This window comes from Apodemus sylvaticus, unplaced genomic scaffold, assembly GCF_947179515.1.
Source record: "Apodemus sylvaticus unplaced genomic scaffold, mApoSyl1.1 scaffold_378, whole genome shotgun sequence".
Taxonomy (NCBI): Eukaryota; Metazoa; Chordata; class Mammalia; order Rodentia; family Muridae; genus Apodemus; species Apodemus sylvaticus.
In genome coordinates, this window is record NW_026263255.1 from 1 (window position 1) to 101,563 (window position 101,563).

The 101,563-nt window shown below is 40.6% G+C and overlaps 1 protein-coding gene across 1 annotated transcript; it reads right to left on the reverse strand.

Moving 5' to 3' along the window:
* Nucleotides 1-5,150: 5,150 nt before the first annotated feature.
* Nucleotides 5,151-61,385, reverse strand: LOC127676148 (SH3 domain-containing kinase-binding protein 1-like; the record flags this gene model as incomplete). Its single annotated transcript, XM_052172114.1, has 6 exons — nt 5,151-5,641; nt 8,998-9,078; nt 12,242-12,293; nt 23,486-23,593; nt 46,193-46,287; nt 61,269-61,385. Coding segments are annotated over 6 exons (929 nt in total), but the record flags the coding sequence as incomplete, so codon positions are not given.
* Between the last annotated feature and the right edge of the window lie 40,178 nt (nt 61,386-101,563).

Here is a 101,563-nt window from a genome sequence, read left to right on the forward strand (position 1 = left end):
GCCTGCATTGACATCACACTCTCAGTCAGAAGCCAGAGTAAAATAAGTGTTACCTTAGCACTTCCAGACACCAGATAGAGCCTAAAGGCTAGGTCGGACAGGATCATACCTCCCACCATCTTTCAAAACCCCCATCATCCTCTGGAGTTCACAGTATCTGCTAACAAACTGCTAAATCTGTATCCCAGCCTGTTATCAACATCCGCATCCCCTAACACAGTGAGAACCATCTGGGAGGATAGTAGCTTTAAGAACCCCAGCCTTCTCCCTCTTCTCTTGTCACCTTCTTATCCCCTCTCTGTGATGGCCACCTGGGTGATTCATTCCCCAACCACTGCTGTTCCTTCCCCTGGTCCCTTTAAGGCTTACAACCTTCATTCATTCACCATCATGGCCTTACAACACTGTGGCCTGTGGCTAGATTCCTCTCCATAACATCTCTAAGACAGACAGCATTAGTCTCCCTCTGGCCACAGACTCCTGTTCTCCCTTCTCGGCTCTTGACTTTCCCCACTTCTCCCTTGGCTGCCTGCCTTGCCCCTAGCACCTTGTGTCTGTGCTCTGCCTCCCCCTTGCATCTGCACCCTGCGCCTATCCCTTATGCTTCAGGGTACTACCTGTTTCCTCCAGTCAGTGCCCATGAGTGTCAGCAGGCAGCAGGTAACTCAATCTTCCCCTCTCAACTCAGAGTAAAAGTCCTCCTCTAGCTTCCTCATTCTTTAGAGGTAAAAAGAAAACTGATTAGGTCTTAGGGCAGCTGAGTCGCAGGGACTGACAAACCTGTTTTTGTCTAGCCTCGAGCCAGCTTGCTTCTACCCTCTCTTCCTTGGAGGCAAAAGCCTGCTCCTCAGGTTTCTGCCTTCTACTAAAGTGAATTCCTAGAGCAGATGTCAACCTGTTTCTCTTCATCAAGTCCTTATATTCCTTTTATTGTTGTTGTTGTTATTTTGTTTTTCCTTTGGGGCCCTTTTGCAGAGTCTGAGGCTCTCTTCAAGCAGAGAATCTGTTTTATTGTTATTAAATTGGTATTAGAAGCTATTAAAACCTATAGCCCCACATAACTGCACGTATAAGCGCTCTCTCTCTCTCTCTCTCTCTCCTCTCTCTCTCTCTCTCTGTAGAGGAAGCTAAGCTGAGATCTATGCTGAAGTATCCTGACAGGGTAGACAGGGTGTTTATTGGCTCCTTAGGTTGCATAAGGTGGGCAAAGCCAGATTATCCATGAAATAACAACCAAAGGATCCCCAAAGGCCCAGAGGACACTTTAGTCTAGGGAAAATTTCTTATTATCATTCACCTTTTTTTTTTATTTGGTATTCCTCCCTTCCCCCACCTTAATTGAGAGTCTCACTATAGAGTCTCAGCTGCCTGAAATTGATGATATTCTCACTTCCATTTCCCAAGTGCCAGGATGATGGCATGTGAGTCGCCCCTGTGCTTGGTGCTCACCATTTTAAGGTTAACCCTGGTAATGGTTTTTAAAGCAGTTTTTCATATTAAAATTAAATACCCCACTTTCCAGAAATTAAAAGACTATTCTTACCAGTGCTAGGGGACGTAAAGACCCCGAGGAAGACAGCAATCACTGTCACATCCTTAGAATGGGCTTCAATTTGTTCAGACTAGACACAAACGTCTTTGAATGGTGCCCTTTCTGCTGTCCTCTGAGTAGAATTCTTGAGAAATGAACAGAAACACTAAAGCCCTACTCTCCCTAAGATCAGTAACAGTGCCCAGCACACAGTGGGCCCTTGGTGTGCTTTTCCTTCACAAAGATCCCTTTCCTCAGAAATACTTACTCCTATTAAAAGACATAAACCTCTTCTAGAAGTACCACGTGGCAGCAGCTTGCTGGCTGCTGAAGAGCCCTAGACTGGACCCAGCAGCTGACGCCCACAATGCTCCCTTGTCCAGTAAGACTTGCCAACAAGGACTGTGTGTCCTTTCGCTTGATCATCTGCCTGTTAGCCTGCTGGCCATCTGGTCAGGTAATCTTGGTGAAGATTTGTTTCTTGCATCACACTGCCCTTTCTGTAGAGGGACACTGGCCCAGAAGTGCTTGAATACAGTTGACACACTTCTACTACAAACATTTTGGCAGAATAAAACAACTTTACAAACTAATATATGCCACAGTTTTCTAATGTAACTACTTTGCAAGAAATATAACATGCATTAAGTACTAAGGGGCAATTAGCTTTTCTTTATTGTTGTTGTTGTTGTTGTTATTATTATTATTATTATTATTTTGCTTCTTAAAATCCATGCCATACTAGGCTACTCTGAATGTAAGGAACACATGCAAAGAGCTTGTATAGAGGCTGAGAAGGAACACAGAAGAGGCAAATGGAATAAAATATAAGCACTGGCACCCTCACTTAAAGAACTATGGTATTCAACAAGTGTTTGTTAAATGAGCCGCTACCATATGCTCGACACTGTAAGGCATGTGGCAATGATGAAACACACTCTTGATCTGCTTTAAATCTAGTAAAGGAGTCTGTGGGTGGGTACATCCCAAGTGGCATAGTATCAGCCTCAGCACCATGCTAAACATGAGGTGTCAGACATTTCAAGAAGAGAGCAATAGTGAAAGATAATATTTCCAGAGGACGACATGCTACAGACATCAGGCCGTACCAGCAGGTACATCAGAGGTAGTCAGAGGAGGATGGGCAAACAGCAACACCAACTTGTGAGAACTTAAAATAGTGGTTCTCAGGGTGTAGACCTTACCATCAACAGCAGTAGCAGCACCCAAAAACTATTTAGAAATGCAAATTATAGTACTGGGGATATGGCTTAGTTGGTAGTGTACTAGCCTAGTATACACAAACCTTTGGGTTCAATTCCCAACATAAGCCAGGTATGGTGCCACATGCTTGTGATCCCAACACTAGGAATGTGGAGGCAGGAGGATCAGAATTTCACAATCATCCTTGCACTCACAGCACCTTTAAGGACAGCATGAGTTCCATGAGGCCTTGCCTCAAAACAAAAACAAACCAAACCCCAAACCAAACCAAAACAAAAAAATCCAAATGCACATTTCCAAGTCTATTTCAGGTCTACTGAGTCAGAACCACAGGATGGAATCCTACAATCTGTTTTGTTTATGTGATTCTCAAGTATGCTCAAGTTTGAGAACCACAGAGTCAAGGAAGGCAATGCCCTCCTTTCAATGGGTTAAGCAAGAACATGGGACCTTTCCCTCATCACCCCACCCTTTTGCAGAGTAGTGCCTTGGGGGTTCGGCAATCACAAGGCGAGTATGGAGTTAAAGAATCTCCGTCTTTTTATAGCCTACTCAGGTGGCGAGACAATGTTAAGAATTTATGCTTCCCACTAGTTTATATATATATATAAATCCCTTATACACCCTCCTTAGTAGCCTGCCTTCCTACCTCACAAAGTAGATCTGAGAACTGGAGGCTGAGAAGTACTAGGCAGAGGCAGGAGGTAAATGTAACCTCTTAGGCCTGCTAGCTCAGTGAGGATGACAAGCTTCACCCATCCCATAACCACAGTGTTGAGGGTAACTCTCAAAGACAAGGATGTAGTGACAATACCACTGCTGGTTTGATTAGATCATTATAAAAAGCAGCAGGAGTATGTTACAGCACAGTATTGACTATATTGTGTATAGTGTAGCCCCCAAAGACCAACAGGATTTGGCAGCATGTGGCCTCGGCTGTCCTTTTGCAAGCTACGACATGATAGGTGATCTTTCTTGCTCGACATCGTCTCTCTGTTTGGATAGCTCATATTCTCTACAGCAGCACTCTGTTTGCATAACCTTTTCCTTCTGGTATGTTAGCTTCTGGGATGAGCACAGCACTCATGTGGCTGTTGCTCAAGTTATTGGGACTTTCAGGTGGCCTCATCACACACAAAGAGCTCTTTACCATCCATCAGAAGAGGGTATGACACATAGGGACCTGACCAGAACATCAGTGGTCATAATCCAATTCATTCTCACAAGGGCCATTTAACAGAGGCAGTGTTTCGATTGAACCTTGGTACAACAGCTACAGAATGCTAACTCACATGCTCTAGAGATGCCCACAGCTCTGTGCTCAGCTGGGCAGACTACCTTCCATAGACAGACATGTTTTCTGTATCTCTCAGCCATCTAAGCCATGAAGTGTCTCTGTATTTGGTCAGTGTTGGGAGGGCACTTCTTACTCTTATTATTGTAAGTAAATGGGCCATGTGATAAGGATGAACACTGAGGAAGTACATAGAGCAAATTAAAAACAGCCATGCACTTTGATTCTACTTATTTGAGGTACCTAGGGGTCCAAATCATAGAAACAGGAAGTAGAATAATTGCATCTAGGACTACAGGAAGGCAGCAATGGCGAGCCACTATTTAATGGGTATAGAGGTGTACTTATACCAGAGGGGGAAACTTCTGGAAATGACTGTACAAAATGATGTGAGTATACTTAATTCCAACCATGAATTTAAAATGGTTAAGATGATAAATTGTATTTTATGTGAGTTCCACCACATTTTTTAAAAAAAAATTTAAACAAACTATTGTCTTACTGCAGTTTAGACAGTTTTATAGTTAACAAGGACAATACTATTACTTTATGTGCTACACATTTGAATATTATATCTAGGTGAATTTCAGTGTCTCCCTCAATTTAAATATGGTGAAAGGTAGGTTAGAAAGACAACAATTTGCAAAGAGTTGGACTAAGATTCAAGCCTAAAGGACCGCCTGCTTTCAACACAGCACACAGTGCTTACCATGCAAACAGTTTATAAGAATAGAGTTAAGCATGTTGACAGATACAGGTGAGGATCTCAAGGCTATGACTTGCTCTGATGTAGCACACCAACATGTATTATGCAGGTATATAATAGAAAGTTCTAAGTAAGAACTAGTCGAGAGAATTCAATAGTTTCTTGTTTATCCAATTCTGTAATGCACAATACCAACTCTGATTTTAGATTACCAACACATGTATCAGATAGCCAGTGAAAAATTTGACGATGAAGAAATTACCATGTTGCCAGGCATGTCTTTGAGGGTCTTAGAGTTCAGAGACACATGCCCCAGGAAAATCTGTAATGCAGCTCTTGTACTCTACACCAAGCTATGAAGAGTAGACAGAGCCTAGGGCACAGCTCAAGGGACCACAGAATAGCTGGATTTAGAAGACATAGCCATAAGAGAGGCATGCAAAGATGTCATCTAGGAGATGAAGAAGAGTATACCACCTACATCTCCAGTCTGCAAGGCAGCTAGCCTTGTTCTGACAAATCCCAGGAAAATGCCCTGGCTTTGAGCAGGCTCTGGGCGACATGTGCCAGTTCTCATCTATTGACCCTGAAACCCACACTGTGCTTGCTCTTGCAACCACTTCCTCACTGGAAAAAATGGCTGGAATCTTTAGACAAAGCTCGATTCCCATCCCTTGGCCAATTCCTGTGATCATCCCATGCCCCTTTGTGGGAACATGGCAGTACCTGGTGTGTGTCAGTGGACCCACTGGTCGCTCAGGTCTTCTTGGAGGCAACGCACCAGGTCTGTTCAGAGAATTGGTCTTAGGTGGCCGAGGCTTTTTAGGTGGGATGGCAGGAACAGAGGGCTTCTGTAAATCCAGTTTTGGCTCTCTCTCTGGTCTTTCTTTAAGTCAGTTTTTGAGGAAGCAAGCATGAAGAAAACAGATAGACCTCATGTCAGTGACAATATTTGGATATGCATTGCTTATTCCCTGCTTTAAAACACACACACACACACACACACACACACACACACACACACACACACACACTGATGCCATTTCTGAGAGCCAAGTTGATAGCAAAGCACACCACTCACTACTTATTCATAGTCAACTTAGAAGGGGTCAGAACTCAATGCCCTCTTCTTCCTGTGTTTTTGCTAGTGCTGGCCCTTCCACCAATGACCTCTAAGCAAGATCCTAGTTAAACTTCAAAGCTTGGATAAAACATCTCCTTAAGATCCTGGGCAGTGCTGGCATACAACTGATATTCCATAGATAGTTGATAGGTTTTACTATATGGCCCACATGATCTTTTACTGGGTATAGGGAAAACGTTGCCCTGATACTTCTCAGATTAACCTCTCAGAAGCTCATCAGAGAATAAGAGAGGATACTGCTCAGCAAATAACTTGTTCAGGGCTCTCTACACAGATTTTGACCTTGAAAGACAAAGTTCTCAGATTGTGGGGTCAGTTTCTGGAGACAGGGAGCTATTAGGGAGAGCTTGAATCCAGATCTGGTAGTCAAATTGGGTGGTGTTCAATGGCAGCTTCAATTCTCCCATTCTCAAACTAGCCTTGCCTTGTGTATGGCAGAAAAAGCATTAACCCACATTCTTACTAATAAAGACTGAACTGCCATGTGTTCACAGGTAAAATGCCTGTATTTGTCTTCAGAACACCTTTCATTGGCAAGAGCAGGCATGAGACCATGTGGTTTGGGCAATCAGAATAAGGGGCAACAACTTTCAGTGCCCCCTAGGGTACTATGAAGGCATCACTGGGCTTGTCTTCATAGTATTTCTTTCTTTCTTTTTTTTTTTTTTAATCAAAAACACTATGTAATCCTTAATTTTATCATACATATGTTGTATGAAAATCATCAGTTTTATCAGGAAATGTCTCCACTTCCTTTTTCTTTTTAATTCGATATATTTTTTTATTTACATTTCAAATGATTTCCCCTTTTCTGGCCCCCCACTCCCCAAAAGTCACATAAGCCCCCTTCCCTCCCCCTATTCTCCCACCCACCCCTTCCCACTTCCCTGTTCTGGTTTTGTCCTATACTGCTTCACTGAGTCTTTCCAGAACAAGGGACCACTCCTCTGTTCTTCTTGTACCTCATTTGATGTGTGGATTATGTTTTGGGTATTCCAGTTTTCTAGGTTAATATCCACTTATTAGTGAGTGCATACCATGATTCATCTTTTGAGACTGGGTTACCTCACTTAGTATGATGTTCTCCAGCTCTATCCATTTGCCTAAGAATTTCATGAATTCATTGTTTCTAACGGCTGAATAGTACTCCATTGTGTACATATACCACATTTTTTGCATCCATTCTTCTGTTGAGGGATACCTGGGCTCTTTCCAGCTTCTGGCTATTATAAATAGGGCTGCTATGAACATGGTGGAGCATGTATCGTTATTACATGCTGGAGAATCCTCTATGTATATGCCCAGGAGTGGTATAGCAGGGTCCTCCAGAAGTGATGTGCCCAGTTTTCTGAGGAACCGCTAGACAGATTTCCAGAGTGGTTGTAACGTCTTGCAATCCCACCAGGAGTGGAAGAGTGTTCCTCTTTCTCCACATCCTCGCCAGCACCTGTTTTCTCCTGAGTTTTTGATCTTTGCCATTCTGGCTGGTGTGAAGTGAAATCTCAGGGTTGTTTTGATTTGCATTTCCCTAATGACTAATGAAGTTGAGCCTTTTTAAGATGCTTCTCCTGGAATTATATGAACTCAGTTTTTGGCATACTAGGTCCAGAAAAGGAGGGGCTAAGCTAAAATGCTGAGGAGAGCTAACTTCTTGGCTGTGCAACAGGAACAGTAACGTGCAAGATGGCATGATATGGATTTTGGCGACATCACAGGGAATGCTGAGACTCAGACACTGGTTCCCTGAAGGGTCTATTGCTTCTGACTAGGGCTTCTGCCTCCCTGTTTCACTGTGGCATAGGATAAGGACTCTGGGAGAGGAAGAGTTCGGGCTGTGTGGCTACTTGGTCAGCCAAGGAGAATAGCTGCTCACACACCCATCTATAAGCTAGTCAGCGTGGGACAGGAGATGAAGTCTCTTCACAACAGAGCATAGCTAGGGTAGAGATATTAGAGTCCTCCATGAGGGCAAAGGGTAGGTGTTCAGTTATTTCATAGCACATGCTTTTAGCAAAGAGTTGATGGGGCATACACTGAATAGTAATTTTTCCCACTGATCTCTAACACAGTCTTGGCCTTCACAATGAGGTTCTAATGACTCAAATTTTACCTGCTCACCAAGAAAGAAAGAGGCATAGATCTTTAACAGCTTGCAATGTTGGCAAAACTTTCAGTATGCTGATGTGAAATATTAAATTCCTCAATAAAATTTCATGAGGCCACCAAGGAGCACCTCCAGATAATTATATTCATTAATTCAGCATTTCTCTTGTGACTTCAAAATAACTGCTTTTTAAAATAGAATTTGCTTGGCTTCCTGTTCATAATAATATAGTACTTTCCCATAAAAAATGTGTGATCAATCAAAAGTTGGCCACCTAGTAATGGGAGACCTTCCACGGCATGCAGATTTCTTTGGGAAGGACACCCAGAGTGATGGGAATCAAGCACATTTGTTAATCTGACTGTGTGAGGTTTTCAAGAGACCTCTCTGGCAATGGAATTTCTAAACTCTCTCTGATGACTATGAGACTGAGTTGCTTTTCCCAGTATGATCATTTCCCCCACCCTTACCCCTTCAATATTCCTGGCCAGGAATATATGTCTGTAATGCTATTAGCCAGAGTCAAGGGTCCAGCAGTGACCAAGGATGAGGGCTTTCATTTGTCTGAATAGTAATTCCAGCAAGCCAAGACCACCTATCAATGGTGCATGAACCCCTCCCTACCACATACCTAGAAAAGTGGAGAGATTAGATAGAAAGAAAGCATCAGATATGTGCAGAGTCCTTGATGAACTTACAAACCACCAACTTTGGGGTACAGACAAGATGGCAATAGTAGACACATTATGGAAAAGCCCTAATATGTTCAATGACTGGGCTGGTTGGTTTTAATTTTATGAAAAACTCTGTCCCTGTAAAAGTACCACATAACCTATCATATTTCTTTCAAAATGAGACGTTTGGAAGCAGTCAAAACAAACCTGTAATCATATATTCCAAAGAAAAAGCAAATTGTATGGGTAATCGGGCCTAGCATCACGGTGGCTTCACTGCTCACTATTCTAGATGTGCCAATGAAGAATTGATCTCATACCTTTCTCTTCTGTTCTGTTTGGAAGTGTTTCTGGTCTTTCAGGAGGTATCTTTTTAATTTCATGTTTTCTCTCTGTGGTACCTAGGAGGGAAAAGCTAATTGCAATCAGAAAATGTTTTCTGTATTTATTTAGTTGACACATCCGCATTTAAATATTTATCAAGTATAGCAAAGGCAATAGATTTTTCCCCCATGAGATGGCTGCTGGTGTTATGCATATCTTAATTGTTCAGAAACATAGCAGAACTCATTTCTAGTCTATGTCACGAAATTTGGCACTTGGGAGGCCAAGGCAGGATCACTACAAATTCTAGGCCAACTAGGGATCTCTTTCTCTCTCTCTCTCTCTCTCTCTCTCTCTCTCTCTCTCTCTCTCTCTATATATATATATATATATATATATATATATATATATATATATATATATAAAACATATATATATGTTTAAAAAGAGTAATGGTGTTTTTATTAATTAAATATTTATAGGCATGCAAATTCTTTTTAAAGACACAGTCTCTGTATATATATATGTATATATAATTTGCATGCCTATAAATATTTAATTAATAAAAACACCATTACTCTTTTTAAAAAAATATTTAAACAGTTTCCTTGGACATTAAAAGTTTTTGAAGTGCATGCCGATGAAGCAGGCATGCAGAATGTGTTGAAATAATTTACTCATCTAAACATATAACTAAAGAATCATAACAAGCACATTATATCTTTTGAATAAGAACAGGTTTCATAAGGATCTACACTATCTTGTAATAAACTAAGTAATACAGTCTGGAATTGTTTGATAGACCTTGCATTGTAAGGTAAGGTCTATATTCCCTTTGCTGGCATGGGGCCAGCTTTGCAAATGTTTTGACCAGTAGTTGAAATAATTCCACCCTATTTCCAAGGTCACATTTTGAGGCCATCTAGCTTACACTTTATTTGCTGGAATGCTGTACATCCATATAAGAGATCAACTACCTCAGAGAAGCCATGCAAACATACTCTGGCCTCCAGCCCCAGCTAAGCCCAGTCCTGACATAAGTAGCAACACATGTGAATGAAGCAGCCATCTTTCAGGTGGATATACCAGCATCAGTTAGTTCAGCTTTCCAAACCACTGTCCCAGTAGAAACTAATCATTCTGGTAATGCCCTCTTCACATTCTTAGCCCACAGAATCTATGGCTCTATAAAGAACATTATTTTATACCACAAAATTTAGAGTGGTTTCTCATATACCAACAATATCTAGAATATAATTTTGAGGAATAGGCAGATTTGTTACAGTGGTTTTCCCTAAATCCTATCTCTGTGTCTGAATTCTTCAAGTATTACATATTTCCCAATGCATCACTTTACATTTGTTCTTGCGGCCTGCCACTGTTCCCTCACCTGAGGGTCTCATCTTTGCTATTGGCCTCAGGCATACAAGAGCACTGGGAACTAGCTATAACACAAAACAGTCCAAAGTACTCTCTGATAGACTTGTATGAGTACCTGACTGCCCACCTGGTTGGTCCCGTGGCATTGAAATCAGAAATATGAGGCCCCAAGAGGTAAAAAAAAAAAAATTGAAATTTCCATTAAACACATACTTCATGTGACAACCTTTAACGACACTATACATTAAACATTTTTTCTGATTTATATCATTTACATATCTGGGTTCTTTTGGTAAAAGGAAGTAGATCACAATGGGAATATGAATATCTATGTATTTCCTCATTACAAAGCAATTCTCAAGATACTTCAGGATAAAAGAGCAGGAAGACAAAATGCTGTCGTGCTTTACCCAGGAGATATTCACTGCAAATCTGGTAAAATCATTTCAAAAAGAATTTGTCTACCACTTACCATATAGTCTCATTACTAAAGACAATTCTACTATCTCTAAGAATTTGGTCTTATTTACCCTATTCTAGGCTGCCCAATTTTCAAACTGCTCAGTTCGATGCCTTGGGCTCCAAGTGATTACTAAGGCCCTCTAGAGAGGGTCTCTAGGGTCTTCAGAGAAAAAACACTCAACTAGTCTATTTTAATCTTAGCACAATAAAATATTTATATAGCCAGAGCCACTAGGTGGCAAAAGGAAACTGTTCAATGTTAGTGGGAATTGGGGTGGAATAGGAGGTAGAATTAATACCCAACGTGGGGCCAATCTCTGTAATTCTTAATTAGAGCCAAATAAATAAGAAAGAAATGTAATCTTAAATGGATTTTTCCTCTAAATTTGTAGTCCTTTAAAAAACTTTGATTTTTTTTTTTTTGAAACAATTACTTCTTACTTGGAAGTCAGCCTGAACTTCATAGTGAGTTTGGGCCATCCAGGAATAGAGAGGCCCTGTGTTTAAAAAAAAAATACTTCTTAATAAATGTGTGAAAAAAAATCAAACCTGACCATTTTTATCTATTCTTTTATTATGTTCTATACATATAATTGTGGATTTTTAAATTAAAAGCAGCCGTAATTTTATTTTAGTTGTTTCTTGTTTTTATATCCTCTTTCCCTCCTAAATGTGTTAACAAACCACTTAGTCATTCACAAAAGGGATTTCTCTTCACAATTAAGTGTGACTATTATACAGAGGAGTTCCATTGGGAAGCATGATCCGTCATCTTCACTTACAATCCACCATGCAATGACATCACTTCTTCCTATATTATTCACCCTTAATATCTAAACTACACAGAATGAGTAAACTAAATTTTGTTTTCAAGACTAGAAAATAATCAAGAGGGAAAGTATCTATGGCTAGAAAACCATCTTTTTGTTGGGGGAAGTGAAGTAAGTGCAAATTTTGGCTAACCACATAGGACAGAGAAGCGAAACCCCAGCAACTCTGTTCATATACAATGACACAATCCCATGGGAACCTGACCCTTAGTAAGGACAATAACCGGGTCTTTGCGCCTCAAAAGCAGATTGTTTATATATATATATATATATATATATATATATATATATATATATATATATATATATATCCAGTTCATTTTATAGTATTTTCTGGCCATGAGGACCCCAATTTCTGCACTGTAGTGGAGACACATTTTAGTGATATGGGTTCTTTCGTTTATTTGTGTCTAGGAAAAACTAAATAAAACCTGCATGCTGAGACCAAATTACAACCCCCAAACTAGCAGTCTGTGAATCCAAAAATCTTGAATTTTAACAAAGAAAAATTGAATTTGTGCAAAAGAAAGATGAACATCTTGTTTGCTGGACCTGAAAGGTACATTACCTGCCCCTTGTTTGAGGACAGGAGCCGATGGAGGTGGCGGTTTCTTGGGTCTCTGAAAAAAAATCAATCAAAATTACACATAAGACTGTTGGCAAGCTGTAGTATCACAGTCAGACCACAGACATTGTTTTCTATGTGCAGCATGGAGAATTTAGAGAATCTCTCCAAAAAAAATTGAGCAATTCTCTCTCTGGAGACACCAGCTTTCTTTTGGCACCTCTAAATAAACACTGAAGCAAATTCAATCGGCAAAACAAAACTCAGACCATCAAATGAAACACAGCTTCCCCCTTCCTAAATTTACAACAGCCTTCTAGAAAAGCTCAGTTCAGCAAAAATGGCCTGAAACCAGCAAGCACAATGGTGCCCCTAAGCTGAAGCCACATTTGCAATTAAGATTTAATCAGCTGAATAACAAGTGGTTCAACAAGAGTGACCATGAAGACTCAAAATCAGATCTGATAGGATGTATCGGACATTCCGCTAAATGCAGACCAAGAGTCTACTGCAGCCTGGCAAGTCCCCCCCTCCTCCCGCTTTTGCCTCTTTTTATGCTGAGGCAGGTCATTTGTGAGATCTTTCATATAGCAGTTATACCTTACAACATGTGCTAAATTGGAATGGATGTGGGTTTTTTTTAAGTGGCCCACTATTTCTTTTACACTATGTCTATTATACATTGTTACTCCATAGGTGATAGAAGTAGCAATGCAATCAATAGCATTCATCCCTGAAGTAGTTTCAGAGTTTCTGGGCTTTTCCTTGTCATCCAAGATTGATTATAGGAGGGAGATGGACAAAGATGAACTGGGTAAACATTTCAGTGGTCAGAGAACACAGCCAGACACCATCTTGTACTGTGACGCTAAGGGCAAGGGGAGAGCCATCCAGTGTGATAGCACCGAGGAAGGATGCAGGGAACTGGGTGGAAGGGACCGATGCTTCCCATCACCATTGACACCCCTTACTTGCTCGGGCACCATATAGTTGTAGTTCTAAGAAACCTACAAAGAGCATGTTCCGCTTTCCAAAAATGTTGTGGCGTGACATTACCACAAAAGGCACATGCCTAGCCTCCACTCTGGCTTACCTTCCTCTGACACAGTACTAGACTGCAGAAAGAATATGTTTCCAATAAAATCCAGAGTATATAAGACACGCAAGAACATGTGTTCTTGTGTTTGTTTGTGTATTTTTATCTGAGGAGGGGGAATCATAGCATTCAGGCTCTGGATTCAATGCATTTTCAGCCTGATACTTCATTAGTTACTGATTCCATTACTTGATTAGTTACTCTGAGCACATGCTATAGCATGGTAGGAAAGACAAAGGGTTCTGAAAGCTGATGATCAGTACAAATCTCTGGTATTAGATGATGACAAGAAATTTCACCTAGCTCTCCTTTCTCACTAATAAATGGCCATTAATATTATCTTTCAACTTGGGAGGAGATAGTTTTGCAAGAAGAGTTAGTAATCTCCGACTTGGGTAACTCATGTAGCAACTCTATGAGGAACTGGTATCAATATGCCCATGTTGCTGTTGAAATAATTGAGAGAAAGTCATTTCTCAAGGTCACCAAGCTATTAAATGAAGCAACCTATTAAGTGGGGTAGAGGGGACTGGGAGTAAAGCCCAGGGCTGTTTGATCCGCAGCACACTGTTAACCACTATGAAGGCCCAGGGCTGGCCACGAGGCAGGCATAAGAGCACATACATAGAATTCATCAAAGCACAGGCAATAGTACAATGGTCAGATTGCAAGGAGGAAACAGTTATCAAACTGCAGCTACGGTATGAGCTCACCTATGCTGTAACACACAAAAAAACTAGAAAGAGTGAAAAGGAGTAGGTTTAAAGTGCTGGTTACTGACTAGCAAGATTATGTGTGTACACACTTGGGTATGTTTCTTCCTCCATATTTCCCTGTGCGTAAGAGCAGACAAATGAACTTTATTAGGAAAAAACAAGCTGCTCCCAGGGTCTCCTGCCCTTGAATACAGTCCCTGCACTGAGTGGGTGTGTTTGTGACTCAGGCTCTCCCAATACTCTATTCCCTTTGTCAGCTTTTTCCAGTTCCCCATTAACTCTGTCCTTCCTTCTCTGTCTTGGTATAAACTAGTTTGGGAATGGATATATGTTTACCTAATGAAGCTATTGCTGAAACCTTGCCATTTAATCTTCCTTTACCTCAGGATCTGAGTTACTGCTTAGTCATGAAACTGACAACACCCTATGGCCTAATTCTTCCCTGCCAAGTCCCAACAATGCCTATTCCTGGATGTCTTTTCTCCATCCTTGCTGGTTTGAAGTACTCTTAATTTTTAAAATGTTTTTTTTTTTTTAACTTTCTCTTTCCACTCTGTGGATCTTGGAGATCAAGCACTTTTCCTGGCTGAGCCATCTCTCTGGCCGTGGTTTAAAATAATCTATAAACAATCTCACAGAAGCCTTTGTAGAAGAAGCTTTTACCCCAGAGACATTGCCTCAAAATACATGGGGGGGGGAAAAAAAAGGTAATGACGATTACAAATTATCACACTTTCTATGATTACTGAACCATGTAAAAACCAAACCAAACCCAAACTCTCCTGATGTGTAAGGTTTAGTCTGTAGCTGATACATGAAATGTGACATGGAAAGGAATGGGTGGAAGAAAAGAAAGAGATAGGAAAGGAGGGTGAGAGAGAGGATGGGAAATTTTGTAATAACAGGCTGTGTGAAAAGTGGTTCCAGAAAGTGAGTGTGGCAAAGGGAGGAGGCAGGGGCCTGCACTGATGACGAGTGTCATGGCCACTGCAGAGGAAGTTAGGACACACATTTAAAAGGAAGAGCTCGTTTGCAAGCAGTGAGCTGTCTGTACTACACTGGATAAGTAGCAGCCAGCAGAGGGAGTTTATTCTCCCTGCCCCATCTCCCCCGAAACCCCCACACGGCTTTTGGACTGAGTCCACTTGCTCTGGTGTCAGTAAGTTAAACTGATTATAATTAGGTCATTTCTCTCTTCCCTTCCCCCCTCCAAACCCTCCTACCTCCCTTTCCTTGCTCTTTCAAGACCTATATGGCTCTAGACCACCTCCTCAAAACTTGGAAATACTGCACATGGTCCCACTTTTATATTTTAATATGCCAAACTGGGTGACAAGAACAGAGCAGGCAGAGCAGCCAGCGCCCAGCACAAGTGTGGTAATAATAAACATAGCAGTTGCTGATTCTCCAAGAAATAGAGATGAGCAGGCCCAGAGTGGCTTTTCTTCAAAATGCTCAAGTGTGGCTGGATGAAGGCAATGGTCTGAGGAACCCACCAGGCTCCGCAGCAGGCCCGGGGATCCTCTGTGGAGTCTAATAGCTACACACCAACTAGCTGCTTTGACCCGGCCGAGGACCTAAAGTCCTGCATTTTTGGAGTCAATCATTCCATTTATTCTCTCATCCCTCTTTGCATGGTAAAAGAACAAATCCCCAATTCCAAACATGGGTGGCTTTAGGCTGCTTGACTTCTAGGTAAGAGCTGAAAACAAAGCAGTGGATGTGGGGCCATGAGTTACAGGAGGAACCCCCCTCTGCAATGGTGAGGATGCCCAGGGGGACTGTGGCAAGCAGCTGGCAGTAAAGGGGCTCTGGAAACGGTCCAGGCATCGAGAATTTATTATGTAAAAAAACCAACAAGAAAATGCCAGTAACAATAAAACCCAGAGAGCCAACATTTCCTGATTTGTCGTAGAGTCTAAAGCCTTCTGTGACCTCATGTATTTAGGGCACATATATCTAAGTATGTGTATGTTCACCTCTGACTGCATATGCTTCAAGCGGAAATAACCTGTCATCCTTCAAAGGACAAACCAGCTATATTTGGTTATTACCATTACAGCACCAGGAAGGAAACATATCTGAATGTTCCAGAGTATGGATAGCAGGAAGGCAAACTGCTTCCTGCTGAAGGGATTTCAAAACCAACTCTGCCCCTTGTTTGACAAGACTTGCCTGTTCCAACCCAAGGAGCTTGTCAGCTGGCTCAACTGCTTTTTCCTGGCAGGAACTGTTAATCTGCGGCTTTGCTTTATGAAGCAGTATATGGCTCCTCCCCTCCAAACCTCTGAGATATGCTCTGTTAAAAATAATCCCAGGACAGACCCTGGTGGCTAATGAGATATAAGGAGATGGCTTAGCCAGTTTGATGTTGCCGGAGAACACCTAAATCTGAGTGATTTATAAAGAAAAGATGTTTATTTGGTTTCTTCATTTTGAAAGTCCAAGAATGCGGTGTTAGCTTCTGATTGGCTTATAATAAGGCTTTTCTACTACTTCAATTCATGCCAGAAAATGGGAGGAGCAGAAAGTACAGGTAGAAGCAGCAGGCGTACAAGAAAACCTGAAGTATGGTGCCAGGATTGCAACCTATTTTCATGAAAACTAATTCAGTCTCAAGAAAGTTAACCAGGTCTCTTCAGGAATATAATAACCAGGGGAACTGGGAGGAGTAAAAAGTGGGAAAACTGTGGTTGGGATATAATGAATGATAGAATTAATCAATTCATGAAGGTGATACCCCATGACCTATCTCTTTTTGATTTGTTTTCAGTGGTGGGAACTGAACTTAGCACTTGGCATATGCTAAGCAAGCACTCTACCACCAAGCTAGAGTCCCAGGCCCTTTCATCCTCAAAGATTCAGTTTATCTCAATACTGTACACAGGCTACCAAGCTCCAACATGAATTTGGACAGGGCTCAAGCCCATTTGAATCCTAAGGCAGAATCAGGACTGAGTTGGGGGAACAGGTAAGCAAAGTGTAGCTCAGATCTTTAGCTGCTTTAGGCCGTAGAAAACATCTTCATGCATCAAGTTAAGCTGAGAGACTGGAAAGTATACAAATGGATTTTTCCAGACTAGGGCACCCATCACAATTGTAGAGAAGATGGGAGGCTCTGTCCTGCCCTTATTGTGCCCACCAAGTCTGGAGGATCGACTACACTTTGAAAGCATGGAGCTAGGACAGCAATCTGGGTGACAGATATATAATGTGTATAACTGCTTCTCTGTACCTTCCAGAGTTCAAACAACCAGCTGCACTGTCATCTGCACAGGAGATCCCAGGGAACCATTATATAACCTCCTCTTGGGAGAATCTCTTGCTGGTTTCCTATCTCAGTCTCTAGCCTCATTGTATGCATCTGTAGTCTCTCTTATGGTTAAACCAATCACATGCATGGCCTATTAGGGTCATCTAGGCTCTGGAATAGAGCTTCCCCACCCTGCAAGCAAGAACTTCATTATATATCCAGATCCCATGTGTAGTGGAAGGACCTGGACATCCCTTTGTCTAAAAGTGGAATATGACAGGAGCCAGCTTCATGCATCCCCCTCCCTTCTTCCTTTTCTTTTATACTAGTACACAAGGGAACAATGAACAGGAAAGGAAGCGCAGAAGAAAAAGCAGGCACATTTGACACAAGACCAAAACACAAAGAGATCCTATTTCTCTGCCGATTTTATACCATATAGACTATAGTCATGATGAAGGAGAAGCTTGGGGTACCAGCTCAAAGAAGTTCCAACTGGAAAATGAAATACCAGCCCGATAGATAATGATATGACAAATGAGATGTTCAACTGGGAGAGCAGAGGCTGTAAATACTGCCAGGAAGGAAGAGGTGATGTCATCTGGGTGGCCTGGGAAACCCACTGACGCTGTATCAATAGGCCAAACTTAGGTGACATAAGCAGCTCGATAAGCTCAGTTCCCAGAGAAACTCAATACATGAGACAGAAATGCTATAAGGGGATTATTTTTCCTAAAACTGGTTATTTGGGGGACATATATTTATTTTTTAATTTATTGGCTACATTTAGAACTTAGAAAAATTATAAGAGATCTCTGAGGGCTAATAGACATGCCTAGGAATGAGAAAAATATTGGCTAAGAACAAATTTATAAACTGGGCTGTCATTAATAGGAGCTCCCAAGAACTTGGCAAAAAGAAAAGTAGTCAGAAGTAATGCTATAAAACTCATCTATGGTGGATTAAAGCATCATGGAAACTCCTTTTGTATAAAAGTTGGAAATCTGCAAAACTGCCTGATCCAGAACAAATGTATGAGGATGTCCAGGCACAGAGCTATAACTGAGAATGTGGGAAGTCAAAGGATCATATCAGAGTGACTATCAGAGTGACTAGACATTGTTATGAACAGGAAAGATCTGTTCAGTGGTTATTATAAAAGATTTATTCACTCACTTATTTGTTTGTTCATTCATTCATTCATTCTCTGCCTGCCTGTCTCTGTGTCTGTTTCTCCCCCCAGCCTCTCACACAAGTGGACACACCTGTGCAGTCACATGGAGCTCAGAAGAGGTTACTGCATGCCTGCAGGCATCGCTCTCTACCTATTCCTTTGGAGATGGAGCCTCATGTTTCCTTGGATAGGTTGGAAGCCAGCAACCTCTGGAGACCCTCATGTCTCTGTCTTTCTCAGAATTGGAGTTACAGGCATGTAAAAGATGCCTGGCTCAAGTTTGTCTGTTTTTGTTGAGACATGGTTTCATGTATCCTAAGCTGAGTTCAAACTCAATACACACCCACAGATGAACTTCTGATCCTCTTGCCTCTATCACCTGAGTGCTGGGATTATAAGTGTATAACACCTCACTCAGATGAGGAAGGGTTGGGGATCAAACTTAGGACTCTGTCAGTAGTTAATATGGAAAGAAAAACACTGCTGTCAAAGCCAACAGAACAGTGCTCTTGTAACAATTGGGTTTAGCTGAACTCAGTATATGGCTCCCTTGGCAAAACTTTTCCTTCCATGTGTGAAGAGGGCCTCAAGCCATACCTGCCTGGCTTTTTCCAAGAAAAGTTCACTCCTCCCACAAGGGTTCTTTGTCTTCCCAGAGAAATCTAGAGTTGTAGTAGTAGTTGTTGTTGTTGTGAAACCTGGATCCTAAGAAATTAGACCCACAGTGGTGTGAGCCCAGGGCAGGCAGAGCCTTGTCTTCAAGACTGGCTAGCACTTCTCAGTTCAGGTTGCAATTAGTAAGCTGGCAGCCTGCTGCTTCCTTAAGCCTGGGAGGAGGCAAAGTGAGGCTGAGTCACAGCAGCAGAGACAGACATCTTCAGGGCAGGTTTCAAAGTCCCTGTGGCTGAGAAGCAAATGTCTCACTGTGGTATATTCACTAGGGAAACCCTTGGGCGAGCCTTAGAGGTTATTCAGGAAACCTAGCTGCACTAGAATGCACTGGAATGGCCCTGCAGCTTCTGATGATCTGCCTTCTTCTCTTAGAAGGTCCACAGCCTGAGATGTTCCTGAAACACTACCCTTCAAAGGACAATCTTGCCAAAGATTGATCCTAACCTTTGTCTCTTTCTAATGACATCAGGATGTTGTTCCTAAAAATCAGTCCTAGCTCCCTGTTACACTTCACTAACAATGACAGTGCACACACCTTGCTTCATTAGAGCTCTCCAGAATATTTCGTCTTCCATCCTGATGTTCAATTGTACTGTCAAGGCTCAAAATAAACAGTGATTGCATCTAGGTTCTCCTCTAAATAGCTTTAAAATATGCACCACGAGATCAATGAACACTCTCTCCTGGAATACCTTGAGGAAAAGCCACAGAATGCTTGTGGCTCTGAAAAGAGAATCTACTGAATGTTCTCAGGAAGAAAGTCCATCTGAAACTGCAAAGGGCCTCCTGATGACCCTCTTGAGTCCACATCCTGGCAGAAACGATGTCAGACTCAAAAGCATGCCCTGATGAGGCCTGCCAGGTCCAGAAGCCTGCTGTGGAAGACTTGCTTCCATCCATCCTGATTATTTGCAGACTGTCCTCTTTTCTGGGTGAATGATTGTAACCCCAGTCACTGGCAAGACGAGATGACATCTTCTGAAATTGGTGGCAGAAGGTTTCAGACACCATAACCCACACAGCATCTTCATGTTAATGATTCTAATCACCTTTACACTGTCAATTCAGCAAGTGGCCTCTTCTGGCTTGACCATATTGTCACCGACTCCTCAGTATTCTAGGTGCAGCAATAAAGGCTGGAATAGCAACCATAGCAACGGGTGCACAGCTATCCCATTGGTTTTCTAAGCCAGTGGGGATAAGAAAGGGATTTTCTACTTTGAAATTTCAAAAACCTAAGTGTCACATTAGACAATACCTTTTCCGCTATCTGAAAATTACTTTTCAGTTATCTGACAGGTGTGACTATTGTATCCTTAAAACTGAGTTTTCTTCTTTGTGAGGATAAAATTTAAAAAAAGAGATGATGGCTGCTTGTCTGAGGTGGCAGAGATGCCCATGGGGCTCTACAAAATATGCACGCCTCAACAAGGAGGCCATGCCATGTCCTCTCAGCGTGAACAACCTCACTCTCCTGTGGAAGCTACTTCCCTTAAGATCTTATGTAATGAAGAGCTTCTAGAACAGAGTCTATCTCTTATGAGTGAATTCATGGTCCCAGCAATATAAGACTAAGAATTTAAAGGCAGAGCACCACAATAGAGCCAACTGTAGGTTTTCTTCATTTGTCAGAAAAAAATGGTCTAGTGTTTACCTTAGTCTTCAAAACCATGTTTCTGTCACCATAAAAATGACAAACTATATGAAGGAAGGCATGTTGCTTAGCCATAGCCATTCCATGATATAAATAAACAATAACATTTTGGAATCTGTGTTTGAGTGGTTACATGATCCCCTATGGACACAAAAATACACTGTACTATATTCCTTTATATAACGGTATACTGCATATACATAACCTACATTCCTCTTCCTATTTACTATAAAATCACATTTAGATTACTTATAAGTAGCTGTTACAGGGTATTGTTAGGGAATAATTCTTTAAGTTTGTGTATGTTCAGCACAAGTTTTTAAAACCTTTCCAGTCTATGGCTGGTTCAACTATGGATATGGGGGTCTGTGGATACTTCAAAATATCATGTTACATGGTCAATACCTGCAATTTGATCTTTCAGCTTTCCTTTAAAAAATGCAAATCTGTCGGGCAGTGGTGGCGCACACCTTTAGTCCCAGCACTTGGGAGGCAGAGGCAGGCAGATTTCTGAGTTTGAGGCCAGCCTGGTCTACAGAGTTAAGTTCCAGGACAGCCAGGGCTACACAGAGAAACCCTGTCTCAAAACAAAACAAAACAAAACAAAAATGCAAATCCTATCGCCTCAGACTGAACTAATTAGATAATGAAACCTAGCAGAGTGGCCAAAGGAGGAGACTCACAACAAAGGATTTTCCAGACTCAAACGTGGGTGAGGAAGGGGACCACAATCCTGTGGATGGGCCTGTGCTCCACTCACTGAGGCCCAGCCACAGGGAGACTCCTTCAGGAAGCCCTGCAGGCCAGCCTTGCTGCCTAATTCTGAGTCAACAAGGGCAGCAACCGTATGCTTCATTTCTATTTATCTACCATGAAGGCCAGCCCAGGGAAAAGTTTCCAAAAATACTGAGGGAATGACTGAAAACTCAAACACAATTGTCAGGCAACAAACAGATCCAGGAAAAATATGAGAAACAGCATGAAGAGTGTGTGAGTCTTTGCTTGGTTATCTCTATAAATACATTTTACATGTCACTGGATATCTTTTTTAATGGCTACTTGTCAAAATTTTTAGCCTCATTTAGATTCCCAGGGAAATTAACCAAGATATCAAGATACTGAGTTGATTTGGTCAGATGAAGCAAAAAAAGAACCAGAGTTTCTATTTTGGCATTATATCATAGTTGTGGCTAGTTTCCCCCTCCCCTTACAGATAGTAATTATAACTACTAGAATGGTTAATGTGTACAGGAAAATTTATTTACTACTGGATACATTTTGAGGCATCTCCCAAGATTATGCCCTTAGATCATCGAATGAGTGTGAAATCCATAGCCATGCTTTTAATACACTTTAATAGCTTGCTTTTTTTCTGTTTACATAAGAAATATGTTGTAGTCTATACATGTCAATCCCTCTTGGTATTTTAACCAGAGCTCTGGAGAATCTAAATCCTGCTTCTTCAGGCCTTTTTGGAATCTTGATGCTCAAAGTGTGATCAATGGATCGGCAGTGTCATCATTACCTGGGAGTTTGTTAGAGATGTTAGAACAATACTACCTTTTTAAATAAGTACATCCATTCATCTAAACAGCATAGATACCATTAAGTGGTGGTGTGACAAACTACTAGCACTGTAGGTATCCTTACCAAATATCATCTCAGGAATGGTGATGTATCAAAGTCGATGTGATAGTTAATATTGTCAATTAGATGAGATCTACAATCACTTAGGAGATGAACCTCTACAATCACGTAGGAGACAAACCTCTACACATGTCTATTAGGAAGTCTCCCTTTAGTTCTTAGCATGCCCTTAGACCAGCTGTTGCCACGATGGACTGTAATCTCCCAACTGTGAGCCAAAATAAACCCCTACTTTCATAAGTTGTTCCTGTCAAATACTTTGTTACAACAACCAGAAAAGTGAATAATACAGTCAGGTTTAGCCTGGTCCAAGAACAGAACCCTCCCTGGAACTGAAGGGACTCTAGACCTGAAATCAGGCAAAAGCTTCAGTAAAAGGCTGTGAGGTAGAGAAGAGGATAGGTAGATGAGATCAAACAGCTGTCCCTTCATACTGTAAAGAATTTCCAGTTATCACCATTTTTTGTTACATCATTAGCAGAGAAACAATACAGAAGGAGTAAGGCAAAAAGACTGGGTCATCTAAACAGTAGCCATCATCGAACCAGTTCCCACAAAGAAAGAGACAACCTGGGGGAGATGTATAAATATGCATTTAAGTATATGTATACACATATGCAAATATAATATAAAATTAGCAAGCTGTGCTCTCCATTCTTAGTCTCAAAATACAATTTTCAGCAACTTTAAATATTGGCTACTTCAGCACCCCCAAAGACTGTGTTATATAAAACTGGAGGTATTTTCTTACTATGTAGGACATCCAGGGTTCTGGCAGCTTTCCCGAGAATTTCAATGGGCCAGGTACTGCTTTAAGTACTCTATATCCATTAAACTCTGGAGAGCAGTCAGCAGCTGGTATGATGAGCTTGTCCTATGGCAGCCAGGGGCTCAGAACCCAAGCCCGTTAAACGTTTAAATGTCACTGCTCTTTTATTTCATACCAAAAGTTCTCTACCTCCCAAGTCTTATTATCATTGAAGCCACAATTCTGACAGAAAGGGAGACAATGAGATCAAAGCCAGGGAGACTTACATTCCCTTCCTTGTCAAAGTCTGGTGGAAGTAACTTCACGAAGTTGTCAGGAAACACTCCTCGTCTGCCATTGAGCTCTCCTTCCCACCAGCCTACATCGATGCAGTCCTAGAAACAGTGCAATGGAAAGTAAGACATGGCGGGCAGAAAGTGGTGGGATCCTGTTATGGAAGAGTAGAAGCTCTTTTTTTCTTTCTTTGCTTTGTGGTACTGGGGATGGAACCTAGGAACCTATATATACTAGGCAAATGTTCTACCTTTCACATATATGCCTGGCCCAAAGAATTCATTCCTTCAGGGTATTATCAATGTGACAATTTACTAATTTAGCATGGAGTTCAAAGTCAGGAAGAATAATACACAGTACCAGTAGGTTTCAAAGCTCAGCTGGCATTTCAGATGCCCTAAATCTAGTCCTCCTTTCATTTGTTTTTAACTTCGTTTTGGTTTTTGTTTGTTTGTTTGTCTGTTTCTTTGTTTGTTTTTGGAGACTAGATCTCATGTAATTCAGACAGTCCTTGAAGTATTGATCCTCTTGACTCTACCTCATGAGTGCCAGGATCTCAGGTATGTCTAAGTCACCATGTCCAGCTTAAAGTTGCCTTTTTTTATTTCCTTAAAAATGAGAGAATACACATTTTTTCATTTCAATTTTACCGAAACAACAGTATTTCATTAATTGCAAAGGTAGCTTAGAAAACACCACTTACACAAACATCCTCTTTGATAGATTGCCACAATGCTTGTCAAACTTTAAAAGGGCTTTGTGACAGCCACCAAGAATAAGAAGAAAAACGTTACATTTTACTCGAGTTCATTAGCATACAGGTCCTTCACCTTCTTTTGATATCAACAGGGCACAGATGCGTCTATAACCTAGTCACCATAACCTACTTATTCATTTAGATCTCAGAATATTTTCTATTCCACCCACCAATTAAATGCTTCTTCGATAGTTATTTTGTGCTGTACACTGCACCACAGCAGTGGCTGTATAGAGGGCACTGAGCAAGATTTGTAAGAACTTCACCTTTTCCAGGCTTCTACCCTGAAACCCCTAGGCATGCAACTGCAGGCCACAGAACCACTCCCCCAGATCTTTTGAGAACCACTCCCTCTAGATCTTTTGAGTACAACGCCCATTCTGTGATCTAAAGCAAGACAGCAAAGATCCCTATTGCTTTCCAGTGCATGTTTGACATACATACAACTGTCAAATAAATATCATACCCTTGAATTAAAATAAAACTGCTAAGGTCTAGCTGAAACCAAAGTGAGTGAACATTTTTTCAGAAAGTACTGACAACACAAACCTTTAAAAGTTATACTCAAAGTAAGATGATGGTCAAGAAAGAAGGACTTCTGCTCAGGAGCTGTAGAGATATTCCATCAACCTCTAAATCAGGGATAGAGACAAGGAGGGTCCAAGAACTAGAGGGCCATGGATTTGTGGTTCACACAGGTCTTGCTGGAGTGGACATTCCAACAAGGTAGGCTGTACAGCATCTTTTTTCACCTTTATGCTCTTCAGCCCCTTGCACAATGGTCCCCCATGATAAATGTGCACTTTGAGGAAGACTAATGAATTTGGCCTAACCCTGCTGCAGGTGAAATTACCGTCTTCCCCTCCCTTGTGATATTGGTGACAGAAGTCTTCCTTTAGAAAACAATGCAGATTTTGGAGATCATCTTTGGTCATGAACTGAAGCACCAAGTTCAGATTTACCCAGAGCAAAACACTTCCAACAAGAGAGAATGCTGATCTTTCCAGAAAGTTACAATAAATCCAGGTAAGTAGTTTAGATCTGTCCCTTGTTATGTCAGCCTCTAATCAATCCCCAAAGAAGACATTGTGGTAGCATAGCTTGATGGCTTCTAAGAACATTATAAATGTTATCAATAATACCACAAAACCTTACAAAGTAGGCAGGGGGTTGGATTTTTTTTTTATAATGAACCAACCCTTAGAAATTCTTTCAATCCTGCTTCTAAGGATATCCCTGGAACATCTTCCATCTTCTCTTTCTGCTTGTGTCCTTAACTTCAAAATTCAGCTTGAAATGTACCTTTAGGCAGGCAAATATGATGACTATCTTCTTTTCTGTGCTAACCATACTCCATTCAACCAATATCTATTAAGTGCTAAAGCACATTAAAGTTCTGTAGGTACTAAACTTTAAACATGTAGTCTCATGATACCTACTCCCAGAGCCTAGAGATGCCTGTGGAAAACAGACATGCAGTATCCCATAGTACTGTTTGGGTAAGAGTTCTTCACCATATGCTCTGGTAGGAAAAAAAAAAACCAGAAATCATTATCAGCTTTTCAAATCATCTCAAATCTTTGTATGTGAGGAGGGTTTGCTTATGTGAGGACTGGGCTTCCGTTTTCTTTCATTTTGGCTCATTTGATACTGAATCATATCCAACAAAGACATGCAAATATTGATTAGTGCTACATTTTTTAAAGTTCCTAAATAGTATGAAACGGTTTTTCACTTCAGCTTCAATCAAACAGTACCCCAACAATCATTTTATTTTTTGTGTGAGGAAAAAAGAAGTAATATGCAAGAGCCTATCCAGCATCACTTGAGAACTCAAGCACCTCTACATGGGGAAACCAGTACATAACAATGACATGTTTATCATGTCTTCCAGTAGCAAAGGGTTCAGTGGCTTCAGTGGGTTATCTAAACTCTGCTTCTAAAGGAAAGTGCTAGCATATAATTATCATGTAATATAAAGCAAGAGCCAGAAAGTACAAAGGACAGACACAATATGTCTATTGTTCTGATGAGTATAAGAAAAAACAAGATCCACAATGAGATCAACAGAGACACAAAAGAAAACTGCCAGGGTGGTTGTGGATGAAGGGGAGCCAAGGAAGGAGGCTGCTACAGAACAGACACCAGGCACAGGGCCGGATATGCAGAGGGGATTAGCGATTTACGGACAACAAAAGCATTTTCCTCTAGCAATGAAGCTAACTTACAAGAAACTGGGGCAGTGTCTGTGTGTATGTGTGTGTGTGTGTGTGTGTGTGTGTGTGTGTGTGTGTGTGTGTTGGGGGACTGATGGCAAAGTGATAAGTGGAAATAAGTCCTTTACCATACGGCAGACAAAAGAACTAGGTTTTTGATGGCAGTGATGAAGAGAGAATTATTCATATGAGGACTGCACTTCCAGAAGTATAAAACAGCAGAGAATTCTATTTATTTGAGGACCTAAAATGTACAAGATAGGAGAGTAATTCGGCAGTAAGAGGGAAACCATCTTGTCCTCATGGGACTCTCAAGCTTAGTGCCTCACGGGAAAAGCAGTCACAGTGAACCCAAACAACAAGGAAACACTGTCCTGGAGGTTTGGCTGGACTTAAGAATAAGTAAGAATCTGGGAAGTCTGGAGCAGTGAGAAGTGAGGCCATGAGAAGGTTAATGACTAGATCACTGAATGTGAAGAAACGGAAGCAAGAGAGCAGGAAGCTGATCACAGCAGTGAACATCCAAGAACTGGGGCTGCGTGCGCACGCCAGAATCTACGGTCCTTAGCTGAGAGCAGAGGCAATGCGATTCTCAGTAGTGACAGGGACAGAATAGAGAAATGGGTAGTCAAAGACATATAAGTCCAGAACTTATTCAGGGTGAAAGTGGTTATGTCCTCAAAGTAAAGAACCTAGTGAAGTTAGGAATTCAGGCAGTAGCTGACCATTGAGGAAAGAGAAAATATGACCAAAATACTATAATTTCTTCCCAAACACGAGGCACTACTAATAATGAAAACAGCCATAGACGAAGATGCCAGTCACTCTAGAAGATTTTCAGTGTCTAAGAAGGAGAGAAGGGGCAGCACAGGCCTGTGAATGAAGCAGATGGTAGAAGGGAAATAAAGAACAGCCACGATCAAGGTGGCCCACCTGTGCATCCCAGTATAGCTATGCACGCAATCCAATGTATTTATATGTGACAGTGTCATGTCACCATGTCAAAAGGTTGGTCCCACAGGATAGATAAAAGCTTCTGGAAAAATGATGTTCAGTAATAAGCTCTACTGGCATCAAAGAAGTGGCAGGGAGAACTGAAACCTTAGGAAGAAAATGAAAAGATATTCTATTTCTGACAAAGAATGTTCACTCTTCCGTGATCAAGTCCTCAACAGAATGTCAAAAATGGTTTGTCTATTTCTCATAGCCAGACAGAGTATCCAGTAGAATAGGATATTCTTCTTCATGAAATGCAAATGCCTACTTTTCTTATAAGAACAACAGAACTGAGTCTTGGGAATGTTATAGCCTAGTGCTATGCTTTGGGTTAGCTGCATATCACTAGGAATAAATAAGGAAGACATGGTAGCACACAAACTTGCCATGCCACATTTTGTCTGATATGTTTTTAAATTTTTGAATTAAAATAGGATTCTATCGCTTTCCCCTTCCCTTTCTCCCTCCAGGTCCTCTTGGGTTTTTATCTATTTCTTCTTACGTAAGATCTTTATAAAGTCCAGTGTGCCGCCGATGGTTGTTGTAATTATTACTGGGATTGTATAGGCTAGTCTATGTATCTAAGGGATAATACAGCCATAATACTTCTTGAGACAAGGTCTTACCTGGTTCAGGTTAGCTTCAGACTTAGTATGTAGCTGAGGATGACCTCTTGATTCTCCTGCTTCAAACTCCCAAGTGCTAGGACTACAGGTTTGCACTACACCCTGGATACACATGAAACCGGGGATTGAATCCATAGCTTTGTGAACAACAGGTAAGTGTTCTACCACCTGAGCTGTGATCCCAGCACAAGGACACGTCTTAATTAAACCCCCATGCTATTACCCTGTGAAGCCCTGCCACTCACATCATTTCTGAGCACTGATATACCACTCTTACTCCCTTCTTCCCAGGATGGACTAATTCTAGACCCTGGCAAGAGCTCATTCTTGGAAAGGGAACAAAGGGATGTAAGCCAAGGTCCTACAGTGTGTCTGAAGGAGGAGGCTCTACCCAGACTGTAATATCTTGCCTCAGTCTGTTGAGTGATGCCAGCACAGCCCCAGGGAACCTGGATGAAGCACTTTAGTGCTCCACACAGCTATTGTGCCAGGGACCAGCTGAGCGTATCAGAGACAACCTGTTGCCACAGTGAGGTCCATCTAAGCAGGAAGTAGAAATGAGACTGGATATATTTACCTTGGGCTAGTCACTTCAAACCTTGAGAAAAGACAAATTTGCAACCTGGTTTGTAATCTGATTAAAAAAACATACTATGATCTCATCTTGAGCTCCTTTGTTTAAAGGGCAAAGGGATCTATCAGACAGCTGGCTCTCAAATCTGGCTGCACATTAAAATTATTTGGGAATTTAAGTGCCCAAGGCCTAGGCCAAACCCTACATCAGTTACATCATAACTTGGAATAGGAGAATGCAAAAAATCTGTGCTTTAAAAAAAGCTCCTGGGGAATTCCAAAGGTAAATAGATTTTTTTTTTTAAATGTCAATTCAGATTTTAAAATTCTGGGGCAAGTTTGAGATCCAGGACTTCTAACAGTTTCCCCGATTGCTTGACTGCTGCTAGTTTGTGGACATATATTGAGTTCTCAAAATGGGTAAACTTTTTCTTTTTTTAAAGCAAGGAGCCATCTTTATACTGCAGCTACCAAAAACCCAATAAAGTATATGGGTTCTGCTCTGTCTAAATGGATAAACAGGTGGATGGTCTAAACTTTCTTTAAAATGTACAAAGTATGGATCGTTGGGTCCTTTGTAGAAAGGGGAAAAATTCCCACAGAAGGAGATACAGAGACAAAAGGTGGATCAGAGTCTGAGGGAAAGACCATCCAGAGACTACCCCACCTAGTGATCCATCCCATATACAGTTACAAAGCCCACAAGTACTTGCTGACTGGAGCTGGATATAGCTGTCACCTGGGAGGCTCTGCTAGTGCATGACAAATACAGAGGGGGACACTCTCAGCCAACCATTGAACTGAGCACAGGGTTCCCAATGGGGGAGCTAGAGAAAGGACCCAAGGAGCTGAAGGGGTTTGCAGAGCCATAGGAGGAACAACGATATGAGCCACCCAGTACTCCCAGAGCTCCCAGGGACAAGACATCAACCAGATATTACACTTGGTGTTACCCATGGCTCCAGATGCATAGGCAGCAGAGGATGGCCTTGTTAGACACCAAAGGGAGGAGAGGCCCTTGGTCCTGGAAAGACTTGAAGACATAGTATAGAGGAATACCAGGACAGGGAAGTGGGGTGTGTGTGAGGGTTGATTGGGGAACAGGGGGAGGGGAGATGGCTTATGAGATTTGGGGGGGGGGACCAAGAAAGGGGACATTTGAAATGTAAATAAAGAATATATCTAAAAAAATGTTTTTCTATACCCCTCAATTGTCATTTTGTTAAAATTTAAGTCACTAATTTTCTGAGACGTTTATACAAGAAGTACTGTATTTATACCATTTCAACCCCTCTCTCTCCCTCTCACTCCTCTTATGCTTCCTCTCCCTCTCAAACTCATGACCTCTTCTTTTGAAATTATTATTGCTCTATTATACATATGTGTACATACATGCATATACACACAGCCTACTGGCACATGTGCAACAGAATCCCTATAACTAAGGCTGAAATAATATTACACAAGAGTGATCAGGAATACTGTAAGAGCCAGACGACATGGATGCCTGCTGTTTGATAGTATATATTTGATATAACAATGGAAGTTGTACCAATACAACTTCAACAATTTCAACAATATGGTTGCCTAAACAACACCCGCACAATGACAACACTAATTAATATGCCTGGGTTGGAAATTTCCTAAGGCCTGCTCCTAGATGAAGAGTAACAGGCAATCAATGGCTGCTGAGAGCAGGGTCATCAGTTTTCTTCAGGAATGAGTCACCAGGTGGTCAGCCCTGAATATGTGTACACTTCCATTTTCTGACAATAGAAGTGGAATCAAGTTAAACAGAAACAGGATAGTTCCCTAAGGTAAGCTTTACACACACACACACACACACACATATACTTACTGATCTTTACTTAATTTTAAAGTATCTATAGTTACAGAAAAAAAAATTAAAAAGCACCCTCAAAAGATCACATTTTGAGGGGGCATCACATTTTCCTCAGAAATTATAAAGGTCTTGTTTGAGTTCAAAGGGAAATATGCAGCTTAGGAAATCATATGTCAATCACCAAAACGCAAAGGTAAGAATAGATTCACCACCTTGTCCTAATCAAAGAGAAGACCTACTGTAATCAAGCCTGCCTAGTGGTTAGCGGACTCCCTAGCACCAACTTTCTGGAAATTATCCAGCACGGCTACTTGTGTGAGCATCTCAGTGGCTGAGTAATGATTTGAGGAGAAATTGAGTGTTGTCCAATTCCAGCAAGGCTGTCAAGTGGGTTTCAGAGTGCCCGATGAGTGCCTCACTGACGAGAAAGAATTGCTGTCAAAGATTTCCTAAGGAGTGTCTTGTGCACAGAGCTTGGAAGAGGCTGCATATACGCTCTGTGGAGGCTGAAGCCCAGAAACAACTCTGCTCTGCTTTCTTCTGTTAACACCTTCCCAAGAGATGCAAGGATGCTGTATGGTTGGGACTGCTGCTCAGAATCCCCTGACCCCAGAAGCCAGCTACTAACATCCACAGCAGAGTTCATGAAGTAGCAAGGAGAAGAGAGGCCTAGATCTGGTCTCCATGTTGGAAGAAATGCTTGCAGACCAGAGATCATTGAAAAGTAGGACCCAGAAATATAAGAAACAGTCCTCCTCAGGAAAATGACACAAGTCCACTCAGGAAACTGCCATATTCAAATGTCGTTCGTTCTTCTGTGGTTCTAGGAAGCCCATCCACTCCTAACAACTCCTGGCCTTTTTAGGCAATGATTTATATACTTTTCTATACTAATGACTGAAGTTTTTTCATTTAACATATTTATTGTATAACCGAATGAATAGCAAATAAAATCAGCACATTTGCATATGGTGGTGTCTGAAAACTGCACTTAGAAATGCTGTAACAGCTATCCAAATCAAAGCTGCTTCTTTACATGATAGGTTATTTATGGTTACAGGTTCTCAAAAGAGCCTGGGTTTTGTTATCTTCCTAGAAAGAGGATTGGGTTTTATTATGGAGGGAGAGTTACTTACTGATCAGCCTGGCCAGTCCAAGCTTGGTTTGGGGCTTTGTTAGACTAGGCCCAGTCCAGCATGATTCCTATGTCTGAATTTCTCCTAGGTTCTCAACTGAATGCTAGAGATGTTCAGCATCCCTCATTTTTCTACCACATATGACCAGAACTGTGATGTCTCTGACCACTGGTGGGCTCTGGGATGCCTGCACAGCTCCTAGCCCTCCGAGTTCTTTCTTTCTCCACAGTCTAATGGAGTCTTGATGTGGTGTGACCTAGTATAATATTGGGATAAAATCCAAAGAGAGTCTAGATCCAAGATCCATAGACTTCTAGAATTATTTCTATGCCTCACTTCTCTACAATACTGCACTGAGCAAATTTGAGCCTTCTCCACAGCTTGCATTACATTTTCTCTTCCGTCTGTCCCATGAGACTGCTGTTCCTTGTTTGGGCTCTGCCCTACACTGTAATTTATAAAACACCCCAGGCAAAAAGTCACGTTAATGTTCTCCTTCTCTCCGAGATCATGCCCATGTATTATACACTGTTCAATGGCTCTAAACAGCTGCTCTGTGCATTTTGTTAAATTTCAGAGTTCTCTACAGCAAGGAAAGAGATTTATCTAATACCCTTCACTCTGGTGTTGATACAACCAGAAATTATAATCTTTTTTTATTGAATATCATCTTCACTTACATTGCCAATGGTAAAACCTTTCCCGATTCCCCCCTCCCCCCCCCCCCAGTTATATTCTTTTTAAAGGACTGGCTCTTTAATTGGAGTGAATTAATTGTATTTGAGGCTCGAGAGAGCTCTAAGGTTTATCTTCCCTAATCTGAGCTATTGCAAGGGAGGATTCTATCGTAGAGTTCCTTCTTCCATTTTCTAACAAAGAAGGTGAAATACTCTAAGATAAAGCAGAGCCTCTGTTAAGCATCTTAATACTGGGAAATAAATGCACCACCCAACCCTTTTCTGGCGATGTGCACATAGAAAATGATACTGCATGTGTAGCAGAGTGCTAGAGGCCAAAGGCTGATGGAAGCCATCATCTGGGGCTGGAGGAGGGAAATTCCAACCACCTTTGAATGAATGTGCCTTCCCAGGCTGAGCTGATCATTTCCTTACCCTCTCACAGCCTGTTCACAGTACATGGGTTAGGAAATGCTACAGAACTTAACCTTTAGTTTAAGGACCCTAAGAAATGAAGACAAGCAGCCCAACCTAAATCTCAGTCCCTACAGAGCAGTGATTCTCAGTCTTCCTAATGCTGAAACCCTTTAATACAGTTCCTCATGTTGTGCTGACTCCCAAGGATAAAGTTATTCATTGCTACTTCATGACTGTAATTTTGCTATTGTTATGAACTGTAAGGTAAATATCTGTCTTTTCCGGTCATTTTAGGTGATCTCTGCAAAGGGTCATTTGATCTCCAAAAGGATCATGACACACAAGTTGAAAACCACAGCCATAGAGAGACCAGAGCTCCCACATGCACGAAGAGTCACAGACCAGAATGATGAAGGCCTAAGGATTTAGACAGAAGATTATCAAAAGCAGAAGGCCCAAAGGTCTCGGTGATAACAGCTACCTTCCCTCTCTTGCAAAAGGTGCTTCTTCCTGGAGCCTCTTCAGAGACCAGCATCTAACAGAGGCTGTCCCGTTGGCCTAGCTCCAGGCTCAGTGCCCACTGGGCACCTCCTGGGGTTGTCAGGGCTTGGTTGTATAGCTGGAAGATAACTGAATGAAAATGAGGACCTGACCAGTCCTAGGTATGGTTGAGGGGAAGGGTTTATTGTAAATGTGAGGGAGAAAACATTCAGAGGCATCTGGAAGGGTCCAGACTGGACATGGCCAGCAGACTGAACCGGGCCATGAGAGGAGACAGAGTAGGGAGAGCAAGAGAGTGAGAGAAGGGAGGGGGACAAGAGAGGAACCAAGAGCCAAGAGAGCATATAGTCAAAATGACAGAGGACTATAGGATCACATGTTGGGGTTAAGCGAGGTCCAGCCCATGGGCTGGAGAGGTTGAGGGTATGGGTGAGACGTGCTGGAAAGAGCTACAGGTATCGAGACCTGTATGTCCCAGGTTCTCTGAGACCTGACAATAAACAAATATATATATATATATATTTGTTTATTTTATATTTATATAAAATAATAACATTTATATATTTATATATATGTATATATATATAAAGATTTTTAGCTTCATCTGAGGAACATATTCTTAAGTCTTCTCAAAAAATGTTTATGCTTTAGCCTTTTTTCTGAATAACAATAAAATACCTTCTCTCTCCATAAGGCTGCTTTTGAATGCCAGAGCTCACATGGAAAGGATATGATACAGACAGGGTCTTTCCCAGGTCTTTGTGATCTGACTTTAAGCATGGAAAGCAATATAAACTGCCCGAGAGCATGAGAGGAAGCCATTCACAAGATAAAAACATCATTTAGGGTCACTTTCACATTTCTTTCTGCCCTTTGAAACAAAAGCCATTATTTGAACTTATGTAACAGTAAGTTTTCACAGACATTCTTCATTTTTTCTTTGCTTGGTAGTTTATACTGAGATGACTGCTGTACGGTCAGTCTTCAAAGCGACTTCCAATAGCATCTGTGCTTCCCCTACAACACACAGCTAAGTGCAGCTTCCTTTTCAAGGACACATCCTGGTGTTGACTTCTCATTCTCATTCATATTTAGAGAAATCTACGACCACTGCACTCAAAAGCATGTCTTCCTTCCATTAAAAGGACTGCAGCCATGGCAGGAAATCATTTTGCCACATTGATAAAGACGGTGCTTTTCCCACAGCACCTTTCCTTGCATTTTGAGAGATTTTCTTAGCTGCCCCATCATCTTGAGGATGTGCAAAGAGGGTGGTAGATTGGAAAGAGGTATTTACACTCATTGCACAGGAAAAGTCTGGGAAGGAAGGAACGGGCTAAAGGGCACAGGTGTGCTCATGCTGGAGGTCAGAACCACCAAGACAGCTGAGGGAGCCAGAAGGAAATTCCTGCTTTCTGTTTGCATTCTCCACTGGGACCAATCTGCATTGCTTTTAGAAGTTTTTTTTTTCCTTCCCCATTTGGAAAGCTTATTTGGTGGCCTAATAAACTGTGCGCAGCAGCCTTTTTATCTACACTTAGATGATTTAGCCAGTGCAGTGGGTGAACATTACAGATCTCAGGCTGAACTCCAGCTCTCTGCTGGGTTTACCTTCATCTAGAGGATTGTGACAACATCTGCCACTCACCATGGGGGAGAAAGGACACAGAGGCAGAGGCAATGTAAGAGATTAATGACTTCATACTACAAAGGAATTTCAGGAAGACTTCGGATAAAACTAAGGTCTTGCAATGTATGCAACTATTTACTGGCCAGAGACTAGAAGAACACTGTGACTCTGGCGCCTATGTAGTCAAACCAGACCCACAAATAATCCACTTACTGTCTTGGAAAAAGCAAAATGTTCAATTTTGCTGACATCCAATTTTACATTGTTTTTTTGTATGTGTAGACTGCCTAACAACTCTCCTACATGTTCATGAATAACTATGTTTTGCATTTCATGTGTAAATTTATCATTTATTTAGAATTAGATTTTGCATAGCATGTTGGGTTTAGATTAAATTTCATGTTTTACTCATGCCAACACCATTGTTTGAAAATATTTAAAATTTAAAAAGTGTTTGTGTGCGTGCGTGTGTGTGTGTGTGTGTGTGTGTGTGTCTGTGTATACAGCATGCCACTACATAAATGTGGAAGTCAGAGAACCTCAAGAGCTGGTTGTCTCCTTCCATCATGTGGGTCCCAGGGATCAAACTCAGGCTGTTAAACTCAGAGGCAAGTGCCTTTATCCATTGAGCCACCTTTCTAGACCAAGATTTAAACTCTTAAAAGTATCTTTTCATTTCTGTTGAAAATTAATTAGCTGGATTTTTATGGGTCTATTTCCAGATACTCTTTTTCAGGGATCAGCAAATTACAGCCTATGGGCCAAAAGCTAAGAAAAGCTAAGAATAGTTTTTACATTTTTAAATATGTTTTTCTTTTAAAAGAAGAATACATTTTCAAGGAATGTGAAAATTACATGATATTCAAATTTAAATGTCCATAAAGTATTATTGGAACTCAACCAAATGCACTCATTTACCTCTATGGCTGCTTTTTCTCTACAATGTCAGAGTAGCAGTTGCTGAAGAGACTGTGTGGCCCACAAAGTCTAAAAATACTTGCTTTCTGGTCTTTTACAGAAGTTAGCCAAGCCCTCGTCTAGGACAGGAGGATCCTTGTAAGAATCCATGCAGGATCCCAGGGGTTCTCTAAATGCCAATATCAGAAATACCAAAAGGGTAGAAGCTTTAAATAGAACCTTGAAAGCCCTGAGGAGAGCAGAAAGGAATACATTGAATCGCCAGCTACTCTTTCTACCTAGGGCTCCAAACATAAAAGTCTTAAGTAAAACTCGCCTTAAAATGATAAATTTTACTTCACTCTACAGTTAACTATAAAATGAGGAAACCATGAGTGTAAAAAGTATTTATTTTAATGACTTTTTACTTAAATATCTCCATGAGTCATATACTAAGAAAAAAATATTTGCAGTATGAAAAAAATGACAAGTTAATGGCATGCATATAGAGTATTTTCTAAAAATCAATTGGAAATGATGCATAAAGATTTCAAGCTCAGTAATAATTTTAGAGTGCCAAATTAGCAGAGGTTAAAAGATATTAGCAGAGAACAAAAAGAATGGTAATATCCAGGGATGACAAGGATTAGGAAACATTTGCACATACTCCTATGGGGAGACTAAATTAGCACCATAGCTTAAATGCCTTCAAAATACACTGATGCAGCATTACATTTAGCAATTTATCATCAAGGAATAATAGCTGCTAACATTTATATAGCAGTTACTATTGGCCAGGCTTTCTAAGTGCTTTGCCTATTGTATTAGTCTGTTTTGTACTGATATAATAGAATGCCTGACACTGGATAAATGACAAAGAACAGATTTAATTCTTACAGGCAAGACTGAAGGGCCGGCATCTTGCAGTGTTATCCTAGGGTAGAAGACTGGAAGGCAAGAAAGGATGGGCAAGAGAAAGGGAGGGGAGTCTGAATTCATCCTTTTATCAGGAATCTATTGGGGCAATAAGGAATCCATTTCCACAATAAGGGCATTAGCATAAGCCTGAGGCAGGGACCTCATACCCTAATCATTTCTTTTAAGTCCCTTCTCTCAGCCAGGCTGGGAGTGGTGACACCTGTAATCCCAGCACTCTTGAAAGGCAGAGGCAGGTGGATTTCTGAGTTTGAGGCCAGCCTGGTCTACAGAGTGAGTTCCAGGACAGCCAGGGCTATACAGAGAAACCCTGTCTCGAAAAAAACCAAAAAACAAACAAACAAACAAAAAGTCCCTTCTCTCAATCATTGCATCAGAAATTAAGTTTTGAATGCAGGAACTTTGTAGGATATATTCAAATCGCAGCACTCACTTTAATTCATTTTCTCTTTGCAACACCGGGAGGTAGGGGGTTTTATTGTCCATGATTTACAGATGTAGAAACTGAGGCAAGAAGAAATGAGCAGCTTACCTAAGGTTGTATTTCTCTAGGAGAATGTGGCAGGGATAAGGGCAACAAAATGGCTCAGTGGGCTCAGTAGATAAAGGAACTTGCTGTCTAGCTTGATGATTTGGATTGTATTCCTGGAACCCACAGGGTAGAAAGAAATGACTCCTGCAAACTGTCCTCTGACCGCCACACTCACACTGAGGCAGACCCATGCCTCCCATATACCAATAATAAATAAATGCAATTTATTTATGTATTTACTTATTTATTTTAATAAATGCAATTTTAAAAGTTAAGAAAGTGATGAGAATTATTATAGCTTCACCTAGAAAGATAGGGGCACAGTATGCAAGATCAGTTCTTACTCTCGCAGAGTACTACAGTTCAGTTTCCAGCACCAAATCAGGCAGAGCACAAGTACCTGTAACTCCTACTCCAGAAGTTCTAACATCCTTTCTGCCTTCCATGGGTGCATGTGCATACACATAAGGAAATACATTTTAAAACAGAAATAGACAATGGAAGTGTTCCATGATGTTATTGCAATTTACGATTAGCACATTGGAGCGTGGCAATCAGATTGAACAAATAATTAGAGGTCTTTTCAGACAGTTTCATATAAGTAGTGAAGACGTATGAACCTGGGAATTTGTGTCATCCATAAACTCATTTAGTCACTATAGAAAGAAAGGAACTATATTAAGAGCTACCCTAATTTTGGGGGTAGCACGGTTTCTTGACTATCAGTAAATCAAAAAGACTATTTCCCCCTCCACACCTTAAATTTTCATCGCATTTAAAATTCTGTCTGAAGGGGTTCATACACAAGCAGAGTGAAGAAGAGTTTCTATGAAATGCATCTCGAGACTCATGATCCTCTTATCTATCCCAGTACCCTATTCACTTTTATGAGGAAGAGAGATAGCAACAAGCAACATTCCTTTGAGTTTTTAATGCTCTGAGGGATATATGCATTGTGACTTACGTCTCAGGGAAGGGCATATGCAGTCTAACAAGATGGGTCATATGTAAGGAAAAATATTCTATGATATAAACAAATCATTTGCTGAACACTGACGCTTTTCAAATGTGTGCAAAACCAGATGATTCCAGACCTGCACCTAACTTCCTCGTTCCCTCATAAAGCATGTCCTTCTAATGGTGCTGCCAGCATGTCATCTTCTTCAGGGTGACACCTGCTAATTTACTCCTCACCCACGGACCCTCCTTTAATCCTAGCATTTTAGCTCTTCTAAAAGCCTCAGCAATTCTGAGAGAAAGGGTCAAGGCCAGCAATCTATTTAGTTGAGTGGCTTTTTATACCAAACTAAAGATCAGATCCCCGGGACTACTTACATCTGTCAAAGCAACCTTGCTTCTTGTAGAAAGCAAGGGGGCCTTAAAAACATCTTCCCTGCACATAGACATTTCAGTTAATTAATGGGCTAATGAAAAGAGATGGAGGAAGGGGGAAACTAGGCATTAAGCATTAAAACATTAGAGCATGTCATCATTGAAGGACTCAGAAAGATCAAGCCCTGAGTCTTTCTTTATTGTCATAGTAACAGCAAACAGAGAGCTACAACCCCCATACCTAGAAGAATGCCACCCAAATACACTCTATTTGGGAAGAAAGCAGAAGACAGCAAATGGAGAGTGTGCTTGACACACAGAAAGAACTGACATTAGGGAGTGTGGGTGTGGTACAGTTGGTAGAGTGCTGGCCTAACATTCACAAGGGCCTCCGTTTCATCCTCAGTGCCATGTAAAGCAAGCGTGATGTTACAGGCTTATAGTCCCAGCATTTGGGAGGTAGTAAAAGAAGCATCAAAGTCAACCTTGCCTACATAATGAATTTGATGTGAGCCTAGGCTACATGAGACCCTGTCTTAAAAAAAATCTCATAACTAGCACTGGATGTTATATTTGCTAGCCTCTGGAATCTAGTAGGGGCACTGTTACAGTGTTAGAAGATAACTCAATTCTGTGTGTGTGTGTGTCTCTCTCCCTGTTTCTGTCTCTGTTTCTGTCTCTGTCTCTGTCTCTGTCTCTCTCTCTCTGTGTGTGTGTGTGTGTGTGTATGTGTGTATCCTATCTGTGTTTTAGAAGAGCCTATAGTTGTGTGTGTGTGTGTGTGTGTGTGTGTGTGTGTGTGTGTGAAGTTTCTATAGTAATAGGCTTCCATATGTCTTTTTAAAAAAGGCCTTTGGCATTATTTATCCATAGGTGTAGAAGTTAGGCCTGGTTCTTACTCCCAGCCCAGGCTCCCAGAAATAAGACTCAGACTCAAAATATATTTAGAAATGTCTTGGTCACATAGCTAGGCTCTTCTCTGACCAGATCATAACTTTCTATAGCCTATTTATTCTAATCTATTTTCTGCCACATGGCTGGTTGCCTGAGCTCAGGTACCATGCATCCATCCCATCACTTCTTCTTGGGTGAATTTCCCCATGCCTGGTATTATCTCAGAATCCTTTCTGCCTCCTGGACGTCCTATTTCCTGACTAAGCCATAAACCATCAGATTTGTTATTGACAGGTGCCACATTCATACAACACACAAGATATTCTCTCCACAATAAGGGAAACTACATACCACAGCCCCCTTCCCAAGGCTTAGAGATCTTCGTGAAAAAGGGGATGGAAGGAGTGCAAGATCCCAAGGTGGTGGATGGCTCTAAGGAAACACTGTTTTGGACACAGCATGGCAGCTGTGCACATGAACTCAAAGCAGCAGCAATAGCATGTACAAAGCCTGTGTAATCCCCAGCCAGACCAAATAGCAGCAAAGAGGAGTTTCATGCATAATCACCCCTTCCCCAAGCTGTGGGACTACTAGCAGTTGTCAGCTACTAGAAGAGGGAGAGGAAGTTTTCTCTGAGAGTGTAGATCTTGCTATGTCTCTCTAGTAAACGGCCATATATGCAAGAAGATTTAGATAGTACAAAATTAGCATTGAGGGACTTTAGAACATGGCACAAATGGAAGGGAGGTGAATTACAGAAGGGTTGGAGTAAATGCGATCAAAACATGTTGAATTAAACTCTCAAAGAATGAATAAAAATATCTTCTAAATAATTGACATTAGCCCTGGCTGGCTCTTCCTTTCTTTTTGACTGGCTAGCTGGAGACATTCTTATATATCAGAAACATGGCAATATCATGGTAAAAGACTGTTGTTCTGATTAGTAATCATACTACTATTAATTAAAAGGGGAACTCCAGATGCTAGCTCTGGCTATTAAGCCACACTGGCTGCTTCTCAGTGAGTGGATTATAGTTATCCCTGGGACTGGATGGGCTGTACTTACCACAAACATCTGACAACCCCACAGGAAATAAACTGTGTCCAGAGTTACCACCCAGTCTGGCCCCCATATCCCAAGATCATTTGACAGGGAGTCAGAAGACTCTGTCCCAATTCTTCTGGTGTCTTGCTGGGGAGGTTTTTGAAAGAACCATTTCTACACATTGGGTCTTTGTTCTTCTGTGCTCTGGAAAGGACACTCATCATCCTACGTGACTCCTGTGCCTGCTGTGAGGATGAGGCAAGATGCTTTCTTTTGGCTAGACCCCTGAGGAGAAAAGAATAGGGCCGAGGAGTCTGAACTTTTGCTAATGGCTTCCCAGGATCCTGCACTGAGAGGCTGTGGCCCAGCAGGCACATCTAGAGAGTATTAAATGTTCGAGCAAACATGGTCTGAGAAAGAAGGGAGACATGGAGACATATTAAAGTAGTAATGAAAGAAGCTGGGTAGTTAGCATTTAATTCTGACTCTAACTTCACAGTATGCTGAGCTCCAAAGAGTTGGAACTAGGAAAAAAGCAAACCTCCCAGTTGGGAAGTTGTGCTCCCTCCCCTTTGTAACCCTATCACCTAGTATAGCTTCTAGCACATTGCAAATCTATTTCATTAAATGAATTAATGAATGAGGGTGTAAAGGGAAGAAGATAGTGTATAAATTAATTAAATTGGCTAAATAAAATAAATATATTAAAATTACCGTCACTGAGCATCAGAAGATAATCCTGATGATCCAAGGAAGCACTGTACCCTTCTGCAGGTAGCAGTACCCACAGCCACCTCTATGTAGTTCCATGGCTCTCCCTTCCTCTTTAAGGCATATCCTGGGCTTTTTTCTATGGACATCAATGTCATTTCACATCATCTGTCTCTATCCCCTTCCTGTCATCCCTGCCACTTTGGCCAATAGCACTGAATTCCTAACCACTGATTTTGATATTTTCAAATAGATTTCTAAGAATGAAGAAGAGTGCATGGCAGGGAAACTGGTTATCCATGAAAGTTGTTTTATGAGCATCATTTTCAAAGGGGTTAGTAGGAAACACTTCCTCCTAGATTCAGGAAGGGGCAGAGGTATTGAGAACATAATCATTGTTCTAGTAGGGTCTACTCTGTCGGCACAGGCTCCAGTAGCAGCTACCTTTGCTATGTAGCCATAAACGTATTCTCTAGAGCTGCCCTTAGCCCTTTTCCAGGGAGCTTCTCCAGGTAGAAACCCAGGGTTGGCTGGGTGTTGTGAGACATGCCTGTAAACCTAGCACTCTAGCAACAGATGGAGGCAGGAATCAGGAATTCAACACCAGCCTCAGCTGCATAGTGAGTTTAAGGTGCCACAAGAGACTCTGCCTCTAAATTTTTTTTTATTCGATATATTTTTTATTTACATTTCAAATGATTTCCCCTTTTCTAGCCCCCCACTCCCCGAAAGGGGGTGACACATATCTTTAATTCTAACACTCGGGAGACAGAGGCAGGCTGATCTCTGAGAGTTGGAGGCCAGTCTGGTCTTCATAGTAAGTTTCAGGACAGCCAGGACTGCTACACAGAGAGACCATGTAGATAGATAGACAGACAGACAGACAGACAGACAGACAGACAGATAGATAGATAGATAGATAGATAGATAGAGGATTTTAAAAAGGAAAAAGAAAATGAAAACCAGAAACCACACCCAGAGGCTCTAACCCTTCCTGAACACATTCTAAACATCAATCAGAAAATGGGATGGAGGCGGTAGAACCACAGATGCAGGAGCTATTTTTAAGGGAATAGAAAAAAAAAGCCTAAACACAGGTGTGTTCTGCACAAGTAGAAATGTTCCCAAATCCACAAGCCTTCTTTCTAAATAAACTAAAACCAAACCTGGTTGCCACATCTCATCCTAGTATTCAGGGGCACACAAATAGTTCAGGTCTTTGCACTCTATTTCAGGAACCACAGAGGGCTCCCAGACACCCACTAAAGGTGTCTGATTCCTTTTCTAGAAAGCCATGCAAATGATAATCTAGAGCTGAAAACGAGGTCCGGGCCTTTTCTGTGACTCCTTCCATGGCGCAGCAAGCAGGGCAGAGGAAATCACCTTGGCTGACAGCAAAAGGAACCATCCGCAGAAGTGGGGACAGTGGAGACTGAAATAGCAAATGGAACTGACATGTTGAGAGTAACACTTCAGATCTTTGACCTCAACTCACAGATACAATAAATAGGCACATCAAAATGGCGTATTTAGCCATTTGTGATGAACCTATTCAGTTTATGATAGCTTATAATCATTGAAATGAATTTCTGGGTGACTCATCAACTTAAAAGAAGAGATAAGAATTTATAATGTCAGCAGTTTTTTTATAGGCACAGAATCCATTTTTTTCCCTACTTTCAGCAGACAAAAAAAGTGTGGTGTATATTCTTTCTAAATTCTTGCTGAAACTTCCCCACTATGAATTCTTAACTATTGCAGATGGAGTTTTAAAACCACCTTTACCTACTTAATGTCACCAGTATTCATCCTTAACAGCAAACCCAGAGCCTGCAGTTCCTTTTGCTGAAGTTTGAGAAGAAAAAGCCAGAATGGAAGTTGACAATAGCTAAGATTATGGTTACCATAGACAGATTCAATCCTGAGAGACAGGCTTCATGTCCAACGTTTTAATGACTAGTCACACTAGGCCTATGACATCAGATTTAAGGCCCTTGCTTTACAGCCAAGGAAACTGAGGCTCGGAGAGGTCAAGTCACATGTCCAATGAGACATAACCAGAACCTGCGATGTTGGGAGTCAAACCTTAGTTTCTCTGAGCTAGAAGCCTATATGACTCAATATCTTACCATTTTGAGGTCAAGATTGGCAGAAATTTTATGACAACAAAAATAACATCAGTATCAGGAGAGGATAGTTAGAGACCTGTTTTCTCAGAAGATCATATAAAATAATAATACAAACGAGATGATCAAACACAAAATGATCTTGGCTAAGCAGCAAGCTCAAAATGTACTCTATCAGTGAGAGTCAAGACAGCCTCTGATATTAGCTATCAAGACGGCAACACACAAGTACACTCATGTCCAAACACACACTAAAGAAAGAAATGCTTTTTAAAAGAGAAAACAATTAAGTAGGTAGTCAGAGGCCATCTCCACACGAAAATACATGCCCAAGGTCAGTCGCATGAGGGCATAGTAGTAAGATGGGAACAAATGGTACCAAAGTTAATGTACCAAAGCAAAATGGCTGAGGGAAGAAGTGTCATGTCTCCAGACTGGATTTTGCCATAAAAGAGAAAAAAAGCCATTGAAGACTTTGGTTGGTCCAGAGGTCACAAATGAAGTGTTGTTATGCAGTATCAAAAAGAAAGTGCTGGGATGCTAAGGATGGGTGGTAGAGCTAGAGAAGGCGCCCCTCCATTCTTTACCATCTCTGGGCATTTCTCAGGAGCTGAGGAGGTAGCCCAGGCTGTTTATCAGGACAATAAACAAGCCTAGGCTCACTTACATACTCAGGAAGTGAGTCTGAAGAGAGTTTGGAGGGAAACTTAGAAACAAAGTGCCCAAATAGTATTTATATTCTTAGCTTGGAGTACAAATGTGCAATGGAGGAGCTGGCAGCATCACATTATATTAACAAACCACATCCAAGTTCATTAACTTTTGAAACCAGAGAAATGGGGTGCAGCCCTCAGAGGACAGTCACCTGTTCATGGTTACCTACTAAAAGACTGGTACTGGTAGCAGTTGTTATTCAGATCAAGCTCTCCCTTACCCAAATCAGATTCCATTTATGAGACTGAATCATAGGCTGAAACACTCAGGACAGAATGTACACCATTGGTGAGGCCTGGAGGATAGAGTCTTAAAGTGAAAATCACCATCTTCAGGTAAAAGAGAAACCAAAGTGGTATTCCCTTTGCCCAAACCATCATAAATGTTATTAACGCACTGGGTTTTCAATTAAGAGGCTTCCCCTCCCTCTAAAACCAAAACAGAAATACAGTGAGTCCATTCCCTCCCGCAAAGAATGGCAGTTACTTAATGCCTTGATTCTCTGTCGGTATAAGGGAAAGTGCTCTATTCCTTTCCCTGCATGACTAAAACCAATTATCAGTGCTAATTATTAAAGTATTTGCATTATGCTTCACGCCCATTTAACAACTTGCTTATCCCATTTGTTTGGTTACAGGACTGATTAAAAATAGGAAATGCACTATGGAGAAGAGAGCCACCTCCTTAGGAGAGGTGGTGGTAAGAGATGGAGCTGCCTCTTGCAGCGAGGAGCAAAGAGGGCATTGGTCCCTGGCTCGCCTTGCCTCCTGCCACATTCAGCACCAAACAGACTTACACTGAACTAAGTTAGGGAGAGGATAGCTCATAGGTTTCCTAGAAGGGGCAATAATTTATTATTCCAGAAAGGTGTTTGCCTAGCTGTCGTGTTGTTCTGCATACGACATACAGACTACACTGTCCATGAGAAAGTCAATGTTCTCCCTAAAACAGAAACAAACAAATAAAACAATAAAAAACCAATAATCACTAGATGGTTGAAAAGCTTCTAAATATCTGGAGCTCTGGGACACTTCTTTCACTGGCATCTAGGGGTAGCAATAGGCGACACCACAGCAGTCCCCTCTCCTCTTCTTAACAGCCACAGGGTCTTTCCCGATTCCAACTCTCTGTTCCCTTTCCCAACCCCCTGCATCATGCATCCTTTAGACTGGCAATGCCTCCCTGCCACCAGAGCTCAGGTGACTGTGGCAATCTCTATCCCGTGTGGAGAGAATAACTAATGCATTTCCAGCTACTCACCTGGATTAAAAAACAAAACAAAACAAAACTACTTTCTACATCTTGAAGACTGCCTGGCTTCTCATTGTACTCAACCCTCATAAAATCCCCGCACTTCAGAGAAAAGCACTGTTTGTTCTAGGAACCACTTGACTAATATGACTTTTAGCTACCAGTGTGGTGAGTAGCGCTGCATGAAAGGAAAAACAGTGTGCGGTCAAGACCTTAGCAAACTGCTTTGCTTCACAGAGATTTTACAGCTCTCTGGGTTTTTACAAGAGTCTGGCTGCAATGATAATGAAATCATCCAACCTTTATAGCCCAAACAAGACAAGCAGAATTCCCCCAGGCACTCTGTCTGTCTTTGATCTGAATAGCAAACATTTTTTAAGAGTTTGCTGCTTGGGAGGCATGACCAGCCTTTTAAGAGGCCCTCCTTGAGTCCCTGATGACACAGGCCATTCAGCCTGGCCACTGTAGAAGGCAGAACCCACAGTTAAATAAGCTGCCTTCTGGGTCATTCCTTCCAGGATAGGCTCTGCTTCAGGGTCTTGTAGATGTGCAGCTGGCCCTGAGTGAGGTACACAGAGGTCTACTGGAGTCTCAAGTAGGTTTATTTGCCAGGACTTTACCTGAATAAAAGGAAAGATGCAAAAATTTCCCACAAGTTCAAGACCATAAAACTGAGTGTTAAAAGGTCTAAAACAAGCCAGGCATGATGGTCAACGTCTATGATCTTAGCACTTGGGAGGTAAAGCAAAAGGATAGAAAGTTCAAAACTAGCTTGGGCTGTATAACAAGACTCACAAAACAAAATAAAAGGGCTAAAATGAAAGCATATAGTATATACACACTACAAAGCACTTGACAATTTAGAAGGTAGGAGAAAACTTTTTGTTTACCTTATTGATGAGAGTCACTATATCTCCTTCCTTGATTGTCAATTCGTCATCATTCTGTGCCTCATATGGAAATATTACTTTGCAGTAATCCTTGGCTGTAAGAAGAAGAGAAAATACAAACCTTTAAGGTATTTCATCTAATGAGCTGACCCAGTTGAAGGAACTCCCTGCCACATTAACCTCAAGAAAAAGGTATGTGCAACAGTATATGATGACTGTATAAGGGACCATCCTCCAAAAGAGACCTAGGAGTGCTTATAGTGGGCTCATGCATATTTATCTCTGCATTTTACCCTCATAGATAATAGAACACCATGCAGGCCATGGGATTATTTGCTTTTCTCAGATAGAAAGGCAAAAGATTTTTCTTTATCTTGAAAAAGGAAATACGAACTATCTGATATTTTCTGAAGCAGCCAACAAATACTACCAAAACATTTTTTTCTTTTATTCTTTTCTCCATTCCTTCTGGTTCCTCCCCCACCTCCCCTCTCCTCCAGACCAACTCCTCCTACATTTCCCTTCAAATAAAAAAGTTTCCCAGGGATCTCACCAAACATGGCTTAACAAAATACAAGACAACTAGGCACATACCCTCATATCAAAGGTGGATGAGGTAACCCAGTAGGAGGAAAAGGGTCTCAATACCAGGCAAGAGTCAGAGACATCCCTCCCCTCACTACCACAGTCGGAAGTCCCATAAGAACACCAAGCTACACAGTTATACAGTGTATGCAAATGACCTAGCTCAGAACTATACAGGGCCATGAAAAGTGCCAAAATGATTTTATGCACCTCTGTGTGGGATGGGAGGGCTTACTTATGGCCTCTGTGTAAACACACGTGCTCACTAATGGGGCTTTTTATAAGCAAGAGAACATATCAGTGAAGAAAGAAAAAGTACTTTGACCATTCAAAAATCAATCTAAGTATTACTGAGTAGGTAGTAATGATTTTAAATTAGCTCTATCAAAAAGCATCAGGTAAGAAGCTAGTGAAACATTTTCTAATGGATTTGGGAACTGAAGACTGGGCAAACCAAGTTTCCCTGACTTAGGACAGAAGGTAGAAAGAAAAACTCAAGGAAATTAGTATCTCCTAGAACAGACATTTACTATATTCTCCAGCAGAGTCCAAAGTCTCATGGTTCTCTTTGAATATTCTCAGATGTTTCCTAAGACTTAGGCTCTTTCCTGCATCTAGATCATAACCTACAACTCTACGCCTAAGTGTCAATTAAATTGTCCCTAGTCTATTTTATACATCTCTCTTTAATTAGAATAGCAAAACTTTCCCAAGCTCAAATAAGTTAGATGTTCTAATGGGAGGGAAAAAGTAAAACATCTTTAAATTGGATAATGACAATTCTTCACCAATTTTCCAATTGACTGTGCTAGTGAAATATGACTTCCCAACCTCAAAACTTCAAACATGAACACACAATATTATTGAAGAACTGTCCTGCAAAATCCCAACTCTATGGAAATCATAGACATTTTTTGAAAGAATATCAGTTACTCGTGACCAACAAAGAAAGAGCACACCATGTTTTTCTGTCTTTCAATGAAAAGGTTAATAAAATGCCACCACCACGGTGGATTAACTTCCCAGTAGCCATTCCCAGCCCTTCATATACTACTTGACAGAATACCCATTTGCTCAGGTTTATTTTGCCAGAAAAGTAATGTTAATCTTCCATCCAGGTACTAATGAGGACCAACCCTGCTTAGCTTCTGAGATCAGGCATATTCAAAATGGCATGGCTAGATTATGTTATCTTACTACCCTTTGTTGCTGACTTGTTTAGGGGCAAGACACAATCTTCTAGTCAATGAAATCTATAAAAGGAAATATTAGAGATAGCGCTGCGAGATTCTGTTGTCTAGAAATGTAAGGCAAAGAGTTGCCTGCCTTTGATCATTTTGTTTTGTTTGCAATGCTATAGATAGAACACAGAGCCTGGGGTATGCTAGTTGAAGACTCTACCACTGGGACAAATCTACCTGCTATCTTGATGCTTCTTTTATTTATTTTTTTATTTTTTATTAGATATATTCTTCATTTACATTTCAAATGTTGTCCCCTTTCCTGGTCACCCCCCCAAATCCTATAAGCCATTTGTTCTCTCCCTGTTCCCCAATCAACCCTCTCCCACTTCCCTGTCCTGGTATTCCTCTATACTGAGGCATCGAGCCTTTCCAGGACCAAGGGCCTCTCCTCCCTTTGATGTCCAACAAGGCCATCCTCTGCTGCCTATGTGTCTGGAGCCATGGGTAACTCCATGTGTACTCTTCGGTTGATAGTTTTGTCCCTAGGAGCTCTGGGAGTACTGGGTGACTCATATTGTTGTTCCTCCTGTGGCACTGCAAATCCCTTCAGCTCCTTGGGTCCTTTCTCTAGCTCCTCCATTGGGGACCCTGTGCTGGCTGAGAGTGTCCCCCTCTGTATTTGTCATGCAGAGCCTCCCAGGGGACAGATATATCTGGCTCTGGTCACCAAGTACTTGTGGGCATCAGTAATACTTTTTGGGTTTTGTAACTGTATATGGATCCCTAAGAGGGGCAGTCTCTGGCTGGTCTTTCTTCCTTCTCCTTTGGCATTATTTGATATGTTAATTGTGTCTTGGGCATTCCAAGCCTCTGGGCTAATACCCACTTATCAGTGAGTGCATACCATGGATGTAAGACCCACTCTATGAGATGGAACCCATATGACACTGATAAAGTAGTCAAGAACATAGACTAGATAGTTCCTGGGCACTAGGGGAAAACCACGTATTTTTGTTCTAAAATGACTCCTAATGGCATACAGGTATATCCATGGATCAGTGTCTCATTCAACCTTCATCCAAATAGCCTTTTCTTGCAGCATAAAGTTATTAACACAGAGACCCACAATAAGACAATGTACAGAGAGCAAGAGACTCGGGAGCATTCAGTCTTAAATGGGTCTTTTTCAAACGCCTCCTCTCAAGGCTCAAGGATCTGTGCAGAGGAGGAGGTAGGAATATTGTAAGAGACAAAGGTGGTGGATGACTGCAAGGAAATACTGTCTGACAAACACAATAGAACCTCTGCACATATAAACTCACAGAGACTGTGACAGCAAGTACAGGACATGCACAGGTTCAAGCTGTCAAGGGTCCCAGCACTGAGGGGGGGAAAGTAGACATGGGGTCCCACGCCTAACCAAGAAGCAATTTGCAAGTGATATCCACTGGCAAAGGAAAAATCAGTTTTCTTCAATGACATAACATTGTGTATATCAATCACATTGTAGGGCAAGTCATATGTCCAGGAGTAGTTGGCCAATGTAAAACAGACTCCATGATATTTTTGTTTTGATTTTTTAAAAGATTTGTTTATTTATTATATGTAAGTACACTGTAACTGTCTTCAGACACACCAGAAGAGGGTGTCAGATCTCAGTACGGATAGCTATGAGCCACCATGTGGGTGTTGGGATTTGAACTCAGGACCTTTGGAAGAACAGTCAGTGCTCTTAACGGCTGAGCCATCTCTCCAGCCCCTTTTGTTTTAATTTTAACAAGAGAAAGGACATGAAGTTGGATGGGCAGGGAGATGGGAAGGAAGTGGGAGAAGTTGGGAGAAGAGAAAGAATAGGACTGTGGTGGTTTGGTTCCCATAGAATTACGTGTTGAAATGTTTGGTCCCAAGAGAGTGGCACTAGTAGAAGGTGTGGCCTTGTAGGAGGAAATGTGTCACTGTGGGGGAGCTTTGAGGTCATATATATGCTCAAGCGATGGCTAGTGTGGCAGTTTCCTCTTGATTGCCTATGTGTATTCCCAGACCTGACAGAATTCTTGCATATTTCTTGATGATCACTGAGTGATGCCTAAGAAGTAGTGGAACCCTCAAGGGACAGAAAGTAGTAGAAGATTCTGGGTCAAGAAGTCAGGACACTTGGAACTGGGCTCAGTCCCAGCTGGATTTTTGTGGACTGCATGACCTAAGACAGCATCCAACTACATGACAAGTGCCATAAGGTATAAAATCAGAAACCAACCAAGGAGCAGAGAGGTTGTTAGTTTAGGTATCTTCAGCAGAACATCTTAAGCACATTTAAGTGTATTCAAAATCTTTAAACAACTCAAAACAATGCTATTCTTTTATTATTTATTTATTTTTGAAACTTTCATTGACTTTAACAATTTCATACATGCATTATGTGCATTCAGATTACTACACATATAACCACTCCCTTAATCTTGTTACCACACCTACTATCCCCCCAACCCCATACAATTCCTCATCCAATACCCAGGATTTTACCATTTTGTTGTATTTTTTTTTTGAGACCTATAGAGTTTAACCAGAGGATTATGATTTTTTCTTTTTCTTTCTTTTTACTTTTTTATTCGATATTTTATTTATTTATATTTCAAATGTCATTCCCTTTCCCAGTTTCCCTTTCAGAAACCCCCTATCCCATCCACCCTCCTCCTGCTTCTATGAGGGTACCCCCCACCCATATACCCATCAACTCTCAACTCCCCACCCTGGCATTATCCTACACTGGTGAATTGAGCCTTCACAGGACCAAGGGCTTCTCTTCCCACTGATACCAGACAAGGCCATCCTCTGATATATATGTGGCTGAAGTCATAGATCCCTCCATGTGTACTCTTTGGTTGGTGGTTTAGTCCCTGAGAACTCTGGGGGGGTCTGGTTAGTTGATATTGGTTTTCCTATGAGGATGCAAACCTCTTCAGCCCCATCGGTCCTTTCTCTTAAATTGAGAACTTAAGGACCCCGTGATCACTCCAGTGGTTGGCTATAAGCATCTGCCTTTGTATTTATCAGGCTCTGGCAGAACCTCTCAGAAGTCAACTATATCAGTCTCTTGTCAGCAAGCACTTGTTGGCATCCACAATATCATCTGGGTTTGGTAAATGTATATGGGATGGATCCCCAGGTGGCACAGTCTCTGGATGGCCTTTCCTCCAGTCTCTGCTCTACACTTTGTCTCAGTATTTACTCCCATTCTTCTTGAGCTTCATGTGGTCTGTGAACTGAATCTCACAGACCACATGAAGAGTTCTGGGCTGATATTCACTTATGAGCAAGTGCATACCATGTGTGTTCTTTTGTGCCTGGTTTACCTCACTCAGGATGATATTTTTTAGTTCCATTCATTTGCCTAAGAATTTTGTGAAGTCATTAATTTTAATAGTTGAGTAGTATTCCATTGTGTAAACATACCACATTTTCTATATCTATTCCTCTGGTGAAGGACATTTGGGTTCTTTCTAGCTTCTGGCTATTATAAATAAGGCTGCTATGAACATAGTGGAGCATGTATCCTTGCGATATATTGGAACATCTTTTGCATATATGCCCAGGAGTGGTATAGCTGGGTCCCCAGATAATACTATGCCCAACATTCTGAGGAACCACCAGACTGATTTCTAGAGTGATTGTACCAGCTTGTAATCCCACCAGCAATGGAGGAATGTTCCTCTTTCTCCACATCCTTGCCAGCATCTGCTGTCATCTGAGTTTTTGATCTTAGCCATTCTGACTGGTGTGAGGTGAAATCTCAGGGTTGTTTTGATTTGCATTTCTCTGCTAACTAAGGATGTTGAACATTTCTTTAGGTGCTTCTCAGCCATTCAATATTCCTCAGTTGAGAATTCTCTGTTTAGCTCTGTACCCCATTTTTAATAGGGTTATTTGGTTCTCTGGAGTCTAACTTCTTGAGTTCTTTATATATATTAGATATTAGCCCTCTATTGGATATAGGATTGGTAAAGATCTTTTCCCAATCTGTTGGTTGCCATTTTGCCCTATTGACAGTGTCCTTTGCCTTACAGAACCTTTGCAATTTTGTGAAGTCCCATTTGTTGGTTCTTGACCTTAGAGTATAAGCCACTGGTGTTCTGTTCAGGAAATTTTCTTCTGTGCCTATGTTTTTGGGGCTCTTCCCCAGTTTCTTTTCTATAAGTTTCAGTGTATCTGGTTTTATTTGGAGGTCCTTGATCGACTTGGACTTGAGCATTGTACAAGGAGAGAAGAATGGATTGATTTGCATTCTTCTGCATGCTGACCTCCAGTTGACCCAGCACCATTTGTTGAAAATGCTGTCTTTTTTTCAACTGGATGGATTTAGCTCCTTTGTTAAAGATCAAATGACCATAGGTGTGTGGGTTCATTTCTGGGTCTTCAATTCTATTCCATTCATCTATAACAATGCTGTTCTAATTAGAGAACTGAGTTGTTCCAGCTCCTACTTAGAACCTCAAAATCTTATCACTGATGTTCTGAGATCACACAGTACCATAATAGATTAGACCTACGTTCTTTCCAGCAATAACATTTCAACATTCCAGTAACAACCACTTCTTAGCAAATATGGCAGCCAGTAGACTCATTCTTAATTATGGCCTATTTTTTTTTAAAAATTATTCTTACTCATGAAATATTTGATCCATTTAAATAGTATTTAGCAATTGAACAGTATCATAAAATAAAAACATATTGGTTTGTGTTTTGGTGGCTTTTTAAGAGACTTGTTCAAAAATAAATACATACACAAAATCAATATTAACTTCAAAAGTGTGATAGTAAACCTACTGTATGCTGTCCCCTATTTCAATTCAATTTTCTGACCCACTACCATGCAAAAGATGTTGCCAACTAGTTCTGGAGCCTGACCCCTTAATATATAAGACAAAGTAGGACTTCCTGTCTTTATATGGAAGTGATAATCTAATGGTTAGATAAAGGGGCGGGGAGAAGAATGCCAAAAGACAAGACAAATACACACATCAGTTGATGGTGGGGGTGATGCTGCCCTGTTTCATAGAATGGCAAGATCATGTACATGCAGAAAAATGTTCCAAAAACAAGGGGCATTTATATTCTTTAAAAGAAAAGGATAAGTCTAAATCCTTTTTGGACATGAGACTGTAAGTTTTAAATAAGTAGCAAACAGATAAAGAAAAAAGGGCTGAAATTAATTTTTGCAAGGAGGCATTTTCCACCAATTCATTAATTTGATCCATGTAGATAGTATGAAATCAAGTAGGAACGGACCTACACATAAACAGAAAGAAAGACACAATTTATATAGTATTTGAAGTGACTTTTGTTGGTACTTTTTCCTTGAATGATTAAAACATATCAATGATAACCTACATCTAGATTCCTAACTTTCTTCTCAGTTTTTTGTCTTACAGTCTTTAAATAATCTGATAAGAAAGGAAACAAAACAAACCATACAAACACATTTCAGAGAGTAGAGAACGTGTATACAGCACAGGAAGGTTCACAGACTCACTCCATATTACTCCCAGATCAAGAGTTCCTCATTAATTTAATTAATTTAATTAATTGCCAGTTTAAGCCTTTTACTTTTTAAATTTAATTGCATTTATGTAACATCCATTCACACATTTGTGTATATGTGTGCAAGAAAGTGTGTGCATGTGTATGTGTATGTATGTATGTATGTATGTATGTATGTGCACACACATGCATACTGAGCACATGTGATCCCAGAATAGACCTTATAGCTGGCTTCAGGCTAGGGAGCAAGCACCTTTACCCAGTGAACCACCATGCTAGCCTTTGCTTTGTGAGAGAGGATCTCATATAACTTGAGCAAGTCTCACATTTACTATATAGTCCATGTTGGTCTTGAACTTTGTGGTGATTCTCCTAACAGCCTCTAAAGTGCTGGACTTGCAGATGTGCGCCACCACATGTGGCCAGCTTTCAGGTTTAAGAAACTTGCTCAAGTAAGAATTGTAAAGAACATCAAGTATGATTCATTCTCCCTCTCCTAAAACATTATTTCAGTCTCTAGACATTGGGAAATTTACATGTTATTAAAAGCAAACCATTAAAGGAACTGAACTCACATGCTCACATTCCATGACTCCCTCCATCTAGTTTTATAATGGATTAAATTTAAAAAAAAACACCTTAAAACAAACAAATAACCCCACGTCCTTCAGCTTAAAACATAAAAATAAAAACAGAACAAATAAAATATATTAGCAATCTGAACACATACATATGAGGATATAACTTTAAATCCAGAACACTCACGGGGCTCACTTTCAACCTTTGAAGGTGTTCTGAGCTCACTGTCAACCTGTAAAGATTATGAGCCCATGCACCCAGACTCTGGTAGAGAGAAAGCTCTCCAGAGCTTTTTGAGAACAGTGCAAAGGACAAGGTCATGCCTAAAACTGGAGTTTCATTTTCCCTCAAGACATTATAAAAGAAACAGTAACATGGGCTAGGGGAGTGCTCAGTGGGAAAATGCCTGCTGTGTAATCATGAGAACCCAAGTCAGACACCTAACACTTACATATAAGCTGAGTAAAGTCTCATGTACCTGCCTGGAAACCCAGTGCTGGGTAGCAGTAGGAGTAGTGGGGACAGGTAGATCCTAGGGACTCTCTGTCCATTCAGTCCAGTTGAAATGGTAATCTTTAAGGTCAGTGAGACTCTGTCTCAAAAAGCAAGGTGGGGTGACTAGGGGAGACACTCAGTATTCTCCTCTGATTGTTATATGCACAGACACAAGCAAGCACATTTTCACCCATGTGCATGAACACACACACACACACACACACACACACACACACCAACTCAGTGATGCAGACTTTCCATAACATCATAATTCTGCCCTTCAATGAATAAGTATTATCTAAAACTCTACTAGTTTGCAATTTTAAACAGAGCTCCTGAGAACAGAATTATTTAAAATTTCAAAGAAATATGCTTCACATGCCACATCGCATGTACTACTAGGGTCTTATGTTATTATGTTCAATTATTAAAAATCTGCAGCAAATGGATGACCTATCACCCTAAGTAAGAGAAATAAACATACATGTATATGTCAGCCCAGTACGGGTTTCATCACCCTGCGAACACTAAAACATTTTCATTCTCAGAGATTTTAATACTTTGGGACTATGCGTAGAGCTGGTATTCTATCACACTCTATGGACAACAGACTAAGGTAATTAAGACTAGTATCTGGCTATCAGGGATCTTACAATCAACTGGCAGAAATGAAGAACGCATAAATCTAGTTCTTGACAATGCGACAGCAGGGAAGGGATGAGAGCCACACAGTCAGCTCAAAGCATCAGAATGTCAGAAATGGGATAATAACCTTCGTTGTCTGACACCTAGAATTCTGTCCTTTAGAGGTAAAATGGCAGTGCATTTGCCACAATGCTATAGGGAACTGACTAGAGGAACAGGACTTGGGGGGGGGTCAAAGTTGTGTGGGACACCTGCTTCCATAACTTCTTAGATCCCTGGTATCTGAGTCTTCAAGTCTTGGTAGGATGAAGATTCTATCTACTAAATAAGAACTCTGCTAATTCCCATTATCAGGGAAGCTTAAATCATCCTGGTCTCAGTCTGAGGTTCTCATATTTGAGTGGGGAATGGTCTCAGACGTGGGACTTGAAGAAACAGATACCAGCAGATTTGCATTTTGGACAAGGTTTCCAGGCTGTGTTTTTGCTGCTACTATCCCTGAAACACACTGTGAGAATCATTGTCTAGTGTTGTGTTGTAGGAGGAGTCTGGTAATAGCAAGGACCTGGAGGATAGACCAGTGCAGTAGTAGTACTGGGGCTGGTTGTGCTGCATGCTATATTTAGACAAGACTTCCAGATCTGGATCATATTTTGAGCACCCAGGGGTAGCAGGAGGGGTCAAATATATATCAGGTTTGCTGTAAAGTCAATAAATGAGTATCAATTGTGCATCAAGGAGGAGGGTAGTTGTAATAACACCCTAACAGAACTTACTATACAAACACACTAGTAGTTCAAAACTGGGGCACTGCTGTGTAAATATGTCCTCCAAAGGCCATGCATTTGTGAACTTAATTACTAATGCAAGAATGTTGGGAGATGGTGCTTATTTGGAGGTTTTGAAGTAATGAGGAGTCTACTCTCATAAATGGATTAACTGTGGTTATAATAGAGCTAAAAATTATGAGTTCAATCTCTTTCCTTTACATGAATATGTGTGTGTTTGTGGAACATGCATATGAACGTGCAGGTATGTATGCCCATAGACATGCAAACAGATAATAGACTAGGATGTTGGATATTGTCTTCTACTGGTCTTTGCCTTATTGGAATAGGGCCCCTCAATGAATCATAAGATCATTATTTTGGGTAGGCTGGCTGGCTGGAGAACTATCTGAACTACTAAACTCCCAAGACTCTCCTATGTTTGTTCACCAACACTGGGTTTACTGGAATGAGTAACCATACCTGACTTTAAATATAGGTTCTGGAGATTTAAGTTCAGGCACCTATACTTGCAAAGCATGCATTCTTATCCACTAAGCCCTCTTGACAGGCCTGTTTTGTTTAAGATAGCATCTCATACATACTGGATTGGCCTCAAACTCATATATAGCTGAAGGTGACCTTGAACTTCTGTGTCTTGTCTATACTTCTAGAGTGCTATAATTACAAAGACATGTACCACCATGTCAGTTGTATGCACTACTGACAACTGGATCCAGTGTCTTGTGCATAGTAGATAAGTACTTTACCCACTGATGTACATCTCCAACCTCTTATTCTTTCTGGCCCATGTTAAACTATGGCCAGAAAGTTAACTTTTCACCATGTTATAAAACAACTCAACATCCCTCACCAGACATGTTTTCTTTAATTGCCTAGCCCCCAGAACCATAAGGCAAATGGATTTCTACCACCTATAAACTGTTCAGTCTGTGGTATTCTACTATAGTAATAAAATACAGAACAAGCGAGGCTTTCTAAGGAACATTATAAATACCTTGAGACAGTTCTGATTGCCGTAACAGGAGAGGAACAGGTTCTATTGGTATCTATTGAACAGAGGGCAGGGTTGCTGCTAAATACTCTGTGACATACACAGGACAGTTCCCAGGGTAGAGAATGATCTGGCCCACATGTAAGTACATTCAGTCTACATTCAGACTGAATCCAGACATGGATGAAACCTGGAGTGTACATTGCCATATTTGTCAATTCCAACCCAACGGCTTCCCTTAGGAAGAAGCTGACTGTTCAATTGCCTTTGATCTTAGACACTGCTGGGAACTTGTCTTTTCAATTATGTCCCAAGCATTAATTATAACACCCTTTCACTTTCCTGTTTAAAAAAGATGCATTGTTTCAAAAGAATAAAATGAAAACCTGAGAGGCAAAGCCTTTCTGTTTTAGCTCAGGGTAGAGGCTGGAGCACTGATCTCTCATCAGAGGCTTTGTCTACTCAGATGAAAAGCTTGGAGACTTTGGGAGAAGGGCCAACCATCAGGAAAACAGGAAGACTTTCTTCTCCAAGAGGGCTGAAGTTTAAAGGTTGATTTTCAACAACCTAGGTAGCTGGGTCCCATCATAGGAAGGCCCTCACTCTGAATCCAATGAGCAGATGTATTGGGGGTGATGAAAGGTGCTTCTTAGGAAGAGAGAGGACTTTGGAGAGATGGAACATGAGGACTCTAGTAGACAAAAAGACATCAGTGGGTTAAAAGGAGATGTGCTTCATATGGGATGTGTCAGGGACAGTATGGGTGATATTTGGTTAGAGGAAGTGAGCCAAAAACCCCACAATGTCAGAAGTTATTTAAAAATCTCCATTTGCTCAACCTCCACTCCCTGTATATCCAGTGAGTCTATGGTACTGTTCTAGGCTGCATGATAGGAAAATCAAATGCAGAATCTGTCATAAACCTAGAGGGATCAACAATCTAACAGTACCAATGAAGCACCAGGTGTCACTTCTATAGACAATTATTTCTAAGAGGCAAGTCAATGGTCTCAGAGATAGTGCAAATGTCCAGTCACTAAGTGAACAAAGAGTAACATGGAAAACAGCCCACTTGCACCTCCATTTATGCTCTATCCAGATTTTCCAAATCTACTTGCTCATCTAGACCTTCCTAATGCTGTGACCCTTTAATACCGTTCCTCATGCTGTGGTAACCGCCAACCATAACATTATTTTCTTTGCTACTTCATGACTGTAATTTTGCTACTGTTACAAATCATATTATAGCTATCTGATCTGCAGGATATCTGATATGTGACCCCTGTGAAAGAGTCATAACTCCAATTTTATTACTTTCCTAAATCATAATGTAAATATCTGATATGCAGGATATCTGATATGTGACCCTCATGAAAGGGTCATTTGACCCCAAAAAGATTGTGACCCACAGGATAAGAACTACTGATCCACAGTGTTCTGCATCTATAATATTGAATAGTTCAGAATGATGCTAAAGAGGCCTGTCTTTGGGGCTATTTTTCTGTCCTACAGAGACCACAAATCTATACCAATTGCAATAAGTAAAAGGGAGATACCAGATGTGATAGGCTGAAGGCACCTTGAGGCACTTTGTAATGAATATTTAGAGAGTTTTTCTCTTGTTATGAAAATTATGGCAATCTGTTCCCCAGCATGAGTTGCTGATGAATTTCAGCATCATGAAAACCTTTTGTTTGGAGGTAGGGTGGGGAGAATCTTCCCTGCTTAAATAAATCTGGATCACTCAAAAAAAAAATACCAACTCACATGAGTATTTTTGAGTCATCATAACTCTGAATCCTGATGTGAGCCTGTGGCTTAGTGTGCTGAGGAGACAGCTGGCAGGAAGAAACAGCTCTCCTCTGTACTGCCGGGCATCCTTTGCCATACGTTTCTATTTTAGGTCAAAAGGAAGAAGAAAGCAGGCTGCCTGGATGTTCAGACTCCAGGTCATTTCCAAAGGTTGCCCAACACTCTGTGACCTTCTACCTAAACACACATGTGGCATTAGGATCCAGAAACAGGGAACTAGTCCAAAGGTTGGAAGAATTATACTGGCTTGACATTCTACTAAATGGCAATCATAGGAAAGCAATGACTCTAAAATTTACTTTTGGCAAGAAAAGTCAAAGGGAGAACGTATACAGAAAAATTCAACTGTCAAAGTTCTTTTGTCTCTCCCATTAGGGTGCTCAATATTTTGGAGTAGAAAAACCTTCCACACTGAGTCCTAAAGGTTTCAGGACTGAATGAGAAGATGAAGATGTTGGGAGGTAACTAAGAGCTTTTCTTTGTCTAGTGCAACATTCTGATTGCATACATAAAGCAGATCATGAGAATAAAGGCCAGAGAGGTTAAAGCAAGCTATCTGTCTGAAGCCATGTCAGTAACTAATAATAGCTGGTCCTCCTAGCTATTTAAGACAAACTACCAGTCACTATAAAATCCCTTCTTTGCAAGTAATCAATTCCACCACCATGATGATTTGGGAGAGCCAAGCACACAGATGTGGTTCATGGATATTTACAGGACTGAACAAGGCATGCACTAGGGGTAGGATTCTACCACATGCTTTAGGTAGCTGAGTATCTGAAATAGCATACAACACCTAGCCCAGGGAGCCCATCTTAGACCCCATGAGGTTCCCAGGAAAAATGCCACATGTATCTTGAAGGCTCTACAAGGATGGCTGACTTTCAAATTTTGACTGAAGAGATAGAATGGTACAAATTGTTGAGAGTCAAAATTATTTTGATCTATCTTCATTCCTCTTAGTAACTATTTACCACCCACCTCTGTATCAGGTAAAGCCTTTGAAAAGTATATTGAGTAGATCACTAGGATTTGCCAAACCGAAAGCTAAGAATGTCATCAGAGAACAACTAAAACCTATAGCAGAGATTTCTGATTTGCCCATAACCTTCTGTTCCTCTGAAGTCTTGTGTAAAAGCTTTGATTTATGAGGGGTTTTTTTTTGTTCTGTGGCTATAAAAAAGTTCATATAACTGTTTCTATATTGGAGCATGCCATGCAGATCAACCTAAATGCATGTTCCCAGCCCATGATCACTCATATTTGGCTCAGCAGAGACTCTCTCTCTCTGAGAACTGTGGTTTTCTGTCAAGGGCTTCAGCATTATTCTTAAAATACACTGTCCAATGTGGTCACCAATAGGCACGTGTGACTCCTGAGCACTAGGAATGTGGCTGCTACTCTAAACTGAGATGCATAATACATGCAAACTACATATGGTACTATGAGGATATCACACTGAGAAAAAGTACAGCATCTTATTAATAATTTTACAGAGATTACATATTTAAAAGGTTGTTTGTACATACACTGCCTTAAATACAATATATTAAAATTAGCTTTTATTTTTTAATGTGGTCTCTAGAAAATTTTTAACCATATACTGGTTCACGTGCTAGTTCTATTGGATCACACTGTTCTAAAATGAAAGTAATCTTTTACCATTTACTCACCTAATCCTTCTAAAAGGCTTGAGTCTGCTGCCTGAAAAATCTATGGAAAGGTATTCTATAGGTCTGAAATTTGCTATGGAAATATTTTTAGGTATTCAAGCGAAGATGTTGGTCTGAAGAGATAGCTTAGTGGTTAAGCGTGTGCACTGCTCTTCTAGAGGACTGGAGTTCAGATCCTAACACACCCACATGAGGTGACTCATAAATGTCTAGTATTCTAGTTACCAGGACTCCAATGCCTCTGATCTCTGTGGGCACCTGAATTCATGTGCATATATATGCATGTATGTGTGTGTGTGTGTGTGTGTGTGTGTATGCATGTGTGTGTGTATGTATGTATGTATAGATCTATAGATGTATAAATGTATAGATATATAATATGTATATATAATCTCCATAAAAACATACATGCACACACATAATTAGAAATATTTTTTTTAAACAATGTCTTGAGGAATCCAGATAAGTAAGACAAAAGTAATGTTAGTTTAGTGGCTGTTCCTGGAAGATCCAGGAATGCCTGATGATTTTTAGGTAGCTTTCCTGAGGCCTTCCGCCACCTAAGCTGTGCCAATATGAACAAACTCTAGCTTTGCATGTTGGCACAATGCACATGACAGGAAAGAATTAAACCACCCATATGAAAAACACAGAATTCTGATTCTGTCTTGTGTTGCCAGTCTACTCATGGACGATCTAAGGAGACATATTTGTGTGTTTTCTTATAGAAACACAAAAGCTTTCCGAGGTATATAAAAATTTGGGGTAATTAAGGAAACTCACTCTTTGTCCTGCTGTCCATCTCTGTCTTCGATGGGTCTGGAGTTGATGTAGCTGGAGGTAACTTCTTCCCAATTGTCTGCAGATAGAATAAGGTGATTGACACATCAGGATGATTCACTTCATTAATCAATGGAACAAAATCAATTTCACAATGAGAAAATCCCCAGATGTGGCTCTAAAGACCACAGGCATTAGTTGAGGCTGTTGTGTGGATAGGCTGCCACATATTAATGGGTCTTCTCCACAGTGACCAACAGGGGGATAAACTAGGTCAGAAAGGGGAAAAACAAGTGAGAAGGCTCTTGGTACCTTCTACTTCTCTTTTTCTCTTTTTTTCCCCTTTTTTCTCTTGATAGTTTTTTACAAGTTTGTTATTATTTTTAATAGACAAAAAGGTACAATTTCCTTTATTTTATAACAAGCTGATCACAGTTATGGAGGCCCAGTATCTGGCCTAGCGCGGATGTTCCAAAATAACCCTATAGGGGAAGAATGGAAATATGTGGAGAGAAATGAAGACAGGGAGCACAGGGACAAGAGCTGGTAGAAAAGGTGGAGAAAGGGAGGTGGACAGGCAGGCAGAAGCTAGACTGTCCAGACCCACTCGGCCTTCTATTAATTCCTTCTTACCATCTGCGACTTCACTTACTATGTGTAATATGAGCAACATAATCTAGTCGTTTTTGGAAGAGACCACCTATCTCCTGAAATAAAAGTAAGGAGGGTCTTCATCTCTCTTCCTACCAGTTGGTTAGTCCTCCAAGGCTATGCACCATGATTTGTTTTATTAAAACACACATACACACGCACACACCCTTCGTTTTTGCTCTGACTTCCCTTCTCTTTCATTTGTAGTGGATTGATTCTATTATTATTTTTGAGTCATCCATAGGAAAAATTGAATACTGTCTCTGCCTAAAGATGTTCCTGAAACCACAGGCTAGCCAGCAGTTCAGACCCCAAATCAGACACACCCCGCGGTGCAGGGATGAGGGCTGTGCCCACTCCTTCCTGCCAGTGCTCCCATGTAAACATGACTAATTCCCAGTGAAAAGTATCCACTGATAAGGGAGAAACTGTTGTCACAACCAAATAGCCAGGTAAACTGACATCCCAACAATGAAGTCACTAGAAAAACAAACTATTCTATGTCGCTTGAACATAGGAAGAGTAATAAGCTGTGTCATTTAAAAACTGCCATGGCTGGAATTTTTCTTCAAATGAAACTCAATTGCCAGTTTTTTTTTTACTTGAAAAGGTTCTTCATGTTGCCAACACTGAAACTAGCATTAAATATGCATAAATCACAGAAAGAGGAAAAGATAAACCAAATCTTCAGACCTTCATGAATTTTTAAAAACGTTTGTGACAGAAAGCCTTTCCATTTTACACTGTGACATTTTTATTTAGTGCCGCAAGGCTCTCTATATTGGAAAAAAAAAAAAACAGAAAACCCCAAATAATATGCCACCTTCCACCACTAAGTACTCAGCTGAATAGTATTTTATGGTTCTATGAAATTGTCAAGAAAGATGAAAAAAAAAGTTGATGTTCTTCTGCTAGAAGGTCACATTTTATGAAGAAACAGTTTGGGGGAGCTTACTGAACAGTGAGGAGGGAACCCCGAAGCTCTGAAAGCATTAGTCACTGTCACCCCGCCACAGGGCTGGAAGCGCACATGCCAATCTCCTTGCCTCTCCTTTTGGGCAGGGAAGGCCGGAATAAAGCTTTCCACCTATGACCACATTAGAAAGAAGCAAACAAAATCAGCCTAGCTTTGCTCTCGCTCCTAGAACAAACAAACAAACAAACGAGCCACCAAAAGGAGATAGGAAATAAACGGCTTGGGCTTTCAACCTGAAATGCCTTCTCCTGGTGAGAGTCTAGCAGCTTTTACATCCTTATTAGTTCTCCATTGGTAAGCACGGGAAGTGCTGCCCTCGTGCCTGATGTCCTGATTTGCCAGAAGGTTCAAAGTTAAACACCAAGAAAGAGCACTGGTTAAAGAAAACAAAACAAACAAAAACAAACAAACAAAAAAAACAAACAACCTAATGTTCACTCTAGTTTTTTCTCTTCATTGCTTCAGAAAAAAGTCCAGTGCACTGTCTTCCATGGGTCCCAGCAACATGGTGAAGTTCATATTATGCTTATCTCCTGGAGAATGGTGAACCTCAAACTCTTCATCTTTGCAAGTCATGATAGGAAGTCTAGAGGTATGCCATGCCATGTTCCTCTCAACCCAGTCTGGTCCCATAGGCATTCCAAAGACAGGAAGCACAGTGGTACTTCTCCATTTGCTAGAAGCAACACTGGCTAGTTAACTGGCAATGCCTGAAAACTTGTCAGCTGGGTCCATTCCCAGGCCCCGCCCCAGACTTTCCCAATCAGAAACCCTGGTGATGGTGCCCAGCAGTCTCTGAGAGAACACACCTGCCACAGGGCTGTGCTACATGCTCCAGTTTAAAGGCCATTGACCCTGAGGCAGCAGGAATTCTATAAGTGAGAATTAAATGTCTTTACTGGATTAAAATTCAGTGCCTGTTGCCATACCAAGATGCAGCAGGAAACATTTTTAATGCTTCCTCCCCTCTCCTTTCTCTCCCTTTCCACAACATGCTCACCACTTGCTCTTTTCTCACTGATTTAAGAACTTAATGTTACTATTTAGACTACACATAGGTATCTATGTCACATATAACTGAAGCTCAGCTCCAAAGAAGTCACACATACACACATACAAATAAAACAGGGACTCTTGTGCACACCTACTACTGTACCCGGAAGACATCAAACGTTAGGCTTATTCTGGGCTGCGCCAGAGGTCTCAGGCCTTCCTCTTGAGGCCTCTTCCACAGAATGGCAACTTCTCCCCCTCGTGAGTATCATAAGAAAGATCATTTGTCCAGGATAAGCAGCAGTGAGGCACATGGGGGCTATGCTGAGATGCCATAGGACAGCTCCTGAGAGGTCACCTAGTGGCCTCATTGCACTGAGTGACTTCAGAAGGAACCCTCAATTTCTACTCTCTACCTTGGCCCGACATTTCCTTTTTCTTTCTGAGCAAGTGCCTAAACATTTGCCAGCATTAACACCCATGTTGACCTTGTGTGCTTGTGCCCTGACCCAGAAGCCACTACTAGGAACGGCAGTGAATATGCATATAAAGAAACAGAGCTGAGTACGCCACAAATAGGTTAGCACTTTGGATATGCTTTAAGACTCAGTAATTATCATACTGGTTTCACTTCTTGTCTGTCTTACCTATATCCCAAACTCCATGTAAAATCTAATATAGGGGCTAGAGAGATGGGTTAGTAATTAAGAGCATCTAACTGCTCTTGCTGAAGACCCAGTTTTCGTTCCTAGCACCTATATCAGGTGGCTCACAACTACCTGTAACTTGAGTTCCAGGGAGTCCAATGCCCTCTGGAGTCTGAGGGTATCTGTACAAATGTGGTACATATAAATTCATATAGGTACACAATGTATGCATAAATAAAAATAATAAATATTTTTAAGAAAGAAAACCAGGAATGAAGAGATGGTTCTGTGGTTAAGCGTACACACTACTCTTGAAGAGAACACAGATTCCAGTCCCAGCACCCTCTGAGAAGTTCACAAATATCTGTAACTCCAGTTCTGAGGGCTCTGATGTATTCTGCTGGCCTCCAAGGGCACTATATGAACATGTGTGAACATCCATGCAAACAAAACACCTAAATATGTGTATGTGTATATATATATATATATGCATATATATGTGTGCATTAATAAAACTTTAAAAGTAAAACCTAATTTCTAAAAACAATCAGAAAAGCTATTCCTTTGAATAATGATGTTAATCCATCTCTCTCTAATTCTTGCCAAGACCACTAAGCAAATTGAGTGAGGGGAAGTAGCAGGAATCTTGTTTACAGCGGGAGTTTCATACAAATGTGTTCCTAACTCCATAAGATCCAGCAAGACAGCATCGGAACAGATAAGCACCATATGATTTCAATTAGTAGAGCAAGTAACTTTTTCCCTTTTACATGCCAAGATAAAGACAATCGCTGGTTTGATTCCAGGGAAATCCAGTTTCCAAATGATTAATGTAACTGTTTCTCTTTGTGACCGTGGAATATAAACACAGCATGCTGCTCAAATAATTGGTATAAAATCGTTCCTCTTGCTGTAATAATTCAGACGCAAACTCCCCTGAGTGTAAGAAGTTTCTAATTACAGGACAATACTTAAATGCCCCCTCTAAAAGTCACCTTTCTGAAGACCACTACATACAACTCTTGCAATCCAAAGACAGCCAGGATCATTGGAGTAGGGGTGGAGGCTTCCTGCATCCGAGTAGTTGGCAGAGCCTCCCTGTCCATAGGTCAGGCTTTCTGGCAACTCTTCTAGACGTATATGATGGTCTGAGAAACTACACATTGCCATTACTCACACACCTCACACAAATCCAAACACATGGGTAAAACCCAAGATCAAAGACAGCTCTTCCATGATGTTCTTTATACAACACTACCATCTGACAGTACTCGTTCTCTTCCTGTCCATTATGGATTCATTAGGGCCTATTCAATATGAAGCAAGAAAACAGAGCAGGAGCTGTCGAGCAGTGAGACAAGGACATTTTGGGGCTGGTTCTCCACAGCAGTGTGCTGAGGGATACCCAAGAGGGCACTATGGTCACCTTGATCCTACTCATCTCTAGGACATGGAGAGATACAAAGTACAGGACACAGGGATGGGGGGCAGCACAACACAATATCTACATGTAACTGTATCTGTAGCTTTTCAGTTTTTGTTTTCCACCAAAACTCCTCTTTATTTTCACACAGTCCTTTCATGAACACCTATATCTGATGACATTATAGAAAGTCTTCTTGGCTTTCAGTAGGAAGGGGTAGGAGCCAAGCAAGTTAGAGTCAGAAAAGAATGAGTACAAAGAGCTATCTTTACAATGGAGTGCCTGTGGGCTCCCACCAGTAGGCTTCTCAGTTACATGTTTAACTGTCGATCTGCCTGCATTTGGTGGACCTCACTTCATTGGTGTCATGCTAGAAGATATGCCACAGTAAAACACAACTTGGAGTTTCAAAAATAAAAGGCATGGTCCAGTACAGTGAACAAGAGCATTCGTAGTTCTAGGCCAGGGTCAGGTTTGCCTTTGACGTACCTCCTCTGTTGGTGTGTCAATTACAACATTCAGGGGAGTATTCTCTGAAGTCTATATTTTTAAAGTTGACTATGAGAAAAACAAAAGGTTAAGGATACTCTTCTGGGCATGGTGGCGCAAGCTTGTAAATGCCAGCACTTGGGAGGCAGAGGCACGAGGATTGTTGAATTGGAGGCCAGCTTTGGAAGCGCAGCAAAACCCTGTCTCCAAAAAGCAAAATAAATAAATAAATAATAAATAAATAAAAGTAAACTTTCAAAGGTAATTCATTTTTTCTAATTATGAAATTGAGCATAAGACTTAAGACATATTCAGATGATTTTCATCTACCTGAATTTTCTTAATGTTTTAGAATCCAAATTCTGTCAAAGCTCTTTGCCTAACCACAGTTAAAATCTTGTCTGAATCACAGCTGCTTTAGAAGCACTTGTCAACTATAATACATTTGGCAGTATAGTAAGTACCTTTGTTTCAGAAATTGAGCAGGACGTAGATGTTCATTATTTTCTTATTTCACAAACTCTGAGGTTAGTATGTGGTTGCTGGGTACAGCAGGGTGCTGGGGATACCATCTACTCCCCACTAACCCTAGCATACGCAACCTATCATGTCAAGTACAAAGACAGGAAATGTCCTTGGTAAATCAGAGGGTCCCTCTCCTTACAAGAACCTCACTGTTTTACCATTGTCATACATCAGTATTCCACAGCTTGGTCAATGGTAACAGCACTCTGCTGTTACCATCAGTCAATGTTTTCCTAGGCTCCATCACATTTGTTTTATATGCACATGCACATACACATACACACACATTTCATCCTGAAATAATTTTCAGAAATGTGTTCCCCTACAATGCTCTACTTACCAACTAACCATCAAAACACTTAATCTCTCACTTGGTAAATTTGGAAACCAGTGAATACTGTTAAAGTCCTATAGTTATTATTTAACTTTATCCTGAAGTTTCTCTCAGTGTATTACAGTCTTCTCCAAGCATAGAACTTCTTTTGACAGCCAGTAAGATACCACGAGAACGAGTAGCCTACAGAACTAGTAGGTGAACACCATCCTTTTCCTAAATTTTCTTCCCTGTGTCCTAGAATCATGACTTGAAACTGGTCTTCAGTGGCAATTGTCATTAACCCTCCCAGCGGATCCAACAAGACAGTTTTGAGTGCATATTCCTCCCTTCCTCTTTGACTTTGATCTAGAGCCTGTAACTTGCTCAGGGATTACATCAATCATTTTTCAGACAAAGATCCATTGATCTATCATAAGATAATTTTCAAATACCCTTTACACCTCTTAAAACACCTGCATCAAAGCAATCAGAACATGTATTGCTATTTTATTACCTCTCATGGAGATCCATGAAGAAGAAATATGAAGATTTACTTCTAATTTGTACACCATGCTATACCTCCTAACAGTTCATATCTTCTCTTACCTCTAAAGACTAATAGCAAACTTTCTCTAAATGCAGCATGGCCTTTGACTGAACTTGGGAGTTTTCCATCAGGGCTTCCAGAATTTCCTCTATTAATCTGTTCATAAAAGGCTTTAATATCTATCATTCTACTATATGTGTATATGTTTTATGTTTGTGTTTATATATGTATAAGTATATATACATGTATATGTGAATGAGAGAAAGAATAGGAGAGTGCTGCTTGTGTAAAGAACTTGAGTCAGGCTCTGTTATTTATCATTGACTCTATTTCCTGCCAGGATGTGATTTGGCTTATTTGTCTGTTTATTGAACACCTCTAAAAGCATGCCTTTCAAAAGTAAAAGAGCCATACAACAGGAAGAGGAAGGGTGATGACTGTCTCTTTGTGAAATCCAAATAACGGTTGCAGTTAGCTAAGGCTTCCACACAGGCTTAAGTGCTCAGTGAGATGCAGCATGTAATTCAGAGAATATTAAAATCATAGGCCTTGGCTCTCCAAATATCTGACAATATATGAAAATAGTGTTTGTATTTTACCCACACTGTTCCCAGGAGAGGAGCCTGCATGCCAGCTCGTTAAAGAATCATCTTATTCAAAGTATATGAGCAAGTCAAAGTGAATGTCCATTCCCATTACACTTTTACAAAATACAACATGTCATTATACTTTGGGAAACTATTTTTGCTGTTATAACAGATAAAAGAAAAATTATAAACACTCCTTCTCATTCTCCCAGAATGGCTCCCTCTCCTTTTTTTTTTTTTTTTTTTTTTTTTTTTTTTGCTTAACAATGCCTTCATTTTATATCATTTAGAGACTTTAGGAAGAGACTAGATAGGTAAGGGAGAGAAAGAATGGTATGGTAGATGTGGAAAATATGTATGGTTTGTCATGCTTTAACATCAAACATGGACCAAGCCACAATGTTCCCAGGACGCAGTTAAATTAATTCACACACAGGATCCACTCTACTTTATGTGTATATTTATATAATCAAATCATAGTCCAGGCTATCCCTCTCACGAACCTGCGGATGACAGCTCCTTCCCCAGTATAACTGAGTAGACCTCACCTGGAAGATTCAAATAAAGCCCAGCAGGTAATGTATCAGCTATAACCAACATCTTCTATAGGCACAAATCCCATTCTTACTCATGATATTTTTCTATGTAAAGCGATCTTGAGGGCAAAGCCACCTTTTATTCAGTTTTCTTTTAGAACACTAAAAAGAACACTTGCTTTGGTAGTGAATTCTATTCTGTGACTGCATACATAAACATGAAATGCTCAGAGTCCTGGATCATCAATACATTTTGAGATTAGCAGCAGGGTCAGGCTCATTAGATACACACCACATAGTGCAAAGAGATAAACAGTACAATAAAGGCATGTACAGATAGATGGAAAAATAGTTGTTAGCCAATCTGCATGAGGAAATAAGCCTCAAAGATGGCAACAGTGAGGCCCGTGCTAAATTCAGAAAGGAGAGTAGGAGACGGCCTAAGAATGTAGTAGAAAGGGTGTTTTAGCTGAATAAAAAGCAAGGAAGTAAGGCAAAACTTGATGCAGGAGTTGGGTGTAGTGGGTGTACTCAAGAGACTGAGGCAGGAGACTCACTTGAGTCATGAGCAGATGTTCACAATGTGATGTGGGTGGAAGCACACACACTGAGAAGGAGAGAGAGAGACAGAGACAGACAGAGAGAGAGAGAGGAGCTTTAGGCCCACAAGTCAGCTAGGTAAGTTAAAGTCACTGTTACAGTAGTTTGTGGCTTATTCCCAAGACATCCGGTCACTAGGAAAAGTAAAGAGAGGTATGATGATCCAATTTGGGACCAACGAGGAATGATGAAGAAACAACAAGCTAAAGTAATGTGACGGTGGCAAAGTGACACTGTCCTCTGTTTAAAGCCTTTAAACCATGCTTGCCTAGCTACAGCTCACAGCAGCTACAGGCACAAAGCAGTGACTGCAAACTGGTACAAATATGGCAGAAACATTTCCGATGTCATGCTCTTGAGTCTATGTTCATGCATACCACATAGTGGGTGCCAACCACATGCAAAACGACAACAGTAAGTTCCCACTCAGAGGAGTTGGTCACTGAGACAAGTCCCAGAGTTCAGGGACCTGATGGAGAGGGTCAAAGAGGATGTATTTCTCTGTGCTCTGCTGCTAGTGCCAAGATTAGTGGCAAACTATTAGGTCTGTAATAGCTTCGAGCATTTCACTTCCTGTGAAAACACCAGTCAATCTCCCATTTGAAAACTAAAACATTAAAAAAAACATATAGGCACATGAGAAGCTCTTGACAGATCTAAGAACACCATCATTTTCATCTGACAAATTTAAAGAACATTGTTTAATCAAGTTTGACTCCAAAATTTTTTCCCAGAATGTAATTCCAGAGAAAGCTTTCTGTTCTTCAGAGCAGGGAAGGAAAATGAAGCAGCCTCAGATCACAAACAGACTGCACTTAGAGCCATAATTTGTTGTATTGTTTTCAAGTAGAACCACAATCTTATGAAAGAAAAAAAAAAGCCTAGAGCACACAATGGAGTACTATTGAGCCTTAAAAAGGCAATTCTGCCACCATAGCATGAATGATTCTGGTGGAGATTATACCAGGTGAATTAAGCCAGTCATTAAAAAAAAAAAAAAATAGAAGCACGGGGATGGGGGGGGGCAGAAACTGCTATATCTATGGATTCTACATCCATAGATACAAATACTTCAGAGTTAAAATACTTGGGAAAGATACTGCCTCTTTGTTAAATCATCAGACCTTCTTGTCATCATTTCTTAAACAATGCAGTATAACAACTGTTTATATTTTATATAGGAGATGAACATCACAGATTTTTTTTCCATTAGGGGCAGTTCCTACAAACAATTCCCCATAAATATCAAAGGATGACTATATTATCTAATTCTATTTGTTCTGTGGAGCCAGGAGTCCAACCCTAACATTAAAGTACAATCCAAGCTAACTTCTATTTATATACACCATCTATGCTTTATTCTGCCTCAGTCTTAGGTGAAATAGCTCTATAAAAGATAATCTACTGATTCCATGAAGCCCTTCTTCAAACCTGGCTAATATTAAGGTAATGCTGGCCTTAATGCTATAAGATTCATTCTTTACTTTCATCACTAGCTATACAGACTTCTAAAGAATAATGCTTGTTTTAAAAATCATATGAACTCCCCTAACAGAAGGGCAGGGGAAATACACGTAGACTTGTTTTGAGGACTGACGAGCTAGCTCGATCTGTAAAGTGCTTGTTGTGTAAGCAGGAGACCCTGAGTTTGACCCTCAGAGGCCACAGAGAAAGCCAGCTGGGGTTGTGCATACTTGTAATCCCAGCACTGAGGAGGCAGAAACTAAAGAATCCCCAGGTGTTCAGTGTCCAGCCAGTCTAGCCTAATCAGTAAGCTCCAGGTCCCTCTGAAATGCAGTCTCAAAATCAAGGTGAACATTGATCCTAAGAAACAATACAGGAAACTAGGCCCCTGGTCTCCAGACACACATGCACAAACATGAACACACACAGACACACAAGATATTTTAAAAAGCCTTTCTGGTGTTATTTTAGATATTGCTTTTTACTATGAAAAAGATGAATTTAGGTCATATAGGGACTGAAAATAGGAATTTGCTGGTGGTCAGGTATATAACTGATATGTCTCCTGTATATATATCAATATATTTAGAAAGGTGACTTCAAAATATCACAAGAATAGAAATCCCAGTGGGACATGTTTGGAAACATACCTGCAATTGTAGAATTTGGGAGATTGATGGATGGTGAAGAACCGTGAACTTGGGGCCAGCTAGAGCTATACAGAGTTAAAGGAAACAGTGGGGTATAGAGAAGGATCACCAATTAAAAGTGTACATTGCTCTTATAAGTGGACCTGAGTTTGATTCCCAGAACTGATGTCTGGCAACTCCCAACCACCTATAAGCACCACTCCAAGGATATCCAATGCCTCACAGGTACCAGTAGTCACATGCATATACATGTATGTGTGCATGGACATATATACATGCACGCGCACACACACGCGTGCACGCGTGCACACACACACAATTAAACATAGTAATATAAGTCATTAAAAATGACAAGGGATTAGAGATATGGTTCAGCAGTAAACAACAACAGTGGCTGCTCTTCCAAAGGACCCAGGACCTACATGGTGGCTTAAAACATCTGTAATTCCAGTTTCAGAGGATCCAATAACTTTTGGTCTCTGCAGGTTCCAGGCACATATATTGGTACATATACATGCCAGAAGGCAAAATGCCTATTCACATAATTAAATACAAATAAATATAAAAAAAATCAAAATAAACAGTCAAGAAAAAATGAAGGTTCTGTAAAGAGAGGCCAAATTAACTGAAAATCAGGGTGTTCTAGTCACAAGTAAACAGGACACATTCAACAACAAGAGCAAACCAAAGCCATATTTTGTGCTTCCCATGAAATGCCTTTGGTGGCAAAGACAGGGGTGCCCTCCCATGCGAGGGGAGCTCTCATTGTCCACAACCTTAGCTTCCTGACTACTTCTTTCTGTTTTATTAACTAGGATGATAACATGATGGGGGAGGGCTGCCCTGGGCATCTCTAAATCTTTCCAAGTGCCCCAGGCATTAGACAAGCTTAATATAATACTTTTGTCAAACAGCCATTTACCATCCATGAGAAAATAGTCTTATGGTGGTGCTAGGGACATCATAATGAAACAAATAAACCAACCTGTCTTTTGGCAACTAGTGGTAAGTTTTGTACTGAGGAGAAATGGTCTCTAAAAGCAACTTTACTGGCTATGTGATCTTGGGCAAATTACTTCACTTCTCTGTATGCCAGTTTCCTCTTCTAAAATGAAGTCAATGATAAAAATGTCATGGATTTTTCTAGAAGGATACAATGACAGGTGTGTAATGTCCTTATCGTTAGATTTTGCTGAATTAAAAAGTCAATCTGGCAGTACAGCTTGCTCAAGGGCTAAATGGCTTGCCAAACAAGTTCAAGAAAATAAAGAAAACATCTAATAAAAAAAAGAAACACGGATAATCTTTTTTTTAAGTAAACTGATTGTTAGACAATGTAGACAACTATATAATGCATTTTGAATACTCTCACCCTATGCCACGTGGTATCATATAAGGGCTTTTGAATATATTTCTTAATGATCAATTTTTAATATTTTATGCTCTTTTTCTATGCTTCATTCTCAAAGAATTATTTCATAGGTTTTAAAACAATTTAGTACTCAACATTAGATATAGGATCCTCAGTTATGGATATTATTAATATGCATTAATGATACTTTTAGGATATGAAAGGATATAAATATAAAAGCTGACAAATTTGTATGTATTATTTGATTCTCAAAATACTCATTATTATTAATATGTTTGATGTATAAAATGCATTCAAATAATAAAACATTTTAAGTGGGAAAAAGAACTTAAGGTCCGACCCCAGAAACCCACATTAAATGCCTGGAAAGCTGGTTGTACTAGTCTCACAAGAGGCAGATAGTGACCCCCAGAGCGACCTTCCTAATAAGACTAACCATATTGATGAGGTAGTTTGTTTGAGAGACCCTGCCTCAATGAAGAAGTTAAAGATCAATAGAAGATGATTCCCAACATCAGCCTCAGGCTTTCACATGCATGCTCACACATGTGCACAAATAAGTTCATACAAAAACATATGCATATATATATATACAGACACACACACATGAAAAGTGGGAAAAAATCAATCATCAGAATACCTTTATGTGAATTGAACTTTGAAAGAGTGCTCTATTAGACAGTCTTTTTCTAATAGTAGGCTAGCCACCCATTAGCCATCCATTCCTTTGCTTAGAGGTTAGATAACAGCTTTTAGAAGATAGTCACAGAGCAAAGACATGCCTAGAGGACACTGATAAATCTGGAAGCTGGGAAAGGATTAAAAGTAGCATCTATTCGTACAGAGCTGCTGCTGGGAGAAGATTAGTGGGGGAGAGGGGAACTGAGGTGGGCCAAAGCCCACAACCCACAGACATTAACAGTCAATAAAGGTGGCACCTCTACTGAGTGGCCAAACAACATCCCGGAGGACCCTCCAGTGTATGCCCATGCCAGCTGCTTCTGGCTGCATCCAAACTTTTATCTACTGTTGCTGATGGAAAAACAACAAGGCGTGTGTCTGGGGAAAACAGCCTGTTGTCTGAGAACAGAAAGCCTTTTATTGAGAGCTTTGGTACTCAGGAGCAAACACACCACCATAGAAAACTATCCCAAGCCATCTTTTTTCAAATTTTGGCACCCATTCAGGAATGGATGAAGAAATTCTAAATTACTGGACCAAACAGATAATCCTCCCAAGGTAACGGGCCAAATGAGACCACACACTCACACTGTACAGATTTTTAAATTCACTTGGAAATTACTAACAGATACTTAACATAAACCATTGAATTTATAATCCTCTACCTGGAAGTGGCCATGCCTCATGCCAAAAGCAGCACTGAAAGGCTTCAAGATTAGCAATGGGGCTAGTGAGATGGCTCAGTGGTAAAGCTGTCTGCCGCCATGCCTGATGACCAATGACTGTGTTCCACCTCCAAGGCACACATAGTGGAAGGAGAGGACTGACTCCAGCAAGTCATCTACATGCATGTGCGCGTGCACACACACACACACACACACACACACACACACACACGAGACAGAGAGAGACCAAGAGACAGAGAGAAGGGGGGAGCATCAGCAAGAAAGTGCTGGAACATGTTCAGATCCTATGTAGGATATCTGGAACTCAACAAACCTTATAAGCAATGCAGACCATTGTGTAACTCACCAGGCCCTGATTGTTGTCAAGGAAGCATTTAATCCTCAGTTGTAATATAGGAAATGTCAATACAGCATTGATAGGAATCAATGCAGTCCACCAATTCTAGTTCTCTGAGATCCACCATGGATCTACAGCCTTAAAACAGAACCTTGAGGGCCAGTGAGATGGCTCAAGGGTTACAGGTGTTTGTGACCAAACCTGACCGCCTGAGTTTTACATGCTAGAAGGAGAGCTCAAACTGATCTCCACACACACATACTATGCCAAGCATATCCCCCCCCCATACACACACACACTCTAACACACAATAGGGGAGAGGAGAGAAAGAATACGAATGTGTGAATACAAAATAAATAAATAAATAAATAAATAAACTATTTGTTTATTTATTTGTTTATTTGTTTATTTTTGGTTTTTTGAGACAGGGTTTTTCTATGTAGCCCAGGCTGTCCTGGGACTTTCTCTGTAGACCAAACTGGCCTTGAACTCACAGAGATCCATCTGTCTTTGCTCCCTCTCAAGTGCTGAGATTAAAGGTGTATGCCACCACTGCCTAGCTATGAATGGAATTTTTAAAAAGTTTTCAAACATGGGCTTGGGGGCTGAAAGTATGGTCTGTTGGTATAGCCCCTGCTTAGTATGTGTAAGGTCCGAGGGTTGAACCACAGAAGTTGAATCCCCAATTCCTCCACAAAAAGGAAACCAATTGGGCCCTCCAGCAGTCAAAGGGATGTTACTAGAAGACTATAATAATATGTGAAATTTTATAGATTGCTAAACAAATAAATAAAAATATTTAAAAATATTCTTGTATGTGGAGACAATTCTGTGCCTGATATGATCTCAACCGGTTAAAAATGTATGGCCCAACAACTGAAAGCTAATATTTAAAAACAATAAACAGTGGTTGCCCCAGGGATGTTAAATTGTCAGTGCTTTTTGTTTCCTTATCTTCTAGGATTTCAAAAATCATTTTATAATCAGAAAAATGAAGTTTTGAGAGGTGCAATAACATGTGTTAAAATGGCTAATTTATAATCTACCTCCCCACATTATTGATGTCTCTCTTGAAGATCTGATTTGATTTGCAACTACTCCTAGCTAGTAGTCACATGAAGCTGTGTAAGTCATTAGATGTTAAGATCGTCAGATGTAAAATGAATCATGATGGTAACTTAGAAGACGCCACTTGGGCATTTGTCATCCCCTTCACTTACAGTTCTTCACTGGCTCATATCTTTAGTGACTAAGTGCATACTGTAGACTCATTTCTAATTAATGTTGTTCCAAATAAAGTATTGGGACATTTTATCACATTTTCAATGCCAAGAACGGGTTTCTTATTTGTCTAATTAAACTCATGAATTCCTTATTTGTATTTCAGAAAAGGACTTTGTGTATAATTAAAGACCATGTTTACAGGGATGGCTCAGTGGTTAAGAATGCCTTCAGATGTCCTGGGTTTGATTCCCAGCACCCACATGGTAGTTCATAGTAATCATCTGTGACTCCACTTCCAGGGATTCTGGAGCCCCACCCACTCTGACCTCCACCAGGTACACATGAGGTATGCATTTATATATTAATATGCATTAAAGCACCATTAAACACTAATAATACAAAATATTAATACACATAAAATAAAAATAAAATTTTAATCTTTTTAAAAAACACAATGCTTACAGATTATTTCTGGTCTTTAAAGTAGTATGGCTTCAAGTGATGACAAGTGTGATTACATACAGGATTACCTACTACTGTTAGAAGTAGCTATTTGTGGGCTGAAGGGATGGCTCAGTGGTTAAGAGCAGTGGTTGTTCTTCCAGAGGACCTGGGTTCAATTCCCAGTACCCACATGGCAGCTTATTACTGCAGTAACTCCAGTTCCAGAAGATCCAATTACTTCATATGGACATGCATGCAGGCAAAACATGGATGCACATGAAATAAAAATAAATCATTCAAAAAATTAAAAGCGGCTATTTATTGAGGAATATCCTAATGTTTATATTACATAGATTTCATAGACATGTTCATTTCTTTAAGAAACACTTCGAATTAACATGATCTTGTGGTTTTAAAAAAATCAAGACTGATTTACACTAAAATAGGATTCTACCTAGAGGTGAAACAGATTGAATTTTTTTCTTCTTCTTAAAAAGTGTGTGCACACATGTGCATGTAATGTATATATACATGCTTATGACTGTGTGTATTTGAATGAATGTATTTGGGAACATGTACACATATGTGCAAGTGTATGTGGCAGCCAGAGGTTGATGTCAAATATCTTCTAGGGCTTGTCACCTTTAATAATTTAGTTTTTTAAGGCGGGGTCTCTCCCTAAACCTGGAGTCAGCAATACTAGCTTACCAGTAAGATTCAGATATCCTGTTTCCACTTCCCTAATGTTACAGTGCTGGGACTGCTGGATCTTACCGCCAAGCCCCACCCCCAAACATGCATGTTGAAGTCCTCATACTCTTGCGGCAAGTACTCAACTCAGTCATCTCCCCAGATTCTAATAAATACACATTTAAATATATATATATATGTATATATATATACATATATATCAATTGTATATAACTTTAAAAAATATTTTAGATGTGTGGTTATATAGCATGTGTGTGTATATACATACATACATACATACATACATATATACATTACATCTATACATTACATCTATACATACATATACATATAGATACATACATGTGAAACCAGAGGCCAGAGGAGGAGGTAAGAGTAAGAGTATTCCTTTAGTGTTCTCTACATTTTTGCTTGTTTGTTTGTTTTGAGACAGGTTCCTCTGTGTAGTCAGTCCTGGCTAGCCTCAAACTCAATCTGTAGACCAGGCTGGCCTTGAAATCACAGATCAGCCTCCATAGTACTGGGATAAAAGGCAAGTGCTGCCCAATCTGGCTATTGGTTTTTAATAGCAGGTCTTCCACTGTTCCTGCAGCTTGCAGTTTTGGCTAGGCTGGCTGTGTAGAGAGCTCCTTGGATCAGCCCGTCTTCTCCTCCTAAGGATGGAATTACATACATGTGTAGCTTTGCACAGGCTTCACATGGGTGCTAGGAATTTGAACTCCACAGCTCTTACACACTGAGCCATCTTCCCAGCCCCACCCATAAATGCTCTTTAATAAAGATGCTTCTTTTGTTGTTTCTGGTCTTGTAGAACACAAGTTTAATATGGTCTGTGCTTGGCTGATTTTCACATTCATCCATCATTTCATCCATTTAACATCAATTTAACAGCGAACATGAGGAGAAGCCAGTTCTCTTGAGGCTGTAAATTCTTAGAAGCCCGAGTTTTAAGCAAATTAGATCCTTACCATATGAGCAAATGGTAAATGTTTTACCACTCATCTTGCAAGTTTTAATTCTTCTGTGCTAAAATAATTCCCTCTCTCCCTTCTTTATAACATATACAAAAACCCAAACCGCACAAGACATGGATCAAGAAAATATGAAATCCCTAATTTTACACATGTGCTTTTCTTAGTTGGCTATGTTACTTTTATTTAATTCTCTATTTCTTTATTCATTTATTGTAATTTGTTTACATTTTAAGTGTTATCCCTTCACCCAGTGGCTATGTTACTTTTTTTTTTTTAATAATGAAGTGAGATTTATTTGGGCATACATTTGTGGAGACGGGATAGTTTTAGAGCATGGTGGTGGGAAGGGCCCCAGGTCGCTTTACCTCACTACAGAAACCAGAGGATCAAATGGTACATGTCCAAAGGTCCCATACCCTTTCTGTGGCCTACATTGGCAACTAGATTTTGACATGAATTTGGGCAAGGACAACCCACTTCTTTTTTTTTTTTATTTTTTTATTTTCTATATTCTTTGTTTACATTCCAAATGATTTCCCCTTTCCTGGATCCCCCCTCCCCATATGTCCCATAAACCTTCTTCTCTCCATCCATTCTCCAATCACCTCCCTTTTTCTCTGTCCAATTTGGTTTTTATTTTAATTTTTAGACAGGCTCTCATTATGTAGTTAGCTAGCATGGAACTTACTATAGACTGGGCTGGCCTCAAATTCACAGAGATCTACCTGCCTCTGCCTAATGAGTACTAGAATTAAAAATATTCACCACTATGGGTTTTCCCCCTTTGGAGATGGGGTCTCATGTAGCCCAGGCTGGTCTTAAACTATGTGGTAGAGGATGACCTTGGGCTCTATGACTGAGATTGCAAGCATGTAGCAATATGTTTGCTTCTGTTATTTTTTAAGGAACATTTTTAAAGGATAAATAGACAAGACAATGTATCTAGTAAAATATGCCCACTGATGTGTTTTCTATTCTTCACTGATTCCTTGTCCTTTTCTGTCACAATGGAGAATGCTCGCTTCAATGTTTGCTTGTGTGCTCCCCAAGCAGTGATTCCTCTTTGTGCCTTACACAAAGACTTGCTATAGACTTCACACAGGGAAAACACAATGCAGATTCATGGGAAACAGTGACAAAAGGGGACAATGACCAGGAATGATACTTTTTGAATGAACAATAGTTTCATTACTTCTGGGTTTTTCTATTATATTTAGTATGATTCTGGCAGACGTGTTTAATCCCAAATTTATAGGGATTTTCAGCGAAAATTTCTGCTTTCTTACCCCCATAGCACAACAAAGTGAGTTTATTAGCCTTCACCACCAGCTACCTATCCTTTACTCCCAACCTGATCATCATGATTCGAATTACAGGGTTCCTTTTTGTACCATTAGTGGAATCAGGGAACAGTATCAAGCTCTGTGAAGCCCCATTTCCTCATAGATTTTACTTAGCCAACTCTCTTTGCTGTAATGACTTAAGTTTTGTCCATAAGTCCTGATATCTAGTGCTTGGTTGAAACTAGTTTTCATGGAGGGCAGAGAGATGGCTCAGTAGTCATGAGCACTTGCTACTCAGGTTCAGTTCCCAGCACATATGTGTTGCTCACAGCCATCTAACTCCAGTTCCAGGGCATCTCCTGCACAAATATGATGTATATACACATACAGATAAGATATTCGCAGGCATAGAATAAAATATATAAATCTAAAATAATCTTTGAAAAAACTCCCTAGTTTTTATTTCCTGCCTTGGCTCGTTGCCCCTCAGGATCTATCTGGCCTCTTTGTCACCAATTCAATTCCATGGCAAGCTCAACTACTATAAGATTTCAGAGAGTTGGGACAGACAAAATTCAAGGTTTACACGATGCTTTAGAGCCCATGAAGTCAATTTTTTATTACAATACTTAGAAACTTAGTGATCTATCCATGACCTACGTGCCTCTCTCAGCCTCCTAACTTTCTTAAAACCTCATTTCATTTCTACCCAGACAGCTCCTGCCCTCTTGGGCATAACAACTAATGACTGAAGGTCACAAAAAACCTGTGGTAGTTTGAACTATTTTTTTCCCCTCTGCTTCTAATGATGCTTAAAAGTAAAGGGGTTGGATAGGTTAGAAGCAAAATGAATTCATTATAAAATCAGATATGCGAGGTATATGGGGCAGTTAGCAGTCCCAGTACAGGAACTAGACAGGGATAAGCAGTGTGCCTCAAAGAAATAGGTGAACTTCTCCAGGACCTATGACTATGATACTTTTAGCATCATTACTTCACTGATTATCAGCTTTTAGTCATAGCCTAGAAAAGGTACCCAAGAGAAGTTGTTTCCTGTTGGAAAATGAAAATAGCCCTGACTAAGAAGGCAAAATAAAAAGAACAGACTGAACAGATGCTACCAAAACAAATGGAGCAAAACATTAAAATCACTGGTGAATGAAAATGCTTGGGTAGTGAAAGAATAAGAAAAGCAAGCAGGAAATGTGTCCTTTCCACCTCTAAGTTTCTCATTTTAAATGAACAAAGCAGAAATACAACTTTGAAGTGATACAGACCTCAGTTTCCTGCCATCACATTCCCAAACCCTGACTGTTGGATTTCTACAAGTGCAAGGAGTAGTTTAATGGAGAGAACACTTCCAAATCATAGACCTCATTAAATAGCACTAAGGATGACCTTTTGATAAAAGGGAACATTTACAGAAATTCTGGTGCATGAGTTGTTGATGAATTGTTATTGTTTTAAGTTGACTGTGAAGTGCCTATTGGAAGTTCAGAAGAGTAGAATTAATTGTAGCTTATGCTGTTATTCATGGCTGGAGCACAAATTTATTTGGGGATCTGGTTATCAATGTAGAGGGCCATTTCTTATTCCTGAGCAATTCTATATAGTAGAAAATAAGAGAAAAATCAACCATATAGCTAACTTTTTCCCCAAAGAGGAAGTCACTTAGAATTAACAAAAGCACACAGAAGAAATTTTAACCTTCCAAGTGAGGGGGCTAAACTACAGAAAAGCAGGCATTCAACCAAGTATTTGGATACTACTACCTTTTTGTTCCTTCAGGTAGTGTGGAGATGGGTTCTTTCCCTTAAGCACTTTACAATCTTTTACAGTTGTGCAAATGTTCAGCTGGTTAATGGTAACTTTGAGGCAGAAGACATTTTACCTGACCCTTTAACTCCCCAGTTATCAGATGAAAAGAAAGTGCTGTCCTTCTTTTATGATGGCAAACAGACACCTGTTAAACACCTGACATTTACTAGGATAGCTGCCATCAAAATCAAAACAAAAGTATAAAATAGTATGGACGAGTGAGGATGTGGAAAAACCAGAAAACCGTGTAGATGGCTGGTGAGAAGGAAATGTGGTACCTTCTCTGTAGAAAGCAGGATGAAGGTTCCTCAATATGTGAAAATAAGAATCATCCCATGATCCAGCAAATACACTCATAGACAGCCAAATGGAGTTTCCTAGCAGTTTAGGGGAGGGTGCTTTTGTGGGACGAGTTTTGCAGCATGAGGACATTCTAGAGACTAATAATGAGATGGAAGCATGAAGCCAGGAACAGAGTTAATTCCACAAGCAGTTTACAAAACACTCTGGAGTTGTTGGGGTTTTTAGTTTGGTTTTGCTCTGGGTTTGAGACACAGTTTATCTCTGTAGCTCAGGCTGGTCACTACAGATACCAGACTTGCCTTTAATTTATGGAGACCCTTCCTGCCTTTGCCTGTGCAATGCTGGGATTGCAGGTGTCTACTGCCATGCCCAGTTGACAAAAGCTTTTCAGGGTTATTTCTACTAAAAAGTTAAGCTAAGTGTGAAGGATTACAAAAGTTGAACTTTTTATTCCACAGGTAGTTAAGAAGCCATATATTCAGGTTATTTTCACTTAAAACAAAATTAATGTCAGATCAGCCATTAAACCTGGAAATTACTCCTTTTAAAATTCAGCTGAAGGAGCCAGGCATGGCAAATTTATAAACCCAGAATGCAAGAGGTAGAAACAGGGAGGGGGAATCAGGAGTTCAAGATCATCCTCAGCTATGTAGCGAATCTTGAAACAGCTTGGGCTACATGGAACTCTGTCTCAAAATAGAAAGAAAGAATGAAGGAACAAAGGAAAGAAGGGAGGGAGGGAGGATAAGAGTACTTATGTTGAGGAAATAAACAGGTGAGATATAATGATACACAAACGTGTGTGTGTGTGTGTGTGTGTGTGTGTGAGAGAGAGAGAGAGAGAGAGAGAGAGAGAGAGAGAGATCAGCAATAAAACCTGGAAATTTCTCCTTTCAAAACTCAGCTTAAGGAGCCAGTTATGGCAAATTTATGATCCCAGAATTCAGGAGGATGGATATATGTATATGTATAGACACACACACACCCATACATACATATATACATACATATATTATTGGATTTTGTTGTTGTTGTTTGAGATGAGGACTTGTAGCACAGGCCTGGAACTATGTAGCCCAGAGTGGATTCAAATTTATGGAAATTCTACTGCTTAAGCCTCCTTAGTGCTAGGCCTAAAGATGTGAACCATATGCATAGCCTAAGAAAACATTCCTAGTTTTTAATATTAAGGGTATGAAAAGTTATTGTATACAGAAACGATCTAAACAGTTATCAAGTGAAGTCTAGTTCAATAAATGGTATTGTATTCTTCTGATGGGTAGAGACCTTAAAAATACCATGTAGTTATCTAACAGAAAAAACTGGGACATAGCATATTAAGTTTTCCAAACAGCAAGGAAGTGCACTTGGGAGGCAGAGGCAGGCAGATCTCTGTGTTCAAGGCCAGCTTGGTCTACAGAGTGAGCTCTAGGATAGGCAGGGCTAGAAAGTGAAACCCTGTCTCAGAAAAACCAAACAAAGGAAAACAAAATCAAAAATTAAGTTTTCAAGACAGGAAGCATGTACCATGCCCCTGTTATTGTAAGAATAGCAAATGATTGTACCCTACATGCATATTCAGGCTCAGAAAAAAATCTGAAAAAATACACATAAAAATGTTAATTATAATTTCTCCAAATATGAGACTAAGAACAGTCTCTAGTTCTTCATATTCTTCAACCACGAGCTACTGTTTTTAACTATTATTAATGCTACAAAGAATTCTTGACATGAGAGAAGCAACAATGCTATTTAGTTTTTGATAGACAGATGGACCCAGGAAGCACTCTCCTACAGTGAGGCGCTTATCTTTGAGGCAGAATGGCCTTTCCTTACATCTCTGCTCCACACTTTGTCTCTGTATCTCCTCCCGTGGGTAGTGTCCATATTTTGGTCTCCCTTCTTCTTGAGCTTCATTTGGTCTGTGAATTGAATCTTGGGTATTCCAAGCTTCTGGGCTAATATCCACTTATCAGTGAATGCATACCATGAGTGTTCTTTTGTGAATGAGTTACCTCACTCAGGATGATATTTTCTAGCTCATCCATTTGTCTAAGAATTTCATGAATTCATTGTTTTTAATAGCTGAGTAGTATTCCATTGTGTATATATACCACATTTTCTGTATCCATTCCTCCGCTGAGGGACATCTGGTTCTTTTCAGCTTCTGGCTATTATAAACAGGGCTGCTATGAACATAGTGGAGCATGTGTCCTTATTGCATGCTGGGGAATCCTCTGGGTATATACCCAGGAGTGGTATAGCAGGGTCCTCCAGTAATACTATGTCTAATTTTCTGAGGAACCACCAAACTGATTTCCAGAGTGGTTGTTCCAGCTGGGGATCCATCCCATATACAGTTACCAAACCCAGACACTATTGTGGGTGCCAACAAGTGCTTGCTGACAGGAGCCTGATATAGCTGTCTCCTGAGAGGCTCTGCCAGAGCCTGACAAATACAGAGGGGGATGCTCACAGCCAACCATTAGACTGAGCATAGAGTCCCCAATGGAAGAGCTAGAGAAAGGACCCAAGGAGCTGAAAAGGTTTGCAGTCCCATAGGAGGAACAACAATATGAACCACCCAGTACCCTGCCCCCCAGAGCTCTCAGGGACTAAACCACCAACCAAAGAGTACACATGGAGGGATCCATGGCTCCAGCTGCATATGTAGCAAAGGATGGCCTTGTTGGACAACAATGGGAGGAGATACCCTTGGTCCTTGTGAAGGCTCAATGCCCCAGTGTAGGGGAATGCCAGGATGGGGAGGCAGGAGTGGGTGGGTGGGTGAGCAGGGGGAGGGGGAATAAGATAGGGAGTTTTTGGAGGGGAAACCAGGAAAGGGGATAACATTTGAAATGTAAATAAAGAAAATATTTAATAAAAAAGAAGAAAATCAAACAAGATAGAAGGGTTGGGACCAGCAGGTGACCCTCCTTTGCCCTCTCTAGGGCCCTGCTGGAAGGCCACATAAGCTCCCAATGGACTGCAAAGAGCTCAGTCTTCCCAGTTTAACTTTACAACTTAAAGGGCTCTCACCATTTCCTGGGGCTAAAGTTAAACAGCTAAGTGTGGGTTCATTGACAAGTCAGTAGGTATAGCAGGACTAGGAAAGAAGAAGAGGGGAAAGGAATCAACAAGAACAAAGCATAAAGACAGAAACATGAAGAGGCCAAGAGGAAGCCATTTTATATTCTGATCTGAAAAAATTAACAACAAATGAACTCAGAAAAATTCCATGTAGAAGATCAGACAATTTCAGACCACTCTCCCTAAGGGAACCTCCAAAGCTACTGCAACTGGACTTTGTTCTCATCAGTACCTAAAGCTCTCATATATCTGCCTGACTTAAGTAAGCAACAGATGCTGCTCAAAGAAAAAAGAAACTTCCAAGAAACTCTTGTACCCTTAAATAATGTGCTGAAACAACTAGCTTCATTCTTGCCACATTATTTTCCCTTTAAAAAATATTTCAAAAAATTTATGTTAAAGTCAATAGAAAAAGATATAAAGGATCATATTTTGCAGACTTCGCCTCTTCCTTAATTTCTTTTTTTTTTTTTTCCTTTTCAGTGAGACACGAGGACATGGGAGACTCACAATAATCATAAGCCTTTACTTATCCTGTGGTTTATTTAGGGAATTTTATTTTGTGTCTGGAAAATAACAGACTTCTGCTTTTAGGTAGGCAAATAATGAAGGACTCGGAGAAACATGCCCCCCCCCTTAGTTTAACTTTTAGAAAGCAAGTATTCCAGGCTTACTCTATATGAGTTACACATATATAAATGCTCAGCCCTACAAAACTAAGCTAGTCTCTTCATCTTTAAAAGCACTACTCACAGTCTCTCCATTCGCAAGGACGACTCCAAATGTTTGTGATCCCCGGGGGTGAAATGCCCCACAGCTGGCTTACTCTGTGGAGATGTTCTTTTCTCCTAAACTAACCTGAAGAACAAGCTAGATTTGTTGACTGCACAAACATCTGTAATTGCTAAACATCTCTGTGACATGGTGTAACAGTTAGTTACTGCTTGTGCAAACTGCCCCTCTAAATTACTCTCTGCTGTATGAGCGCATGGATACTAAGGCACAAAGAAATTGGAAACATCTGTAAAAATTAATGGCCAAATTGACCAAAGCCTTGGGATGGAATGGGGGGAGGGTCGTCAAAAACAAGCTAAATAGCTCAAGTGGAACATCTGAATTTAAAAAACTACCCTTACATTAGAAAGGTTCTTTCTGAACACATCCAAGAGTGACCCCCCCTCCACTGTGGGATTCCAGCTAGCCCAAACATCATCATTTTAACACACCCGTGTAAATACAAAACCAAGCCTCTATAAAATGCTATAGATAAGATACAGGTTTAAGGTTCAATTTCTCTAAAAGAAAAAAGAGAGAAATACCTCTTCTCCCATCCTGCAGCCAGTCTGGTCTCTTCAGTTTGTAAAGGTCCCAGAACTACCCTGAAATCCTCCCACTTCCTTCAAACAGCCAAAGGCACGGAGCCTGAGGACCCAGCCTAATCCTGAGTCATACTTGGGACCAAATGAGGAATAGGGAGAACAAAGCTTGCATTTGTTTATGGTTCAGGAAGCCAGGGCCGATTCATAGCTTGGGTGGCTTCTCCAGAAGTCCTCCTCCCTCGCCTACATCCCTGCCGTAATATAGGTTGCCTCCCAGTGCCCAAAGGTGTGACCACACGGACAAGGAACACACTGAGAGTATTTATTGGCAGGACCCAGCGACCACTGTGTGTGTGTGTGTGTGTGTGTGTGTGTGTGTGTGTGTGTGTGTGTTTAAATGCCAGAGAGGAAATAAAAAGCTATCTTTCAACAGATTATATGCCTGGGGAGTTGGGGATATATAAAATATGGTATGTTACAAACAGTACAAATGCTTTTACAGAAATAAAGTTAGTCATACTACACAAAAATTAAAAAAAAAACTAAAGGGAAAATAGCAGCAACTTTATGGATATGATTCCCTTAGGACGCATGTCATCAGAAATATCCCAACAGTCTGGAATGAAGTATTTAAACATCCATCTATCTTGTTTCCCCCTAAATGAGATACCATATGAATCACCACTTTAATGACTTCAGAGCCCACTAATAAAGAGTTCAAAACTCTGGAGCCAGAACATGATGTAAAAGTTGCAAGTAGGTCATTCCTAACCTATAGAATCTTCAACAAATTAAATTTTGCCCACCCCGATTCCCTTATCTATAAAATGGGACTAATGGAACAGCACATGTGCATGGTTCTGGGTTCAATTTCATGCATCACAGAAACCAGAACTTCAAAAGAGTCATCACAGTGGCCACAGACATATTTGGTTGTCTAGGTTACTAAAAAATATACAGAAGACCAAAGGCGTACAGAAGAATCTGGCACACAGGAAGTACCACATTAGCCACCACTCCAAGTTCAGTACTTCACAAATCAACAGTATCCTCTTCTTGCTATGTTTGTTGTAGTCTTAGACCTTGATGTCCTGTGCAGTTATGAACCATGGCTAATTTTTAAGTCTTTTAATTCAACTAACTTAAAAATAATATATTCTATACTTATAACTGCCTGCACTGTGACTGACCCTGGATGGCTTTAAATTAGATGCTGCCTCAGTCCTCAAGAAATAATCTGAGAAAATATGACCCAGATCAGTTTATACACAACATACCTAAAACATAGGTGGGAGCTATTGCTGGGTGTGAATGACAAATGTGATGCAAGTGCTAGGGAATTAGCATTTGAAAAGCAGATAAGGAACCACCTTATCAAAACCTAATTAGGATGAGAAAGGACAGACAAGGCTGCCCAGAGGAATTTCAGTTCTTTTCTTTAGACTCTCCTCCCTCAGTTCAGTGCAGCATAACTCCCCACAGCGTTTGCAGAGTGATTTCTTCCAAAAGAGTTTAGACTGGAAAGAAGACAAAATGAAATAAAACATGACAACAAACCTTCCTGGGGACAAAACTGTCCAACTTTACCTCAGTCAAGGTGACCAAGGTCAACACTGAAAATGAAGTTATTTTGATATCATGAGCCCTCAGCTTCTAATGTAACATGAATGAGCCTCAAACATGAAAAAAACCTTCAGACAAATGGCCAATTTATGAACATTCTACAAAACTCAAAATTGCCAAGGTCACCAAAACAGGAGAAATCTGAGGAGATAGGGTGATTAAATACAATGCAGTATCCTGAATGACACCCTAGAATTAAAGAAAAGGGACAATGGATAAAAACTAAGGGCACCTGAATAAAGCTAGGGCTTTAATTAATAATCACATAGTGACATTGGCTCACGCATTGCAACAGATACAACATGAATAGAAGGTGTTAACAATAATAGTGAGAGCTCTGCATGGGGTATGTAGAAATTCTGGTATTACTTTACCACCTCTCTATAAACCTAAAATTATTCTAAGTGAAGAGCTAATTTAAAAACTAATTAGAAAAGCAACAAATTAAAAGGTGGGCATGGAGGCATAAGTCTGTAATTACAGTTCCCCGGGAAACAGGAAGCTGAGGAGTTCAAGGCCATCTACAGCTTCATAGTGAGCTCAAGGCCTTGTTGGGCTTCATGAGCCCCAGTCTCAAAGAATCTGAATAAATAAATACTAATTAGGGCAGGTAGGTGTGCACAACACCACATACCTATAGTCATAGCATTTGGATGGTGAGGCAGGAGGATTATAGGAGTTCAGAGCTAGCCTGGACTCGTAGTGAGTCTGAATCCAGCCTGGGCAACATGACAACTTACTTAAAAACAACAAAAACAACAAAAGTAATTAGGAAGATGAATTTGTTGAAATGCATAGGTGTTATTTATACGTATATGCAATTGTGTACATGCATACACAAATACAAGTGTATTTAAACAATACCCTCCTAACTTACCCCTCCCCCCCCCCATGGCTAGTTCATCTATGAGCAAAGACAATAGAATGCTGACTCTTGGCTTTTTGGTTCCCCAAACACACAGACCAATTTTCTTTGAAAGAAAATTTGGCTCATCTGTCAGTTCTGCTGCCAACCGAGGCAATGGCAGCCTGGCTGAAAGTGTGTGCATGAGGTGGGCCCGTCTGCCCCTTTCCAGGAGCTACTAGAAGCTCCTGGTGCCTGGCCAATTAGTCATCATCAACCACAGAGCCCTGGGCTGCCAACTCGCCCAGCTGCTTCCTCTTCAATCTCTAGGCTGCATTCTCAGGCACCTCCCTAGTTATCTCTCTAAAGTGTGCAGTTGAATTCCTCCACCAACATGCCAGCCCACCCAGAGAATGCACACTGGCAAACTCCTGTGGAAAGAGGCACCACTTTCTTCCAGTTGCCTACCACCATCACCACCTCACCGTCCCTGAGTTCCAGCCCAATCTACCTATTCACCCCTTCAATGTAAGCATGCTTTCTCCCGATCCACACACATACTGTCAATCCTGTGACTTCCCATCATCTTTGAACACTCTTCCTCGAAAATGTCTTTGGATACTCCCTTACTTTTCAGCATCCCAGGAAATTCCCTTCTGCCTGATTCTCACAGATATTGTGGACACAACTCTGCTAGTCCTTGTCCTTGCCTTTTACGGACCTTTATATATGCAAGTTTGTCAGATCAAGGGGCAATCTACACAGGCATGGAGGTATATGGAAGGCAGAAACAGGAGCATCAAGAGTTCATTACCATCCCCACCTACATAGTGGGATAAAAATGAGCCTAGGGTCCATGATAGCCGTTTCAAACAAAACATAAATAAAAGGTTTTGAGATAATCCATGGTATCAGATGAGTAACCTAGAAATAATGACGGAGCCAAAGTATGACTTTGGTACAAAGTGTTAAATTCTAATTACCTAGATTATATCTACCTGACTAGGAATCAATAATCATCCAGGCAAACAAACAAGCAAAACCACTCTGCACCTAATCTGTAAATACAGCATCTAGACCAATTGTTTCTCCACTTTCCTAATGCTGTGATTCTTTAATATCACTCATCATGTTGTGGTGAGCCCCCCAACCATAAATTTATTTTCATTGATCCTTCATTACTATAATTTTGCTACCGTTTATGAATAATGTAAATATCTGATATACAGGATATGTGAGGGATAGGAAAATCACACTTTGAGAACCATTGATCTTAACATACCACCCAGCTGATCTCTTTTGATGTGGATTGTCACCCATGCATGCAGTTATAGTGAAATCTCAGAGTGCCACTGATGATCTGAACAAGAAATTTGGTGATGCTTCAGTAAATGAATAAGTGTGGCAATTAATGAATAAATGGAAAAGGAATTTTTTTCAGCTAGACCACAAGCACACCAGAAGCACAATGAGCTTTCCTTTATAATTATAACTGGATTAAGACAACAGTCTTCACTTACCTAGTCCACAATTACTGAAGAGTAATTTTTCAAGGAATTGTAAATACAGTGGTGACTAATGCAGACAAGGTCCCAAATTATGGCATTTACTTTCGAGTGGCTGACATTTAAGACTTGGTAATATGAAACAAACAGTTGCCACAAATATAGCAAAATTGGAGTCTACTTCTTGGAGTTTCAAATCTTCCATAATCAAAACTTTTTAAAAAAAAAAATCAGGCTGGAGAGATGGCTCTGTTGCTCAAGTGTTTGCAATGCAAACATGAGGAATTCCTAGCACTCAGGTAGAACCAGGCACAGCAGGGTGAAGCTATAATCTTGGTGCTGCGGAGTTACACAGGCAGATATATCCCCAGAACTCATTGGCTAGCCAGTCTAACCAAACTGATAAGCTCCAGGTTCCGTGTGAGGGTCTCTCTGTCTCTCTGTTTCTCTGTCTCCCCTTCCCTCCCTTCCTCCATCTCCCTCTCCGCCATGATCCTAGAAAAGGCTCTTTTTACTAGAAAGGAACCTTTTAAGTGATTATTATATAAGTACTTTTCTAATGATTGTTCATATTTACTTAATCTTCATACCACCCCTAAGTGACAGATCATTTGTTATTCTAATTTTAAAGATGAGGAACATAAAGCACTGAGTCACTAACTTGCCTTCCAAGGAAGCAGAGTTAGGATTTGAATCTGTCGTATCTGACCTGACTGTTTAATAACTTGTGTATATGTGTTTTGAGATGGGACTTCCCATAGCCTCGAGCTTATTTTAAACTCACTATGTAGCTGAGGGTGATCTTGAACTGTGTACCTGACATCCTCCACCTACAAGTCCTTGAATTATAACCCTGCAGGAACACATCTGGTTTATGCAGTGTTGAGGTTCAAAGCCTAGGCTTTCTGCACACTGGGCAAGCACTCTAGCAACTGAGGTCTATCTGTAGAGATGCAATAGTAAGAGCTTCTGACACTGTAAATCTTGGTAATGATCTGGCTGCAGTTAAATATTTCTTGGAAAATACATTAAGCTGAGTGTTTCACAAAGTACACGTCAAGCATACATAAATAGCAGAAAACATCCAACCTGTCAAAAATAAACCTTGAGGATAGAGAGATAGATGGCTTGGTGCTAAAGAGCACATATTGTTCTTCCAGAGGACCAGAGTTTCCTGCCTGGCTCCTCTATCAGGCACCCTACAACCACATGTCACTCCAGCTCCAGAGGATCTGATATGCTCTTTTGACTTCCAAGGGCAACTGCACTCACATGGAGAACATGGCTTGCTTACACACACACACACACACACACACACACACACACACACACATACATTTTAAAATAATTATAATAATCTTTGAAAAAAACCTGTAACCTTGTTTCCTATTCCCTACCAACCCTTTCTCCCCTTTTCCTAGACAAGGAAACATGGATACAATGGGAATAAATAACTGAAGTCTGAAAATCCCATATGCTTCATTTAACCAGTAAGCATCGCAATACCATCTGCTCAGTGAAAGCCACAGAGTTTGCAATCACTCTAAAGATGTCTTAAAATGTTATCTTTCCATCCAACTGAGGAATATTCAATAATCTAAGTCTTAGATGAGTTTTTAAAAATCTTACCCAGTTGTATTTTATTAGCCAAAGAATATATTAGCTCCTGGGGCTCACCAGAGCTTATTTCTCTTCAAAGGATTGGAGATTCTGATTGTTTGAATGAAAACAGCCCTTATAGATTCATATATTTGAATATTTGGCCCCCAGTTGGTAGAACTCTTTGGAAAGGATTAGGAGGGATGTCACTGTTGGAGGAGGTGTGTCACTGGGGATAGAGTTTGAGGTTTCAGACACACACACCATTTCCAGTTCGCTTTCTCTGTCTCATGCTTGAGGATCAAAATGTAAACTCCCAACTAGTACCCAGCACCATGCCTGTCTGACTGCTGTCATGTTCCCCAACATGATGGTTATGTATTTCCCTCTAAACTTTAAGCCCTAAATAAACTCTTCTGTAACTTGACTTGGTCGTGGTGTCTTGTCACAGCAATAGAAAAGTAACTAACAGGCATAGAGATTTCTTATTTTAAAATTTTTAATCAAAATAGAGAGGGGGGAGAGAGAGAGAGAGAGAATTGTGTGTGTGTGTGTGTGTGTGTGTGTGTAACATACATGCATACATACATACATACATGCATACATACAAGTGCCATGGTGCATTTTATAGAGGCCAGGGGATAGCTGGTAGGAGTAAATTTTGTCCTTGCACCTTGGGGGTCCTGGGGATCAAACTTGAGTCACTAAGCTTGATGATGACAGGTACTTTTACCTGATGAGCAATCTTCTTGGCCCCAGATCTCTTATTTACAATAGAGATCATTACTATGTTTGTTTGAGTTACAGTCATACTATATAGCACTAAATAGCACTGGGAATTATATAGACCAAGCTGGTCTTGAATTTGCAGTGGTCACCTGCCTCAGCCTCTAGTGTTCTGGGAATACAGTCATGTAAGTCTATATTCAGCTAAGACTGTCACTTGATACTTGTCTGGTTTAATTCTACTATAAAGTTTAATGAATTTTTACTAGAATGGATAAAAAGACTATCAGAGATATGAATGGAAATATTAAAATTCTCTTAACTGCAATTTGGCTAATTGAAACAGTTGATTTGCAATTTCCATTTACATACAATTTAAATTTTAATTCTGTACCAAAGGCAAATGCTTCAATGTTGATACCATAAAAGGCATTAATTCAAGTGACTGTAATTCTATAAATAAGATTCAAGTTGACAGGTGTTAAAAACAGAGACTGCCACCAATAAAAACTACTAAAAAATAAAAACAATAACAACAACAAAATCCTTTCAAAGAAAGAGATGTCAGAAGTCACTAAGAGAAATCATCGAAACCAGGAAGGCATTGGGAAAAAAAGTTCCTGAAAGAATTCTCTGTAAGAAACATTATATACTACCAACCTGTCAAACCACAACGCCTCAAGATATCTTTTCCAACCAGTCTAAAAAGACTGGTTTCCAGATGATTATAGGAGCCAAGACTAGTCATGACTAGTCCAAACATGGAATAAGTTGGCACAAAAAAGCAATGATTATTCTGTATATAAAGCCATACCAAGTTAGGTCCTGGGCATCGCCCAAATATTTGCAACTTACCGACAAGTGAATCACACCCACCCCTCCTTTACCTAAGTGTTTGATACAGAGTAATCATCTGAGCGACTTACCAACAAGTTCTCTAAACTGCTGAGCCATCTCTCCAGGTCCTACGGACATATTAACACTTCTATCTGAACGTAATTTCAAAGAAAAGTTTCCTTTCCTGTAATCTCTAGTAAATGGAATTTGTAACATACACAAAAATGGAGCATACATCAAACTCCAGTGTATATGTCACTTGCTTTCAATTACTATCAACTCATGGGCTAGATGGTATATGTCTGAAATCCTAGCATTTGAAAGGCAGAGGCCAAAGGACCAGGAGTTCAAGGTCATCCTTGGCTACACAAAAGTTTGAGTTCAGCCTTATATACATGAAACCATGCTTCACAAAACACAACAACAAAAAAAAAACATCAATTACTCAGGGCGGCGGCGGCAGCGGCGGTAGCAGTGGCTGCTCCAGCTGAAGGGCCATCAGCAGTGGAACCAAGGCGACACAGGGTCCAGTTAGGCCCTGCGCCCACGACCACTGACCTTCGCTGACCAGCCGGGCGGCAAGCAACTGCGGTTCTGCGGAGCCTTTCGCTGCACGGAAGCCACTTCAGAACTCGGCTGCCCGCCAGTCAGGAGAGACTCACCGCCATCTTGATCCCGGGCTCCAGAGATCAGTCAGACTGAGGTACACAAACATAATCCTAGGCCCAACACCGCAGGGGTCTGAGCCAGACGGGCGTTGGCCTGCACCCAGGCCCTGGGCTGTTCGAGTGGCCATCGGGGCGCCAACCCAGCCAGGAGTTTTTTTTTTTGCCCCGGCCGGTGCACGCGCCGCCATTTTGCCTACAGGAGCCAGAGTGCTCGGGAGGGCAGAGACTGCTAACAAGCGTAGCCTGAGGCTAACAAAACGGGGGTCTAGGCCCCAAAAGGCACAGGACTGACCCCAAGAACTGGGCGGCTTGGTGGGCCATCTGTGTGTCAACCAGCCCAGGAGGTTATTAGCACAACAGACTCTCCCGGTGCTTTCGCGGAGCGCGGACGCGCACGCCCGCCATCCGGGTCACCTGGCGGACCCAAATAACAGACATAGCCCTAGGGGAACTTTGCTCGGACCTTGGCCTCCCAGGCGTTTGCCTGGACTCAGGGCCCAGGCGACAAGGCTAACCTAGTGTGCGCCAGCCCGGTTGGGGAAATCGGCTGCCCAGCGGAGTGAGCGGAGCACAGGGGAGGTCACAGCAACATTCACCTTCGGAGCTCCCTGGGGGTGCACACGGGTTCCACCTGGTCCACAGACACAATCTGGGGCAAGGCCTCAGGCAGAAGCCCCCAGCTCAAATCTCTCCGCTTCAGATCAGCCTGGGTGGCCGCCACATCTCCAGGTCCCTCAAGAGGCTAGTGGGGGCTTCCGGGCGGCCAGCTGGGAAAAGTCGGTGTGCTCCGATAAATCCTGCGGGCCCCAGCGGGAGCCTTCAGGTGCCTGCTTTGGGATCTGAACAGCCTGGAAAACAGCACCCTGTCTATAGGCAGTGCAGAGTGTAAGCTGTGCACCAGAGGCCAACGGGGAAGGGGCAGCTTGCACTGGTGAGTCCAGCACTGACAAGACCAAGTAACACCAGTGAGAGCTAGATGGCAAAAGGCAAACGCAGAAACGTCACTAACAGAAATCAAGGCAATATGGCAACATCTGAACCAAATTCTCCTCTACCAGCAAGTCCTGGATACCCCATCACACCAGTAAAACAAGATTTGGATTTAAAATCACTGGTCATGATGCTGGTACAGGAACACATGAAGGTCATTGAGGAGAAAATGGATCAAAAGTTAGAAGCCCTTGCAAGGGAAACACAAAAATCATTGAAAGAAATCCAGGAGAATACAAAAGCCAACAAGGAGGAAATGCAAAAAACACTTAAAGAAATACAGGAGAACTTTGCTCAACAGGCTGAGGTCATGAAAGACGAAACACAAAAATCTCTTAAAGAAATACAGGAGAACTTTGGTCAACAGGCTGAGCTCATGAAAGAGGAAACACAAAAATCTCTTAAAGAATTACAGGAAAACACAAACATGCAAGGGAAGGAGCTAAGCAAAACCATCCAGGATCTAAAATCAGAAGTAGAAACAACTAAGAAAACTCAAAGGGAGACAACTTTGGAGATAGAAAGCCTTGGGAAGAAATCAGGGGACAGAGATGCAAATATCAACAACAGAATACAAGAGATAGAAGAAAGAATCTCAGATGCTGAAGATTCCATAGAAACCATGGACTCAACAGTTAAAGAAAATGCAAAGTGCAAAAAGCTTGTAACCCAAAATATCCAGGAAATCCAGGACACAATGAGAAGACCAAACCTAAGGATTATAGGCATAGATGAGAGTGAAGATTTACAACTTAAAGGGCCAGCAAATATCTTCAATAAAATTATGGAAGAAAACTTCCCTAACCTAAAGAGAGAGATGCCCATGAATATACAAGAAGCCTACAGAACTCCAAACAGACTGGACCAGAACAGAAATACTTCCCGTCACATAATAATCAAAACACCAAATGTTCTAAACAAAGAAAGAATACTAAAGGCAGTAAGAGAAAAAGGCCAAGTAACATATAAAGGAAGACCTATCAGAATCACAGCAGACTTTTCACCTGAGACTATGAAGGCTAGAAGGTCCTGGGCAGATCTCATGCAGACTCTAAGAGAACACAAATGCCAACCAAAACTACTATATCCAGCAAAACTCTCAATCACCATAGATGGAGAAACTAAGATATTTCACGACAAAACCAAGTTCACCCAATATCTATCCACAAACCCAGCCCTAAAAAGGATAATAGGAGGACAACACCAATACAAGGAGGGAAACTCCACCCTGAAAAAAGCAAGATAGTAACCTTTCATCAAACCCAAATAAGTTAAGCAATCAAATTTAAAAAATAATGTCAAAAATGATAGGAAGTAACAATCACTATTCCTTAATATCTCTTAACATCAATGGACTCAATGCCCCAATAAAAAGACACAGACTAACTGACTGGATACGTAAACAGGACCCTACATTTTGCTGCTTACAGGAAACACACCTAAGGGTCAAAGACAAACACTACCTTAGAGTAAAAGGCTGGAAGACAATTTTACAAGCAAATGGTCTCAGGAAACAAGCTGGAGTAGCCATTTTAATATCAGATAAAATTGACTTTCAACCCAAAGTCATCAAAAGAGACTCTGAGGGACACTTCTTGCTGGTCAAAGGAAAAATACAACAAGAAGAACTCTCAATCCTGAACATCTATGCTCCAAATGCAAGGGCACCCTCTTTCATAAAAGAAACTTTATTAAAACTCAAAGCACACATTGCACCTAACACAATAATTGTTGGTGACTTCAACACTGCACTTTCCTCAATGGACCGATCAGGAAAACAGAAACTAAACAAGGACACAATGAAACTAATTGAAGCTTTGGACCAATTAGATTTAACTGATATATATAGAACATTCTATCCTAAAACAAAAGAATATACCTTTTTTTCAGCACCTCATGGTACCTTCTCCAAAATCGACCATATAATTGGTCACAAGACAGACCTCAACAAATATAAAAAGATAGAACTAATCCCATGCCTCCTATCTGATCACTATGGAATAAAAGTGGTCTTCAATAGCAACAGAAACAACAGAAAACCCACAAACACGTGGAGATTGAACAATACTCTACTCAATGACACCTTGGTCAAGGAAGAAATAAAGAAAGAAATTAAAGACTTTTTAGAACACAATGAAAATGAAAACACAACATACCCAAATCTATGGGACACAATGAAAGCAGTGCTAAGAGGAAAACTCATAGCCCTGAGTGCCTCCAAAAAGAAAATGGAGAGAGCATACATTACCAACTTAATGACACACCTGAAAGCCCTAGAACAAAAAGAAGCTATTTCACCCAGGAGGAGTAGAAGGCAGGAAATCATCAAACTCAGGGCCGAAATCAATCAAGTAGAAACAAAGAGAACCATACAAAAAATCAACAAAACTAGGAGCTGGTTCTTTGAGAAAATCAACAAGATAGATAAACCCTTAGCCAGACTGACCAAAGGGCACAGAGAAAGTATCCAAATTAACAAACTTAGAAATGAAAAGGGAGACATAACAACGGAAACTGAGGAAATCCAAAAAATCATCAGATCCTACTACAAGAGCCTGTACTCAACACAACTGGAGAATCTGGAGGAAATGGACAATTTCCTTGACAGATACCAAATACCAAAATTAAATCAGGACCAACTAGACCATCTAAACAGTCCCATAAAGCCTAAAGAAATAGAAGGAGTCATAGAAAGTCTTCCAACCAAAAAAAGCACAGGACCAGATGGTTTCAGTGCAGAATTCTACCAGACCTTCAAAGAAGAGTTAACACCAATACTCTTCAAACTATTCCACAAAATAGAAACAGAAGGAACACTACCCAATTCCTTCTACGAAGCCACAATTACGCTGATACCAAAGCCACACAAAGATCCAACAAAGAAAGAGAACTTCAGACCAATTTCCCTTATGAACATCGATGCAAAAATACTCAACAAAATTCTTGCCAACCGAATCCAAGAACACATCAAAACGATCATCCACCATGATCAAGTAGGCTTTATCCCTGGAATGCAGGGTTGGTTCAATATACGGAAATCCATCAATACAATCCACTACATAAACAAACTCAAAGAACAAAATCATATGGTCATTTCATTGGATGCTGAAAAAGCATTTGACAAAATTCAGCATCCTTTCATGCTTAAAGTCTTGGAGAGAACAGGAATTCAAGGCCCATACCTAAACATAGTAAAAGCAATATACAGCAAACCGGTAGCCAGCATCAAACTAAACGGAGAGAAACTTGAAGCAATCCCACTGAAATCAGGGACCAGACAAGGCTGCCCCCTTTCTCCTTATCTTTTCAATATTGTACTTGAGGTACTAGCTCGGGCAATTCGACAACATAAGGAGGTCAAAGGGATACAAATTGGAAAGGAGGAAGTCAAACTATCATTATTTGCAGACGACATGATCGTCTACCTAAGTGACCCAAAGAACTCCACTAGAGAGCTCCTACAGCTGATAAACAACTTCAGCAAAGTGGCAGGTTATAAAGTCAACTCAAGCAAATCAGTGGCCTTCCTATACTCAAAGGATAAGCAGGCTGAGAAAGAAATTAGGGAAATGACCCCCTTCACAATAGCCACAAACAGTATAAAGTATCTTGGGGTGACTCTTACCAAACATGCGAAAGATCTGTATGGCAAGAACTTCAAGACTCTGAAGAAGGAAATGGAAGAAGACCTCAAAAAATGGGAAAACCTCCCATGCTCATGGATCGGTAGAATCAATATAGTTAAAATGGCCATTTTGCCTAAAGCACTATACAGATTCAATGCAATACCCATCAAAATCCCAACTCAATTCTTCACAGAGTTAGAAAGAGCAATTATCAAATTCATCTGGAACAACAAAAAACCCAGGATAGCTAAAACTATTCTCAGCAACAAAAGAAAATCTGGGGGAATCAGTATCCCTGACCTCAAGCAATACTACAGAGCAATAGTGTTAAAAACTGCATGGTATTGGTACAGTGACAGGCAGGAGGATCAATGGAACAGGATTGAAGATCCAGAAATGAACCCACACACCTATGGCCACTTGATCCTTGACAAAGAGGCTGAAAACATCCAATGGAAAAAAGATAGCCTTTTCAACAAATGGTGCTGGTTCAACTGGAGGTCAGCATGCAGAAGAATGCGAATTGATCCATCCTTGTCTCCTTGTACTAAGCTCAAATCCAAATGGATCAAGGACCTCCACATAAAGCCAGACACTCTGAAGCTAATAGAAAAGAAACTGGGGAAGACCCTTGAGGACATCGGTACAGGGAGAAAGTTTCTGAACAGAACACCAATAGCGTATGCTCTAAGAGCAAGAATTGACAAATGGGACCTCATAAGGTTACAGAGTTTCTGTAAGGCAAAGGACACCGTCAAGAGGACAGATCGGCAACCAACAAATTGGGAAAAGATCTTCACCAATCCTACATCAGATAGAGGGCTAATATCCAATATATATAAAGAACTCAAGAAGTTAGACTCCAGAAAACCGAACAACCCTATTAAAAAATGGGGTACAGAGTTAAACAAAGAATTCTCACCTGAAGAACTTCGGATGGCGGAGAAGCATCTTAAAAAATGCTCCACTTCATTAGTCATTAGGGAAATGCAAATCAAAACAACCCTAAGATTTCATCTTACACCAGTCAGAATGGCTAAGATTAAAAATTCAGGAGACAGCAGGTGTTGGAGAGGGTGCGGAGAAAGAGGAACACTCCTCCACTGCTGGTGGGGTTGCAAATTGGTACAACCACTCTGGAAAGCAGTCTGGCGGTTCCTCCGAAAACTGGGCACCTCACTTCCAGAAGATCCTGCTATACCACTCCTGGGCATATACCCAGAGGATTCCCCACCATGTAATAAGGATACATGCTCTACTATGTTCATAGCAGCCCTATTTATAATTGCCAGATGCTGGAAAGAACCCAGGTATCCCTCAACAGAAGAGTGGATACAAAAAATGTGGTATATCTACACAATGGAGTACTATTCAGCCATTAGAAACAATGAATTCATGAAATTCTTAGGCAAATGGATGGAGCTAGAGAACATCATACTAAGTGAGGTAACCCAGACTCAAAAGGTGAATCATGGTATGCACTCACTAATAAGTGGTTATTAACCTAGAAAACTGGAATACCCAAAACATAATCCACACATCAAATGAGATACAAGAAGAAAGCAGGAGTGGTCCCTGGTTCTGGAAAGACTCAGTGAAACAGTATTTGGCAAAACCAGAACGGGGAACTGGGAAGGGGTGGGAGGGAGGACAGGGGAAGAGAAGGGGGCTTACGGGACTTTCGGGGAGTGGGGGGGGGCTAGAAAAGGGGAAATCATTTGAAATGTAAATAAATTATATCAAATAAAAAAAAAAAAAAAAAAAAAAAAAAAAAAAAAAAAAAAAAACATCAATTCATCACCAATCTTGTCTTCTTTACATCATTTCATCTGTAAATATTTCAGTTAAATGGTACATTGCACAATTATTCATATGTATATTTTTTAGTATTAGGTGGGGTCCCTCTTTATATCTTAATAAGAGAAGCAAGAATAACAATATGCACTGGTTTTGGTTTGCCTGGTTGGTTTGTTGTTTTGAGACCCAGTCTCTGTATAGCCCAGGCTGACTGGAACTGGCTAAGTGTATCAGGCTAGCCTTGAGTTTTCAATTATACTGTCTCACTCTCCCAAGAGCCAGGATTAAGGTGTATAGCATCAAGCCTTGCTTCACTATTTCTTTCTTTCAGGGTTGATAAAGGGCTTTTCCACCAACATGTAATCTAATAATGAACTTTGTTACATATTAAACATATATGTATAAGGGCTTGGAAGATTGCTCAGCTGGTAAAATGTCGGGCATGCAAGCATGAGGACCTTGGTTCAGATATCCAGTATCCACATAAAATTCAGACATGGTAGAAAATATCTTTAACTCTAGCATATGGAGTTTACTGGACAATCAACTTAATCAGCAAGTGAGCTTCAGGTTCAGTGAGGAAGTCCTGTAGAAAAACAAAATAGTGTAGAGAGATCAAGAAAGACACCCAATGTTGACTTCTAGCCTTCAGGTGTACACAGTCCCATATCCATAACCCCCCATGCATACAGAGAGAGGAGAGGGAGGGGGAGAGGGAGAGGGAGGGGAGGGGAAGAGGAGGGGAGAGGAGGAGGGAGAGGGAGAGAGAAAGAATTATCTACTGATCCAGAGAATTGGGTCTTAATATTTTATAAAGTTGGATGGAAATTATAAATATGGTACTTGAAGTTATCAAAGATAATTGGATTCCTCTTTTCCTCATACAAATGATCAAGCTAGCCATGTCAGAAGATCAACTACTCCACCCTAAGTGGGAGACAATGTTTCACATACCAAATTTTGTCATGCAGAATCTAATTTGTGCTTCTGTAAAATGAAAGCAACAAGCCCCATTTTAAAAGGAAACTTTCCTCTTTAAACATAAATATTAAACACAAAACCACCTCAAAAGTGAAAAGAACCAGACTGTACACTAATAAAACAGTATCACACTCATCAGCTCTCAAGCCAGATTATGTAATAACACAATGGCTCCATAAATCAACACAAGTACCCACTGCATCAACAACAGGGAGTGGAGATCATGTTAAATCATTTCAGATGTTGAAAATGCTGCCTGCAGCCAGTCAAACAAACTGGGAAGTTTATGTTTGCTCCCAAGGCTTTACGCTGGGTTAAGGGAACTTCTAGCACATGGTTTCACTCTGGAAGGAATCAGAAATCAGAATACACACACATACACCCACATATATCATACAGTTCAGAGTTCATAACTCTGGTAAAGTTACTACTTCATGCCACTACCACCAATGCACC